General features: G+C 52.3%; 1 protein-coding gene and 1 long non-coding RNA gene across 6 annotated transcripts; one reads left to right on the plus strand and one right to left on the minus strand.

Moving 5' to 3' along the window:
• Window positions 1-585: 585 nt before the first annotated feature.
• On the minus strand, window positions 586-117,481 carry LOC113912685 (myelin basic protein). 5 transcript variants are annotated; one of them, XM_027576269.2, is made up of 10 exons: window positions 117,315-117,461; window positions 93,784-93,859; window positions 68,924-69,011; window positions 34,492-34,928; window positions 27,677-27,754; window positions 12,841-12,948; window positions 11,016-11,051; window positions 10,605-10,637; window positions 7,380-7,490; window positions 586-2,147 (listed from the first exon to the last, which is right to left on the minus strand). In XM_027576269.2, exons 2-10 carry the CDS (start codon window positions 93,832-93,834, stop codon window positions 2,103-2,105), a joined length of 987 nt encoding a protein of 328 aa, XP_027432070.1. In that variant the 5' UTR covers window positions 93,835-93,859; window positions 117,315-117,461; the 3' UTR covers window positions 586-2,102. The 5 variants fall into 5 exon arrangements, with proteins under 5 accessions (XP_027432070.1, XP_027432071.1, XP_027432073.1 ...); XM_027576270.2 differs by lacking the exon at window positions 10,605-10,637 and having other exon boundaries at window positions 117,315-117,462; XM_027576272.2 differs by lacking the exon at window positions 27,677-27,754 and having other exon boundaries at window positions 117,315-117,453.
• Window positions 117,482-123,468: 5,987 nt separating this feature from the next.
• LOC113913277 lies at window positions 123,469-128,164 on the plus strand. The gene is made up of 4 exons (XR_003517139.2): window positions 123,469-123,711; window positions 124,292-124,432; window positions 125,473-125,586; window positions 128,034-128,164. It is a non-coding gene; the product is annotated as an uncharacterized LOC113913277 (long non-coding RNA).
• Window positions 128,165-142,902: the final 14,738 nt, after the last annotated feature.

The raw sequence follows: 142,902 nt of genomic DNA on the forward strand, positions 1-142,902 counted from the left end.
ACACACAGAATTTCCCAAATCCCCCATTGTTGTCGATGTCTTTGCATGGCAAAAGGTAGTTTCCCAGAGTTTCTTCACCTCACGTCAACAGGTGTTTGGTTAAGATAATAAAGATTGTTGAAAGATAAGTTGAAAAGTCTTCTCCCTGTGAGTTAGCAAATCAGTGCCCTAACCATGACCTGTATTCCATTCTCTCTTATCAATGCGAAGGCCCCCCGGGGGTAATGCACCTGCTCATTTAGCACGGGCCGGCGGCCCAGGCTGCGATGGCACAGCCCACACCCACGTCACCCCCAAGACACGACCTTGGGCGCCTGGGTGGCTCAGTCGTTAAGCGTCTGCCTTCGGCTCAGGTCATGATCCCAGGGTCCTGGGATCGAGTCCCACATCGGGCTCCCTGCTCGGGGGGGAGCCTGCTTCTCCCTCTCCCACTCCCCCTGCTTGTGTTCCTGCTCTCGCTGTCTCTGTCAAATAAATAAATAAATAAAATCTTTAAAAAAAAAAAAAAAGACACGACCTTTCGCCTTTGCTCTGCTGGGGCTCACATTCTACAGACCAGAGCACAGATAAAAGAAGACACCCATGCAAGTATCATTAAAAGTTTATTATTTTATTTCAATATTCAAGAACAGTGTGTACTTCCCACGAGCGCCCATCTCAGCGCACGCTGTCTGGGCGTAGCCCCGCGTGGAGATCACTTGGCCAACAGTCGGCTCAGAGATGTAGAGTGTGTGTGTGTGTGTGTGTGTGTCACGCAGTTTGGAGGTTTTGTTTCTGAAATTTTGTTCCTTGTTCCCCTGTAACCCTCTCATCATTGAGGCTATAGATTAATAGACATTATATTAAACCCCCACCGGACATCGGAATTAGGACGGGATTATGTTGACACGTTGACTATTCCTCGTGTTCCTTCTAAGGGAGGACAATGCCAGTTGGGGGCTCCTTGGAAGGCCTCTAAGACATACGCTAAAACCAAAAGGCGGGATCAGTATGTTACGAGGGGGGCACAGGAAAGGTCAGCTCGTTAGAAAAGACACGATTCGGAGGAGCCCGTCTCTGCTCACAGGGCCGGCCAGGCCCGGCCCCCACAACGTCCAGCTCAGCGATTCGGGAAGCGGGCCCTCCGAAGCCTATTCGCTACGCACGTCCGCGTCTAGGATGCAAGCGGACGGAAGGTTATCTGTCCACCGAGGGTTAGTATCTGCAGTGTGCACTGCCGTGGGAAGCGCACCGCTGGTCACCTCCCGCAGTGACCAGGGTGACGCCGTGAGGCCACCCAGAACACTCCTCCAGTCCCGCTCTGAGACGAGCATCTCCCCGGACCTCTGCTGGGCTCTGGGGGAACAGGCTGTTGGCAGAAGCCGCTCTGGCTCCCACTGTACCTCACCTCATTTCCAAGAAGATCCTGTTTCCTGTTGGGGCCGTGGCCCAGCCCAGCCTTGCCTCCCGGTCCCCTCTCTGCTGCGCCCGAATTCCGCTAACCGCGTGGGGTGGGCCGCCGCCTGCAGGCGCCCCCTCCGCGCCCACCCCACGGGACTCTTCACCGCTGCCCGCCCGCACTTCACGTACCGAAAGCCCCCGTGCCGCTCCCGACTGCCTCATCCTGGAGGGAGAGTAAGTGTGTGTTAGGAGGTGAGCAAGGGGCGGGGAAAGCAACCAAAGGAAGCTCGGATCAACAGTCCTCACCGCCCTGCACATGTCCCTGTGTCCACGACAGCGTCCCCACGGCAGTGCCTGTGAAGCCGAGGGATGCCGGGTCAGCAAAGCAAGTCCAGGGAGGGAGGAGGGTGAACTCAGAGGTGCGTCCGCGCACCAGCGCCCCGTGCCTCGGAACGCGCCGCGGTGGAGGGAGCTCCGAGGACGCGCTCTCTTCAGACACAAAGTAACCGCTTAATATTCTGTCTGCATTCCCTCCATTTAGCTGATGGCCAGAAGCTGCCAGCAGGGTGCGGCGTGCCTGACCCCAGCGTGTGCACAACTCAACGGGCATTAGGCAGGAGGGTGTTTGCTACAAGTAGGGAGTAGATGTGGACGGTATTAAAATCTTAAGGCAGTTATATTAAGAAGCTGAGGACAGGTTTCTGGGACCACAAGGTAGGGCTTCAGCGTCTCGCCATGGGTGATCCAGAACGACTATCTCTTCCTCCCTGAGGAAAGGAAACACAGAGTTAGGCGATGTGCAGGGGCAGCCTTGGCATCCGCGGCATCTGCACCTCGCACCAGGATCCCACCTGTGGGGCGACCTGGTGCAAACCACCTCATCTGGGTTTGTTAGAAATGGCGGCACACAGAGCTGAGGCTCTGATTCCATTTCTCCACACCCTTGAGCAAGTGCTGATCCAGTTTTCGGGGAGCCTCATTCCCAGGACCCATGTCGCGCTGCCCTTCTGGGGGAGAACACTCAGCTGCCGCGCGAGCATGCGTTGAACGGGTACTTTGTTTCTAGAGATTCCGGGGTCAGGGAGGGAAACCGTCTACACACGACTTTGGGGAGAGGGTGGTGCTGGGGAGCACGGCCGCCGCCATGTCCCCCGGGCAAGAGCTGAGCTGCACAACGCTGTCCCCGGGGACAGTCCTCTCCGGTTGTGTGCCCTCCACCGCTCCTCACCAACACCAGCCAACGGCCCAGAGCGGTTCTCCGCAAACCTTGACCTCATGGGGTCTTAAAACCCTGAACGGACGTGTTTTCTGGACAAATACAATTTGAGATTAAAACCAGAATTGTCAAACACTGGAGAGGGGGCTCGGGCATGGCATCGGCTCAGAGGAGATGATGAGTTTGTGAGTCCCGATATCCTTTAGGAGGACCAGGGAAATGTGCCTTTCCTGTGGCATTCATATTTTTCTTCAAGTTGTGGCTCTTTCTTCCTAGGTTACAGGTGTAAAGTTCATCTCTCAAAGATTTTCCCTGAGACTGTGGGCCCCCCGAAAGCAAGATACATGTAAACTATGCTATTTACCAGACGCCGCGCGTGCACGGAACGGTCACCGACCCACTCTAATTTGGCACGTTTGGCACGTTACCCGGTGATCTCGGTAATCGAAGCCCTAACGCCAAAGAAGGCTCATCCACGGCACAGTCAGCAGATGGAGACCATAGTTCGGATTTGTCGGGGGGCTTGTACTTTTTCCAAAAGAATCTCTCTGTTGTTAAACAACTCCTTTGTGGGATTTTAGTTCCCTGCGTGAGAACATTTATGGGATCCCAGCCTCTGGAGTATCTGACGAGCCTTGTCCGCCCGGCTGGCCTTCGACAAGCTGGCCCTGGGCACTGCCCTCGGGAGGAGCCCAGCGCGAGTCTGCACTCACCTCCCCCGCTTGCTGAATCCCCGGGAACTTAACCTTTCAAGGGAGATCTAGTCCTGAAAAGGGGCGGAACCCCTGCTCCCTGGAACAGAGCTCCTCTGTGCTGAAATGGGCTGCAACCCGCCACCTTCTGCGGGACAAGTCCCCTGAGACAGCATTGTCGCTTCCCAAGGGCTCCTTCTGAGAGAAGAACAATGGTGGACATTTGGTGTTATTGTCTAGGACCGTGCCTCCACTTACCAAGTCTCTGCCGGGGTGGAAAGAGAAAGCCAGTCCGGGAGGTGGGGATTCTCAGCGTCCCCATTTTCCAGTCAGGGGAGTCAAAGCACAGACCCCCTGAGTAAGGTCCCCAAGGCCCCTCAGCCAAAGGCGGAGTCAGGGTTCGAACCAGCACCTCTGCCGTGCGGGTCTCACGCTTTCCTCCCTGCCACGTTCTCAGCACGTTCGAATGGGTCCACGTCAGCACTTGGTCGGCCCCGGGCCCCCGCTCCGGCCCCAGGCTCAGCCGAGCGGACGAGCTGGCCCCACGAGGAGAAGGTGGGCGTGAAGCCGTGTCTGGGGGCGGGAAGGCGTGGGACCCGCGGGGAAGTCCTGCATGCCCTCCCCACTTCCGCACCCAGCTGGGAAACCGTCTCAGCTGTGCATCTGGAAATGAGAAGCTCTGATAACAGCTCGATGCGGTTCCCGAATGACTGGGAGAAATGCAGGGCTCGTCACCCAGTTTCCAACCCACAGGGACAGACAGTCCGGGGTAATGGTGCCCCCTTAAATGCCGGGACACCCACCGTCCCCACCCACATCCTTGGAACCCTTCTCGCCTCTGCGGGGATTGTTCTCCAATGATGGTAACCACACCCGCGGACTCATTCAGCCCTATGCCCGTGGTCGGCCAGTTCGTGAACATTTCGTGTAGTAAAATCTAATGAAAGCCATATTAATTGAAATTTGATAAATCAGAGCTTCCCTTGAACTCTATAGAACTTTAAAGTTTCTAAACCACTTTGTACAAACAGAAATGCAGGAAAACATTGAACCCATTACAAACAGATGGGGCTCACACGCTTGTGTTTGTCCCACACGATGAACGTGCTAGACAGGGACAGGGCTGGCCAGCCCGACCTGCAAGCATCTCACCCTGGCTGGGGGCCAGGCTTGCATGTATGACCCAGGCACAGAGACAGTCCCCAGAGTCGCCCGGTCAGCAGGGAAGTTCTTAACCACTGCACACCTCTGGGTTCCCACCTGGGACGCTCGGGGGCAGGAAGACTCGGGGGGAGCCCAAAAACAGTCTGGGACATCGCAGTTGGGTCAGATGTGGGCGCCTGCCTGGCCAGGTGCTGGGCCACTCGTGGAAACATCACTATTCTGAATGCACTGCTGGGTTTGGACCCAGAGCTCCTACAGGTTCGTCATCCTCACCGTCTCGTTGCCACAGTGCAGAATTGGGCAGACACATCATGATGACCTCGGTCACTTGAATGTGCGGGTAGAATTTGATTCCCCCTTTCTCAGAGTTGCTTTAGAATTTCCACTGAGGAGAGGGTCATGCCTGCCTTTGACTGGACATGAAACGAGTCAGCACGCCTATTGATAACCATTCACTTCACAGATTTAAGCCCTTTCCTGGATAGGACTGACCTTCCTCAGAAGCACAGTCCTGCCTCCCCTCACCTCTATGTGGGCCCAGCAACCACTGAATCTGGGCTCGTGGCAGGGGCCTCCACACACATGTGCTCACTGAGCCGACCCTGCCAGTAACCCGACCACGGGGCATACCACACACATGACCCCATGATGACTGTTTGGGTTATAGACCAAATTATTCCACCATAAATTGTGAAACCTTGATGTGTTAGTAAGCCAGTTAGAAAGCACACTCACCCAGGTTAAAGACCTCCTATCAAGGTGATTGGGGTGGAGCCTTGTGCACGGCTGGCCGAGGCTGAGCCCGAACCAGGGATGACCTGGAGCCTGCAGGAGGCCTGGGTCCTGCCTTTCAGCTGCCCGATCTCTGGGGCGATACCACCAAGCCACGCACAGCAGAGCCTTTTAGTGTTAAATCAAGTTGCCTACTGTGACCCCAACCGGTGGTCTGAGGGCAGGTGGAGCGAAGGGGACGCTCCTTTTCTCATCCATGACCCGAAACCCCTAGAACATTCAGTTTCCAAGGAAATGCATGCCTCCCCCAAATGTGCCTGCCGGACTGAAGACACAAGATTGACGAAGCTTTAGCGTGGAGTAAGAATCCACGATGTGTTTGCCTGTGGCGCCCGGACACCTGCCGATGGACACGGCAGGGCAGGGCACACGGCGGTGCCGTCTGGGAACTAAGCCCAGACTAACGTCCCCTCTCACTTGGGCGTCTCGTCTTCCTTTGTCTACGGTGATGCCAGTCCCTCACCCAAGAAGGATAAACGTGAAATCCTTCAGGAGTTATTTGTCTCTCGACAAGGTGCTGCGAGCATCCTGGGGCTTTTTGCTTTTTCTGATGCCTTTCCTGCCGTAACCCACAAACCCTGCCTTTCATGTGCTGGCATCCGGCTTCCTGATTACGGTTCATTAGGTTGGAAAGGGAGCTGACTGGCTCACCTTGCAAATCATCGTGGCTCTGGTTTAGAATCGGCTCTCACGCCATGAAATCAAGAAGCGGATGGCCTCGTGTGGATTCAGAGTCACGAGAACAGCTGCTCGCTCGGTTGTTAACGAGAAAGTACATGGGAACGTGGACCCAGACAATGGTGCTCCCTGGCCGTTGTGCCTGTGCCAGCAAGCTGTCCCACTGTGAACCCTCGAGCCTCAAGCCAGCCTGGGGACTGTCCTGGGCTGTGCAGAAGGTGCCACGTGTCCCCGCTGGGGTGGGCGCATCTCTATCCCTGCTCCCCTTCCAGCCATGAGCCCTGAAGTGCGGGCTGTTGCTGGGATCTCGGCTCCGTTGCCAAGCCCTGGATGGGGGGCTGAAAAACCCCAGCCCCATTTTGACTGGTCTTTGCCAGAGACGCACAGCTGGCCTTTCAGCGTGAACACCTAAGTTGTTGGGTGTCATGGGACCTGGGTGACAAAGCCCTCAGGAGGGTCACAGGGGCCCTCTGTGTGGGGAGACCCTCTTGCCGGTGGCACTCATTTCAACCATGTCTGTCCCCCACCGTGAGAACATGCTCTTGACACACGCCCCTCCCCCAAAGAGCACGCAGTGATGCTCAGCAAGCACCTGCCAGTGTAACGAGTATGATGGCAGATGGACAGGGCTCCTGGGCAGCCTCGGGCCCCCGACTGTGGGCACGGCCAGCCTGGGCTCTCAGCCGCGGGCGAGCAGACCTGTCACTGTGTTCTTCGGAGGCCTCTGCCCACGGGGGCAGCGGCTGCTTGTGGGTCGGCCCCATGCCTGGGGCTCTCGGGCGTCCTGCGTCCAGGCAGTTACAGTTTGCGGACGGCACCTACCCCGGCGCTGTGGGTGAGCCCCGGAATTACTGTGAGCTCTGGGGCCCACAAGAGGGTCCGGGAATGAACGGAAGCCAAACGGGCCCCTCCCCGCGCCGGGAAGTCGATCTCGGGATTGATCAGAGCCAAGAATGGGCCGCGGTGGGGTTCTCTGAGACTTGGCGGCATTGCAGGCCCCTCGGCGTCCAGGCCCGGCCCTGCTGTCCTTACTCTGTCTTCTCATGCCCCTTCCAGGTGCCCTAACAGAGGCCCCAGGACCAGTGACTCCAGTGTGTGTACCAGGCAACCCTTGTGTGTTCCCTGGGATCTCTGCCTGCCTAACCAGTGATCTCCCCCTTTTGTCACTCAGCTCCTGTTCGTTTTCTCAGGGGTCTGCGGCCTCGGCACTGGGAGCCTCCAGAGGAGGTCAGCGCCCACAGCCACCCCCGCCTCCCCAGGGCACGGGGAGCTTCGCGTGGGACCCCTCACGTGTCCTTGAGGTCCCTGAGGGAGCCTGGACCGGCCCCTGCAGATACGTCCTGGTCCCTGAGCCAGCCAGCCTGGCAGGTGAACCCCAGAGGGACAGTTTGGAAAGCCTGGAACCCCCCGCCCCCCCTCCCCCAGCACATCCCTGGCGTTGAGAAGGGTCACCTTACCAGTTTGAAGATTTTGGAAAGCGTGCCCTGGGCGTCATGGGCCCCCTTGAGTCCCTTGTGAGCTGGAGCTCTGCCTCCGTAGCCAAGTCCCGGCTTCTGCCCCTCGGCTCCCTGCAAGAGACCAGACAGCTCTCAGGGGGCCAGTGGGGCAGGGAGGGGCCCTCAGGGAGGGGCCACCAGTGGAGCCAGGGCCATGCTCCACGCCGCAGTGGGGGCCCAGCCCAGGCTGCCGTGCGTGGGCAGATGTGCGCCCAAATGCTCTCACTGAAAGATCAGACTCCTGACCCACTCCACTGTGTGGCTTTCAAGACAAGAGTGGCAAGGTTGAGCAAAACCAGGTGACCCGCCTTTGCCCACCTGTGTGCAGGAAGGGAGCGCAGGGGCCGCTCTGGGCCCCAGGAGGCACTCCCCTCCTGGGCTGGGGGCGGGGGGTCCCTGTCTGCTTCTCTGTGCAGACTCCTCACATCTGCCCCCTTCTGCTGGATGTCTGGAGGATATGGAGCTTGGCACTTAGCAAAATTTTGAGGCCCATACTTTTCAGCAGAAAGACAAGCTTCAAATTCTCTGGCCTGGGTGAGGCTCTCCCCAGGATGACCAGAAACCAGTTCCCCAGGCTTGGGTGCCCTGACAGCGGGTGTGTGGCCCCTGCTGGGGGTCCCGGGGTCTGGGCTGGTCATGACGGAGGGAGGGGGCAGGTCCGGCCAGCAAGCCGTGTCCCTGCCGCCGTGCACCAGGGCACAGCCCCGGGCACCCAGCAGCCTGAACGGAGCCCCAGCTCTCCGCTCCCTAGCTGTGTGACCTCGGGCAAGCATCAGAGCCACTCGGACCCTCAGTTTCCTCTTCTATAAAATGCGGATAAAGCGGCCCCACCTTCTGGGGTGGCTGGGAGGCTACCGCAAGTTCACAGATGCGCTGCTCTGTGAACAGAACTTGTGGGCTCCTGGTATGTGCTCGCTGTCGTTCCGGGAGAGGCCAAGCCCGGCTCCCAGCGCCAGGCCCCACCTCGTGCTGGAGGGAGGAAGACCTTTCTGTGCGCGGCACAGAGCAATGGCAGCTGATTGCTGACCGGTCAGGACATCCCTGTCCTAGGACTAGTCTGTTTTCGAAGATGCTTTACTTTCAAACGGCAACTCCCCCGCGGACACGGGGAAGGAGGTGGGGGGCTCGGGCAGACACAGGGAGGTTAGCGTTTGCGGTACGGGGCTCTCCAGCCTCGGGCACCATGTCACGCAGGCGCCAAGCAGGCCGGGGGTCTCAGGTAAGGTCGCTGTCTGCCCCGCGCGTCTGTCTTCAGCGGACAGGGTCTGAGATTTCAGGTTCTGCCAGCAGGACAGGGGAGACTCTCCGTGGTCTGCTCCTAACAGTCGAGTCAAGGAAATGACCCGCCCCCTGGTGGAGCCCCAGGTGCCTCTGCCCCCGCCCACAGGCCTTGCCGCGTGCATACGCATGGGCTGGAGGGCCCGGAGTCCATGCAGTGCCTCCCTCTATCCTAGAGGCGTCAGGCTGGGATGGGGGCGGGGTGCGCTGGAGCGCGGGCAGCCCTGGGGTCCAGAGGTTTCCATGGATGCGCTCGCTCCGGGACATCCCGCGGAGCGACGGGTCTCGGCTAAGCGTGCAGGGAACGCACACGGCCTCGCACACCAGTGCTGAATCCTCCTGTGTGTCCCTTGCTTTTCTCTAAAATTAGGAGCTTCTGAGAACAAAACTCAAGGGTAAGTTTTCAGATTAAATAACCTGCTTGACTTTTCCTCCTTTCAAATTCTTGGTCACTACTATCTTTGGACAACCTGGAATTTACCAAGAAGTGTTCAACAGAGTTTAGAAGAAGGATGGGTGACTTTCACAAACTCCAAGCAGGAAGGCAGTCCTGTAGCTTGAGGAAATGGACACACAAGCAAATGAAATACGGAGGCGGATTTTGCTTTGGAAAAGAAAGAGAAACTGAGTAAAGATTAGTAGCCCCCAAACAGAGGCGCAGGGGGAAGCCAAGGTCTTTCTGGTTAGCTGCTGGGTGAAGCAGGCTCTAAATGCCTGGAGGGAGGAAGGGCCTCCTCCCCCGCCCTGCACGTCCCCCGGTGACTCCGCATCACGCCGGAGAGTCCACGCCTAGAAAGTCAGGAGGCAGACCAAGGGGTTACCAAAACAAGAGTTCCTTCTGCAGTGTCATCTGGGTCTCCTGCTGGCACAGAAAATCAGAAATTAACTGGCTGCGAGGCCCAGCCCACGTGTTTCCTACCCTCTTGGCCCCTTTATGCAAAGTCATCAGCTTCGGAAAAGGCTTAGATATATTTGTATAAAGTGTTCCAGCAAATTCCATGTAAGAACTGGCTGGGGCAATCCAGGAACCTTATGGAACCCCCTACCTTCTCCATGGGCCGCCCCCCCTCGCGCCCCTCCCCCCCACTGTTCTCTCTTCGTCCTCCGTTCTCTTTTTTGTAAACTCTAGTCATCCATGTGTGTGGTGCTTATTAACTGAGCACCAAGTGCATGCACGCTCTGCACTAGGGACTCGGGCTGTGTTTCCAGGCCAGAAGGGATCTCTGGCCTACAGGTGAGTGGTTACTCTTCCATTTATTCTGCAGATGGCAGCTTTGGTAAAGTAAGAACTCTGGCCTTTACTACTAACCGAAGTCTAGAGGTTTGGTTAGAATACACCGACAGGCATTTTAGGCTGGCTCAGACACCACATTTCACCGGTGTCTAGAAAGTGAGCAAGTTGGCCATTTACAATCGGGATGGGCACCTTGTTCTTGGCATTCCTCAGAGGATGTTCCTGGATGGCTGACAGCTAAGCTACGCCGCGATCAAACCCCAGGTCTGGTGGCTTCACTGGACCGCGTGACCAGAGGCGGCATCGCGTTTCCTCAGCCTCGGGTCGGGCTGGTTATTTGGATGGCCCGCTGACCCCGGCCTCCCTGGGACTGCCCTGCGGGGACGGGTGTCCCACCCCTCGGGCTGGAAGGAAGTCAGGAACTTTCTCAGGCGCGGAGCTGCTCCTTCCCGGGAGGCGCCCGGTCAAGCGAGGAAGCAGGGCCCTGCGGGGTCGGCGGCGGGGGCCCTGGGTTCCCGCCAGGAGGAGAAGGCAGCCCCCCGACAGCATGGGCAACGGGCCTGCCGGGGAAGAAGGGGGCCTGTGAGGCAGCTTCGCGGAGCAGAGCACAGGTGCTGGCAGCTGTGAGGAGCAGAAGGGAGAGGGAGGTGCGGGGACACGCAAGTGTCACCTACCCAGCTAAATCTGCTGAGGGACAGTCCTCGCCCCTGTGTGAGAGAGAGAGAAACAATGACATTGTGATCCAGGCAGGAAAAAAAAAAAAAAAGTCTTTTAATAAACAAGAAACACAAATCGGGGCCGTGCTGAGCTGGCGAGTGGTGGTGACCCCCGCGGGACCCCAGGGGCAGCTCGGGGTGGATTTGGGCTGGATTTGGGACAGGGTGTGGGGGGAGCGAGCTGGGAGCCGGCAGCAGTCTCTGCTGGGGCGCGTTCCTTCCTCAGCCTGTGCTGCTTGGGCTCCACGGGGCACACATTTGGGGTGAAGTCAGGTAGCCGTGAGGCCCGCCCTCTTTTTGGTCCATTTGGGGATTTCGGGGAAGGTCTACAGACGGCGTGACAATTAAGGACAAGTTCAGAGGTCTTACCTTTCCTTGCGACGGAGGAGGTGTGCGTGGTGTCACCTACAAAGACACACAGAGGCCTGTGAGCGGGGGCGGGCGCCTCTCTCCCCGGGGAGCCTCCTGCCCTCACCTTCCTGCTCCTGACCAGCCCCCGTTTGGCTGGGAGCCCGGCGCCTCAGAAGTCACCCCTCTCTGCCTCCCGGTTCCTGTCCCCTCGTTCTCGGAGACTACGGGGCCTGAGACGCCAACGCCAGGCAGAAGCTTCCAGAACACTCAGAGAACCCTCAGAGGAGGGGGGCACCCGCAGGCTTCGCAAGCTGGAACGATTCGTCCTGCTGTGGTTCCTGGGTGCGCTCGCTGTGACAGCGAAGCTCACTTTGCTAAGGGTCTTGCTTCTCAGGGTGGAGGTAAAGTGTCCCCTGGTACTCAGAGCTTCGAGGGGAGTGTTCTTGGGCCTGGGGCTCCCAACACTCACTTGTCAACATAAAAAAGACCCTCTTAAAATGCCCGCTACACAAAAAGTTTAGGATTAGAAGCTTGTGGTTTTGCTTTTGTTTCTCAATCTTTATTTTTCAGAGTGGTCTTAAGTTTCTGGAAGGAATGCACAGAAATTAGAGAGTTGCCACGTCTGCCACGTCTGCCCTCTCGTCCTGCACACTGTTCCCCATTTATCATGGCCTCGCTTGCGCGTGGCTCCTGTGTTACAAGCTGGGAAGCCGACGTACTTCTCTTCAGGGAATCGTAGCACATGGTAAGGTCACGCTCATGGTGCACGTTCTGTGGGTTTGCACAAACGTGCGACGTCAGGTGTCCACCACCTTCGTATCACACAGTAGGCCCACGGCCCCCAAACCCTCCGTGCTGCCCCGTTCACCTCCCTGCCCACAAACTCTGATAACCACTCCTCTTGGCATCTCTTTAATCTTTTTGTCTCCATAGTTTTGCAAAGCCTGTGTTTTTAAACTAAGAGTCCTTTAGTCTCAAAAGGAGTGAGTTCTTTGCTAGAACACAAGATTCAATAAGTGGCAGATGCAGTTGGGACCTTGTGACCAGGTTCTAGATCTGAACTCCCATGGCCAACCTCACCCTGAGGAGGAGGGAGGCATCATCGGGGATAGACTCATGTCCCTTGTGGATGAGAGCTCAGGGTCACCTGGGGATAGACTCAGACCCCCCATGGATTAGAGCTCAGGGTCACCTGGGGATAGACTCAGACCCCCCATGGATTAGAGCTCAGGGTCACCTGGGGATAGACTCAGACCCCCCATGGATTAGAGCTCAGGGTCACCTGGGGATAGACTCAGACCCCCCCATGGATTGGAGTTCAGGGTCACCTGGGGATAGACTCAGACCCCCCCGTGGATTAGAATTCAGGGTCACCTGGGGATAGACTCAGAACCCCCCGTGGATTAGAATTCAGGGTCACCTGGGGATAGACTCAGACCCCCCATGGATTAGAGCTCAGGGTCATCTGGGGATAGACTCAGACCCCCCATGGATTAGAATTCAGGGTCATCTGGGGATAGACTCAGACCCCCCATGGATTAGAATTCAGGGTCACCTGGGGATAGACTCAGACCCCCCATGGATCAGAGCTCAGGGTCACCTGGGGATAGACTCAGACCCCCCATGGATTAGAGTTCAGAGTCACCTGGGGATAGAGTCAGGTCCCCTCATGATTAGAATCAGTCATCTGGGGATATACTCAAACCCCTCATGATTAGAGCTCCGGGTCCTCTGGGGTAGACTCAGGTCCCCTGTGGATGAGGCTGTGGCCGGGCACCTGCTGCCCCCTGCAATCTCGATTCTCCCGGCAGCCTGCCGCTCACAGTGGGATGGGAGCACTTACGATGTTCTTGAAGAAGTGCACTACAGGGTTTTCATCTTGGGGCCGGCCGTGCTGCGACTTCTGGGGCAGGGAGCCGTAGTGGGCAGTTCTCGCCGCATGATGTCCATCCTGAAAGAGAGGGCGTGCTGAGCTCAGGTCAGGTCCCACCCTCTGCTCTGGCCCCCCTGGCAGAGCTGCCTCTCTCCTCTCCGGGGGATGCATCTGGATTCTCTGGGATCAGGACCTTATGCTGCAGCATGGCTGCATGACCCAGGACACTCCTAGGGTGGCAGGGGACCTCAGGCAGGAAGTCTGGATGTGCCCGAAGCATCTCCACCATGGAGCCAGCGTCGGGGCCCCCAAAGTCACAGCACAGGGCAAGGGAAGGGAATGTAAGGGGGAGTCCGCCGAAGACGGGCTCAGGGTAAGTAAGCCGTACAAGAAAGCTACCACTTCCCTGAGCTTCTGCTGTGGATAAAGGAGAATACTTGGGAATTAATGGCAAAAAACCCCACCATGAGCTTTGAAGGGGTTGCATCACGTGAACGAGCCTCCGTTTCTCAAAATCAGCGTCCCAGGTCACAGCACTGGCACCGGCCCAGTTTGGGACGACCTCTTCCAAATCTTGAGCAGCGGGAAGGCTGTGGGGAGCAGTGCCCAGCTCTTCCCAGCTCAGGAAGTGCTGCAGAGAGGACAGGGAATGTGGGGGGGGAGGGGCGAGGTCCACAGTTCAGCAGCCTCCACGCACCCCTGCACCATGGGCTGAGCGCCGCCTGCACACAGCGCTCGGGGAGGCGAGCTTGCAAAGCCGACCCTGGGGCTCTCCTCCTGCTCACCCAGTGACATGCACAGGGAAGAACGTGAGGGAGAAGTTCCCAGGGGCATTTCCGTTACACGTGCTGAGGTCCCCGGAGGCGCTCCCTTCCCTCATGAGCTTTGTGTTTGCTGTGTGAGATGAAGCCCTTCTTCGGGAGACACTTTGCCTCCACGGAGTCCAAAGCGTGCGTCTCCAGAATTTAAGGCCTTTGGTGGGCCTCATCTAACAGGTGGCCGCAGTACCCCGACGGGGCCTGGTTGCAGTGAAAGGTACACTGCATCCAGCACCCACTGGCTGGGGACATGTTGGGATGTCCCCAGATGCCCGTTTTCCTGCCTCAGACCCCCGGGTCTGAAGCCCGGCGGCTACCCTTGCCTCCAGGAGTGCATCTTGTCTTTCTCGAACGCAACCTTGCATCCGTTCCGGCCCAGACACGTCGGCAAACCCGGCGGTCCTCTCCCCCTTCCCTCCTGACCACCCCCTGCTTCGGCTTCACCAAACAGCACTTTTTCTCTGGCTGGAGGGCCGCTGCGAACCCACTCCACTGGGCGTGCAGGTGTGCACCACCCCGAGTGCTGGTCTTTGCTCTGATGGCCCGCCGCCTCACTGGGCTGTGGACAAGGTCACCCGGGCCCCGCCCGTTCCCTGGGACGCTCCGTGCCCGGCTCACCCTTCAAGCGCCACGACCTGCCCACTCCCGGTGCTAAGCTAAGCAGGCCCCCCGATGGACTTCTCTGCCCCCCCGGGCAACCCCAGCCCCGGCAGGCCCCGGTCCTTTAGACTCCCAGCACCCCGCTGGCCTGTGGGCCGGGCCTCTGCCCTCCCTCACCTGGGTCCGGCAGGCACCCTCCCCGCGCCCAGACCCTGCCTCCGGGAGAGGCTCCTTGCTGCCCGCAACGCCCTTCCTCTGCCCCCGCCCTGCTCACTCTGCAGGGGTCACCCGCTGGAAGCCGGCTCCAGCTCACCCTGCAGACCCGGTGGGTCGTCGGCCTCCTGCGCCGCTCATCCATGAGCACCCTGAGTGTCCAGCCCCAGCGGCCGGCTGGGAGCCCCACCGCTCAGGACTCCCCGCACACGCCTGCAGGAGGGCACAGGGAGCCGGGTGGCTGTGGGCACTGAGCCTGGAGATGTGGACACAGCAGGGACAGAGCCAGAGGGGTTCTGTTCCTGCCGAAACCCCTGAGCCTGCTTATTCTAACTCATGCTCTCTGCTGATGCTGCAGGGACCCGAATAACCTGCTTCCCCTCCCCGCATCCTTGTCTTTTACCTGATTTCCAACTGCCTGACTTCGCTGGCTGATCACACTCAATCAGCACGCCGACGCTGCATATTCTCCAATGAAAGAGTGAGCGCAAAATTAAGAATTAAAAAGCAAAAATGGATGAGCCAGGAAATGATTTAAATTACTTACATTAAGACAAATATCTTTTAAGTGTCTGATATGTTCTGCAGGTGGTTATTCATGAGACACCATCCAAATGGTCTGAAATAAGGAAATCGGCTCGAAATCCAGTACACCTTGCTCTCCTCTTGGTGTTTTATACACCGTTTTTCTGCATGCTCTGTATTGGATATTGAGTCATAGAGGAATCAGGCACCTGTAACTCATATAGCCTGTGATTAAACTAGAAAAATATCTTAAACTATACATAGAGGTTTTTACAGAAGTGAATGTTAGGTCATATTATGCAGATCTCATATTATTAAAACTTATGTTGTGAGATAGATAATGAGGTTTACATAGGTAATAATGTTTCTCATGTGAATTATGCATACCTGCGTTGAATGCTATAAGACAAATTATGTATTTTGTGATTTTTATGATAAATATATCAGTCACCAAGCTTTTGAGGGAAAAATAATTTAAAGCAGTGCATGAAATTGGTAAAGTGCATTTTGGCTCTGGGAGCTACAACATCAGGGGTCAGAGCCATTCCTGGAAGAGGTGGTTGGTATATTTATAGCTCTCACCACAGAACTTAGGATACAATATGCATTCACTGTGTGTTGGATTAACAATGTAGACCGTGCAGATCATTTTGAATACAGAGCCTCACACACAGCGTTGATCTTAAGTAGACAGAAGGCCCTTGGTGAAGCCACACACTTCTTCTGTTACGTGTGCAGCGAAGCCCGCTGAGTACGGACTTGACCTGGACTCTCGGTTGTAAATTGTCCAATGCACAGGTGATCTGAGGTAGTCACCTGCTTACAACTGCAGTTATATTTGGAATGGCCTGGTAGTAAAAGGACATGTAGCCAATCACATTTCTACACATTAAGCAATGAACACTTAGAAAAAGCAAAATTTGAAAACACTAACATGTATAATAGCACCAGACATAAATCTAGGAAAACATGCATAGGATTTCTATGCTAAACCCCAGGAAATGCTGAGGGAAGAAAGCAAAGAGTGAGCGGAGAGACATTCCATGTTTGTGGATGGGATGGCTCAGCATGGTAAAGGTGTCGGCCCTCCCCAAGTAGCTCTACAGATTTAATGCACATCCTATCAAAGTCCCAACAGGGTTTTGTTCAGATGCAGGCAAGCTGTTTCTAAGACTATCCAGAAATGCAAAGGGATCAAAATAGCCCAGCAACTGTGGAAAAGAAGAATAAAGCTCGAGGAAGCACATGCTTTGAATTTCAGATTTCGGTAGAGTGAAAGTGACCAAGGGAGTGTGGTGCTGGAGGGGAGACAGACACATAGATGGACGGACACCATCACGTCCAGAAACAGGGCCACCCAAATGTGACCTGCTGATTCTTGAGAAAGGTGCGAAGACCATTCAATAGTATTTTCAACAAATGGTATTGGAACAACTGCATCTGAATCTCCAAAAAAGTGAACCTCAACCCAGTGTCGCACCTTATCCAGAAATGAACTCAAAATGGACTATAGATCTTTATCTACAATGTAAAACTATATGATTTTAGAAGAAAACATAGTTCTGAGACATGACACCCAAGGAACGGCCCATAAAATTTAAAACTTTGGTTTTGCAAAAGACACTGTTAAAAGAATGAAAAGTCAAACTACAGACTAGAGAAAATATGTGCAAAACACACAACTGACAAAACCCTTGAAACCAGAATATGTAAAGAGCTCTCAAAACTCAATGGTGAAAAAAACAACCCGGTTTAAAATGATGGACCAAACACGGAATCGATGCTGCATGAGGCAGGATGGGCACGTGAAAAGCTGCTCGACTTTGTCAGCCACTAGGAAAATGCAACTCAAAGCCACGAGGAGACACCACTGCACATGTATCACGATGGACAAAATAAAAAGTACTGACAATACTAAGTGTTGACGAGGATGTGGGGCACTGGGAGCTCTCTTGCATTGTTGGTAAGAATGCAAAATGGTACAGTCCCTCTGTCAGACAATTTGGCAGCTTCTCATAAAGTTATCCATCTACTTCCCGTAGGACCCAGCAATCCTGCTTCCTGCTTTGAATGGTAAAAGGAAAAAAAAGTATTTCTGGAAGTGATTTTTTTTTTTTTGTAATGAATATATTGGTCACCAATTTTTTGAGGGAAAAAGTAATTTCAATCTTAAATGAAAACTTATGTTCATTAAAAAAAACCTGTCCACAAATGTTTATTAGCAGCTCAATTCCTGATCACTAAATCGGCAAACAACCCAAATGCTCATCAGTGAGAGGAAAGGTAGACGAAGTGGCACATCCGCGCAGCGGAGTACCACGGAGCAGCAAGACGGGACGAGCGTTTGATACACCCGGGAACTCAAGGCCTCTCCAAGGTGTCAGGCTGAGCAGAAGCAACCACTCCCAGAAGAGCTCCTGCCGTGTGGACTCATTTATGTGACGTTCTTCTAACAACTAAATCGCAGTGAGGGCGAGCAGGGCATCGGTCGCCAGGGCGCAGGGATGGGCGAGGGGAGGCTGTGCTGTGGGTACAATGGGAAAGCAGGGGGACGGCTCTGGGGTGAAGGGTCCTCACTGTGGTGGCGGCTACACAGAAGGCCACATGCCTTAGACTTCACAGAACCACGCACGGAAACCGAGTCTGTGTCTCTGTAGGTTAGTATCTAAACTGGAGCAGGGTCTGTCTTTACGGAGCCGAGTGCTGATGAGGACACTGTGTCATCACCGGGACTGTCTAGCAGGAGCCCTGTGTCCGTGAGTCCGGCCGTCCCTCCAGATGCAGCATCTCATCTCCGTCTGAGCTCTTGCTCGCGTGGGTACCCTTGCTTGGAACATCTTCACCTTCCTAATGTGTCTGCTATCTGAACAATATGGCCCCTCTAGACTGTAACACCTCATGTGGCATTGGACTGCCCAAACTGAGATCTGCACTCGCTAAACCCCAAGCCCTCGTGCCCTCTCCCCAGCCCCTCGGCGCCCACCAGCGACTTCCTGTCTCCACGGATGTGATTGCTCTAGGCACCTGGCAGGAGCGGAATGATACAGGATTGCTCCTGCTATGTCTGGCTCCTTGAAACCAGCATCAGGCCCTCGAGGTTCATCCATGTGGTAGCAGATGCCAGAATTTCCTTCCAAAATTTTTCAGGCTGGAAACTTCTGTTGCATGGACACACCCCTTCTGTTTATCCATTCACTGTCGAGGGACACCTGGGTGCTCCCACCTTTTGGCTTCTGTGCTGAGCCCCTGGTCTGCCCTGATCTGTTAAACTGGCGGAAGGGATGCCCGGACCCCCACTCGCCCTCCCTCAGCAGCTCGAAGGGAAGCCGTCGGGCAGGGGGAATGAGTACGGTGCACAACACGACGCTGGCGCCCCGTGAAGGCCAGTCCGCTCTGCTGGAAGGCGGGCACCGGGAGGGGGGCTGGAGGGGCAGCCGGGCCCTCCTCTAGGCAAGTCTCGGGGGCTGACGGCCGGGTCAGGTCAGAGCAGAGCTGGGGAACCCCTGGCAGGCCTGGGGAGGCACTTTAAAAATACTCGGGTTTTGGTTATTGTATTTTACAGTTTATGGGATGTGGGCAGTTAGCATGGGAGAGACGGGCAGGACACTGTGTTTGGAGGAAGCACGGGCAGGAAGAACGAGGGGCAGATCGGGGGGCACGAGGGGGACCTGTCCGCCCCGCAGACCAGCTGGGGCCAGGCCAGGTGCAGGGGCACGAGGGGCGCGGGCCAGTCACTTGGGGGGCTTCCTCTGTCAGTCCCTCCTTGGTCCTCAGCGTCTGCCCCGCGAGTACTTGTGATGGATGGAGTCCCTTGCCATGGAGCCCACTGAGCTGGGGCTCCCCAAAAGAGGAAGGATTTTTCTCACTTCGTTGGTTTTTTGTTTTTGTTTTTTTAGGCTCCACACTCCGGGTGGAGCCCAACACGGGGCTCGATCCCACGACCCTGAGATCAAGACCTGAGCCGAGATCAGGAGTCAGACGCCTACCTGCCTGAGCCACGCAGGCGCCCCGATGCTTAGTTAGTTTTTGAGACACACAGTTAGTAATTCTCTGATGAAGCACTTTTGTGTTCACTAAGGTTGAAAAAAGAGGCAAAATGGTTAACATTTTACCGTTATTTGTCAAACTGGTGAGTCCTGCCCCATTCCTGGCAGCTCATTTCTTCCGCAGGAGGTTAAGAGGTAAGGGGGAGTTCTCAGGTGATCTGGGATGAACTGGGACAAGGGGGCACTCAGAGCTGGGAGGCAGGGACGCCGGACCCCCACCCCCGCCCATGACCCTCGGTCTACACCCGAGGCTGGGCCTTCTCAACACAGCGCCTCCAAAATACGTGCAGGTGATCATCTTGCACAAGTGAGATTTGAAAAAAATACTTATTTCTTAATGAAAGCTTTGGCCTAATGAGAAAAATAACACAAACTCATTATATAAAGAACTCAAAATTTGAAAGGTTGCCGAAGAAACTATACCACTTAGGGATGGCTCTTGTTTCTCAGTTTGGTGAGACAATGTTCAGACCTGGCTCTATGCCTGCGTAAACGGAGAAAGGGGCAGGTGCCTTGAAATGTGGCCTCAGTTTGCACAACATTGTGTGGCACCACCTGTTACTCTTTCTTTCGGCATCACGATGAATCAAACAACAACTCCTTGATGGCAGATAACATTATGCTGAGAAGTCCTAAACGCCATGGGAGAGAAACCATAGCACAAAGGGCAACCTTTCTATTAGTTTTTAGGGGAAATCACTTTTTCCATTAACCTGTGTCATTGTATTGCTTTTGAAAAATACTGGTTCTTTTCCCTCCTCTTGCGATAATGTCCGCCACCAGCAGGGGGCGCCCGTGCACCGGCTTCCAGGCCAGGGCCGCGCTCCCCATCCAGACCTCAGGAACGGGTTTTAAGTTTTCCAATTTGCCAGAGAGCTGGGAGTTCTTAAACTTGCAAGCAATACCAGGAGATTAGTTTTCACCTGACACATCTGAAGATCAATGGTCATCAGACTGGGTAAAGATTCGTTCCCTTGAATACAGTGGCTGTTTTATGAAAATAGGGAGAACTCTGCAACACATTTGCATCTGGATTTGATTAGAGACAAATTGATGGACTCATTCCCTCTCAGAAGAAAATGCTGTATCTTGAAAAAATTAATATTCACTGTGCCTGGGGTTTTGTGGTTAGGGGAAAAACAAGTTCTAGCTCCTACTTTATTTCTTATCTTTCCAGAAACAACCATCACAATGTCAGTGGATGAAATCCTAGCGAATCCCTGGCTCTTGGATGTGTCCCCCCACCGCCCCGTGTGCTCACCACTCCAGGGGCTGAGCCCCGAGATGCACCTGTGTGCTCCCTGTTGCATGAGGCACAGCCCAGCAAGACTCGGGGCCCCTCCCCCCCCCGGCCCAGGCCTCAGTTTGCTTGCTTTTCTCTTCTAGATGGACGGTGTTGCATGAGTGCAGAGTAGTGGAGAGAGCAGTAAGAGATCACTACACACCCAGCTCAAAAGAAGGCAGCTAGAAGACTGGCCACGCGCACACCAAGAGCTGAGAGAAGTTACATAATAGACTAGAGGCTGTGTTAGGACCAACCCAAACTTCAAAATCGTGTGCATCCAGACCCCTGCCCCTAATGGCTAAGAGTCCTCATAACGGTGTGATGACTTGGGGTATGTTACGATATTAGAACGTCCTTTAAATATCATGAAGTATGCCCCGGCTTCCTTCAGATCACACGTAGTAACCAAAAGTAGGTTCTGCTCCTCCCCCTTTCCTGTACAGGGTGCTAGTTCGGGGGACATTGGTCCTTCCAATCCAATGTGTGTGTTGATACCTGCTCCATCTTTTGTACGTGATGGAGAGAGAAAGGAGCTCGGGGTGCAGCTGCTGTGTGAGAAGCCCCACCCTTTCTTAAGCTCGAAATCGAGGCTCACCAAGGCAGGTGCTCCTCACACCAGGCTGTGCGCCCGCTGACCCTCAGCCCGGGCACTGGTCCTCAGCAAGCATCCGATCCCGTGGAGAGAACTCTGAGCCCGCTGGAGGCCACGTGCAGCCGCCTCAGTCTGTGCCGCGGCCCCCGACACGCCCAGGGCTCGCCTGTCGCCCTGTTGTCAGGTGGGTCCGCACACGCGCGTCTCGTGCTGGGCACACTGATGGTTTTCCTACTGACCCTGTCCTCCATGGCTAAGCCACCCAAGTTCTAGGAATTCCTCCCTGTGTCCCCAAAGGATTCCATCTAAAAAGGGAATAAAGAAAGTGATCCTACTCGCTTTTAAAATACGGGGTGTATGATTCTCATGCTCGCCCCTCACCATTGGTAGAGCAAGAAGTGTTGCTCAGCACGCTCAGAAGCAACCGCTTCATTTAATGGGTGCAACAACTGGTACTCGAGGGGGATGGGGATGTGCTTGCCGGGTCTCCTGACTTTCCTGTCCAGGACCTGGTGCTGCGGGCCACACCACTCCAAGCCAGGTTCTTGTGGGTTCCATGTGGGACAGAGGCCGATGTTCCAAACCTAACACTTGGCAGCACATGGAGAAATCACGGGCTAGCCATACAACAGAAGAAAAAGGTAGAAGGAAGAATGGATTTTTAAAAAAAAGTGTAGGCTTATTTTATTTTTAAAAAAATTGTCGACTTACCTTACGTTACCTTGGGAAGGCATGATCAGCTAGAAATAAAAATGTTCCTGTATATAAGGAAAAATTAGCGTTTGTTGATGGAGTCAGTTAGAGGTGTCTGTTAATGTCTGGAGGGCTGGGGACTTGTGCGTGCTGCTCTTCCCTAGAAAATTAGTTCCTACTCATGTTGGTAAACACTAATAATTAGGTGCAGTGAATGCAATAGCAGTTAATGAGGTGAGATTTTCCGGTTTGGTTATCATTTTGAAGGATGCAGTTCTCTGTAACTGAAGCTAGGGGCCAGTCAGCCCCCACTGTGCACAGAGAAGCTCCAGCTCCACACAAGTAGACCGTAAGGGCTGCATCATCCTGTTCCGTTCAGGGGACTGAAACCAGCCGACCCCCCAGCCACGCACCACACAGACATATGCTGGGTGCTCACTCCTGTAAGTGACGGGCTGAACGCCCCAGAAGACTGCACATCACAATCAGGACCCTCGCCGTTCACGCAGAGGGTTTCACCAGGGGTCTTGAGAGCGACTGAGGAAAGGAATTTGCATTTTGCTTTTTTCTCCCAGAGAAATCTTTGATTCGGGGGCATTCTCGAGACACTCCGATCCAGGGAGCCACGCAGTTAATCTACGTAACCTGTTTGGAGCCACGGACCATAAGGCAGAGTGCCTGAGCAAGACTGGGGATCCCTAAAATGTTTTTCTCCTGAAAGTGGTAACAAGCCCAAATATGCTCATGTGTGTGATGTTCTCTCTGTTTACGAACCACGAACACAGTTCACTATGAAACCCAGGTACCTTTCCTGCCCCCTCTCTCCGGCTTCACACTCTTTCCACGGCTGCTAAGGACCCTTCACGGCTGAGAGCAATCTTGTTTCAGTGGCTTATGCTCCTTGAGGACTTCCTGAAGAGTCCGTGGCAGGACAGCTTCCTTCTCTCCATCCAAGACTCCTCCTCACCCCTTGCCGGCCGTACCTAGTTTCCACCATAGAATCGCCCCGTCTGCTCCAGGTGCCGAACGAGGGGCCCCCTGAGTAAGTATTACCGAATCCAGCAAGTGCATCCAGGGTCCCGAGTTTGGGGATGAAAGTACGGGTCTGACTGTGAGGTGTTTGACCTGTGACATTAGTCCCTTTCGGAGTAGGTCCAGGCGTGTCGGGGAGAGAGCCCGGGGGCGGTGGCCGCAGCCCAGACCCTGACTCCCTCGTCCCCAGAAGCCACAGGCGGGCCAGACGAGGCTCTCCCGTGGCCTTGGGCCACGCTCCCACTTTCATTCAGGTCCGTTCCTCAGGGGAAGCTGTGACGCCGGGTTTGTTCAGACTTCTAATATGCCTCAGCGGACAGCGTTAGTGTTGCTTTGGGGCAAAGTCAAGACATCCCAGATTTCGTAAACGGGGGAGAATTCTTCTCAGTCTGAATGATACGTGCAGTGTGCCCTGTGCCTTTGTCCTTTGCAAGTTTAAGAATATGTTTGTTCCTGAATTGCTGACTCGAGTGAGTTTAATTAAAGCTGAGCTTCTTTCTTTAGGGAAAGCCGTGCGGGGTCAACAGCGGTCTTTTCTCTATTTCTGGCAGAGTTTTCAGGCAGACCTTTGATTTAGAGGGAGATTTTAGGTTGCGTGGCGCCCGTCCTGATGTAGATCGCTTCTCAGATCCCGGGAAGGGAGCCCGTGGGTGGGCTGTGTGGTCTGCGGGCTCGGCCTTGTGGGCCTGCTGTGTTCCCGGCGGTCGGCTTGGGAGGGACCGGCGCTTTGTCCCGTGACCAAGGTGCAGGGCTTTGTGGTTAGCGGACAGTGAAGCTGAGGGCGGGGATGCAGGCTGCTGCGGGGGGCGGGGTGCGCAGTGCGGCTCTGACTTCCTCTGGGAAATCGGGAGAAGAACCACCCCCTCCCCCGCAGCGACGGCTCGGCCCCCCTCGGTGGCCGTGCAGGGGTCAGAATGACAAGAGGCTGTGCCCCTGGGCACAGAAAGTCACAGCAAGCCCCGTGTCCCCGCCTGATGCCTGTGGTCCGGCTCTGTCATCCGGGGAGGTGGGCGCGGTGCAGAGGAGGGCCACGGAGGGGGCCGGAGGGGGTTGGGGGCACCTGTCGGGCTGGAAGCAGCTCTCAGATGCTGCGAAAGCCGTAAGATGGTGGTGGGTTTCTGGCCGCCAGGCCTCCCCTCTCTCAGTCTTGCACCGGCCACCTGGCACGCACCAGCTCTAAGGGGCCCTTCTGCTGAGGCGTCCCCGCGGTGACGGGAGGGCCACCAGCGCGCCCGGTGAGCCTGCACCACTCTGGTCTGTCTCCGCTGCTTCCAGGCACCCAGTGTACAAAGACCTCGATGGGTCTGACATGCACAGAAGCCTCTTTTGCATAAACGTCAAGCGAACGTCACAACCGAGCTATAAACCCAAACGATTAGCCCCGATGTCTCTTCTTGGGATCCAATGGTCTCTGCGCAGAATGTGGGCAAGCAGGTTCAAGGGCGTGGGGTCTGGAACATTCTCTTTGGAAGGAAAAGACAAGTTGCAGCAGGTTTTCCAGCAAGTGAGGGTCATGGGCCCCCAGTTCAGCTGTGGTGGGAAGCAGATCCCCGTCCCCCCGGGGAAAGGCTGGGCCCCGGGAGCGTGCAGGGAGTGTCTGGAGGCTGGGAGACGGGGAATCCTGTCTGTCCCGCGCAGACCGAGCCCTCAAAGGCCGAGTGCACAGGAAGGCATCCCGATTGATGCAGGGCTGGCGAGACCTGCGTCACCGCGAGCGCTTGCGGGGATGTCCTGGGGACACGCTGTACCCCAGTCTTCAGAGAAACACTCCCAGTCCTTCATCTGACACTTATTTTATGGTCGAGAAGCTGAGGTCTGAGCAGAAACGCAGGGACCCCAAGGCCAGAGCTGGCGAGAGGCGGAGGGGAGCCCGCAGCTCCCAGGGCCCCTGGGTGTCCTTCCAGCGTGGCTCAGGCGTCACGTGGCCGAGAGGCAGGTGTGACAGACCTAGGGGTGCCCGGGGCTGGGGCAGCACGTGTGCCTCTTGTATTCCTCTCCAATGGCATGGGACCCCCACGGAGTGGGAAGATGGCTACTTCCGCTGCTGTGGGTGCTTTGCAGGCGGGAGAGGGCCACAGCCCGCGTTTCTGAGTCTTACTGGGCACTTGTCCACAGCACCAGGTGTCACTGGCTCCTTGAACTCTGGTGTGCGTGGTAGCTGCCTGGGCCTTCTCCAGCCAGGGAGGCCTGTGTAAAGTGGCCTGCGGCCTCCAAGGGACTAGGAGCTGGGGGGCGAGCAAGGGTGGACGCTGTCCCGTTGCTGATCCTCGCTCGCCCCCAGGGCTCAGGTGGAGGCCACACGCGGAGGGGTGGCTGTGACACCAGGCGTCCTGCGTGAGGCTTGGCACACCCATAGCGCCCGTGCTTCATGCATCCCCCCAAGATGGGGACCCCGTGCAGGGAGAGGTGGCCAGCTGGGCAGAGCAGGACACGCCAGGAAAAAGGGTTTGCTATTTCCCTAGGGGACTGCCCCCCACCACTTTGCTCCCTGTCTCTCCCTTGCAAGTCCCGCCTCTCCAACTTGCGTTTGGGTTCCCGAATAGGATGCCACCCATCTGCATGGGCTCCTCTCTCCCCACGTGTGGTGGTCACATTCCGTCCCTGCAGGTTGAGCTCCGGTAGTTCTAGGACATGTGTTGGATCCCCTGGAATCAAAGAATTCCTGGTGGGGGTTGGCTCATGAAAGCCACTGACAACAGTGGAACCCGGGTGTCCTTTGCTGGTTACCCTGATGTCATGGTGGCTGGCTCTTTCTTAGCCTTCCTGGTAGATTTGCAGAGAGACTCGCGAGGACACAGCTGGAGGAGTGTTCTGGAAGGTCAGGGTACAGGACGTCTGCTCGGCATTGCTCATCGGTAGCTTTGGAGTTTCCGAGCCACGGGGGAGGGAAGACGGTTTCGGCTGAGCGCCGAGAGTCCGAGCTTCAGCTCCAGCTCTACCCAGCGGCCTTTATTCCCTCCGCAAGCCCGTGTCTAGTGCCCTCTGCCACAGAATCTCAGACAGGTGCATTCTGAAGCCATTTACCGCAGCCGGCCTGTGTCAGGTGCCATTAGATCTACTCTCTGGTACACACGACCATCTTCTTGAAACAACAGCAGATCCCAAATTGCTGCAGGAAGACATTTCAAATCATCAGAAGTTCTTGCTCAGAGAGGAGAGAAGACCGTGGGTGTACTGTTTTCCTCAGTGCGAGAACAGCGTAGCAGTGTATCCCTGCGGGAGGGAGGTTCCGGGACTCCCAGACCCAGCCCGCCTGTCCCCTGTGCACCCGACACAGACGTGCCTCTTGAAAAGCATTTCGCAAGGTGGGGACCCACCACGTGGATCACTGAGGCCTCGGTGGGCGGAACTAGGCCCTCGGAGGGTCTGCACTAATGACTTTGGGGAGCCCACTGGCTTGGTCCGTGTGGCAACTTTGCCCTTGGTTTCCGCTCGGGGTCCGTCTTCGACTTCCGGTCACTTAGCAGCCAGGTGAGTACCATACACACAAACACACTGCTATCCGGTACTGTGCATGTTTCAGTATCCTCGTGTATGTTCTTGCAAGCCAATCCAAATCCCATTTGGGGTGCCCAGTATTTAGGGGGAGTCCATAAATGAACAAATAATAAATACAAAGAACCCAGGACCAGAACCCCGCGGTGTGTGTCCTCCGAACCTTAGTGTGCCCACTGGTGGCCAGAGATGGTGTCGTGCAGACTCTTTCTTTCAGGCCTGGTTATTTTAATGCGCGCACAGAAGTTGGTCTGGGGTGAAGAGGCGGAGGAGAGGGCTGTTGCTTTTTCTCCACCAAGTAGTTTTTTAAAAGAGAACAATCAACATTCTTGGCGTGGCCCGAAGAGCACAGCCCGTCTCCCTCTGTGGAGAGCTGGGCTTCTGACAGAAGCGGTCTCGGTCGGTGGAGGAGAGCCTGGGGCAGGGAGGCGTGGGGTGGTTTTGGGGGAAGGGGGCAAGCTGGCCCCAGGTGGGGGCTTCACACCCAGGTGTGGGGCCCCCGGTTACCCGGTCACACACACCAGGGGCCGCTGTGGCAGAGGCTTTGGCATTCCGGTGTCTTCACGGAGCATCCGGGGGCACTGGCCTCCCAGGGAGGGCGTTCGCTTTGACCGACGAGCCGCGGAGAGAGGCGTTTACAGAGCGAGTGGCCACAGGGGCTGGACAACAGCCTGTCCTGCTGATGCTCTTGGGAGGGGACGGTCCACAAGTGTGTCGGGAGAGTACGCTCACCCTGCTGTCCATCCTCTTCAGGCACGGGTTCTCAACTTCTGCATGTCCCCAGGTGACACACTCAGGTGTCTGGCTCGGGCACCCACCGTCACCTGAAAGCACAGGCCCGCGGCCGCGAACCCGTGTGGTGGCCGCCACCGTGCGTAAGTAGGAGTGTGACTCCTGGTGGACTCAGGACCTCCTCTGGGGTGATGCTGCCTTTCCTGATTCCCCCTGCCGTCCGGACTCACCTGTGGGCCCTCCGTGCTCCGAGCAGCAGATCAGGACAGGTGACGGCTCGTGCTCCATCCCAGCGCAGGCCCCGCCGAGCCCAGGTGGGGACCGCACCCGCCATCGACCTTCCCAAGGACACACATCATGTGACAATTCAACTAGCAATCGTTCAGTGTACATCAGGCACTGGTTTTCAAGGGCAGGTCAATGTCACGGTGGCAGCCGACTCTCCGTGCCCTGGTGCCTGTGGAAGCGCTGAGGCCCCGCTGGTCCTGGGGGCCCGTCCACTGCCCTGACCCCACAGCTGGCCCTTTGCAGGTCATCTGTGCAGGATCCCGCCTGGGAATTCAAAGGCCTCTTGAACAAGAGTTTTCGGTCTTCTCACCTTGACCCTTACTTGCTTCCCCTGAGGAGCTGGCCCCCTCGCTTTGCAAACGTGACTCCCCCAGGCACTTCAGACCCGCTGCACCTGCTGCAGCCCTTGGGCAGGAGCGTGCCCGGATGCGGCCCCCGCTGACCGAGGAGGACAGGAGGGGCCTGGCGGGGTCGGCGCACGTCTTACCTGGTACATGGTGCACAGCCCGGGCTGGCTGTGGGCATGAGAGGGCACAGGGCTCCGTCTCTGCTTGAGCCAGGGCACCTGCCAGGGGACACAGAGTGGCGGTTGAGTCCATAGGGTACCACTGGCAGCGCCCCCAAGTCCTCCAGCAAGCGTCCCCTCCTGACCGGACTTGGAGGAGGGTGAGTGGGGGACGGAGGTCCGAGGGTGAGGGCGTGCGGAGGAGGGATGGTGACCACCACGGGGGCAGAGGGAGGAGGAGACGGCAGCGGGGGCCCCCCGCACTCCGGGGCAAGGACATCAGAAAAAGGAACGAGAAGAAAGATTTAGGGGAAAGCTCTGGAGCCCTGCGCCCAATTATGTGACCACATTTTCTTAACATTGTAGCAGGCACCAGACCCTAAGATTCTGGACCGAGGAAGGGGAGGACACGCCTTCCAGCCCGATGCGACATGCTAGGGGGCTTTTCAAGTCTACAGTGGGATGGGGAAGGTTCGCAGCTTTACTGCACAGGTTTCTCTCTTTTGCAGCAGGTGTGATAGCTTCGGTATGGGACTTACAGGAGAAACCACATCCGTTCTGCGGGGGTCACTGTGCTCTCTCTGCCGGCCCTCCCAGCTTCCTACAGAGCTCCAGGAATTAGTTTTATGAGCGACAGGGTGGCCAAAGTCAGGCCAGGCGGCCACTCGGGGTTACACGGTCTCACACTCTTCCTGCTGTTGGTGAGATTTAGAAGCCTTAGTATTAACTTAGCATATGCCTGGACGTGAGCTGTGCATTAACCTTAACTCTCGGCTGTGTTGCTATAAATCTTCCTAAGTAGTGTCTGTTCCTAATGTGTGTCTTCCCGATTCCATTCGCTGTAAGATAGTACCTGCCTATCACCCAGTTTTGAGTGGTGTGGCTGAGAGAGCATGACTGGGGACCAAGGTAAACGGTCTGCAGAGAGTTCCCCTTGTTTGATTGCACGTGGCAGAATGGTGGGCTCATGGCGGGGGGAGAGAAGGTGCCTTACATTGCTCAAAAGATAAAATCGATGTAAAGGATTTCAAGAGATGTCTCAAATTGGCTGTAGATTACATGGATTTTTAAAATAACAGGTCACTGGTGGGTTATGTGAGGAATGAGCTGCGGTTATGACGCAGGAGAATGTTAGTGTGTTCTAGAAATATTATTGCAAAGTGAACACACAGGGTTTCCCGAGGCAGATCTAGGTGAGTCTGCTTAGCTGTACCCCCCACCCTTGATTCTCCCCACGCGAGAGCGGTGACTTCTACTCTAGCGAGAAGCACTGTGCCCTTAAGCCAGGCACGGAGTCCTACCAGAGTAAGGCAATTGTGTTAATGCCTCAGTGGATGAGCCTGCGGTGGCTTCTGCCTCGATCGGGCCTGGTCGTCCCCACAGGGTGTGAGGCGCCCCCCAAGGGTGGCAGACAGGTTGCAGACGGGCACGGACACCCTTGGCCAAAAGGCAACGAAGAATTTTCTAGTCTGATTCCCCGTTGAGAGCAATGCCCCTTCTTAACGAGGGGGACCAGCTCCTTGAGCTGTTTCCAGGTCGCACCAGGGACCCGTGTCAAGCTACCCGCCGCCCCCCTCCCGCCCCCCGGGGCATGGGCAGGAGGGGGAAGACAGGCATCCTCTTCGTGGGCGATGGCGGGGGGAGTGGCCCTGCTCACCTGACCTCCCACACAGGTGCGGGAGGGGCTGGTGCTGTCACTGGGTGCGCCCCATGGGGCTGGCGGGAAGTGCCCCTCAGAGGAGCCCTCGTTCGAGGGGCTTTCTCGGAACAATTCCTGTTTCCGGAGCTCTCCCCACTTTATACTCTTTCCTCTGAAGCAGGACAGCTTCGGGGCAGTTAAGAGTGGGGTGGGGGAGAGAGAGACCTGTGGAGAGACTCTCACCATTTCTACGGGTTCTATGGTTCCTAAAGCTAACAGGAGCTCTGGGGAGGGGGCTCTTCCCTCTTGGGATACGTTCCCTCCGACGTGAGGCCCAGCTCTCCACCAACCAGTCAGCCAAGCCTGTCACCAAACATCTAATCCTTCCACCAAAAGGAAAACCAGTGACATTTGTCCCTGTACATGCTGTGAATGGACGCAGCGGGATGGGAGTGAGGACAAGCTGGGCAAGTGAATGCATCCAAATTAATCGTGTGTTGCTTTTATTTCTAGTTCACCTGAGACCCAACCTTACCCATGACCTCCAGGCTCACTGGCGTCCTTGGGAAGAGCCGGCACACTGCCATGTCCAGATTCCCCGGGCTTTCTGGGACATCTTGGACCCACAGGCGGGATGGGTCTCCCATGTGCCCAGTCGCTCGGGAAACGCCGCCGAGGGGGCTGTGTCCGCCCCCCAACACACACAGAGGGAGGGCAGAGTCTACTCCGTGCCCACACTTTCCCCTCAGCAGGGACGGCGCTCTCACACAGACACTGACACATCCAGGGGAGCGAGAACAGCCATGACAGACCAGGACGCTGAGCTGTCCGCAGACAGAAAAGAATACAAAGTCTTTGTGCAAAAGCACAGAGTGAGAAACCGACCTCCGTGTGCCGAGGGGACGGGCGCTCGGCCCTCACCCTCACCACCCTCACCTGCTGGCTGTCCTGTCAGGAGCCCACGAGAATACCGGTGGTAAATGCACTTCGTAGGGGAGGGAGGGGAGACCCCAAAGAAGACAACGTGAAAAATTCACGTGCAGTTGGTATAACACCCTTGGTCGGTTACAAAGTTTAATGAGTGCATAAAAAGGAAGAAATATATATGAAGCAAAAGTTCATCACAAAATCAAACAGGCATACGTAACACTCACCAGAAGGCGATCACCATTAGACACATCAACATAATGCGCAGACACGTGGCTCACACAGAAGACGTGGCAGGACCGCCCCAGAGCACGGCCACCTGCCCTAATGCAGATCTCGCCCACTGAAGCCACGGGACACTGGACACTGAGGGTCCGTGGACAACGGGGTCCACAGTAAACTGCCCGCAGCCGAGCTGGGGAAGCCGCTGATCCAGAATTGATCAGAGTAGTTAACACTTCATAAAGATACTCCTGGGGGAAACCTCAAAAAGTATTTGTTTGAAATACACCTGCCACATTGTCTGTTCTCTAGAAAGAGCTGTGGCCAAATATCCGGGCAAACTGAAGCACCGGACGGACGGCCAGATCACGGCCACACGGCCTCGCACGGATATTCAACTTGGTTTCATGTGCGGGGCTTCACTCCTGGGAGCAGAACTTTCTGCTGAGAGGGAGCATGCAGGTCCCCAGGTCCCGGACTCGGGGGTCAGGTGCCGCACGGCGGGGGGGCCTCCACAGCCTTCCTACCATGTCCCTCCTCGGCCTCTGAACGCTACACTCCCCGCAGGATTACAGAACATAGCTACAGAATTGGGATATTATGTTAACGAAGAAGCATTAAGTGATGGTAGAACTAAATGTTAAATGAAGTTAAAGTGGGGAAAAAAACCGGGAAACAGAACGTGGTGATTAATTTACAAGACTGATCATACCCCATAGCGGTAAACGAGAAATGATTTTCATCCCGTACAATCAAAATTAGAGGCACAGAAATAACAAGAGTGCTGAAGGACGGGATGCTGAGCAGAGCAGGTTACTACTCATGGAGCTCGGCCGTGAAGTCAGGACAGAATGGTACAATCATCAGTGTGGGACTAACTTAAAAAACTTTTAAAATACCCTGGTCTGGAGAAATCTGAGAGGGGCATGTTCTTACTTGGGGAAGGCCCTGGGGGCACATCACTGTGTCCAGCTTAGTTACTTCCTAAAACCTCTCCCCTTGCAGATGAAAACGAACAAGGGCAGTTTCCAAAGTGATCACTTGGCTCAAGGCTTTGGCTGCCGCTGCGGAGGGGGTGAGGTCCGAAAAGGGGAGCAGCAGGTCGGGGGTGGCCGCTCTGGAGAGCGCCTTCCACAAAGACCACATGCATTTTCTCCTTTGTTTTCCTAAAGGCCTGCCCATTGCCCGAGGCCCCACCCTCCAGGGAGCTGGGAAAGCTGTTCTTTGGGAGGCCACAACACAACCCTTCTTTCCTCCTGCAACAAAAGAGCATGTTCTCAGTGCATATGCTCTTCCTTTAGGGCTCAGCAAAAGAACATGCCTCCTCCAGGAATTTATAATGCACTTTCCTTGAATGTCAACAGCCGGCCACACAAGGGAGGGTGGTGTCAATGCATTCTGAGGATGGGGGGGCAGTGCCAACCCAGGGCCTGGAGCGCCACAGGGCCTCGGCGGGAGTGGGGGGCTGTGGAAGGGTCCCCGGACCAACACCCCCCTTCTCAGGGGCCATGCCTTCAGCCTTGCAAGATTCCACCAGGAAAAACCACTGCAGACAGACAAGCAGAATAACTGCTTCCCCCCAGCTTTACACCCCAGGTGGGGCAGCCGACCCTCAGGCCTGCGGGTGCTCTTTGGGATCCCGTGTACCTGAGACAACTGTCTCGGGAATGACAAATGGTGGAAACGCGAAATGGGCTTTCGGGGACTGTAATCAGGCCTTTTGCTTCTCTTCTCTCAAACCTCAATGCAAAGACCTTTCTATAAGATGAGGGCTCTGCTGATTTACGACACACGGAGGAAAAGCAAGGACAGAAACAAAGCCACAGAATCACCCGTCGTGTCCGCCACGGTAAATACCCCAGAATCCTGAGGCCCTCGTGGGCGTGCGCCTGGGCGGAGAGGTTTTAAGCTCACATCTCCAGTGTTTAAGAGCAAACAAAGAGTCCACAGTAAAACAGGGGTGCCGAACAGACACTGTTTCAGCAGACGCTGCACAGGAACGCGTCCCAGGCCTGCGTTTGTGGGAAGCCGCTACGTGCCGACGAGTGCAAACTCTTAACGGATTTCTCTGGCATCAAAAGGCAAGGCTGTTCATTTTTAAACCTTCTTTATTCAACATTCAGTAGTGAACAGAACTGATACTTCAAAAATTCTAAAGCAATTGTTTAAACATGGTTTTCATTTTTAAAAATCCTGTGAAAGTACTCTGATTTCTCTGGATCCTTGATAATCGGGCAACACTATTTTGCAAAGTTAATGCCTACTTCTGAGATGAATCTTTTCTTTGAAAGGATTAAAGAGTCTAAGAGCCTTAAAGCAACAATGGTTGTAATTCTACACAGAGGAGAACAAACGCGATGCACGTACGCACACACGTGTATATCCATTCTGAAATAAAGTCACAATGATTGATATCAATGCATTCACAATTTTAATTTAGACCACTACCACCGAAATGGAGCTTGTTTTATAATATATGCTATACAGCGATTTAATCTTTTCTGCACAGTGTAAATATATTTTTTCCTGTACCTTGAGTGAAGCAGAATAGCTTAAGCTTTCAAACTGGCGATGCTGCCTGCCTACTGGGGGCTTAGAATAACGGCAAGACCCAACTTGGCAGCCAGAGTCTGGTGTGGTTTCATAGCAGGGCCCAAAAAACACCTCGGACTGGAATCAGCACTGGAAATAGTTCAGACGACCGCCATTTTGGGGTGACGCAAGACTGCCCCACAGTTAAAGCAACGGTCTGCAAAGACGGACACTGAAAGGAGCAAGCAGAAGGTGGACCCTGTTAGCACTTAAGTCACGGCAAGTGTTAGTCACCAGAAGTCACGGCAAGTGTCATGTGAGAGATGTTGGCCCCTGGGGGCAGATGCGAGAGACATATTAGCAGCACCTGAGCCTCCAGCGCCCAAACTGCCTTCCCGTTTACTGTTCAACGATTTCACAATCCTCAGTAATTTAAAAAATTGTAGGCAGAGACTAAAGCAAATTTTAGAAACTCCTTTAAAATTGCAAGTCAGGGCCCCTGCTCCACACTTCACTCAAAAGAATCTTTACATTCCCAAGACTTTCAGGATCAGCAGGATGCACAGCCAGAGGAAAAGCTACATCATGTGTGTTTTGTGAGCGCAGCCAATAAACCCGGGTTTTCTTGAAAAGACCCTCTCCTTCCCAAAGGACCCAGCTAAGAGGCATAGGACATGCTATGTGTTTGCTACGGCAAAGCCACTTGGGACTCAGCTCTCTGATGGACCGTCACCATGGATGACCCAGTCACCACCCACTCCAGGAGCCGAGGCTGGGCACTGACACGATGGGAGCTTTTTCCCCTCCTGATACAATTTGTATCTACAGAACATTTACATAGTGAAACTTCACAGATTCTCTATTCGAATTAATGGAATAACAAAATAACACAGTTCTGATTCATAAGCACACGCAAGGATCCCTCCACCCCTTTCCCCTAAATAACTCAGATAAAAGACACAATTTGCTCGAGGCGAATTTAAATTTCGAGTTTGTTCAAAAGTCCTCAATCGCACGATTGTTGCAAGACCACGTGAAGCTAGCAGCACAGACTCCAAGGAAAATGAGCACAACCCAATGTCGACCCCGAAAGCGTGGACACAGAAGCAGAATCAGCCACAAAACCCCGAGCACGAGACCCCGGACAATGCCCACGATGCCCACGCCATGCGCCCCAGGGATGCAGAGTTCAGAATGTTCTTGCATTCCTGAGCCACATCCTGATCGCATCCCCTGAGAGGAGGGGAAGGAAGGAGGCTGAGCTGTGTGGAAATGCAGCAAAAGCAGCAACCCAGCCCCCCTGCCACCCCCCCGCCCGCGGCCACGGCATGGCCAACAAGGACAGCAGCAGGACGGCAGAGGGGCTGCTCCAGGATCTCTGCTAGGGCTTAGCTCACCTGCTGACTTTCCTTCCTTTTCCTTGTCAACTACAGTGGACACACGTTCTGCGTGCCCCTAGTTACTCCTCAGAGCTCACCTTGCCTGAGCCCCGCTTGGGCACACCCCTGTCACCGCCAAAGAAGCGCCCGAGGGAGTCAAGGATGCCCGTGTCTCTGTGCCTCGGGAGGAAGCCATGCCTGGCATGATCCATGGCGCTTGCTGAGGCCAGGTACTTGGATCCGTGCCTCTGGGAGGGTCTTTTCTGTGACGCCATCACATCCAGGCCCTCAGGACTGACTGCACTGTCCTCTTGGATGGTCTGGAGCTCGTCTGACTCCGAGGGCCTGTCTTTGAAGGTGTTGTCCTCTCTCCCCGGGGCATCTCGGGAAAAGAGGCGGATCAGGTGGGGGCGGCCCCCGGGGTCAGCTGGGTTGGCGTCCTGCCAGGCATTCTTTGGGTCCGCTGTGCGCTTGGAGTCTGTCACCGCTGTGTCCTGAGAGGCGGCCCCATTGTTCTCCTCCACATCTGCCTCCCCTGCAAACAACAGTGAGACATGAACACGGGCCGTGCAAAGCAGAGCGAGGGACAATGCCGCTTTCTTCCAGGGCGAGGGACCTGCTTGTCTCCTACCAAAGCCACAGAATGTGCGCGGGGCCGGCAAGCTACGTGGCAGCCCCAGACGGCTTCTGGCAGGACCCAATCTGCCCTGGATGTCCTACTGGCAGGTCTTGTCTCAGGGGCCCCTACTCGAGGTCTGGCCCCCTAGGCCAAGCGCACCCCGGCTTCCCGCTGAAGCGGCCGGCGCGGCCGCGGCAGTCACCCCTGGGTGCTGCCATGGTTGTGCGTGGACAGGCCGGGACTGTGGGACATTCAATCCTTAAAACTTCACTGGTGCATAAGTTAAACATGCTGGGAGCAATGATGTGACCAAAGGTATTTTTAGTGTTCTTGATGAAAGTGGAACTTCCCACGTCTTTTTGTAATGCATGCCCTAAAGAAACGGGGCATTTAGAATTCTTTAGTTTCCAGATTCCACAAGAGGCTTCTTGCACTAGAGAACTGCTTATTCAGGACATTTTCATGTGGCTCCTCTTCTATAAGCAGCCACAGTGATAAAGTTTGACGTGGGAATGTTCTATGTGCTCTACCACCATCCCATAGCTCTTACATACATACAGAAAATACAGCATTCCCTTCCAGAGTGGCAATACACCAATTTGGCTCTCAAGTTGCAAGTTAGGTTTAAGTGCATGTCCACTCCACTTCACCCTTAGTTACTTATTTAGAGAAAATGTGGATTTACTCACACTTACCTGTAATACCATCCACCCATCCACCCACCCACCCACCCACCCAACCATCCATCCACCCAACCATCCATCCACCCAACCATCCACCCACCCAACCATCCACCCACCCAACCATCCACCCACCCAACCATCCATCCACCCACCCAGCCAGCCACCCAACCACCCAGCCACCATCCCAAAATTCCATCCACCCACCCAGCCAGCTACCTACCCAACGAGCCACCCAAACACCCAGCCACTCAGCTACCCAGCGACCCAGCCATCCATCCTACTTACCCACGCACGCAGCCAGCCTCCCAACCACCCAGCCACTCAGCCACTCAGCCACCCAGCCACCCAACCACCCAGCCACCCACCCAAACATCCATCCGCCCAACCATCCATCCACCCACCCACCTGGCCACTCATCCATTATTGACTGAGCACCTAATAAGTGTAATGTACTGAGCTAGATGTTTGTGCTGCAGTAATGAACAAGATGTGGTCCTTGTCTCATGAACACTGATGGAAATGAATGTTATGAAATGAAGTGTCCCCCAAAGTGGCAGGGTCCCCATCCTAAACCCCAGTCCCTGTGAATGTAAACTTATTTGGAAATAGGGTGTTGTGTAGATACTCTGAGAAATGAACTGAGAGTTCTAGAGGGGAGGGGGGTGGGGGGATGGGTTAGCCTGGTGATGGGTATTAAGGAGGGCACGTTCTGCGTGGAGCACTGGGTGTTATACGCAAACAGTGAATCATGGAACACTACATCGAAAACTAATGATGTAATGTATGGTGACTAACATAAGATAATAATAAAAAAAATAACAAAGTAAGATGAGATTGTGCTGTAAGAGGGTGGGCCTAACCAAGTGACTGGTGTCCTTATAAAAAGAGGGGGCTTTGGACAGAGACAGAAACACACAGGGCAGAGGCCGCGTGATGGTGGCAGGGACTGGAGAGACCCGGGGACACCAGAAGGTAAGAGACATGGATCGTCCCTGAGAGCCGGCTGACACCCCGGTTCCAGATTCCCAGCCTCCAGAATGTGAGAGAGGAACTTCCTGTTGTTGTAAATCACGCGGTTGGTGGTTATTTGTTGCTGCAGCCACAGGACAAAAACACGATGTGTAATTTTCTCTCAGCCTGTGCTAGTTACGACAGCAGAGCAGGGTAGGGTGAGGGGCTTCAGGGAGGCCCCTTGAGGGACGGAGTGAGGGGTCCAGGGGCACACTGGGGCGGGGTGGGGGTGCCTCTGCAGAGGGGCGGGCGCCCAGCAGAAAGGCCTGGAGCCGGAGGGACTGGGGAGAGGAGCAGCTGAGCGGGAGGCCCAGGCGCCTGGTCAAGATGGCACAGGCCTCAGGGGCCAGGAGAGGCTCCCGAGGGACCAGAGACCGCTGTGGGACGTGGACAGGACCAGACTTCCAGGCAGAAGGTGGCAGGGCCTGCAGGGGGGTACAGGTGGGCGGGACTGCTGGCCACGGGAGAGATGAAGGGGAGGCCACGGAGGGCCCCTGCGGGGCCGGGAGGGGCACAGCGGAGCAGCGGCCCCCTCCTTCCATTACACGTATTCTCGGAAGTGTGTGCAACTACAACACACACTCACTAACACATCAGTCAGAAAAGGCAGATGATTCCACGCTCTTTCAACAAAATCACATGGGTCAGGAGATGGTCCCATGAATGACACGCTCTGACAGGCAGACACTATCTTCACCTGTATCTCCAAAGAAGGGCACGCCACCCCAACATATGTCCTCAGTGTTTGCCAGGGACAAAGTTCAAGGCGGACACCTGGTACCCGGGATCACCGTGACCTCACTGCAGCCCCTACGAGACAGCACGCAGGTGTGAGGTGCCTCAGAAATACGTCACTTAGAGCACGGCCCATCTTCCCCAACCACTGATGAAATTCAAACCCATAAGAACACAGTTATTTATGCTGCATCTTCCTAAGGCCTCACTGCCTTGTAGTGACAGGAAAATACCACGGCCGGCATCAAGCTGTAGATTTTTGCAGGGACGCACTGATAATTTATAGGTTGCCACAGAAATGGCGTCTGAATTTCTAGCCGTGCTTTATAATCTGTGGCTGATATAAATTAATGCAAATGTGGAAGAGAAACAAAAACTATATTGTACATGATTAAACGCATTAACAAAACACAAGCGCATCTGAATACTAATATTTGTACAACAGTTGGGCTTTGTGTCCCTGAATAGGGCTGTTTGTGAGGCACAGAGAAGGGCATTCGTGTCCCGAACGTAGCTTCTCTGAGCACAAGGGCAAGGGCAGCGGTCGAAATCTGCGGATGTGCAGCATTTTTGGTCGGGACGAATGCAGTTTTAATTTGTCAAATAATATCAGCTTTCATCAAATTAAAGCCCGATGCAGAGTTTTTATTGAGACTATAACTATGGAGCATAGCATTTAGTGCACAATTTGTGAGGCTTGGGTCGGATTCTGCCAGAACACACACTTATAATGCTCTAGTGTTGTTCAAATTCTACAGGAGTTTGCAATAAAACTTAAAAAAAAAAAAAAAGCCCACCTCAATCCGACCTCCAGAAAACTGGTGGGAAATGTCCTGGACTTCTGCAAGTACTGCTGTTAAAATCCCAGGAGGGCTTTCCGGAACATCCCTGAGGACCAGAGCCGTCACTCACTCGAGAGGGGCTTCTACAGCAGGAACGCCCACCCTGCGGGCGGCTGACGCTGGGGCAGCGTGCGCACCGCTAAAGCAGCTCGCAGAGGCCGGGCCCTGAGCGAGGCTCCCGCCGAAGGTCACCGTGGTCCTACCGCAGCCTGTGAGTCTGGCTCCTTCCGTCCACGCCGCCCCCGGCAGGCAGCTGTCCCAAATCCTGCGGCTTCCCCCCAGATTATTTCTCACTTGACTGACTACAACCACCTGCTTTCTTGTTCTTTTCTTTTCTTTCTTTTTTGGCCACGTTATGCAGGGGTTTCGCCACGTGGTTGTCGCTGGTCCACAGGCTTCAGCCTCTCGTGGGATTCCATTCACCCACAGTGGCTGGAAGCACCTGCACAAGGCCTCACAGGCCATGGCCCTCGTGCAGGCCCCCAGGGGCTCCCCAGCGCCATGGGCACCAAGGAGAGGCTCGCCCGCCCGTTCTTCCGCTCACACTTCAACATGTCCCCGCACGGGTGCCTGACTCATGTCCTCAGGCCTCTGCTGTCCTGCCTCCCTGTGCCACGTCCTGACCGCCCGGAGGCCTGCGCTGGGCGCCTGGCCGGGAAAGCAGCTCCACTGGTCAGGGCCGCTCAGCAGCTGAGGGTGGCTGCCCCCCGATCCTGAGAAGTGTGTCGGGTTTGCCAGCTCCTCTCCAGCCCGGCGGTGTGTCCCAGGGGCCCTGCCGAGGTCGGCCTCCATCTCATCCGGCGGGGAGCTACGTACGCACTAGGTGCCCAGCAAGACCGTCTGATCAGACACACTGATGTGTGCAGGGCCATTCCTCCAAAAGGACAGAACAGAAGCCGAATACCACCCCCTTCTTTGCTAGAAGACTTAGCTGTTGCCATTGCAGCTGTTAAATTGCTTTCTGTATTCTTATTTTTAAGTGAAGCTTTCCCTTCGGTCCTGAAAGGGTTCTACACTAGAGTCTAAGGAGCTCTGGCTTAGAAATGAATTTTACTTGTATAATCTAATTCTTTCTGGCCATGCAGAGGTTTTGTAATATTCTAAATTTAATCAGTCGGCTTGGCTCTGAGGTAGCAGAATAAAGAATTTAGTCTCCCTGCTCTAGTCTCTCATAAACTCCAAATCCGAGTTCCTGTAGTTAAGCCTGGGTGCCCGTAATGACCATGACTCGTTGAGGGGGACTGACCTGACAAGCCATTTCGTCCACTTTGCTCTGTGGTCCGCTGGAGAGCACCTGACCACGTGGGGGGTGCCTGGCCGCACGGGGGGGGGCACCTGACCGCGTGGAGGGCACCTTACCGTGTGGGGGGCACCTGACCGCGTCGGGGGCAGAGAGACTCCCAATGCTGCAAAGCCACGGACAGCAATGCCCAGAGTCAGGGCCAACGAGGGCAGAGGTCTGCAGGGCAGCAGAGAAGGGCCCAGGAGACTAGCTTCAACCCCTCTAACTAGCTGACGGCCTCGGGGAGGTCACTGAACAGAGTGTCTGCTTACGGATGGGGAGACCCAGCGCCGTTCTTGCCTAAATATCTGAAGGTCCGTTTCAGCAGCACGTGCCCAGCTTCCACCCAGTGCCCCCAGCGCCCACACACGCAGCTGGCCACCGAGAGCCCTGGAGAAAGGGAGGCCTTTGCCGCCTGTGCACACTGTTCCAGATGCGTTACCGACAGCCCTATAAGCAGGTAGTTTCCTCTCTTCATATGAGGAAACTGAGAACATAGGAAAGTTAAAATAGGAACCGATGGGGGAGGTGATGTTAATCCAGGTCTGCGATCGGTTCGCTGCAGGTCTGGGGGCCTCGCACCCGCACTTCTTCTACCCCGACTGGCTTTACCTGCAATGAGGCGTTTGCCTCAAATGGGAAAATTTCACTGCAGATAATTGGAGGCTACGCCATGTGTGGGTCACAGCTGCTTAACAGAGAGGGACTGACGAGGAGAGGCAGGGGGCCTTTGCAGAAAGCCACCAGCCCCGAGCGAAGAGCTCAGCCAGGGCCCCCACCTGCAAACAGGAGGCCCAGATGCTCCCAGCGGGCTCTGCAGGCACGGGAGGGGGCTCTCTCCCTGCACATGCCCCTGCTCACCCGTACCAGCCGTGGGCTCTCCTTGTCAGAATATGTCCATGAGTGTTAAACGCCAGAACAAGCTGAGTTCAGGAATCCGGTATCACCAGTCTGCAGATTTTTCACCCAGGGAGCTAGGATTCTTCCTGGTTCAAAAACACGGGTCCCCAGCTTATTACTGTCCAAGCTACCTCCCTGTGGCAGGCCCCATACATGGTGGATCACGGCCTCTGAGGCCCCAGAGGAGCCTGCCCAGAATCACTGCTTCCAGATCTTGTCTAGGGCTCACAGGATAGACGACTGCCTGAGGAAACGGTAGGACCCCTCAAGCTAAAACACGAGCAGCTAGGAACAAGTGTCCCAGATGCCCAGGCACCACCAGAAGGCTCATGACCGGCTCCCGGCACCTTCCTGCCTCCCCCCTTGGAACATGCACCTTGTGGCCCTGCTCACGGTGTCCTGTGGTACCCCTGGAGCAGGGACCCCGAGGTCGCGGGGAGCCTGCAAGGAGAAAGTTCTAAATGGGGCTGCCAGGCCCCCTCCTGGGCTGGAGAGGGCATTCACTCGAGTGACGAGGACGCCGGTGCTGGGACACCCGGGGACTTTCACCTAAATACACAATATGGCAGAACTCAGAGGGACTGCACGCGCTGTTGCCCTGACACACTCAACGGCCTTCTCCTGAGTGATCTGCAGCCTGCATCCCTAGCTGCCAGTCCTTTTAGGAAGCATTATCCAAAAATAAGTCCATAGATCCAAATGCACCAGCGTGCCCTATTTTTCATAACTACTCAGATTAATCCTGAGTTTCTAACTCAAAGCAGCACCGTGACAGAGATTAAAGGGACTATCATTATGGAATGAATCCACAAAATAGTGGAAATCTTCAATTATCTGGTCTTTGATTTGTTGTTTGTAAACTCACGCTTTAACTTTTACTTTTTTTCCCCATATTTTTTCATCTCGTGGTATCTTAAAGATCACTGAGACGACTGAAGCCATCGTATAATCCGAATACCACAAGTGACCTTAACTCAGGCCGTCTGTTACAGGGCCGAGTTGACAGGGCCAAGCAAGGGCGTGCACACCCAAGTTCACGTCCTTCAGAGCGGGCGAGCTGCAGTCACATGCCGTTCTTCAGAGTCAAGAAGACCTTGAGATACAGAGATGGCTGCAAAGAGCTAAAGAAAAGTTACCTAATACCTCAGACCTTTGCAGAAGAGCTCCCACTTCCAAATAACCGGCAGAAGGGGTGCTGCCTCTTGCAGCCCAGGGAGAACCATCGAGAAGCCCAGGATTCTGCACTGAAATAAGACAACATTAACTCTCCTCCAGAGGTCTTTCTAAATTCCGTTTGCCTCTGTCGGCGGGCAGATGGTGTGGATCCACTGTTTCAGGATTTTTATGGAAGGCAGCTTTGCAGATGAGCACATAACCCCCCCAGAGCACGCCTGCCCGCCTTCCAGCACCTCAAGTCTGGGGAGCCGGTCCTCCCTGAGCCTGCCCATCAATCGCCGCTCAGAACACCAGCTCCTTCGGCAAGAACATGCTCCAATCCCCCCACGCAGAGATTCCGGGAGAGCTGAAGAAACGGGAAGCAGAGATTGTTACCTTTGTCTAGACCCGAGGCTGGGCCAGATTCTCATTTTCACTGAAGGTATGAAATTAGTCATCTACTATTGGAACAAAATTTCCAGCTTGCTTTTCCGTAAAGGAGGTGTTTTTTGTTGTTGCCTGTTTTTAACTTTTTTGCCTTGTCACTCTGGGCCTGAAGGTGCAGGACCTCCGCAGTGGGGGCCGGGGCCCCAGAGGGTCCCACCACCAGAGTCTAGATTACAGACTCTCCTGGGAGTCTTCAGGAGGATTGATTAAGATAAAAGCATCCTGACAGAAAAGAAGCATAATTAAAGTTCCTCGAACCTGCTATAACCAAGTGCAGAAATAAAAACCAGCCAGTGTGCAAAGGGAGTGCGATTCTGAATGGTGGGGTGCGCTTCACAGACGACACCGGGAATAACAGCTGTGGGCCTGGCCCGCCCCGCCTCGCCCCTGACCGCCTCCAAGCAGGACCAGCTGCCTTCCTGGGAGCATTGCCACTGGGGAGCCCCTGCTTCCTCACCGAAGGCCTGAAACCATGAGATGTGGGTGTTGGGGGGGCACTGTGGAGGTGGAGGCAAAGACCCGACCTCCATCTCTGGCCAGAAGGACCCCTCTTTCTAAGTGAGGTTTTTAACACTGGGCATGCAGATGGGTTATCTGACATAACCCACTGATATGATAAAGCCCCAGAAGAAGCATCTCGCCAGGTCTGTGTGTGGTACCATCAGCCACCGCCTACCATGGAGGGGGCCAGAGGCACTGTGCTGGACACCCAACGCGTGGCTCTGCCGGGCTCCGATTCAACTCGAGTCGAGCGCCCCCATGGAAAAGCCAGGGGCCGGCAGCAGGAAGCGGCCTGTGGGCTCTGTAGTAGGGAAAGCCACCTGGGAACCAGTGTCTCTGCCCAAGGCCCAGCTCCTGTCCAGGAGATGGGAGACGCGGGGGGCCCCTTTCCTGTGAGGGGCTGCCTTCTATCGAACTGCCCCACGCCAGGCTTGGACTGAACCTCACTCTAAAAAGACAGTGACATGGGCACCTGTGTGGCTCAGTCGCTGAAGCGTCTGCCTTTGGCTCAGATCATGATCCCGGGGTCCTGGGATCGAGTCCTGCGTCGGGCTCCCGGCTCAGTGGGGAGCCTGCTTCTTCCTCTGCCCCTCCCCCCTGCTCATGCTCTCTCTCTCTCTCTCGAATAAATACAAAAAATCTTAAAAAAAAAATAAATAAAGAGACAGTGACAAGCATGCTGTCCAGTGGAGTAAAGGGCGAGGCTGGAGCCCATGCTAAGTGCGCATGACCATGCTTTGGTGGACCGTCGGTTTAAGGAGAAGGGGCACCGGGAGAACCTGTGCGCCTCTGACCTGGCCGGCCGGGCCCCTCTCTGCGGAGGAGCCAGGGAGAGGCGGGGCTTGGGCGGGCGGAGCCGTGGTGTTTGTGAGTGTAGGCCAGAGCTGAAGAGGACCCTCCTTGTTTGTGGAATACTTCTGTCCCTGGCTCGCTGGGCTCGGGGTCACCAGGGAGGGAGAAGGAACAAAAAGGCCCATGGTTGTGGCCCGTGGACTTGCTATGGCAGAAATTCTGCATCTATGAGAGGCATGCAGCCGCCCTCCAGGCTACCCGCAGAGATTTCTTTAAAACTTTTCCACAAACGAATCTTATCAACCCACCCATCTCAACACGAATGCCTCCTTTGTGTACCCAGAACATATAGTTTTTATTTGCTCTAAATAGCTCAGCCCTCGAGCCCGCCCACAGCAGGAATGGGGTCACAGGGGAGGCAGCCCGTGAGGGTCGGGCCGGGCTCCACTCCGAGTCCGTGCCTTGTAGGGCCCGAGTTTCTTCATCTGACGATGTGGGTGCTAGCTTCCCAAACACAGCTGGTGTCAAGATGTGAGATTAAGAAAAAAAGCCCAATATACACATAGGTTCTGTGCCATGAGCAGCCTCTGTTGGTTCTCACCATAACTCTGCACCTGCCATGAACAGGCTCAGAGGGGCTACGAGACTTCCCCCAAGGAAGTGGCATCACAGGGACACTGAGTTGCTTTTCAGTGAGGAGTAAATAACCTAAAACAAAAGTATACCTGCCTCTACATCCATTTTATCCAGTGGGGTCCAGTAAATGCTGGTAGAATTAAACTGAATTTGGACTGTGAGACCAAAGGTCGGCTGAAGTCAAATCCAGCTGACTTTGGTCCTTGGTCTTACCACCTACTCTGTGACCTTGAGCATGTGAGTTCATCTCTTCAAGTCCTGAGTGCCTCAGCTGCAGAATGGGGTGAACTATTGGAGCTCACTCACAGTATTGCTCTGACAAGTCCTTGAGGTGCACGTAATAAAGTGTCTTAGCACTGGTGCATGGTGACCAGCCATCAGTTAGGGCCTTTGTTACTCTAGCTGTTACAGTATTTTAAAAAACGACTCTGGGAATACCTTGTGCACAGTGTTAAGATTCTATACAGTTTCCACCCACCCACCCATCCATCTACCCGTCCACCTACCCATCCACTCACCCATCCATGCATCCAACCACCTACCCAATCACCCATCTACCCATCCATTCATCCATCTATCCATCCATCCATCTACCTACCCATCCACTCACCCACCCACCCATCCATCCATCCATCCAACCACCCACCCACCCACCCATCCATCCATGCATCCACCTACCCACCCATCCATCTACCTACCCATCCACTCACCCATCCATGCATCCAACCACCTACCCAATCACCCATCTACCCATCCATTCATCCATCTATCCATCCATCCATCTACCTACCCATCCACTCACCCACCCACCCATCCATCCATCCATCCAACCACCCACCCACCCACCCATCCATCCATGCATCCACCTACCCACCCATCCATCTACCTACCCATCCACTCACCCATCCATGCATCCAACCACCTACCCAATCACCCATCTACCCATCCATGCATCCAACCATTCACCTACCCATCCATTCATCCATCTACCCACCCACCCATCCATCCATGCATCCACCTACCCACCCAATACTCACTTTATTCTTATGTTAGGCAGAATTCTAAGAATGGCCCCCAATAATTCTCACCCTTGTATAATCCTAAAAAAACTGTAAAAATGGTACGGTATCCCTTGTGATTATGTTATATACATAGAAACAGATTATCTGGGACTGTTTAGTCCAACCACAGTAGCCTTTTGAAGGCAGAGAGTTTCTCTAGCGGGTACCAGAAGCGGAGGTCAGAGAGACTCTCATGCAAGCATTAAAAGAGGGGGAGCAGCGCTGCAGGCTTCAGAGATGGAGGGTCTATGTGCAGAGTCCAGAGATGAGGCTCTAGTTGCTGAGGGTGACCCTGGATGACAGCCAGCAAAGAAATGGGGACCTGATCCCAACAACTACACAGAACTGAACTCCCCCAACAACCTGCATGAGCCAGGAAGTAGATGTCCCCCTGAGCCTCCAGAGAAGTGCCCGACCTGGCAGCTACCTTGACGTCAGCCTTGTGTGACGCTGAGCAGAGGACGTGCTCCAGCCAGCCCGGACTTCTCGCCACAGAGCCAGGAGCACCCAGGGGTGGTTTTCAGCTGCTAAGTGTGTGGTAACTGGGGACGCAGCAACAGAAAACGGAGACATGGCTGCTGTGGGTCCAGGGAATCAGTGGAGGTGAACAAAACAGAGTTCCTGCCCTCTTGGGCTTTCAGGTTAGGAGACAGGAATTAATCAATCTCACAGAGAACTCCACACTTTACAGGAAGGAAAGAATCTTGTCAGTGGGAGAGGGCGTCAGGGGCAGAGAAGCTTCCCTGCGGCTGTGGGTGAGCAAGGGTCTGCCAGACGCCGGGGGGCTGGGGGCCCCGGACACAGAAGACAGGAGCCGCCAAAGCTGGAGGTGGGAGGGGGTCTGGACACAGAGGGGAACGTGGTCCCAGCAGGCCGAGCGTGAGCGTGCTGGGTTTTGAAGGTCGTGCAAATGTGTGCTTTGTTCTTTATTCTAAATGCATGAGAAGCCCCAGGAGAGCTTTTTAAACCAGGAAGCAACATAATCAAATGTATGTTCTCAGAAAGTCTCCCTGGTTCCACTGAGGAAAGAAACCAGTGCCAGGGACCAACGGAGAGGTTGGGGGGTCCACCGGCCAAGGGACGATGGTGGCCCGGGCTGGGGTCAGGGTTTCGGAGCTGGAGCAAAGTGCAGATCCGGAGGTTTAGGGGATACAAATCCGGAATGGTTTTGGCAAAGCTCTGGGGATGGAAGAGGAGAGAGGGGTCATGACCAGCTTCCACAGCATCAGCATTACCTGGGAACTTGCCAGAAGTGCAAATTCCGGCCCTGTGATGTACCCGCTGACTAGAAACTGGGGTGGGCCCAGCAGTCTGTGTGTTAAGCCCAGGGAAGCACCGTTCTAGCATGCGGACAAATGTCTGCCAAATAAAAAAAGCCCCTCCGAGGCTGGAACAGGGGCTCTCGATCCAGGCTGTACACCACGATAATCAGGGCACTTTCCAGCCTCTGGGCGCCCTGCCCCGCAGACCGAGTCCACACAAATCTCAGGGCAGGGTGAGGGTGCCTTGAGAGGTACTCCAGGGCCACCAAGGGGTCACATTCCCCACGGTTTTCCTGACAGGCCCAGGATCTCTGCGTCATTCCTGATCCACTGCCTTCAGGGAGGAGATGGGTCTCAATGAAGGAGCACCTGGCTGTCCTCTACCCCAGGGAACGTCAGAACCAGCCTGTGCTGAAGCCCAGACTCCAGCCGGGCTGACGCTGAAGTGGGGCCCGGGCATCACGCTCAGATTCCTGCAGTGATTTTCATGTGTCACGTCGATAATACATCAACAGCAACTGCGGGAGGAAGTGCTGGGCCAATCCCTTCAAGCTTCCTGTAGGTCCCCTTCTCCCCCAGAGTTTGACACCCAAAATAAACAAGAAGGTAAGAAGCTGCAAGGTATCGAGAGCCACAACCACTCCAGCAAAAATTAAAGAAAAGTGGAAAGAGCCTCAGAATACAAAAGCAGTGCAATGCACCCCGAGCGTCCCCTTTAAGCCTGTCTTGGTTTATCTTAACCCAAACCACAACTCGGACACCAGCTTTCCAGAGCTTCAGGCTCTGCGCGGCCCCCGTCAGAGGGATGATAACCTTTTCCCGAGAGACGCTGTCTGGCTCCGGGATCATGAGTGTCCACAGCCACAGAGAGGCAGCCCACCTCTCGAGCCCACCCACTGGCGCCGACCCTGTGTTCCAGTCACTCCCTTCGCTTTGACTCATTTCAGCTCTTTGTCCCTGCTGCGATCTGACCCGGTCTGAGACCCTCCAGCCGTGAGCTGAGACCTGCAGCAGTTTTTACTGTATGAGACGAAGAAGCTGTGACCTCATTTCTGACTTGTATGAAAATCACAAGCTCATCTGATGTGTGTTTTCACACCGAGACTCTTCACAGACGGCCACACTGCAGACGGTGTGGGGAGGCGACCAGGGCCACGAGCTCAGGCTGCCACCAGGCCGCCCTGCGTGCGCTCGGAGCGGACAGCTCGGCACAGGCCTGCGTTCCAGGAGCTGCTCAGGGTCTCCTGGGGTGAGGAGCCCCCTGCCCTGGCTCCGGGCGGTCTCAGAACCACCCCCACCCTCGGCACCTTGCTCCCCGTCCTCCCTGGGGGACCCAGGAGAAACCCACAGCATCTGGCTTCCTCTGTGGGATAGAAGTGCCACGGAGGAAAGCTCAAGCACATGCCCCCAACAACCTGACCCCCCGCGGGATGCACACTTGCTCATTTGAGCAAATGTGTCCGAGGGGCACCTGCGGGGGCAGCGGTAGGGGTGAGTGGGCGCGCATCAGGCCAGAGCCGCAAAGCCCCGCACACAGCCTTTGCCGAGACCGCCGCAAACGAGCACCGGGAGCGGGGCCGAGCCTGCGCAGAGCCCCAGCCACAGTGACTGTTAAGAAGGGACGAATATAGTGCGGAAGCAGAGGACACGTCTTTCCTCAGAGGCGAGGACGCAGGACGGCTGTGGATGGGCAGCGGGGGCCTGCAGCTGAGGTGGCCGTCTGCCGGCGGAGGTCCCCAGGGCTGCGGGCAGCCGTCACAGGAGGTGGGCGGGAAGCTGGCGTCCCACCGTGGGGCGGCTTTGGAGCACGGTACCATCGGGCGCCGCCTCGACTGCCTTGCTGTGAGACTGTGGGAAAGACAGTCACCGGCCGGGAGACGTGGGTGCGGAGGGACAAGGGACTCCTGGAGCAAGGTGGGCATTGGGTGCAGTTTGGTGATGGCGCCTTTCTGCTGCTCCTGACTCCTGGACTCTCTCTGGTCCTCCTGTGTGTGTGTGCATGCACACGTGTGTACGTGTTTGTGCGTGTGCACGCGTGCATGTACATGTAAATGTGCGCACACACGCATGTGTGTATGTGTAGGTGCACATGCATGTGTTCACATGTTCTTGCATCTCTGTGCATGTGTGTACACGTGCATGTATACATGTGTGAATGTGTGGTGCACGTGTACATGTGTGTGTGCGTACGTCCGTGTGTGTACGCGTGTGCGTGAGTGTGCACGTGTGTACGCGTGTGCACGTGCGTGCATGTGTACGTGAGTGTGCACGTGTGTGCGTGCACGTGTGTGTGCATGTGTGCGTACGCAGGCACGTGGGTGCTGGGCGATAGGGCGGGAGGGGAGAGGGGGTGTGCCAGATTCTGTTTATACTTCCACGCTTGGTGCTAAAGGACTTCTGCCCAGTTGGAAAGTTAATGCCCTTACTCAAACAAAGGTTTGTTTCCTTTTATTAGTTTGGGGATGTTGGAGAATAGATTTGGGCAAACACTAGCTCTACAGAATCCCTCCTGTCTCCCATGCCCTCCAAGCCCCTGCCCCCGAGGCTCAGGCCCCTGCGAGTGTGCGTTCTCGTGCCCCCTCAGGAGCCCCTGGGGGCCCATCTCCCCTCGAAGGCGCCACCTTCTCGGGGGAAGCGGTCTGTCCTCCAGGCCTCACTGCCTCTGGGGCTTGCGCGACCACCTTCCTCCCACAGCTTTCTTTCCCTACTTCCAGACTCTTTCCCCTGGATCCTCAGGAGGAGGCTCATGCCCTCCGGTTATGGCCAGCACCCAGGCCGGCTGCTGGCAGCTGACCCCTGCCGTCCACATGGCACCCTCGGGCTTCGAGCACCCCACACCCTTGCTCATTTATCTGGTGGAGTAAACAGGAATATCATCTCTTGGGACAGACCGAAGGATGAGGGAAAGGCAGAAGGGGGCTCGCTTCATAGCAGGCGTTGTTTCCGACGACTGGCTCATCAAGAACCCAGACATCCTTCCCCGACGGTGCCCCGGTTTTCAGGAGTGTTCCAGGTGTTGGAGAGACTGGCGAGTGGCACAGAGAGACTGCTGGAGGGGCTGTTTTTATAAAATTCTCCAGCCTGCTCCCAACGGCCCTGGCTGAGGGTCAGTGAGCAGGATGGGGGAGTGCATTCTGGTGGGCTCTGCAGGAGGGATGCAGAAGAGTTAAGAACAGACCCTCCGGCGGGAGGTGACCGGTTTTGTGACTGCCGCAAGGGATGACACCTCACCTTTCCTGGAGGAGCGCCTGTACTCTCTGAGGGGGCTGCTCCGTGCACCTGAGGTACCTGGGGGCCACACTGATGCTCAACAAGAGAAGGCACATGCCAGGCACTGGTGAAAGACGGGATGTGGCCCCATGGGAGGGGCGGGGAGAGGGGGCCACCAAACTGGCCTCCCGAGTCAGGGCATGTTAACCAGTTACACAGAGAGACACGACTTTGAAATAAAACACTGTTGCATTTGCGGGTTATTTCCAGACAAAGTCAAAGTCACAGCAGGGAGTCATAAAGTAATCAATGCAAATTAAATGTTCAAAACCCTCCCGTAAATGATAGCCTCGGTAGGCAACCAGGGTCCGTAATCGAAGTTACCACTGTTAGAAGACCATCCGGCGAATCACCCAACAGACCAATACATGGAAGGATTCTGCATATTATCTGCACAGAAATTAAGAGTTTGTGTCAGAAATCTTAGATTAAAGGAAATAGGAACATCAGCTCAGTTTAAAGGAAAGGAGCAGTTTAAAGGAAAGAGGGCAAATAACAGAGCAGGAGGGCAAATTCCAAAACACCAGCTCAGAAGCACGAGAGAGGCGGCCTGTCCCAAGAACTGACGCGGTGAGATGTGAAGCGTATGGCCATTCGGCGAGTCACCTCATAACTAGTCCTGGGAATCAGGCAAACGTAAGGTCCGAGATCTGTGACTGTGCTGGTTCCACTCTGCCGTAACGTCTCACCTCCCCAGGGCGTGGAAGGGGGCAGCTGCTATGTAAGGACGCACGCGTGCAAGCGCGCACCCGTGCTAACGAGCGCACGGACACACGGGCACACGAGCACACGTATGTACGCTACTTGCTTCATGAAGGAATTATTCACCAGTTAATTCATGGGATGGGTGCTACTGCTAGCTTTTCATGTAATATTTTTAAGGTACAAGAATCTTATGACTGGCTCATAAGCAGACTTTTTCGCTTCTATTCTGTACCGAGCAAAAATCCACATGGTTTCACTGAGTTAGCAAAGCATTCACATCATCAATGATGCAAAAGGTGTTGGCAAACTTTGCCCACGACCCAATCTGGCCCATCTCCTGTTTTTGTACAGCCTGCAAGCTAAGAATGTTTTTTACCTTCTTAAATAGTTTGAAAAGAAAAAAAATAGTATTTCATGACACATGGAAAGGATACAAAATTCAAATTTCAGTGTCCATAAATAAAGCTTTAAACGGAACACAGCCATGCTCATTTACTGGCAAAATCATCTGTGGCTGCTTCTAGGCTCCAAAGATAGAGTTGAGTAAGCACCAAAGAGACCATATGGCCCTCAGAGCCTGAAATATTTACTATCAGCCCCCTTACAGAGGGTTTGTTGACCTCTGTGAGCTATCATCTCATTTTCAGCTCTAAGAACAGGCACTATGAGTTGTGCGGCCTTCAGAGGATACAACACTGATAGCTGAACACCACATAACTTAGGAGAGGTCAGTGTGCTGTGAGCCCAGAGCATAAGAGTTTGCTTAACTCCTTTTGTGCTCCCAGAGGTAAGGAGGTACGGCAAGGTATCCTTTGCTTTGGGCTTTGAAGCTTTTGTGGCTTGACACATAAGGCAGTTTTAAAAATGTAGTTGGTTTTAATGAATGAAATTAATGACAATTATTTTCAAACAAGAAGATGAATGGGTATGCTTGCCAAAAGGAAGTCCGCTCTCTGGAATCATCTATTTTTAATTCGTACCCCAGGGCCACTTGGGAATGTCCGCAAGGACCCCAGGGACAGAGAACAGCAACCCGAACTCAGAAGCGGAAGGTAAGGAAAGCAAGACCCGACCTGACTGGCCTGGGTGTCGGACAAAAGCTGATTCTTAGACCAAGAAAGGGCCCATCAGGTAAGAGCTGTGGGGCCAAGGGTGGGCGGGAGGAAAAGGGTGGTGATCGCGTATCACCTGAGGGCAAAGGAGCAGAGGAGGGGAAGGGGGCACATGGCTGAGTCCGAGCACTTCTGCTGAGGAATCAACGTCTCGCGTGTGACACGTTCCCAAGCAGAACTTCGGAGTCAGGAGGATGCTCGTGGCATCTGCGCCTCACATGTCTGCCCCTGTACCTCCCTGCCCCTGTTCTCAGCACGGCGAATCCTCTCTGGTCACTGAGGAGCTTTCTGTACAAAAATCACATGCAAATGATAAAATTCTAGCGACGTGTGAGTCTGGCATCTAGCACGCCGTTCACGTGCGTGCTGTTCATCCTAAAGAACCAAATGTCAGGGGCGCCTGGATGGTGCAGTGGTGGAGCGTCCGACTCGTGCTTTCGGCTCAGGTCTTGATCTCAGGGTCATTAGATCGCGCCCCACACCGCGCTCTGCGCTCAGTGCGGAGTCTGCTTGAGGTTCTCTCTCCCTTTGACCCTCCTTGGGCTCGTGCAATCTCTAAATAAATAAATAAAATCTTTTTTTTTTAAGGAACTTAATGTTATAATTTTCTTATCCTCCGTTTCTTCTTCCCTTTCAATTCTGAAAGTTGTTTGTTAACTATCAGCAGATACAAGATTGCTTGTTTTAGAAGCATTACCGACAAAAGGCTGCAGAAAGCCAGAGAGTAAGTAGCAGAACTTCCATTCTCTAATTGAAACCAGTAAAAAGATGTGAAGTTTCTACTAATCACAGCACTATTTAAAAAACGGTCAAAACTGGAGCCATCTGATATGTAGATGAAGAAACACCCATTCGCAATAAAATGGAAATAACTATCAATTTCCATGATCTTTTTGGAAACTTTGCTCGTTGAATGCGTAAGTATCCAACCTTTTACCCCCGCGGCTATTCCCAATTAAAGGAAGGAGGGAGTAGATGTACGGAACGTGGCCTGCTTACTCCTCCTTTCAGCCAAAGACATGTTCCAGAACCCATGTCCTTTGTCTTCCAAAAAGATCGGACACTTGGCATCTGAACCGCCTTGCCGTGGGGTTTGCTGCGATGAGATGAAGAGGAAGCAAGAGTCCAGGATTTAACTGCTTTGATCGGCACCCCCTTCTCTTAGCTGAAACAGTTCCAGTTTAACTCTCCCCCCCAGAAACAATAATGTTATTTTGTAAGTATTCAGGGAATACTTGCATCACTCCTTACACCTTTTAATATTTACTCTGTTTTGCAGGACAGGCATAATCCCTGCTTTAACGGTGTAACGAATAATTGATACATTTATAGTTTGGTGAATGAGAGAGTTATTTTTAGGTCCTTTTTCTTGGGACAGTTGCAGATCTGTTCTGCAGCACTTTCTGTCCCTGAAGCCAAGGAACAATGGTGTCAAAATGTCTGGCGCAGCAGAGATGGGGCTCTTCGCACAATGTGTGCTTTTCACCACCGGCCACCCGGCAGCCACAGAGTGCCTACACCGTGCCAACCTCGCTCGTACCAGCTCGTGCTACCTGCTGCTCGGGTTTCGGGATAAAAATAACTTGAAAACTCTCCAGGTTAAGAAATATGCAGTGAAATGCTCTAAAAAACTCAGGCAATAAAACATGATTATTCAGAGCAAGAAAAGGTGATGTGACACTAGATAAATGGCGAGGAAAAAAGACATTCTAGGAGATTTATAAAAACGGCTCAGGTGAACTCTCGTCAACTCACCTGCTGCTTTAACTATTCTTAGATATGTGCTGTTTGAGTAAAGTGCATACTAATATAGTTTTGGGGGGGTTTATTTTCTTTTTTGAAAATCATTTCAAGACCATTTATCACGATCCTATAGTCAGATAACCATTTTAATTTCATAGGAAGGCAGCTATGCTCACCACTATACCACCAACGCACCATTTAATTTCATAGGGTATCCAGCCGAAGAAACCGAAAATATCCCGTCTACACATCCAGTAGAAGTAGATACTTTTAAAGATTTATTTATGAAAATTCTATATCAACCATAATGGGTACTTGTGATAGTCTATTTTTATGTTTTGTTACATGGACCTTGAACAAATTTCATAAGGAAATTATCATAAGTAGGAAGTCAGCATTTCCACATCAAGAAAATAAGCTCACATCTATATTCATACGTGGGTGTGTGTTACAAAGTTCTCCAAGGGAAATCAGTCCCCTTGAAGCTAACATAACGTTTTAAATCTTCATCACAGAGCCAATGTGGTGACATTTCCCACCAGTCTTGGGTAATCTCAGGGGTCCCGGTTACTGGTCCCTGAGCATCTAAGAGCATCTAACGGGTCCCCGGTTGTGAGATGCCATCTGCCAGGCGCTGTCACTGCCAGGTGTTGACCACCCAAGGCTGGCGTCACTCACAGCAGGACGGAGGTGGGCTGTACGTCCACGCAAGCCCAAACGTGGCGCATGCAGCGTCATCCTTAGAATTTATCGGAGACAAAGCTTTTAATCTCCCCAAATACTCTGTGGCTTGTAATGGACCGACACTTTCACGGTGTCGTGATGGGAGCGTGTTACTTTCCCCTCTGCGTGCCACGTGGGCCCGGCGCCGAGGGAGGGGGGATATGAAGCACATCGAAGCTGACCTGTTCACACCTGCCTCAAACACTGTCTTAACGGATGCCAGTCATACCCCCAGGAGTTCACACCACAGCGACCTGCTCAGCTTTCAAGGCCTCCCTGCCTCGCCTCAGCCACTCCGCTTGACCTTCGCTGACCCGGACTCCCGCTACAGGCTCTGGCCCACCTGCGTCACGTGCAGCCCTGGCCTCGGTCTCTGTCTCTGGTCACCTGCGCTCTCTCCCTCTTGGCCGTGCAAACCACCCTCACCAGGATGTGAATCCCCGCTCTGGATGCTGGTGGCCTGGGCTGATCTGCCCGCGGCAGCTGGGCTTGGTACGCCACCGGGTTCGCGTCCAAGCGACAGAGCGTTCAGGGCACTAACTCGATGACTCGGGGCAGGAAGCCTGTTCTGCTGCAGGACCCGGGGCCACGCAGACTGACCGGGGTGGCTGGTGAATGCAGCACAGAGGATAGGGAAGGACCCCAGGGTGGCACTGTGTGGCCCGAGGACAACGTGGGGAAATGTTTGGAAAGGTGAATTTGCAGAGCTGAGAACCGATCCTGCCGTCACAGCCCTCCTGCCTCCCCTCTGCAGGCCTGCGGCCCCCACTTCGGCAGCACCCCAGCAGCCTCGGCCTGGATGTGCCACCACCATACCCATTTCCCCCACGGCATGATCGCTCAGTCCCCACCGTGCTCGGGGCCCTTGGCGCTCGCCCACCAACACACCAGGACTGCACTCCCAGCTCGGCCTGCAAAATTCTCGGGCGGTGGTTCTGCAAGGGGCAGAGAGACCCTGTCCTGCCCAACTCTGCCCTCGTCTCCCCGCTCCCTGCTGAGGCCCGCAAGCTCAGTTCAGAAGCCACCCCTGCCCCCGGCCTTACGGATCCTTCTCTCGGAGGCTAGCCCTGGGGTTCGAACAGTCCCAGAGAGCGTCTGGCCGCACTGGTGTCCCCCTGCACTGGCCTCTCCCGGTGGAGGCGCTCCACACTGACCTCTAAGGCACCTAGAAATTATCTGCTCTGGGAACAGACAAAATCACATCTGACAGGTTGGAGATCAAATTAAATTCAACTCGTAGCGGGAAAAAAGCATTTGTTAAACAACAGCTATATGTTTTTTCTGTTCAAATAAATTTACTTCTAGGAAATGGACATGTCTGTCTCCCTAAAGACAATTCTTAGGATGGTGGTAGATTTCTGTGTTGTTGTATTGTGTGCACATGCGTGTGTACGGCGTGTGTGTGATGGAAGACTGCCCGTTATACGAGATACATCCAGATACACTGATAAATGGGTGTCTCTGATCTTCACGTATCACGATCGAGGCTTTCTCTTCTAAGTAATCAACTCACATGCCTGGAGTCAGTCCACTTCTTCCTTCCCACTGGAAAAGGAACATTACATCCTGGAGAACACTGATGACAAGGGGACCCAAAGCAGCCTGAGCACAGCGAATGGACAGGCCATGGCCCAGCCTCCATGGAAACGTGACAGCCCACCGAAGAGACAACCGATTGCTGACCTGGTCAGTGCCGGACTAAGCGGGTCATCGATGCGGGAGGCAGCCCCCAGCAGAGACATGTGCGTGACCGATGACCTCACAGAAACACCTGTGGCTCCACCGGCCTGGGATGTATGTTCTGAAAAGCACCTGGGTTCTTGTGGGATCACTAATGTACGTGGACAATGACAGAGTCCTGCAGTGCTCAGTATTTCCACCTTCTGTAGCCAAGGTATTTTCAGAGTTGAAATCACTATCATGAATTCATTTCGTTTCTTTTTTTTTCTATTAGAAAAAGCGCCAATTGATAGTGAAATTGCTTAACTGGTCAGCGAGTCGGCCACGCACAGGACGAAGGAGAAGGAAGCCGTCGCCGGGCTCTCACAGGCCATTAGCAGGCCCGCCGCCTGTCAGGACTGGGTTTAAGTGCTGCTTGAAAATTCAGCCGACAGTGGAAGCACAGCTCGGGGGCAAGCCTGTGAGCGGACTGGACGCGTGTGTTGTGAAAACACCCGGAGGGGAGCATTTCATTAATGCAAACTATTAGCTACAGGTACAAGATACGCAATAATCCACACATTCAAATGGCTGGGCCAAACTGCAAGTTAGCTACAGATACTCATTTCTGTCCGTGTTGATCTGTTAAATATTTCACCACGTTCCTAGTGGCAACGTGAAGGCCTGCAGCTACTTCCCGTCCCAGGAGCGTCCGAGATGTTTCCTGCCGAGGCTGTCATCCTATTTTGGGACATTCACAGACATGGAAACTTACTGCTGTAGGAGCAAAATACCCAATTTCACTGGAGTGCCTCAGACCCCTGGCCCACTCTCCCCCACAAAACAGAGCAGGACAGTTTACTGGAGGTGAGGGCAAGACTCAGGACGGGCCCAGAGGCGCAGAGTTCAGAGCCTGTGAGGATCCCGTGGCAAACCGCTGCCTCTGAGCTCTCCCAACAGCAGCCCTCCCCGCTGAACTGAGAGTCTGGGGTGGGCAGCCCCTCTCAACGTGCTGGGGGCATGCGGCAGATCACGGTCCCCAGAGATTTTGAATGACGGTCTTGTTCCTTGGGTGCAGGGAGGGGCAGCTCTGGAGGATGTGGGGGGACGTTTTCAGTGTCGGTAAGCATCGGCTTAGAGGAGCTGAACTTGAAGGTAATCATCCAACGATGACCACAATTCCTGGAGGTGGGAGAAGAAATCTCTGATGCCACAAAATATTCCTCAGCTGCCTGCGAGCCTGACATCTCCAGCGATGAAGGGAATCAGACACTAAATGCACTTTTCCCCTGGGTAGTGGAACGGGGTTTGATAAACACCCACACGCAAATGGTAGAATAAAAATGACTGTGTGCACAGACAGCGCTGCCCTCTGGAGCTCAACATACGAACAAAATAAAGCCACGGACGGTGGGCGTACGGCCGGAGAGCGGAGCACCTGCACCCACGGAGACCGTGAAGAGAAGAGCCGCCACGGCAGAGTTCACGACAGCGGGGCGAGCGAGCATCCCACACCTCCACCAGCCCGGGAGCGGACCGACAAATCAGGGGCTGACCAAAAGAAGGAGCGGAGCGCTGACCGTCGCCCCCACTTGGACAGACCTTAAAGGCACTGTGCTAAGTGAGAGAAGCCGGTGACAAAGGCCACAAGTGTCAAGTCAGCAAAGCCACAGACAGAGAGGATTCGTGGTTTCAGGGGCTGGACACGGCGGGCAGGATGGGGAGCTGCCCGTGGCAGTAGTTTTCCCTGGGGTGACAACAAGGTTCGAAATTAGATTACAGTGGACCCGGCACAACTCCGTGAATATACCAAAAGCATTAATTTGCCCAATTAAAACTGGTGAACTTTAGGGTATGTAAATTATATCTTCATAAATCCGTTGAAAGTGAAAGCAATTAAGGAGGTCTCCATTTTACTGTGGTATCGCTTCAATATAACTTCTCAACAAAACAGAAAAGAAATCAGAAGACAAAAGGGCATATGCTCAGATTTTCAAGGCAACTGAAAGAAGTTAAAACATGTTGAGTATTTAATTCTGAATGCCAGCAAATTAGCTGGTGATTACGTATCTACCAGAACATCTCTGGGTGTCATGCAATGAAATAATCAGATCTATTACTGGTCAGAAGATTCTGAGCAAAAATTATAATCACAGGACTACTGAAAACAACTAAAAAGCTAGAACTCTAATAATTAATTTTCTAAAATGCGACCACCAAACAGTGCCAGCAAGAAGGATGCTGTCGGTTTGAGAATTAAAGATCTAAGTGTAGCAGGTGTCTCTTCTGGCTTCTCTGCTTTGAACTCCTCTGTCTCCACTTGGAAACACGCTCCTTCCACTGAAAATCCCCTTGCAGGGACTGGTGCACTCGACAAGCAGCAGGTGAGAAGTGGCCCTCTAGGCTCCCCCATTAGGTGGGGTCGGTCCTCCAGCTGTTAAGAGTGCTGTGTGCTCCTGCCTCCGGAGCATCCCGGGGATGACCTGCTGGTGGGGGAAAGGCAGGAGCATGCTGCAGCGAATGTGTTTATGACCTCCGGCTGAGGGGGCTGCAGTGGAACAAAAAGGGGCCCAATGACCGGAGGAAGCGGGGAGGCAGGACAAGCCAGTGTCCTCATGCCGAGACCACTGTGTTACTGACTTCCTTCCCCCCAGATCGCTGCCCTGCAGGTATGACAGTCTGCATCTTACAGGTGCCAGTAGTGAGGCCCAAGGAGGTCAAGGCAGAAAACACCCACTTATTAAGCAAGAGTCACGATTGGAAGCTGGTTGAAAAGCAATGTCCAGGAGTGTCCACTGTTTGGTCCACTACTGTCCCCCTGCACTCACATGAGATGCAGAATGGAGAGCGTCCTAGTCTGGTCCCCATTCAAACCCGAAGGAAGAAAACACTGGTCTATTTTCTGTCTTTGAAGTTCCTGCAAGTGTAGGCTCTGAGTACGGGAGGCAGCTCCAGTGGGGCCTGGAAATTATGCCAGATGGTTTGAAAGGAGTATTTTGCCCATTTGAGGATGTCGGAGCTCAGATGTGTTCGCCTTCAGGAAAGGGTCACTGCTGTTGTCCAGTCCCGCCTCTGCACCCCGTCACTTCTGGTCCCATGCAGATGTCACTGCGGAACCCCCGACCACCTTCGCCTGCCCGGGGGACGCCCGCTCCTGTAGCCACAGAAACAAGTACTCTTTTGGGTTTTGCTGAGTGTGGACGCTGTCACTGCTGATGTCCTAAACAGGGTAACTGCAGCAACGACAAAACCCACGTGTTCTCATTGAGCAATTCTACCCGCATTCTTGTCCTCTCTTGCCTTGGAGAAGCTACATCTCCCCGAGCCCTACTGCCCCACGGAAGCAGCGTTTCCAGGCTTGCAAACAGCTGCTTCATCGGGGCATAGCTGGCAAAGAACATCTCTCTCCCGGCTCGAGAATCTTGCTGAAGAGAGAAGCAGTGGCAAAAATAAAGACTCGAAAACTCACATTTTTGAAAATAAACTAGGGTTCTGAAGCACAAAAATAGCATTCTACTTATATTTTGAATGTCAAAGTACGTACTTTCCCCCTTTATAAGCTTTGCCGGAGCCGAGAGCGAGCTACCGGGCCCTTCCCCGCACACTCCATGACTGGACCCCAGCTGAACCCATTGCTCAGTGAAGTGTCTGTGTCGGTGGCTTAGAAATTCCCACCTTTGAAGAATTTATGCCGCGTTTGTGCAGTATTTCAGAGAGACAGTTCCTTGAGTGAGTCGAAGTGCTGCTGATCGTCCCAGGCGTCTCAACTTTAAGGACCATTTACTGGAAGCCAAGGAGTGTGTGCCTAAGACATGACTGTGTTCCTAACGTCTGAGCCCTTGGCCTCCGCCCCCCGACCTACAGGGCAGTCTCCGGTTCCCCGATTTTCTTTGTTCTCATGCTTCCCCCCACTCCCCCGGCCAACTCCTCACCCCCACACGATCGCAGATATTCATTTCTCTCGTTCAGTCTTGATGAAAATGAGGAAGAATGACTTGGGGGACTGAGCAGCATCCCTGCATAATGAGGTGGAGTCCTACGTAGGGGAGAAGCCAAGACCAGAACCTGCTGGGCAGGAGGGAAACGCGGGGCCGGGGGGGCACCCATGTCCCGCAGGGTAAACCTCCTGCTCTCCTTTCCCAGCCCACGGTGCCGGGACAATAATACCGCGCTCCGCTCTGCAGGCCCTCAGGGCACTGGCATCCGGACCGCACTGAAATATGGAAGCACTGCAGTCTTCCGTCCAGGCCAACGGGGGCCTGCAGCGAAGCTGCCAGAAGACCTCCACCCACACGCTCCAGCGCACGGCCAGGCGGGGCTCACTCTTCGCGTCCGGAGCCGCGAGGTGCCCCCGGCCCGCCCGCCGTGCCTGCGCACAGACAGACCGACCTCCGCCCACGGCCTCCGAACCAGCTGGGGTGGCTCGGGGGAGCCCTGCCCTCCCTCCCTCCGTGCGTGAGTGTGAGCACGTGTGCATGTGTCCGTGCACGTGGGAAGGAGTGTGTGCATCAAATTCCACGCCGCTGTGGTTGGGGCTGCATCCGCTTCCAGAAAGGACAAATCTTCTCCTAAGATCCCCCCGAGATCACACAGCATTCAGGGAGTCCCTGCTGTGTTCAGCTCACAGAGGTGTCCCGGAGCCCTGTCTCTCCACCTGTGGCGGGCCGCGCTCTGATACAGCGTCACGTTCCAGATATGGGACCGCCGGCTGTAACACCTGCTCATGTCTTCGGCTCTTAAAGATCCCGGGAAAAAGAAATTGAACATTAAGACGTGATTCTTTGAAGTAATTGAAATTAAAAAAAGTTTCGGCTAGAGGCATGGGTAAGCCCCCCTTGGTGTTAGAGAGACAGGGAGAAAGGCAGCAGTGCCTTCCTAGGTACACTTTATGTAATTTGGAAAGTCCTGAAATAAAAATGGTCTGAATGCACCAAGTCCATCTAACAATACATTCCAGTTAGGATGTGCCTAAACTACCTGGACTTCACTTGCTGGCGAAGAACACGCCAACTCTAACAGCCTCCGACCTCCCGGGCCACAAGCTCAAACTTCCCGGCACCCCGCCGCGTTCATCACCTTGATGAGCAGCCGCCTGCCCCCAGCATCACTGGTACAGGCGATCACCTGCCAGACAGATGTAGGACGGCTTCTCTGGATCTGGGTGTGTACGGGGAGGCTTGGGGGGCCCAGCAGCGACACTCCACTCAGAGCAGAAAGCCTGGGCTGAACAAGGACCTCCTTTCACGTGACCCTTTAGTGGCTGCGAGCCAGGGAGCTGCGGGATGAACAGCAAGGACTGAGGACCACTAACAGCCTTCCTGGCACAACACACACCGCAGCTCCAAGGAGAAAACCGGGCAGAATGCAACTGCAAAGCGGGACTCAGTCACGGCCATGGTACGGACAGGAGCGGGGTCAGTCGGCGTGACGGGTAGGGACAGCTGTGAGTCTGGCCACATTTGGCCAGCAGCGCTGCTAAACCCAGAGCCTAGTGTGCTCTTTTATTTTCCTTTCTAAACACGTCATTTCTTCAGTTTAAAAAGCATCGACAGTAACGCCCTTGGTAGAGGTGAGGAAGCGGGGAGGCTCACCCCGTACGGACTCATGGCAGAGACACACAGCCCCGCCCTCAGTGGGAGAGGCGTACGGGAGGGTGACGGAGAGGGGCGCGTGAGCGCCGCTCTGCCCACCAGCGGGGCCCGTCCTCGGGCCCCAGGCCCCTGGACGCATTCGCAGGGGCGGAGGCTTCCGGAGGGGACGGTCCACCGCTGTCCTGCAGCTCCGGGGTTCAGCCTGCAAGTTCAGGCTGGGGGTGAGGCCGAGTGGGAAACGGTAACTTTTACTGATGGAGCCAAACATGCTCGTTCGTCAGGCACACAGCCGCCAGTCAGATGAAGGGGTCCACGGAGAGGGGCCAGGAGGGTCATGCGTCCCCGGGCCTCAAGCTGGGACCCACCACGGGCCACTGGCTGAAACCCATCACAGCTGCTATTTGTAAGGTCTGTGTTCCCCTTTTGTTCTGGAAGTCTGTCAGTCGTCCTATTGTGGCCTGGATGGCCTCAAGTGACTCCTAGCCGCCCATTTTATGGTGAAGGCCAGGCCCAGTGGGCTAAGAGCATGGGGGGGGGCCACCGTCAGGCCCCTGTGCCTCCGGATGCCCAGCAAGTTCCCTCCTGGAGCGAGCCTCTGCCAGACCCAGAGCCGCCTTCCGGCACACACTCAGCCACCGCAGGTGCCTGCACCCCCGCCCCCCGGCCTCCCTCCCGGCGCAGCACGTCCCCTGCCCCCTCACCTGACCTCACCTGCAGACCGTGCAGGGAGGTGCTGGGAACGGTGTGAGCCCATGCCCACCGTGCAGAAACCTCCCTCGGCTCTAGAATGTGAAAGACGGCACACTCCACTTCCTGAAGTCAGAAGGCTGTTAAGAAGCCGCCAACGCTAGCCCTGCTGTGATGGGCCGGCGAGGCCTCGGGGAGCGGAGAGGCCAGCAGGGCCTGCCATGAGGGCAAGGACATGCCCAGCACGGCACCCCGCACCCGTGTCGCTGGGGCCCCGCCCCTCCTCGCAGTCAGTGGGGGCGCCCGTCTCCGCACGACGCACCAGAAGGTGGGACCGAGCTCCTTCACCCGGAGCCGCCACTCCCCACCAGAGCTGCGTGGCCCAGGGTTTCACCGTTATGGGGAATTTATATGGAAAAACTACAAACCATATCTACGGACAGACCATTTTTATGAAAACGCTGGAATGAAAGTAGTCTTAGCAATTCCTAATTTCAAAGAACAAAAACAACTTGCAGAGTTTCAGAGATATTTTGCCGGTGGGAAGAACACTTACCCACACAGGCCTGTGTACAGGCACCATGCCCATGCACACGCACCCATGGGCACGCATGAGCACATGCACACACATGTTCTGATGCACGATGCTCATGCACATCACTCACTCAGCAGCGGCCCCGAAGCTGAGCTTCTCAGCAGCAAACAGCTCAGGTTTAGGATGAGTTGTCTGGGTGCCACTGTTCTCAGAATACAGCGGTTTGCAAGTCTGCCTTAGAGAGAGGAGCGGGCAGGGCAGCAGGGTGACTGGGTCCCTCGGTTCACTGCATTGTCACCAAATGCTCCACAAGGAGACAGTTGGCCACGGGGAGCTCCCCTTCCATGGGCACCAGGGAGACAGACAACGCAGTGCGCGGTGAGCCAAACCCCGGCCGCAGGCAGCGTCTCCCTATCCTGGTTCCCTCCTTGGCCGGACAGGGCCGTGAGATAGGCCTGTATGCTGGGGTCGCAGGACCACTTCTGGCCCAGGCAGCCTAAGTGGAAGTGATGGATGCTGTCTCCCTGCAAGATATGTCACCCTCTGGCTGCCCCCTGCCCCCCAGCGGCAGCGGCCTGGCTCTCTGGGTCACTGCTGGGGCACAGCTGCCTGACCTTGCTGGGCTCTGACACGGGTAGAGGCAGGACATGGAGCTCTGAGATTCTGGTGTTTGTTTGGTAGGGGGGCAAGCCCACCCGTCCTAATGCAGCTCTTTGCTAAGTAGCTGGTCAGAGGAGACATCCCTGAGAAGGAGACACTTGGGCCCAGACGGGAAGGGGTGGGGGCTTGCTGCCCAGATGTCTGGGGAAGAGTGTTCCAGAGGGAGGACACAGCCCGTGCAAAGGCCCTGTGCTCCAGGAACAGAGAGCAGGTGGGTGAGGGAGGAAGGGGAGTGTAGGAGGTGCAGTCGGAGGCCCCCAGGGCCCACAGGGGCCCACCGACTGTGGCAAGGGTGGTGGGGCTCTGGGCAGGGAGGGGTGCGTGCTCTTCGAGGAGGCGGGCGTGAGGGCGGGGGTCCGGACGGAAGCAGGGGCCAGGTGGGGCTCCTGGAATCATGCAGGTGAGTGCCGATGGTGGACCACGGTGGCCTGTAGGTCAGTGGGTAAGTGCCTATTCCAGGAGCTAGACAAGCTTGCTAGGGTCCCAGGGACATTAGAGACCAGCGCTGCCCGCAGAGGAGCACCAACACCCCTCCCAGCTGCCCACGTGGCCGAGGACAGGGGTTCCGGGTCCTGCCGAACGCATCAGTTGTCGCCGGGCACCGGCCGTTATCATCTCTCCCATTACCCTCCTCAGACGATGGGTCTGGAAAACGAGCCTCAGAGCCGAAGATTCAGGGAAAACAGCACACGATCCGCACATCTAACATTCAAATACTACACATACAATTAAATATTATGTACGTGTGCAGACTATTTGAGGTGGGATGGGTGTCGCTGGGGAGGCCAGACATTCGGGGACAGGCGCGCCCCGGAGGCAGACCGTGGGTGGCCGTGCACACGGCCACTGCCTCCTCCCTGAGAAGCTCCGCCCGGGACAACTTTTCTTGATGCTGTGCATTCCTCACAACAACTGAGAGGTCAGCTGTTAGGACCCCCACTTGCACGGGACACTGGAGGCTGCATGTCTTGCCAGAGGCCTGGAGTCCATACGCTGGGTTACTCGGTGTAAACTAGAGGCCAGGACGTTCGTCCAGCAGCTTGTAGGGGGGGCTGCCACACAGTCACATACAACCAGACGTCCCATGGCTCGGGGCAGCCACCCTCACCACAGGGGCCCTCAGTCACTGGCCCCCCCCACCTGCCGGGAGCAGCTGTTGGCTAGACATAGGAAAGCTCCCAGAATGCAAAGAGGGGCGCCCCCCAGGGGCTGACTGGGAACTACAACGAGGCCACGCAAACCCTCGCAGGTGTGGGTTTGAAAGATACAAAGTACCATAGTCAGGCAAACGCACAGAGTAATGTTTCCTGTTGTGTAGCTGTTTTAACATCTGTCAACCACAGAAATGAAAGCTGCTTCTGTTCTCCAAGGGCCGCTGAGGATAAGCCGATGTGTCCTGGGGTGCTCAGGGCAGGGCCAAGAGCAGGAGCTACGGTCTTGTCCCCGTGGCCTGTGGGCCTCGCTCCTGGCTGGCAGATGCTCATCTCTATGATGGGGGTCAGACCGGATGACGTCGAACGTTCCTTCAAGTTCTCAGCCTGTGGCTTGTGACTGTATGATTTATATCTGCCCAAAGACATGCTCAATATTGATTCTGTTGCTGGCCTAGATATAGATAACAGGCTCAGGCAGCAATCAAACCATCATTAGCAATAAATTAAAGCCAGCACCCACGATTCTCAAGAGCAGGCTGCCGATAACCATTCTTGGAGGGCACCTGGAGGGACAGTTAACGAGGGTCCACAGGAAAAGCGAGGGTGGATTCCTGGCCTTCAGTTATTACTGAGTTGAGATAGAATTTTGTATCATCATGACCGTTTCTTACTAGTTTTGTAGCTTAGTCCAATAATCAGGGTTGATCAAATACAAATATTACTTGAAATAGCATCTCAAAAAGATCTTCTCATGGAAGGGTCTTGGAAACAAAAAAAGGAATGATTTTTTTTTCAGTGCTGTGTGAAACTTCTCAGGGGATACATCTGTCTGTGGGAGAGAGTGTTTTCCAGATGTGGTAGAGCATTACCCCCAGCTGCACACGTTCTGGCAGGTCCTCCCCATCCACAGGGGCGTCCCTTACAGTCCCTGGAGGAAGGGAGTGCACGAGCCACGCAGGACACCGCCAAGGCGAGGCCAAAAGCGGGACACGTGCCTCAAACAGAGCGCCGAGGTGTGAGGAAGCTCATTGTCCAGTTATTACACTGTGCCTATGAAACTCATCAGCGCAGCTACCACGGAAGTTCCCTGGAGTTGTTGACTACCACGCGATCATCTGTGATACAAACTGAAACCGGAGAAAAGTTCTCACAACTGGCTAAACACAGCTGGGCTTCCTTTGAAGAATGCACACAGACCCCCTTCTGTCGGTCCCCGTAGGGGACAGGGGCACCCTACAGGTGCACGTTTGTGAGCTTGCTCGTTCGCTCTGGGGGGTTCTCTTCTCTCCCCTGCTTACCTGGGAGGGAACCAAGACACAAGAAGATGCGTGCACGGGCGGAAATGACAGCTAACGTGGTGCAGCTGCATTACCTCCTACGTAGAATGAGAAATAAATGGACTGGGTCTCGTCTTCCTGGGGCAGGTTCAATGCTGTGTTCAACTACTGGCAGGTGCCATATGGTTCACATGCGTGGTCTTACTTGACTCGACCTCGACTTTAGAGTTTTCTGTATTTTATTGTTTCTGTGTTTTCTTACTGTGAGCTAACTCAAGCTTTGTGAAATAAAGACACACACCTACTCATGTATTTATCCTTAATAGATTATCCTTGTATAAACTTCAGTGTTTCCAATATGAGTACTTTCTTGCTGAACATTAAACATAGATAATTCTATCTCCATTATTTGAGCACTGAGCTGGTGAAGGTTTTTCCCGTGATGCTCCATAGGAGTCTGTCCCTACGTGCAGTGCGTCCCTCACTTAGCCATGGGCGCCATTATGCACCGAGGCAGGGAGGCGATGTTCTCACGACCCTGGGATCCGGCAAAGCTGTGCTCGAGCTCACCTGATGTGCTGGGTACTCATTCCTTTTGCTCTGACTCTGGAGATGTGGGTCCGGTCTGGAAGGAGCCACACTTGTCTGGAAAGAGCAGGGGTGCCCTCTTTTGGGGGATGTTGCTCCTTTGTCACTATAATTTAGGGAGACCCCAGGCTTCTGCTCACCTCGGCTGCCTCACCTGCCCTGGTTTTATGGCCAGTGGACTCTGGAGGGAGGTGTGGGGATGACCATTCTGCCTTCCTTGCTGACTGCTTTTCAAATGACGAAGATCGTGTACAACACATGTGTGGGTGCACGGTGCAAAAAAAAAAAAAAAAAAGCTCAATAACTGGCCGACCACAAAATGACCTGGTTCCGCAAAGCTCAGACAACACGTGGTTCTCTAGGCTACCATGTTTTCTTCCTCTTTGGGTAACCAGGCAAACAGCCCTAAGTACCACACACTGTCAGAAAAAACATTATAGGAAGAGATTTAGAACTGTGCTCTAATGAGTGATTCGCTTAGATCAAGAACAATCCTTCACTGGGATTTTCCCATGAAATGAAAAAGTAAATACAAGTCTCCAGTGCATTGCTAAGTACACGATCAGCTCCGGCCTTCACGGAGGTATGGGGGAAGCCTGGTTGGTTGTAGCTGTGTACTCTGTGATTCTGAGCCTGAAGCGTGTGAGCCAGCAGCTCAGGGCACCTACCATAGTCTGCCCCTGGCTGTGACCTCCCTGAGCCCCTCTAATTCTGTCCAACCAGCCCCTAAGCCAGGACTCCAACCAGCTGAAGGACAACGGTCTTTCCTGACATTCACAGAGACCTTGAGGACTAGATCCTGCAGAAATGTCTCAGGTAGAGGACAAGGGCCAATCGTCTGACACGCAGACAACATGATTACCAGGAGCTTGAAGATTATCGCTACACGGGTGCCGATGACTCAGGGTTCATAGAACATCAAGAAAGCATGGGTTTTTTTTTTGTGGTACTCAGGGAACTTCTGTCTCGTCAGGAAAAGGGGGAGGCAGCTGCTGATTTCATTTGGAGTGACATTTGTACAACATTTCATAATTTAAAAAGAATGCTCAGATATATTTTCTGAGATTATGCAGTCAAGATTGACAGCCGAGATCTGTTTAGCTTCTTTTTCCCTCGTCACTTTGCCCCTTTAGGCCGGGGTTTCTCTGGATTCCAGGAAAGCATCAGGAGTGGGAGATTATCGTAAGTTCACAAGCAAATGCCCGGCAGCTCTGCAGGAATCCCGGTCTGTACTAGTCAGGCTTGCTGAGCCCAGAACCACGTAAGCTTAGCCAAAATCCTTCTAAAAGGTTCTCTTGTCATATAGGAAACCTAAAATTGGACATTTTTATTCTGTCGTTTTATGTGTTTAATATACATATGGAGTTGGAATACGGGACCTGAGAGGAGTCCAGAGAAACCTTTATTTTAGAGGTTCGCAGACGGATTTACTCTCGAAATCATCGACACTCAGATGCCCAATTCAAATCTGCAGACTGCCTTCCCTCTGCATTCAGAACGCCTGCAGCAGCGCCCACCCTCGCGTGCTGGTCTCTTCTCCCCTCTGGTACCTCTGCCCCTGAGGAATGGAGGCCCTGCTATGGGGAGGCAGCGGACAACGCTCTGGCAAACCCCTCCCCACCCAGTTCCCAGGAACATCAGCGTGCAGCAGGTGTAACCGGGCAAGTGCCGATTCCTACTCGCACTGACCCCACTGCTTTCCGTTAAACTGATCTGCATTGTGTTCAGTCTCTGCACCTCTGGGTTATGCTGATTTTCATGACAGTTTAAGATACTGAGAGAGCGGGCAGTGGTACTTCTGTCATTACAGGTGTTTACTCAGGACGGAATCACAGAAACAGAAGGGAGTTTTGAAAAAGAGCAAGCAAATCAGGAACAAGACATCGGGGTGGCTTCTCCTGCTGGAGAAGCGAAAGCACTAAGAAACCCGTTCTGTGTAAGTAAGCCGCGGCTGGGCCAGGGAGCGTGGTGAGGAGGCCTGTCTGCCGTGAGCATCATAACCTGCAGGCACACGACACCATCCAAGGGACACTCACTTCAGTAGCCAGAAAACCGCTCCCTTTCCCTCCGACATGCCAGTGAACCCTCAGGGTCTGGGCACACTTCATGCTGCCCCATCATTCCCGCGGCTCCGGGAATTCTTGGAGGAGAGAACAGAGCCGGGCACTCAGACAGATCTTCACCGTGTCTCGCTCAGCCGCGTGATCGTGAGCAAGTCACGGAGCATCGTGGTCACATGGGAAAGGTGATCTTTTTTAATGTTAAAATCAAATGAGAACTCGTTCATTCATTCTCTTGGGGGAGCACAGAAATGCAGGGAAGTCGTGTATGTCAGCGGGCTCCACAAAAAAGTAAACTTTTATAGAAAACGGTTATTCTTCTCTGTGATGGAGCCCTACCAGCAGCACCAGGGTGCACATTCCTTTTAAGTTTAAATTTTAAGGGCATAGAGTAGATACGGTTTAGTTTCTTCCTGATCGTTTAATCAATTGTACCTCCTGAGTCATTCTTTGTGGCTGAAATACCTGGGCTTTGGGACAGTCCCACTTCCCTGTTAGTTCTGTTTTATAGGCGTCATTAGGTTTTCCACCCACAATGGTCAAATAGATAAGGAGAGACTACGGCACGGCAGGGCCGCACCCGGGAAGTCTCTGGAGCCTGCAAGCAAGACGGCACAGAGCACGAGAGCCAGAGCGAGACAGGGCAGCTGCCGCCGGCCACCTGTGCGGTCACGTCGGGGAGGCTGACCAAGGGGGCTCACCCCACATTCCTACGGACTCTGCATTTTCAATACTGAGAACAGATTCGTAGATTACTCATGTGATTAAAAACTTAAAACCTTCCCCAAATGCGTGTATCTGCACACGTGGAGCCCCGCCCTCTGGTTTCCTGTCACATACCGAACACCTCGCTGTCCTCCGAGGTCTCCCGGGAGAGCCGGCGGACGTCCCTCCTCCTGTCAGACTCTCCTGCGCCGGTTTCTCCGTCCTGGAAACAAAACAGAACAAGACCCTCTCTTAAGATGCTTGCTTTATCAACGAGATAGTTGTAATACATTTTTCTTCTTATAAATTTTGCGGCAGATAATCCCATTCCCCTGCTCATCGTCCAGCTGTGAGAGTCTCTGAGTTCAGGGTGGGTTTTCTGCAGAGGATTCTGAATTCCCGCCTCTTTTTTCTGCTTGGGCTCTAAGCATTCTCTTGCGCCAGGGTATGTATTTTCATTCAAAAGAACTGAGTACACCTGGGATAAAACATGTCAGCTAATCATCATGCATGTGTTCCGGGAGCACGCCCGCCCGCCCTGTCCCTCTTTGGGTTGCAGGTGGATGGATGCACGGGAAGGAGCTGACACCGAACCTGCCTTCCTTGAATTCCAACCTTGGCCGCCTGGAAGCCAGGCAGGGCAGCCCTGGTGCGAAAACGGGCCCTTTTGGGGGCAGAGATCGATGCCGATGCCCACGCGGTGCCCCAAGTCCACAGAGGAGGGGTTGGGTGCCACGTGCTGGGCTGGGCTGACCCCCCGGCCTCCCCCCTGCTCGGTGATGGAGCCCTACCAGCAGCACCAGGGTGCACATTCCTTTTAAGTTTAAATTTTAAGGGCACAGAGTAGATACGGTTTAGTTTCTTCCTATTTGTTTAATCAATTGTACCTCATCAGTGTGACGGGGAATGCAACCGCAAAAGGCCCACCCGAAAGCGTAAAGGCCTGCCTGCAGCCCTCCCTCGGCATCCCCACGCCCCTCGGCATGTCCACACCACCCCAGCAGCCCCGTGAGGCCTTGCTCCGCACGCTGCTCTGCGTCTTGCTCTGGTCTGGTAACCAGGAACCCTGGCGGGGGCTTCACGCGGCCCACATAGCGCCGTCTGACGTGCCGTCATGGCCAGAGCGCGCGCCCTGCACCTCAGTTACTCCCACGAGTGCCACCAGGCTCCTGGCCCTGACCATCGACCTGGTCTGTGTTTTCCTCCGTTAGGACCAGCACCGCGAGAGCTCCCGGGCCACACGCACAAGGGGACGTGCCCAGACGCGGCTCTGGGCGGCCCGGCGCTCCCCGCGGCCCCTCTCTGGCCCGCATCCTTCTCTGCAGCACTTCTGCCCAGGCCTCCCTCGTTCCCTGAGTCTCCAGCCAGGACCAAGCAGTAGGTCTTCTTCCCATTGTGCACTCTTCTCCTGAAGAGCAGAGCAGGCAGTGGCTAAAGCTGTGCGTTCTGGGGCAGACTGGTTGGGAGTATGCTCTGGCTTGGCTCTTATTTATTGGCTGTGTGACCTTGGACAAGTCACTTAACCTCGCTGTGCTTCAGTTTCTTTTTCTATAAAAGAGAGGAAATACTGATACCGCACGGTTGCATGTTGTGGTTGTAACGAGGATTAAGAAAGTTAGTGTAAGTGCTCTGAACACACTTGGCACATAGGAACTGTTCTAGGAGTGTCTGTTAAATAAAAATGGAAACTCTGGGAACAAAGGCGACCATCCTCCCTTCTCTTGGCGTTGGCACCCAGCTGCCGAGAATCTCCCCCAGCTTTGTCCCCGAGCCTTGTCTTACAGCAGGTGTGTTGGACCTGCCCCGCTTCCCTGCTCCCCTCCTCCAGGGACTCCCCTCCCTTGCTCTGGCAGGTCTCTGGGAGGCTCGAGGGTGGGCACGTGGCCCCAAGGTCTGGTTCCAGCTGTGTAGAAGCTCCTGGGGACCAGCACTGTGCTCCCCCTGGGCCAGGTGGGCCAGCACGTCTGCAGGGCGGCGGTGCAGGGCGAGAGAGGCCCTTTGCGAAACCAGCGGGCGTCCCCGTGAGCCAGGACATCCGGTCTCTGTACTTGCCCCCTCCCTGCCAGGTCTCGGGGCTTTGGGTGGGGTTTGCCACTTGCAACAAAAACTGTCTTGACTAATAGGGTCTTCTTGTGAGGAAGCCATAAAGTATTATCCCATCAAGGGAAGGTCTGACTCAGACCGAGACGGGTTCCCAGGTAGGGACGAGCACGTGCGGGCAGCCCACAGGTGGGAGGGAAGGCGAGGCCCAGGCGGCGGGGGCCTCGGTGGCCTTGGGGAGGCAGAGGCCAGCCCTCCGGACCCACAGCAGCAGGCGCTCTGCTCCCCATCTCTGTCCCCCAGGCCCCCCTGGAAGCCTCCACCCCAAACAAGTGTGGGGTCTCCATTCCACCACTGGGCAGGCAGGAGCGGGGGAGCGGGTGAGACCCCACCAAGCAACATTTGTGGTCTTGTTCCCACAAGTACCTGAGAGCCAGTGTTACACATGTAATAGGCGATGATCATTAACGCCCAAAACATGGAGGAGGCGAGAGGTTCGCCGCCACCTTCACCAGTGAAGCTACTGTCAATAAACTGACTTGGTGTTTCCCGGACGGAGATCCGACAGGCTCATCAAGTACCTGTCAACAGTGACGAGTGTGTTCGGTCCGGTCACTAGCGATCGAAGAGCTACGCAGCAAAACAGGGCAAAGATGGTGTTTTCTAGCATGTTGACAGCAATGAGAATAAAACAATCTCCAGGGTTGTTGGGGATTCAGGAAAACAGGAGGTCTCCAGGAACTGGAGTAAACATTCACAGCTTCCTCTGTGGGACAGAGGACAACAGAAACCAAGCTGCCCCTGTGCCTGGAACACCCCTTCCAGCCTCCTGCCCTCGGGGTCCAGGAGGGTCTGAGCTCCTCCCCACTGCAGACTCCCCACGGACTCACTCGTCTCTCCCCACCACACTGCAAAGTGCCTGAGAACAGGGACCTTACCTTATAACCCTTTCTGTCCCCAGACCTCCCCAGGGCCTGGCGCCCAGCAGGTGCTGGAGAGAAAACCATCCCACTGTTATGTTTAAAATGGGTAACTTCTGTTTCAACAGAGGAAGCCAAAGGTGGCTTACAATGCGTTTTTCTGTATCTCCCTATTTAATTCTGGAGGGGAGTACAACCTGGGCCAGAGAACACTTCTGGATAGATTGTTCCATCAGCTGGAGATTCTGGTCACGTGTCCTGGTTCCACACCTTGCTTTGAGGCTGACCTCAATGTCGTATCCTTCACTTAGTACAAAATAAGGATTACTGGAGAAGGAATTAATTCAATACAATTTAGCTGACATTTTTATTCATCGTGGGTGCACATTTTCACGCGTCAACATTTAAAATCAGGATGCCCCATACGGTTCCCAGTGTCTTCCAGGAAGAACTGGTGACATCTTCCCGCCAGCGTAAAATCCTTCCTGGTGTAAACTCCTGCTGAGGCTCAGAGATGAGAGCGAAAGCTTGACATTTAAAGTGAATCACTCTGTTGTCAGTGACTGGAGGTCAACGACACGGTCACACAACCTCGCCATCCCCGCTGGGGTTGGTGGGGCATCATGGCGAAGCGATGGTCAGCACCCTCAGCCCGCGCCCGGTGCAGTCTGCTCTACTGTAGCAACACAGCGTCCGCTGTCTACTCCTTGAAGGGGCCCCGGGGGCCAGGGGGAGGCGTGAAGACAGACAGGACCTCCAGCCTCCTCACCCCCCTGCTCCCATCTCCTGAGTAATGAGCCCACGGAGCGTGCAGAAAGTACACGTCGCCCTGGGAAATCCACTGACTAATTTCTGTCCAAATAAAAAGATTTTTCTAAGACCTGATGCAGTTGCTCTTCCACGAATATAAAATATATCCTTATGAATAACACATTTTCAATAAGCAAAATGTCCACAAGCAAAACAAACACAATCAAGATGATGTGTGTCAAACGTAATGGAATTTTCATGGTAGAGAAATAGGAGCTTCCTGTAAATGACAAAACATAAAACACTCAAGATATGTAAAGAGGGTCAGTCCCCGTGACCCAGGACCCAGAGTGTCATTGCCCCAATGTGTCCCGATTCTAAAATCATGTCTGTGACTCCCGGTGTCTAAACGTGTTTCAAGCAATTATGGTTTCTTCATAATATTTGTGCCAATGTTCATTTCCATCAGCCTAAATATGCAAGAGCCGGCCTATATAAGAATCCACTTACTTTTCCATATTAATTTCAGGGAAAACACAAGAAAACTCTTATAAATGTTGATTTAAAAATACTTCTAAATACAGATGAGATTTATTATTCAACAACATCGATACAACACTCATTATAAATAAAGCAATTTGCTGCATCCTTAGATTAAGTGCCTAATCTTGTCACTCAACAGGCTGCATTCCTGTGTGACTAAAACCTTCCTCTTAGCCAACAGGTCCTCTGCTCCCTGGGGGATGCCCCCAAGTGCTGGTCCCTCCTGTCCTCCTGCAGAAAGAAAGGGCCCTGTCCGCCGCTCCACCCTCTCCTCAGGGCCTTGGTCCTCGTCTGTACTGCTCTCAGGGCAGCTGAGCAGACAGCATGCTTGGCAGGGCATGGCACCATCCTGAACAGGAAACCTGCGATGGAACGACTTCAGTGTTGGAAGTGGTTTAATTTCTCTTTTGTAAATGTGGGGGCACCTGGGTGGCTCATGGTTAGCTGTCCAACTCTTAATTTTGGCTCAGGTCATGATCTCAGGTCATAAGATCGAGCCCCACATCGTTCTCCATGCTCAGCGGGAGTCTGCTTGGGACCTTCTCTCCTTCTCCCTCTGCCTTCACCCCCTGGCTTGTGCGTGTTCCCCTCTCTCTCCCAAAATCAATCTTCAAAAACAAATAACTATAAGTATGGAACTGCATTTCCTAAAGAAACACTGACTTTCAATGAGGGAGATCAGGTATCACATATGTTACCTGCAGCAAAGAGGTTCCCAGAGACCCTCGAAGGCGCAGGGTGTCCATCACTAATGACGTGGATGCCCCATCAAAGTCAGGTGAAGCGTCTGCTCTCCATGAGGAGCTGGCTTCACAAGACTCAAGAGAAATCTAATTAGGTCAAACCAAAGACTCCCAAACTGGAACCTGAAACAGCCTCAGAGAGTGGATGGTTCAACTGTTTCCCACTGTCCGGGCCATGAGTGTCACTAAGAAGTCCGGGGAGTCAGGGCCCCCCCCTGGGAGACAGAAGGTCAAGTCACCTCCTTTGGCGTGGCCTGTGGTAGGGTCCGCATGCCTGTGTCTGCTCTGAGCCCTTCCCTGCAACCACTGGTCTTTAATCATCAAGGCTGAGCAATCACGCCTGGTCCACGCCATGCCCTTGGCACATTTGTTCACTCCCTTTTCCCTTAGCATTCCAGAAGCATCTGGCCAAAAGGCAGCAAGGCCAGAGAGAGGTCAAAGGCACAGCAGGTGGCTGAGAGGCCGGCCCTCTGGTTGGTTCTCCCACTGCTGATGCACAAGGTAGTTCATGACCAAAAGACATGGAAAAGTCTGCCCCAAACAAGTGGTGGGGTGGGGTTGAGGATCTTGGTCATCTTCTCGTCACAGTGGGGAGAGTCTGGCTTTTTATAAATACTCCGAAAACTGCAGTAGTTGGAAAGCATCAATAAAAAAAGCAAAATTGCTGTAAATTCCTGTGTATCACTTGAAACTCGCTGTTGTAGATTTGAGGTTCCCTGACTATCTCACACTGACAAGCTGAGGAAAAGCAATGCTGACCTTCAAACTGACACATGAGAGTGTTGGGGGTGGTTTTTGACTGTCATTGGGCACCATCCATTCTTAAAATACATGACAAATACTTTGCTCTGCAATGTTCTTTTAACTGAGCAAAATGAAACCTCGTAGGTTTCATGGCAGGAGGAGAGAGAACAAATTCTTGATGTTTTTAGCACCAGTTTGTGGAACTTTGCTGCTGAAGCCACAGGAAATGAACACATGTCGACACGCATCGACACACGTCAACATCCCCTGAGGTCTGTCACTGGCTCATTCACTGATCCTGACCTATGGCCTCTGCCCTGCGCGGCTGAGATGGAAAGAGTCACCGCCCAGTGTGGAGTTTCAGTTCTGGGAGGTTCCCTGGCACTCCATTACCTCGGGGCTGGGGTGGGGAAGCCCAATAAATCCTCCATGTAGACCAATTTACAGAACACATGTCCCCCTAGATGTAGCACAAATAGCTTTGGATGTTAATCAATTTATATGCGTGATTGACAGGTGTTTTTCTTATGCACCCAGTGTGACATCATACAATCACCCATCTGTGTACTTAACATATTACCCGAGCCACAGAATCGCCTTTTCGTTTTAAACAAAATGCATTTATTTCAGAGGCCTCTGACCCTTGGTCGTGACTTTTCCGGTGTCCCACCTTGGCTGTGTGAGAGTGCAAGAAGCTCCATCCCCACAACCCCTCAAATTCCACAGTTAGCCACCAACTCCATTCCCTGTTCTGGGTTACACTGGGCCCCTTAAAAAGATCTGTTCACACCCTAGCCCTTGGTATTGGGATGTTGACTCGTTTAGAATGAGGTCACTACAGTTGTGATTGGTTATGATGAGGTCATCCTGCAGTGGTGTGTCCCCTAACCCAATGATGAGTGCTTTATAAGAGGAAATTTAGACACAGAGACACAGGGAGAAGGCCATGTACCAGCAGAACAGAGGGATGTGTCCCCAACCAAGGAAAGCTGAGGGCTAGATGCCACCAGATTCTAGGACAGAGGCCTGGAACACAGTCTCCCTCAGACGACCCAACCCTGATGACTCCTGGTGTCAGGAGTGAGAGAGAACAAATTCTTGATGTTTTTAGCACCACTTTGTGGAACTTTGCTGCAGAAGCCACAGGAAAGGAACACATGTCCCCCTAGATGTAGCAAAAATAGCTCTGGATGTTACGAACTTGAACAGTGAAAGAGAGAAGAGGGAAAAAAATGCATCTTTTTGGTGTTAAGGAATTTCTAGTCCCCTAATCTACAACAAACGAGTGAACACTCTCATTTATTCTGTGGATAAAACATGAACAACAACAACAAAGCAAATGACTTCACCTGGCCTTGACTTCTAAACTTTAAGCAGCAAAGTGTTCTTTGGCGGCCAGTGTGGGTCCTGTGCTAGGCTCCGTGTGAGGAGAGACAGACCCAGGAATTCACAAGGTTCACCTTCTCCAATCACCCAGAAAGTACCATTCAGTGTTGCCTCCACCAGAACCAAGTGGTGCAGCAAAGGATGAAATTGAGAGAAACCTACCAAAGCCATTTACAAACTGAAATGCGGGCATTTGGGTTTAATGTTTTAGGCACTGCTCTGCTCAGTTAATTGTAACTTTGTATCCATCTTGTCCAGTCATCTCCTGGAGACAAAGCCCATGATTCAGGTGCATCGCAGCCATTGTAAAAGATTTTTCTTAAGGTGTAGCTGTTGACACATGCAAAATTGTAAGTACAAATATGCTTTTAGTCAGCCTTGGAATTTTGAAAGACTGATGGTCTGGAGGTGACAGTTTTAGGAGAAATGGCCCAGAGGATAAGTTTCTACAATCATTGTAACAATTTCTGAAAAAGATAATTAAAAAGTCTATGGGAGAGGAAAACCCTCTAGTCACATTTTTTAAAAAGTCATAAAATTTACGAAGGTCCAATTCAAACTAAAAACTACATACCAGGAGAGGAAAGATGTTGAAGTATGTTTAAAGTGACATTTTAAACTCAAGACCATTTTAAAATGTGAGACTTCGAGGCATAGCCCAACACAGGCTGTTTAAAAAAGGAAAAAAGAAGAACTGATTTTGAGAAGTCCGCAGTACCTTAAAAAAAAAAAAAAAGACTACATTTCCTGTGACGTCATACAACCTGAGTTAGGAATCACCCGCTTAGACTCAGGGAGTATTATCTGGTTTGAGTTCCCTGATGACGTTCCTATTCACTCACTGGTTCCCACTCAAACACTATGCTGGAACTCAGGCTGGGGACAAGACAGAGGGCTGCCTGGAGGAGTTTACAGTGCAGCAAACAAAGTGGACACTTTGGAAATGAAATCAGAAAACCATCAAGCCAACCAAGATCAGACCCGTGTTTAGTAAAATAAAGTGTGCGGTATGTAACCCCAGTCCCATCGCTGTGTGTACTCAGTGGAGGAAACACATCACACCTACTTTTTCTGAGATCCCTAGGAAAAAAAAAAAATCACACAGTGATTCACCATAAAATTTTTATAATGCTCATGATGTTTTGCAAGATTAGAGTATAAGACCGGTTCATAAAATAGAAATTTTGGCATTATCTACTTTTCTGAAGAGGACTGACACCAGGCCGGTGTTGACAGTGGTGAAGAATCTGAGATCTGAGCTCCGTGCAAGCTAACAAGCTGACCTGCCAGTGTCATGGATGCTGTCTGAACACCGGAGACAGGAGACTCCTGGGTCTGAGACGACTGATGGCTTACAACTCACAGCAGTCCCGGCATCTCATCACCTGGGTATGCAGTTCCCACAGGTTCCTACAGGCCATGGAAGCCAAGTCCCAGCTCTGACAGGTCAGTGGGAACGGGCCTAGATGGCCGTCTGCACGTGTGCAGGGTTGTGCTGTAGGAGAGGGACCTCGGCTTAGGGAACCTGAAGGCTTTATAAGAGACAGTACACTTGCCATCCATCTGCTCCGGAGGGAGACACCATCTCTGTCTTCCTACACTGCCCATTATGCAAACAGCCTGAAAAGGATCGTCCTGAGGCTTTGCTTGCCCGACATGCAGAGATACAAGGGAGCCCTGAGGCCTCCTCTGGAATGCTGTTGTGCACTGGGGGGGGGTGCTGAAAACTAACCTGAAGAACATCTCCAGCCCCATGGCGGGGCACCCCTGGCATCGGCCATTCACAGTCACACCCAAGTCGACATGTTTTGTTCTCAAGTTAAAGGTTCACCAGGGCAGCTGTTCTCAGATGTATTTAAGGGACAAGGCAAGGAAGACTTCAGAGACAACTCAACCAGCCCATTTTACTGCTAAAGTTCCTGAAGCCAAGAGAAGTTCCGACGCCATGTGCCCACTAACCACGCTCCTCAAAGCCCAGACGGAAACCTCGAGGCGGATGTGCAGAATAGGGGTTCTGGTCTGGACGGGGCGCAGGGAACGCATCAGGGGGCTGCAGAGCATTCCCGATGGGTGGGTTACAGCTCGAGTTCACGGAGCTGGAACGCAGCCCCTTCAGCCGATGCGGTTCACCTCCATCGGCCCAGAGAGCCTCCCAGCGCCAGGGATCACACCTGGGGTGGGGATGGCTCTGCCACCCAGAATGCCCAGACCCTGTGCACCCCGATGTGGGGAAGGCCCTCTGCTCCCGGCCCCCTGGGGCTTCCTGGGACCTGCCCAGGACCCCCTGGCTCAGCACCTTCCCAGGAAGGTGGCTCTGTGAGCTGGGAGAGGAGTCGGCCCCGTGGACCGAGCCTGCCGGAGCTCGAGATGCGAGGAGCGTAGTGTCGCAGAGCGGTGGCCGGCATCTCTGCCTAGGACCCCTGTGCTTCCCCACTCCGGGCTTCCGAGTCCACAGAAAGACGTCACGCAGTTCCCACGCGCTCAGAGTCGGTGAGAAGGATCCATGGACGAAGGTCCCAGGGTGTAGGACAAGCAGGTGAGAGGTAGTGACCAGGGACAGTAAGCCACCCTTGCCCCTGCCCCACAGGACTCGTGCTGCTGCTGGGAGGTGACCAAGCCTCCAGGAAGGGAGGGCCGCCATGCACAGGGCCTGGGAGGGCGCGGGGAGTGTGATGATTCCTGGTCCGTGGCTTAGCGCGCGAGCCCTGGATGCGGAGACCCGGCGGCGAGCAGGCCAGCTCCAGGCTGCGGGCGACACAGCATGTCTGCAGGGGAGAAGGGTGGGCTCCCTCTCAGGGGAACTTGCTCCCTTGCTCTCTTTCATTTTCTTTCAGAGGCAAAACATTGTTTTGGTGCTCAGAATCAACCCAAGCCCTATGTGGCTGGCTGCGTACACGTGTGGTTCCAGTCCTTCAGGTACATCTCAAAGATGCAACTGCCACAACATAGGGGATGAGAAGCAACTGAGGAGGTCCTGCCTGGCTGCGCAGTCCAGGGGTGAGCAGCTAGTCAGGACAGGTGCGCACGGCGTGAGGACCAGATCACTGCTGTCTGATGTGGGTGCCAGAAATCCCCCCTGCTTCTTGTTATTCAGAGGTGGTCATAAACTGTTTGAAAGCACCAAAGTACTAAAGTATCAGCACAGGAAAAATTCCTGAGTGTGAGTGTGTGTGTATGTATGCCTGTGTGTGTGTGTGGGGGGGGAATATAAATAGTTCTTATAAACCTTGCAGTAATTACTCAGCATTTTTGGGTTGTTTCTTAAAAATAAAAGGATCATCCTTACTCTTGTTCTAGGCTGGGTTTGGATAAGTAACAAAAGATACAAGCAAAACATCGCAAGCTTTTAGGATCAAAGTAAAGAACATGAAGAAAAACGAAAACCAGAATCACGGTTCATCTCAAAGGCATGTCCCTTCTCATTCAGAAACAGAAGAGAATGGGGATATTAATGCAAAGGGGCAGGCCTGTGACAGTCTAACAAGGGTTCCTCAATGGGGCATTCCTGATGCTATGGGCTGGGTAAGTGCTGTGGGGCATAGGCTTTCCTGTGCACCGTGGGACGTTTCGCAGCATCTCTGGTCTCTACCCACAAGATGCTCGTGGTACCATGCTGCTGTGGCAACAAGGAATGTCCCAGACACTGACAAATGCCCCTGAGGGTGGGAGAGGGAAGTCACTGCCAGCTGAGAGACACTGTTCTAAACAAAGAGAAGTATTTGAGAGGAAGAAATAACTATAAATCCATTCACTAGTGTGTTTGCTGGCAGTCAGTTCTTCAGAAAAATACATTTTAAGTCATGAAAACTCTATTTTGTGACAACATGACCAGATTAGAGACTGAAGGTGAGAATCAGATTTGATTTAGAACAAGTGCCCCAGTGTCAACGGCTCTTAGGAGACCAGAGCACATCAGCCACAAAAAAGACATAACAAACCAGCGTTCATCAAAACTGCGCCACAAAGGATGCCATCAGGAAAGTAACACAACAACCCAGAGGAGACAGAATACTTTCAAATCATCTATCTGATAAGGAACTAGTGTCCAGAATATGTAAAGAGCTCCTACAATTCAACAACGAAATGACAAAACACCCAATTAAAAAAAAATGGGCAAAGAATTTGAGTAATTCCTCCAAAGACAACAAATGGCCAAAAGCAAATAAAAAGATGCTCCACATTATCCACTAGGATGGATACAACCAAAACGACGGACAACAGTCATGGCTGATCAGGGTATGCAGAAGTTGAAACCCCCAGACATGGCTCGTAAAACGGTGCAGCCCCTGTGCAAGACAGTTTGATGGGTCCCCCAAACAGTTAATCGTAGAGTTACCATATGATTTTTGTCAAATCCACTCCTGGGTATATGCCCACGAGAAATGAAAACGTATGTCCACACAAAACTTGCCTAAGAGTGTTCACAGCAGCAGGTTTGTTAACACCACATAGTGGAAGCAACCCAAATGTCCCCCAGCAAATGAACGGGCGAAGAGAACGCACCATCTTCCTGCCGTGGAATAGTACTTGTTAATAACGGACACCTGCCACATGGATGAACCTTGGGAACACTGTCCTATGAAAGAAGCTGGTGGCCAAACACCACACTGCATGATGACACACACACATACATGAAATGTTCAGAGCAGCCAACTCTGGAGGGACAGGAAGGACGCCAGCAGGAGCCTGGGGCTGGTGGGGGGGGGCGGGCAGGACTGCTAGTGGGGGCCAGGTCCCTTTCAGAGGTGACAAATAGGTTATAAAATCAGACTGTGGTACAGGCTGCACAGTCCTGTGAATAAACTAAAAAGTACCGAATTGTGCATTTTGGATGACTGAACTTTATGGTAGGTGAATTTACCTCAATAAAGCTATTTATTAAAAGAAGGAGAACAACACACCCCTAACAGCCAGGACCCTGTGAAGCCCAGGCTGTGACATTAAGGGCGAGGAACGCTTCCTCACAGGAGCTGGCTCATCCTCTGTGGGGACCGCATGGGATTCAGCGCCAAGATCCCAGCCTGGTTTTGAAATGCAGGGAATTAAAATTTTGGAAGACTTTTTTCTCTCTAATTCCTAGACTTGTTAATTCTCCATCTGGTGACGGTGACTAACTTGGATGAATTTATGAATAAAGAAACAGAAAAGGCTTCCGGCTCAATCCTGCGGACCCCGGAAGAACAGAACAATGATGTCACAAATCTCCACGAGGTGAGATGGCAAAGCCAAGGTTCCTCTCCCAGACCTGTCTGTTGGAATGGCATCCAAGAAAACACAGCAAGCCTTTCTGATGACAAGAGTAAATGAAAATCCAGGTTTTGTTTTTAAATCGAGAATCTATGTAAAGAGACATGAAAACCTATGTCCACACAAAAACTTGTTCACAGCAGGGGTATTTCTAAGCCCCAAAGTGTGGCAGCAGCCCTGCCCCCTCCGTGGAAGAATGCAGTCCATGCACACGGAGAGACGATCATTCGGTCGTAAGACGGAAGGACACAGATGGACACGGGACTCCGTCAGCTCCACGAAGGCAGCCAGACAGAAAGACCACACATCACATGACTCCATTCCCGTGAAACGTCCAAAACGGGGAAACCGAGGGACAGAAAGAGATTCGTGGTGGCCGAGGGCCAGGGCACGGAGGCCGAGGCGTGGAAACGCACGTGCTCTTTCCGGGGTGAGGTCAGTATTCTAAAATTGATCTGACTGTCCTGCGGGTCTGCGAATCTACTAAAAACCACTGACCCGAACCTTCAAATGGGTGAATTGTATGGCATGTGAGTTACATCTCCAGAAAGGTGTGTTTGACAAGTACCCAGAGCTCAGCGTGCAGGTGGTTCCCAGTGAAAGGTCCAGCGTCACGGCAACGGAGTCTGGACTGCGAACTCGAGGTAGTTTATGGAGCTGTTAGCTTCGGAAGTGGCTCTTTTAACGACTCCGTGTTAACGCCACCGTCTCTGCCAAGACCATTTTGTAGTGTAATTAGGATTGCAGTGTTCTTCAAATAATGAAGGCAAAGAAATGAGCTCAGAGTTTTATTTAAGCGTTGACTTTTAGAAGTCACAGCAAAACAAGTATTATCTCGCGTCACGGTAAAAGTGTTTATCGAGGCCCGTTGCGTAACCGGACACACTAACTTCTATTTTAGGAACACAAATATCTTGCCATTTATTTCTGGAAGCTACTGCTCTATCAGCTGGTCCAGTCTTAAATAGGAAGGATGGTCACAGAGGAAGTGTGTGGGGGGAGGGACAGACAGGGTCAGGGAGAGAGACTGGATGTTCAGTGTAGCTCTTAAGAGTTCGACAGTGAATTGCAAGTTCAATTAAAAGGCACGTAGAGGTCAGGTAAGGACATTCATTCAGTTCAAAAGGACAATCTACATTCCTGAAAACAGAATAAGGTGATGGAGAACTCAGATCTTCTCAATTTGAAGCCGAATACATTTCCTTTGGTGTTATGTCATAAAAACCTAAGGGTCCCCTATAATTCCCCTAAACGGAGGACCCTATATAGCCTGCACGTGTTTCTGTAATTGCTTGCTACAATGCAGATAGGGCAGAAGGGCAGTGAGGTACTGTCTACCTCACAGGGCTGCCGTGGGCATCCACAGCCCCGCCTGCGAAGCCTGCCCCTGGGTCTGGCCCTCGGCTGGCAGAGTCCATGCCACCTGCCATCATTATTTATTTTACAAATCTTTATTTTCTGTTTTCCATACTTTAGAAAAGGTGGAATAAAATCATTCTAAGTAAAAAGCAGGTTTGAATGAGCATGTTAATGCAGGGAAAAAGAAAAAGAGAGGCATTTTCCCCAGAACTGGATCTGTACCCTGCATTTTGGCGCCCCTGCTCTAAGGGAACCAACTGGTACTGCAAATGGAATTATCATTTGCCTCTGCAGACGCTCTTCGTCAAAGCCAGATTCTGCTGCCCCTGGGATCAGGGCCGCAAACCTGCCCCAACGTGCTCTCAGAGCTGGAGAAACAAAGAAGGCTACTTCCTGTTTCTCCCCATCCGGCACCAAAATGAGTCACCTGGACTCCATCATGAGATTAAACACATTTCGAAAATTTCATACATACAACTGGAGGCGGCTTCAGTCACCAGGAGCAAAAAGACTGCTTTCTCATTCCATCAAGAGTCTGAACATGACGTCCTCGGCAAAGGCACATTCAGGAGGAGTTTTGTTTTTCAGGCCACAGACCTTCTCTTGTTTCATAATTGAAGATAAAATTAAGTCAGAGTGTAGTAGATGAAGATATGAGTTACAAAAATATTCTGAAAAGCCTCTTTATGGAGCCTGTAACTCATCCTAACAGGTCACGTGGCGGCCGAGTTACCCAGGACAGACGCAGATCAGATGGGTTTCTCCATGTTGTGCCTGAAGTAACACTTTTGTTCTGAGCACTGCAGGAATTGTGCCATAAAAAATCATACTCTGTCTCCCTGTGTTTAGAGTACGCTGATATGCTCAGGAACAAAAACATAAAATCAAAGATCGGTTTTCTTTTAAACACTGGAGAGTTGACAAGAAAGGCATGAAATATAATGTTCCTAAACAGAGTAACTAAATATTCTGTATTCCAACAATGAAATGAGAAGAGTCTGTGCATTAAAAACGGCTCCTCGGAAGGAAGTATTACATGCTTTTGGAATATTGTACAAATCTCTTGCCACATTCCACTTTGAAATGCGTTGCAATAAACCACTTTTTACAAAAAAACTAAAATGGTCACAAAGTAGAACAGAAGGGTGGAAAAAGATTTTCCACTCAATTTATTTTATTTGGTGGGTGAGTGGCTGTCACTGCAGCCCTTCTATTAATTCAATACAAAAACAACCCCTTAACACCCATGATTCTGGAGGCAAAGCACACCCAGAATCACAGCCGTTGCCCGTGGAAACCAGGCGTGTCTCACAGGTGATCTGGAGACTGAAACAGCAACACAAACCACAGCACTGTCGGAGTCCTGGGAACGGTGAGCCAGGACAACAAACTCGGGGGCCCCAGCATTCACGGGGCACGCCTTAGATGCACGTTCATGGCGGCCTTGCTTTGCAAAGACAGGGACGTGTGTATTTGCTCCTGCCATTTCCTTCCATTTCTTCTTCGCTGAGATGAGCCCGGCCTGGGACACTGCACCCCCTCAGGCCAAGGGCTCCGAAGAGCCGGCGGCGTCCGAGCGCGCCCCTGGCTGGGGGTTCCACCGCTCTCTTTGGGAAGGCCCCGAGCAGGGTGGCCCGCTGCACCCCTCCCTCACCGTGTCCTCCTCAAGTCTGGCCTCCTTCCATGCTCCTCAAGCACCTGGAGGGGGAGGCCTGGGTGAGGCTGCAGAACCAGCTGGGGCCCCCGCATGAGAAAGGGGCAGCGGTGCGGGGGCAGAGGAGGGGACCCGACAACCTCTGCCTGCGGTCCCTCCGGCCGGCGGCGCTGGGCTCCCCAGAGGGGCTGCTGTGGGATAAGGCCCAGCCGAGCCACCCACACGCCAGCAGGGGCTCTGAACCCTCCCCTGGGGCCACGCGCATGCAGGGTCCCGGATTCAGACTGTCCTCTTTAAATTGCACGTTCTGAATACAAAATGGCATCCCTAAATCCTAGCACAGAGCCTGGGGAACAGCAGGGCCTGACAAGCGTGTAGAGAGCAGACAAAGAAGCCCAAATTCGCACGGTCGCTCAGGACTCAGGGCCAACTGTTGGCCCACAGCACCCCTCATGGGCGAGGAAACCGTCTCACAGCAGACGCTGGGGGCTCAGGCAAAACCCCAGAGAGAAACAAAAGGAACCTAGCCTTGGGGGTGGGGAGCTGCACAAGGGCAGTGAGACACAGTACCTGCAAGAGGGGGTCTGGGGGAAGGCCGGGGCCAGCGAGGGCAGAGGGGAGGGGGGAGCTGCCTGCCCGGCAAGGGCAGCAGGTGCAAGGTGGCCCCGCCAGGCCAGGGGGCAGGAGAGGACAGCCTGGCTGCAAGGAGAGAGCGTTCGCACCGTGCTAGCAGGGCCTTCGCTCGAACACACCCAAAAACAAGGCTGGAGGTAGCTTTGCTTCTAAACTTGTAGACAGTGGTACTTTCTTAAGTGTCTTAATACAATTATGAGAGAGCACACACCTCTATGAATAGTCTGTGTTGCCGTAATTACAGTGCCACGTGTAATTAATGTCATTACCAACTCGACTTACTGATTTACTTACAACTTGAGTTTGGTTACATACACCTTGTGCTAAAGTGTAATTAAGGACGCATTAACTAAGAGTCTGTTTTGCAAGCACCAAAAGCCACAGAAACATAAAAATGAATTTTATCTAGGCTTTTGTTTAACGATATGATAATTAAATTAATGCAGGCACCAAGTTGCCAGTTAGGAGAATGACACGTTACAGTCACCCAAGTGCAGAGCAGGAGAAGGTGTGCATGCAGCTGCCAATCCGCATCCTACGGTGTTTGGGGCTGGCAGGCTCGAAAGAGCACACACGTGCACTCAGAAAGATAATTTTACACAAATATATTCCAGCATATAAAAACTCTTGCTTGCAAATTTAAACTTTGAAAACCACACTGCCCAAGTAACACGTGACAAAAGACAGGAAATAACATTTTGAAAACCGGAGTTTTAGGTCTCATGTCATTAAAAATACTGAAAGAGGATTGTATTAAATATCAAGAAGTTCTTTTTTTATTAAGATTTTTTATTTATTTATTTGAGAGAGAGAGAATGAGAGATAGAAAGCACGAGAGGGAAGAGGGTCAGAGGGAGAAGCAGACTCCCCGCCGAGCAGGGAGCCCGATGCGGGACTCGATCCCGGGACTCCAGGATCATGACCTGAGCTGAAGGCAGTCGCTTAACCGACTGAGCCACCCAGGCGCCCAAATACCAAGAAGTTCTACCTTATTAATAAGCAGGCGCAGAGTTTTCCTATGGAAGGACATGCTCTTGGCTGACAGCGTCTGAAATGAACCTGCCTCCGAAGGATGACGTGGCGCAGTGGTGTTTTGGAGCCCTGGCGTGGGCTGACAAACGGAGCTCAACCAGCCTGGCACAAGCTACCAGATCAGCAAGCAGCTGGGTCAGTGCCGGCGATGGGCTGGCTACAGGAGGGCCCCTCACGCCTCCATTCCCGCAAACTGGGCCCAGCGCCCGTCTCAGAGGGGCCGCCCCATCTAACACCCACCGACGTTGCTGACGGTGCGTGAATGACCCTCTGCTTGGCCATACCCGAGATCACGTTTTTAGCCAGACAAAAATCCAAAATTGAACTTGAAAACCATTTCACATAAAGCACACCCGTCACAAGCTCAGATGCTTTCTCCACTTAAAAACCCACTGAATGAAACAATCCCTCTCTTCTGTGCCCTCGGTGCTGCATTTGGATACAAAGGCAAGATCTCGGACTCCCCTGCCGGCCCCTCGGCTCTCTCACAAGAACTGAGCATCACACACACAGGGACGGAGTAATTAGGGAACATCACGCACTGAAGTAAGAAACAGGGAGAGAAAGCTCTGTGCGTCCAGCTAACAACAAGCTGATCCACAGGCCTGTCTCACGGGAGCACCGGGCTCCTGCCATCAGCGGCCTCGCGGCCTAAGAACGTGCCCCGTGACAACAGAGAGAAGGCAGGTGGGTGGGCTGGGTGGCATCCGGTGCATGTTCTGCTCTTCCCATAGTTTTACACAAAGAATCACTTTATTGTCACATCGTTTCTGTTTGATAACCAGTGTTAGTATATCACATATCTAACAACTGCTGTGGTCCAAAGTTAGTGGCTTGCAAACTGGGTCACACTTTCTGATAAAAACTAACTTTGCAAGCAAGCCTATGGTAAACTGAAAGAACACAGAACATGAGCATCTCGTGGGAGTCAGAGCTGCTGGGTGTTCAAGCCCAGAACCAGAAGTTGGAGCCCTCGGGGTCCTGAGCCCGATCCCGACCGAGGCCCTGGCTTGGCCAAGGGAAGGGGTCCCGCACAGCGCGGTGCGTGGCCATGTCCGAGCTAAGGGGGAGCCGCGCAGGGGGCAGGGTGGGGGCTGAGGGGGAGCCGGGTGGGGGGGCAGGGTGGGGGCCGAGGGGGGAGCCGGGTGGGGGGGCAGGGTAGGGGCTGAGGGGGGAGCCGGGTGGGGGGCAGGGTGGGGGCCGAGGGGGGAGCCGGGTGGGGGGGCAGGGTAGGGGCTGAGGGGGGAGCCGGGTGGGGGGCAGGGTGGGGGCTTAAGGGGGAGCCCCGCAGGGGGCAGGGTGGGGGCTGAGGGGGAGCCGGGTGGGGGGGCAGGGAGGGGGCCGAGGGGGGAGCCGGGTGGGGGGACAGGGTAGGGGCTGAGGGGGGAGCCGGGTGGGGGGCAGGGTGGGGGCTTAGGGGGGAGCCGGGTGGGGGGGCAGGGTGGGGGCCGAGGGGGGAGCCGGGCGCAGGGGCAGGGTAGGGGCTGAGGGGGGAGCCGGGTGGGGGGCAGGGTGGGGGTGAAGGGGGAGCCCCGGCAGGGGGCAGGGTGGGGGCCGCTGGCTGAGGGCGCAAGCCCCAGCCAGGCCAGCTGACTGAATGCAGGTTTATGTGGCCTGGGGCACGGCTTCATAATCAGCTTGACGTTATTTTTATTAAGGGTTGTTGAGGGGTGGCTTTGTTACTAATTATACTTACGTGTTTAATAATTACCTGTGTGTTTGTGGACTTGCTGCCGCCCGGACTGACAAAGGTGTGAGCGTTCTCTGTGTATCAGATAAAACAAAATACCCACTTCTATTCCTTAAGCATCAGAACCCACCTTAGGGTCCTGTCTCTACACAGAACTGCGATGAGGGACTTTCTTTGGGTCTGTCCAAAGGACAGCAGTGCCGCTGACTCAGCACGTTCTAGAATCTGCTATAAACGTCAGTAAAACGTCACTGCCCAAGTAACAAGTGACAAAACTCTCTAACGTCTAAAGTTTAGTTTTACTAAAAAACTCTGCATCTCGGGGCACCTGGGGGGCTCGGTTGGTTAAGTGTCTGCCTTCGGCTCAGGTCATGATCCCGGGGTCCTGGGATCAAGTCCCGCATCAGGCTCCCTGCTCTGCAGGGAGTCTGCTTCTCCCTCTCCCTCTGCCTCTCCCCTGCTTAAGCTCTCTCTCTCTGACAAATAAATAAATAAAATCTTCAAAAAAAAATTCTGCATCTCGAACACAATGTTCACCAGCACCCCCACCGGCAGGTGCTGCGGCCTTTCCACGCGGGGCAGAAACCCCCGCCCGGTGGGTTGGAAGCATGCTCCCCCTTCAGAGGCGGCTCTGGGTTCTCAATGCAAACACGACTCGACAAAACCCAACGGCCAAGAAGATACTTCAATTACATTCTGTGGCTCGTTCTCAAGTCAGATACAGATCCACTCAGAGTTTTCCAGAAGTGTAATAAGAAGTTTACTGACTATTCACAGATTTTGGAAGGCGTGACTTCCACATTATTTTATTTATCTTATTTAGGAGCTTGCTGAAGTTCTTTTGGAAGCAAGTCAGGACAGTAGACTCCAGTGTGTATCAAACCCTGAAGCAGTCCATCTAAACGTACGCTGGTGTAAGTGCAGGTGTCTGATTTCGGTCCCGGGTGGGGCGTGGTGGATACAGAGCCATGTGCTGAGCGTAGGGGAGCCTGCGCTCCACCTTTGCAACCCCCTTTGCAATTTCTGGTATTTGTACACGTGTTTGTGCTTCTCAGAGGATTTTACCTTCTGCATCCAGTATTAGCTTTTGCACGAAACTCCATGACTCTGAGAGAGACCAGAATTCTTTTCACTGACAAAACTGTGCTGACACTTGATCGGTAGGGTTTTAGGTGCTCTGAGAACCAAGCTGACACGGACGGAGGACCCAGTAGGCCACAGTGCCCCTCCACACACGTGGCTGTTGACGTCTAAAGTATTTAAAATTAAATAACATTTAAAATTTGGTTCTGCAGTGGCACTAGCCACATATCACGTGCTTCCCAGCTGCGTGTGTCTGGAAGATAGTTCTGTGCTCCCCAGTTGAGGCTGATAGGACCTCCACACCAGGGGGTGTGTGTGAGCTAGAGACAGAGAGAGAGAACGAGCTCTGCAACACGGCAGAAGACAAGCTACAACGGGCGTCGGCCTGCTTCTCGCCGTCTAAGGATTTACTACACATTGTCGAGGTTTCTCCAGCTACCAGGTGGCTTGGTGTGCACCTGCGAGGAAGTACCTTCCTCTCTTCAGATCCCTACACTTTTAAACATGTATGATTCACTTAAGAATGACTGGAGTTCTCAATGACGTTTCTTATGCTACTCGCCCAAGAAAACACCTGTTGGGTCTGACAACTGCCGAGGCGCCGCCAGCCCATCAGGAAGGTGACTACTTCTGGGTGACTCTTCAGCGCCCATCGACCCCACAGCCCTGTTGCTGTCGCAGGCAGGCTGGGGTTGGGGTGACTGCAGGAAGTGGCTTTCTTAGTAAGTGCACTTCCCGTTCCGTGAAACAGCCACGGTGACAGCGTCACTTTGCACAAGGAAGTGTGGGAGGACGTGTGGCTTCGGTAGGAAACTGCGCCTCTGCGTTTGGAGATCTGAAGGGTCCAGTCTCAGTCCTCTGTGCCCTTCTCCCTGAGGCACGGACAGCCCCCCGCCCCGGGCTCGACGCACGGACAGCCCCCCGCCCCGGGCTCGACGCACGGACAGCCCCCCGCCCCGGGCGCGCCGCACGGACAGCCCCCCGCCCCGGGCTCGACGCACGGACAGCCCCCCGCCCCGGGCTCGACGCACGGACAGCCCCCCGCCCCGGGCTCGACGCACGGACAGCCCCCCGCCCCGGGCTCGACACACGGACAGCCCCCCGCCCCGGGCTCGACGCACGGACAGCCCCCCGCCCCGGGCTCACAGCACAGACAGCCCCCCGCCCCGGGCCCGCAGCACAGACAGCCCCCTGCCCCGGGCTCGCGGGCTGGAGTTCCCTGGAGAGCTCAGCAGCCGTCCCCCGGCCTGCGGCTGGTGGGAGGCCTGCCCTTGGCACACTCGCCCACAGATGCGCGGGGAAGGGACAATGAAGACACGTCCCCCAGGAGAGCTCGCACAGGTCGGGCCCTCAGTGAACCTAATTTCCATGTAGGGAGGAGAGATGATTGTATGGAGCCATGTCAGCTGATGATGGTTTCAAATAGGATTACTTCCCATTCTTGAGGCTGGTATGGCCAGAACAGAGCTTTCTAAACGGGCGAGAAGACCTGGCAGCATCGCACAGCTGGGATGAGAAGTTGTAGGACGAAGGACTCCGTAGAGGACTGGCCTTGAGGAATTACCCCGTGGGGGACAAGGGCAGCCCCCGTCACAGCGGGGGTGTCAGGACTTCCAAAGGAAATGGATGCTCCCATCAAAGTGAAAGACGGTCTACATGGTGCCGCGAAGAGTCGCGTCAGGGCCTCTGTGTCTATTCGTCTCGTTTCTCAGAGTGTCATTCGAATATTGTCTGGAAGGTCTCATCAAGCAAGTGGGTTTTAAGGATGACTAAAGACGTGGATGACTTCTTCGGGGATGTGGTTACCCCTGGAGAGGCAACGTGCTGGTGCGTATTGTTCACGTCTCGCTCCGAGAAACAGCCTAAATAACTTACAGTGTAATCTGAAATACCAGACTAGTAAGTTACTCCCCACTGTAAAATTTAGATGTGCACCTACATTTTGCAAGCCCTCAGATTTTGTTTTTCACTGTGGTATATTTTTCCTTAAGCTGATTAAATAGAAACATCCAGAAACATGGCTGGCACCTGTGGGGAACTTTATGAGCCAGATACGAGTACCAGGAGAAGTCGAGAGAGGAGCTTTTCCCAGGCCACCTACAGATGAAAAGCAGGTTTTCAAGATTATTGTAGTTTGCTAGGTTTTAAACATTTTAAGGACATCATCACTTGACATCACTCATTTTGGAAAATGTGGAAGTATGTCAAGACAAACCACTGGTGGTCTTTATTTTCCCCTTTCTGGCAGGAATGATTCTAACCAGAGACACCCTCTACTTTCAGAGGAGAAAAAAAAAATCATGAGATTTTAAGTTCATCCAAAATGAACTGATGTCAGTGTTTAAACAAAAAAACAAACAAAGCTGAGGAATTCTGATGTTAAGAGATAGTTCAAGGGCACTGGAAATCCTACTTTCTTCAGTGAGGTAGGAAATTGGGGGGCAGGGAAATGCAGAATCCCACGCTGAATGAAATCAAAACCCAGGGCAGCCTAAGTAACACATACAGTCTCTATCCTGAGTACCTGTTGCATATGGACCCTATGCTGAGGGCCCGTCACGTGTGGACCATACATTGAGGGCCTGTTGCAAATGGACAGTTTCTCCAAAGGGACAGTTGGTCGAACTCCTTTTATTCAAGCTGACAAAAGGTAATGAGTCTCCGTAGTAGCCAGGTGAGCCAAATGTCTTCTCTCCCTTTGCCGGTTTCCTTACCTGGCTCCCAAGGGCCATCCACCAGACACAGCCTCCCCAAAGGCAGGGAGTCTATTTTTAGCCTGTGGAACCAGTTTTCTTCCTGGAGCCTCCGTGGGTGGAGTCTGCTGAGAAGGCTGTGAGTCTCGGCCCAGACCCAGGGGCTGGGGCGGCAAGCGTGGGTGTCCTCTGGAGCCTCCAGGGCAGCTGGGCGTGTCCTTCCCGGTTCTGCCAAGTCACCATCGTAAACATGGACCGAGTGATAATGAGCTGATAAAATTAGTGAGCCAGCACTATCTGGACTCTTAAAAACACAGGGAACCAAAGGCAACATAGGGCTTTCTTCATTTCTGAAGACTGGGAATGATCCACAGAAACGTTCCTGTGGCTCCTCCCGTGGCTGGGGTCTTTCTCCCTTATGCTCACCACCGGATATTCTGCTCTGTGCTGGGGCCACAGGAACAGGGCTCTCGGCCGCCTTGCCACCTGGCCCCGCGTGCTGCTCCACCTGTTACTAGCATGCAAGGTTGGCACAGGGGCCTTCCCTCTACCCCTTCTGGAATGCCACTTCCTCCTGCATCCTGACATGTCTTCTTCAGGGGGAGGGAGAAACAGTGAGGAGACTGTGAGGTGCTGAGTCACGGGGAGACACCTAACGCCATAAGGTCCTACTGGGAAGTGTCTCCTTCCCTGGCGCTGGACCGAGGGCCCGGCCAGAGCAGGAAGTCACGCTAACCCCATCGCGCGGCAGGTCCTCGGCAGGATGCGAGAGTGAGGGTGGGCAGGGAGAGCAGCTCCCGCAAGAGGCCGGGGTGGCGAGGGATGGAGGTGACGCTGCCCTGCACAGACCCTCCGATTAACAGGTCAACCGGCACCCTGACACAGACACAGCTCCGACTCTCCCTCAGGTCAAACAGGCTTCACAGAATCACCTGCAGAAGCATACAGAATGGTCCACGGTAGGGCGGGGGCTCTCGTCATCTTATTCTATTCTGGTGCAAGTCTAAACACCGTGTAGCATCTGACGCTCTCTCTGAAAGCTGTCAAAGGCTTGCTCTCCAGTTACAAAACAAAAATTTTTTTTTAAAGAGCTTTAACATGTAACAATCACCCGCAGGAACCAGTGTTCTTAAATTCCCAATTTTTTAAATCATCCAAATGTTAAACATTAGCTTTCAGAAAACAAGAGTGCAAGTACAGGCCTTCCTTCTGCTGAACAGTCTTATTTTGGTAGAATTAAACAAATTAAGAGGATGTTTCAGTGACTCACAACGTCAAACGACAAAGAACCTCGAGCCACAAAGCGGATTTTAGAACCGGGGCCGCAAATCCGTCATCATGAGACTGTGCTCCCTCGGGGCTAAGAGGCGGCCGGTCCCGCAGCAGCCGCTCTCCACTCTCACCTCCACTGGACGGAGACTCCGCTCCGGGTGCAGACCCCGCCCGACTGACACACAGCTCAACACAGCTGCCCATTAGGATGGTGAGGGGATCGGTCGCATGATTTGGGGTTTAAAAATGAACAATTCACCACCCATTCAAAATTGACTAGAATCACGTATGTATTTATAAAATCAGTCCCCCTTTCAGTAGGAAAAGGAGAATTCCAAACCAATAATGACATTATACACAGGTAAGTCCCTTCTGGTTCATCCTGGGCCTGAAATGATTAGTCAAGACGCTAGATGACACTGTTCGTAACTAATGAAGGTAACACAGGAGCGAGAACAGAGTGTACTCACGCCTTTACAGGGACGGGACTTACAGCAAATTATGGACAATGACCCGCCCCCCCCCGTGGCTGATACAGGAAAGGAGTCCAGGCGAGAGCAGAGAAGGACCCCCTGCTGCTCAGGTCACTGTTATTCATCACAAACCCTACTACAGAACTATAGCGAGGGTGTTGGGGCTGCCGCCCAATCCCGTCCCTCAGCAAGTGGCACCAGGATGGTCCGTGAGCCGCCATGTGTCTTGACTGAAATATGCATAAGGTTACATCGACGTGAAGTACCAAAGACAGGGAGCAATTTCCCTTCCCTGTCCTCACAATCAGGGTGGATTCAATGTCCCGAACACAAGGCCAGCCATGTTTTCTCATCCTCTGAAATGACCCCCGATACCTGTAAAATGAGGCGGACGCCGTGCGGGAAACACAAAGAAGATTACTTCTGACGACCTGGAAGGATTCGGACCGTTTTTACGTGCATTTTCCCCTTTTGCTTATGTGTACCTTCCAAGCGCGGTACGGCGAGGGAGTGGACAGGGATCCGGGGGCAGGTGCCACCCGAACGGCCAGCCCAGTACGACTGTCGTGGGTTGGGGTCTGGGCTGAGGCGTGCGGGTCCTGGTCTGTGTGCTGAGCACCACACAGACGTTTCTAAGGCAGGGGTATAACACCCCAACAGTTTCGGTGGGAAGCCCTGCAGCCACAGTCCATCTCGGGAGGACTGTGTTCAATGACAGAACCTGCTCACTTACCTTGCTGCCCTTCTCCACGCTTGACTCCCGCTTTCCCGCGTGGTTTCCCATCCTGAACCGAGGAGCTCGTCAGAAGCTACAAGAAAAACAGAAGGCATTGGCCTTAAAGCTAATACTCTCAGAGTGTTCTACCTTGTTTTCAGTCAGAGCAACAGTCCCGAGGTACCCCTTGCCCGTTTCTGAGACGAGAAAACTAAAACCCCCAGACGTGAGACACACCAGAAGCCTTATTAGTGCGTGCCTTTGTTGGCTTCTGATTAGAATCGGAACGCTTGGACGAGGGACCCCTGCTGATCCCCACGCTCTGTTCAGTAACAAAGACCCTTCAGCGTGCTTCCTCAGCCTAGACAAGGAACCCCAGTCCAGACCTCTCGTGGACGGCGTCCACTCCACGGCATACACACAGGGGGGTCCCACCTCCTCTCCAGGGGTGGTGAGCTGCGCTGAGAGGCAGACAGGGCGACACTCCTGAAAACGAACCACCGTTCGGGCTCCCTGTTTAGGGAATCACGGGGCAACAGAAACTGCAAGGTCAGACTGAGGTCTGCTTATCAGACAGTAAGTATCCCAAGAATCTGCAGAATTTGCAAGGAAGATAAAGTTGGATTAAAAAAGCATCTGTTCCTCATCTGGTTTTTCTAACATAAACTTTAGCAGTTTTGTGTCCCCCCAAAAGGCACAAAACTGGAGAATTTAGCCAAACTCATTCTATACCATTCGCTTATCCACCCTCATCCTTGGACCTGTGCTGAGCACCGGGACCATTCGCTCCGTCACCTGCGCCTGGCACAGGTGCTGGGCTTTAGGGACAATTGTAAAGTGTCATTGTCCACGAGGAACTCTTTCTAAAGAACATGTGAAAACCAACTCCCTGTTGAACATGAAACAGTTTTCCTTGAAGGGTAAAAATGGGAAGGATTTCTAAAACATTACATATGCCTGCATAAAAGGCAAATCTGGCTCCCCGAGAGAAGAAAGGGAAACTGCTTAAGATCTGAATTCTTCCACAGTCTCTCCTAGTCCTGGGTGCCTCTGAGGGACCGTGAAGGGTGCCTTTGCCTCTCTCCACGAGGACCCCGGCCGTCGGCGGGATGAATGAGAAAGGGAGCAATGACATTTTCAAGTGTCGCTCCCAGGCTGTGTGTGAGCACGCGAGCAGTTACTGGGTGGACAGCACCAACAGCCAACCAATTGTGGAGAGAACACCCTTCCCACCTCGTACGTTGTAAGTGGAAATTGGGTCGGGCAATTGCATGTCCAGTGAGAGCCCAGGAAGAGAAAGATTAGGTGAAGTGGCAATAATGAGTTCCAGGAAATCAAAGACATAGCTCTAGCAGCGATAAAACATCACTAACTTTCTAGAAGAATCAGGTGAATTCCGCATGTTTCATGCATGAGAGTGAAAAAAAACCAGTGTTTAAAAATATATGCTTTTAAAGATGCAAGTCTACCTTTGCAGATAATTTCAGCCTCCAATGTGATTCTATCATCTATCTACGAAATTATTTAAATTGGACCATCACAAAAACCCTAAAAGGAAAAATGGAGGTTTGGACACACATGGTACTTTACTTGATAGGCACAAAAAGGGAAAGAGAGAACTTGTTTTTGTCCTCTTGGGGGTCTACACAGTAGTCACAGGATGTGAGTGGGTGTCCTCCCCAGGAGACATGGGTCTGAATGCAGGTAGCAGCTGTTCTGCTGAAGTCTGGCCTCTCTTTGATTCCTTGTAGGGTTTTAACTGAATACTGGGAACTTGCAAGATGTACAGAATACACAGAATAACAATGCACTAAACATCTGTGGATCTCCCCCATCTTAGAAATAAGCACTGGTTATACAAAACTAAATGCATGCAATAACAAGTATTGTTAAAGGTCTATACTATCCAGAGCAATCTACAGATTTAACGCAATCCCTATCAAAATATCAACAGCTTTTTTCACAGAACTACAACAAACGATCCAAAAATTTGTGTGGAACCACAAAAGACTCCGAATAGCCAAAGCTGTCCTAGAAAAACAAAACTGGAGGCATCATAATCCCAGATTTTGAGACATACCACGGTACAGTATAGTAGCATCTGTCATCATCAAAACAGTATGTTACTGGCACAAAAACAGACACATAGATCAATGGAACGGAATAGAAAACCCAGAAATAAAACCATGCTTATATGATCAATTAATTTTGACAACGGAAGCAAGAATATGTAATGGGAAAAAGACAGCCTCTTCAATAAATGGCTTTGGGAACATTGGACAGTTCCAGGCAAAAGAATGGACTTCCTTACACCATACACAAAAATAAAATGCATTAAAGACCTAAATCTGAGACCTGAACCATAAAAATCCTAGAAGAGAGCACAGGCAGAATGTCTCTGACATCAGGTGCAGGAACATTTTTCTAGATATGTCTCCTGAGGCAAGGGAAATAAAAGCAAAAATAAACGATTAGAACTACATCAAAATAAAAAGCTTCTGCACAGCAAAGGAAACAATCAAAAAAACTAAAAAGCAATCTATGGAATGGGTGAAGATATTTGCAAATGACATACCCAATAAAGGGTTAGTATCCAAAATATATAAAGAGCTAATACAACTTAACATAAAAATAAAACAAAACAAAAAATCTAATTAGAAAATGGGCAGAAGATATGAATAGACATTTTTCCAAGGAAGACATACAAATACACAGCCAACAGACACATGAAAAGATGCTCAACATCACTCATCATCAGGGAAATACAAATCAAAACCACAATGAGAGATCACCTCAACCTGTCAGAATGGCTAAACTTAACAACTCAGGAAAGGACAGGTGTTGGCAAGGATGCAGAGAAAGGGGAACCGTTGTGCCCTGTTGGTGGGAATGCAAGCTGGTGCAACCGCTCTGGAAACAGTATGGATGTTCCTCAAAAAATTAAAAATAGAACTACCCTATGACCCATTTGTATTACTAGGTATTAACCCCAAAAATGCAAAACACTAATTGAAAGGGGCACATGCACCCTGATGTTTATAGTAGCATTACCTACAATAACCAAATTATGGAACCTGCCCAGGTGTCCATCCACACATGAATGGATAAAGATGTGGTATATGTGCACAACGGAATATTACTCAGCCATCACAAAGAATGAAATCTTGCCATTTGCAAAGACATGGATGGAACTAGAGGGTGTTATGCTGAGTGAAACAGTCAGAGAAAGACAATTATATGATCTCACTGGTCTGTGGAATCGTAGAAACAAAACAGGTGGACAAAGGAAAAAAGAGAGAAAGACAAACCAAGAAACACTTAACTCCAGAGAACATGCTGATGGCCGCCAGAGAGGAGGGGGCTGGGGGAGGGGTTAAACAAGGGAAAGGAGAAAAATGAAACACAGGCAAAAAGAGTTAACTTCTTTTAAAGCCGACAACTTGGACTTTCGGGGTTTCCTTCCGTCTGAGCGTAAAGAACCTCACATTGCCGACCCTGTACTACCCTGGGCAGCAGTCCAGCCCAGCGTTCCCTGCTCCCCACCCCCACTTCCTCCAACCGGCGTCCCCTCCCCGTCTCCCCAGAGTGATGTTCCCTCCTTCCAGAAAACAAATCTCTAAACCTAAATCAGAATCGTGTGGGGTGTGTAAATATTTAGGGGCTTGTGGACAAAAGCGGAGCTATTTTTGGACAAAGGACGTTTGATCCAATGACAGGCACCCCCCGGCCCCCCTCCCCCCGCTTGCAGAAAGGTAATGTTCCTTCCAAGCTGGTCTGTCCTCCCAAACTTCCTCACACTTCAAAGCAAAACATGAGGCTGCACTTGGGAGGGTTGTTCCTGAAATATTTAATCAATATTTAGAAAACTCAAGACTACCAGACCCAGGATAGATGGAAGTAACAAAAAAGTCCAGGTCAGACTTCTGAATGCATACAGAAGCAGTTAGAGCTGACTGCCTCTGGGACGAATAGCAAGAGAATTTATTTTATACGTATAATTTTGCGTAGGCAGATTCTTGCCTTAAATGCACATCATGCATCCTGGCCCCCAAAGAGAAAGACAAGAAATACAAGGTGAAGAGTGACGTTCGATCGTTGATTAGACCTTCGTCCTGGACGAGGCCTGCCAAGGCACCCGAGGATGAGGGGTATCTGGTAGGACTGCAGGCAAAGCCATGGCATGCACAGGAGTATGGGCACTGGCTTCTCTGAGAGCCAGCAGGGTGGGGCCGCAGAAGGACAAGGCGCTGTGACGGAGAGCTCACGGCCGCCCACAGGCCTCCCAAACATGCTGACAAGAACCAGCTGCAGACCAACCAGTGGGACACTGGCGGGCCGTCTTTATTCCACTGCATTTTTTTTTTTTTAAGTTTAATTCTTTATTTTTTAAGTCGTCTCCACACCCGACGTGGGGCTGGAACTCAATGACCCTGACATCAAGAGCCCCATGCTCTCCTGACCAGGCCAGCCAGGCGCCCCTGTTCCATTTCCATTTCTGAAATTAATTGAATTGAGAGAGCAGAATTTTGAACATGTGGAATGCTGCCTGGAAGCCAGCTGACTCTAAAGCGTCTTGAGTAATTGGAGAAGCTTCTTGTGAAATAATAAAAAAGGGAAGTAGGGGAGGGCGGGGGGGGGGGGTGGGGAGGGTTGGAGCTGGAAGCAGAATGACCTCTGGATGCAGAGGACACACTGCTTAGGGTGAAGTCCAGTTCCAGGGGGGATGCCTAAACAGCCCCCAGGGGTTACTGGAAATTTCCATAACAGTACATGAACTTCCATACTATTGCAAGCTAGGAGGCTAAAATTCAGCATAAGCTGTTCAAGGTCACAATCCATTGTTGACCATGCAGCCTTCATGGTTCAGAATTCACCCCTTCTGCAGCCAACACTACTACCTGGCCCCTTGGTGGAGATCCTGAGCGACCCCACAGACAACACCCACCGCGGGCGGCTGGGAGTGCACATGCGCAGCAGGGCTGACATGCGTGGGGGCGCAGAGGTGAAAACAGGGCACTTCCAAGTATTTTAACCAACTGCATCCTGCTGGGATTCTAACATTTCCAAGTGCAAACATGGCAAGTCAGAGCGAGGTGCCAATCCAGGCTAGTGCTTTGTGAAGCAGGGCAACTGGCTCCACCTCTCTGAGCCTCAGATTCCTTTAAAGTGGAAGGAAGGTAAGCTCTTTGGCTGCCCTGTGGCGAGAATGAAGCAGCCATAGGGCTGGTTAGAGCAAGGGTGAGCTCTAGGCGCCGCTGGTTTCTGCTCTCCTGTCCCTCCCAGCAGGTGCACGTGACAGGGTGGGGGGTAAGCCGCTGCAGGAATGCAGAGACCTTGCCGTGGGCGTCCACTCAAACTGACAAGGTCGAGGGAAGAGACGGGGGTAAGAACAACAGTGGCCCTGGAGAAGCCCAGGGGTGAGCCACACCAGGAGCCCGAGGCGAGAGCTCAGGCCCCCCAGGCACCAGCCCGACACAGGAAGTTAGGCAACTGGGGCTGGCTCAAGACTGTGCTGAATGGGGCAGCGAGAAAGGAGAAGTCCGCCAACAGGGGCTGCAAGAGACAGCTGTTACCGGCTTCAGAAGAGCCTTCAGATACTCGCCCAGTGCATTTTTACAGGCAGGAGGGTAAATTTATTGTGAGACAGAGAAGGTCCTAGACATCGCCCAGACCCAAGCCTCCCAGAACGTGGGGATCCTGGGAGCGCCTCGTGGACAGGGAGGTTGGGTGCCGTGGTGCAGGGTCAGAGGTGATGTGGGGAACTGGTCATCCACTTCCGCTCTTCACTTTGCCTTGGGGCTTATAGCAGCCCACCTTCTAGGTTATGTAATTACAGGAATAGCCCCGGAAGCTTTGTTCCCATTTCACAGCTGAGAAAGTAACATTTAGAAGACTGAATCTAGCTTTGAGAGTATCGTGCCTTTAGGAAAATATTTTAGTTAGAAATAGGGATTTTTAACATATTATAAATATATCTTATGTGAATAAAACCATTAGAGTAGGTCTAAGATAGCATACATTTCTGTATTACTAATTAGCACAATCAAAAGAAGTAAGATCTTACACTAAGAGGTAGCCTTGAAAAAAACACGGATGACAAGAACCTGTTCCTTATAAACACCTGCACGGGGATACACAAGTTTACTAATGAGAACAGAGGGACATTCTTAAACGGAGGTCAGAACAGCTGCAGGATTCAGTAAGGTGCTGGACCCAAAAGCCGCAGACCCGACCACACTTCACTACCACATCCACCCCCCTTTCCGTCCCTAGAGAATGGCTTGTATGTTACATAATGCGCTGGACGCAGAACGAGACAAACAGGTTATGACCTCAAAGAGCTTATCTTCCACATGTCTTAACTGGAAACGTTCAACTTTCTTCTAATAACGTTTTTAAAAAATAAATAGTTGCTTCATGCTCAGTAGGGAGCCAGAGGGCTGACTTCGTCATTGGTCTCTGGTGCATTATCCACATATGCTGTTTCAGAGCAATGTTTTCCCTGTTCTCTGTGCACCTGCCAAAGTGTGGGCCTGGCCAGTAAGAATCCCCGTGGGGGGCCACTGGTGGGGGGAGCTGAGAAGGATGGGCTGGGGTCTATGCTGGCCAGAGGTGGGTGGAGCACTGAGCACAGCCCCCCCCCCCCGGTGAATTTGCTAAAATCTACCTGCCAGAATCTGTGGGTCATTCCCAGCAGAGAAGACTATTAACATGTACTTATGGCAGCAGGATTTAAAAATCCCACCAGGGTGGTAACTTTTGCTTTCTTGATCTTTAAAATCAATTAAGTGTACTTTGCCATTAACCATTCATGTAATTTTTGTTTTTCACTAGACTCTAAAGGTCAACAGACTTGGTTGTTATCACCACTACCGCTCCTACTTCCTTGCGTCCTGGGTCTGAAGGGCCCCAGCACCTGGCCACTGGGGTCCAGCAGGGGCACCCAGGAGACGCTCATTGGACACATGCTGCAGGACCGGACACATCCAGATCTGTGGGGCCCCAGGGATGGAGTGGGTCCGTCGCTCCTGCTGACCGAGGAAGCACCAGGCACGCATGAGTGTGTCGTGTTTCGGAGGTGGTCCAACTATAGATTCTAGAGGAATGGAAGGCAAGGGAAGGATTGTGGATTTGTGCATCTGCACAGAAGAGGCTTACCTGGCCTCTGAATTGTGGGTTGGATACTGAGGGGAAAACCGCAGATAGAGTGTAGTCAGGGTACACCTCAGGAACGGGGTAACCCGAATAAAGGTAATAAAACAGGAGGCAGTGACATTTCCAAAGGGGCGGCCTCATTTGCTTTTTGGGACTGCTAACCACAGACAGAAGGTACTCCCCCCACGGGGAGCAACCCCCCTTCCCTCTCCCCTGCACAGGAAGGCCGCTAACCTCGGAGCCCCCAGCTTCCTGAACTCTGTGCTCCCCGACGACTGTGTGGTGCTCCCGACGCTTGCCAGGCACACACCACACACGTGTCCAACAACAGGGCACAGGGAACATGACGAGAACGCCTCTGGCCGCCCCGTCCAACCCGGTGAAGCCGCACAGCCTTCCCGAAGTCCACCCAGGGCAAACAGGGTCGGCGTTGATGTTTCCAAATGGAGACCTAAAAGGCTTCGCAGTCTGGAGAGTGAGTGTTTTAAGGATTTCGAGCCATCTCACAGAAGAAGGGGTGGGAGGAAGGGAGAGCTTTCTTAAGTTGGAAGCTTGTCGTTTAGGACAATAGCATTGAGGGGGGACAGACACCTGTCCCTCTGACCTTGAGCAAGTCAGCTGAACTCAGCCTCGGCTCCCACCTGCCTGACCTACTTGACGAGGACGAGGTGGTTGGGAGAGTCAGGTGACTTGACAGCCACACCGTGAGATGTGTAAGACATGGGAGAGCGTGGGCTGTCTCCACAGCGCCCGGCCGCGCCCACACAGCACTGGGAAGGGTCCATGAGTCCTGCCCCTGGAAACAGTGCCACCGACAAACCCTCAGATTCGCTCCACCAACTCTGGTGAGAAGCCTCAGTGCAGGCAGGGCACCGGCCCTGCAGCCGCTCCTCCGCGGGACAACTGCGATCCCGAAGACCAAGGTGTTCTGGACTGTGCTGTACATGGTCAGGCTTTGTCACAGCCAAGGGGAGCTTCTGCTCCCCACAGACTACCAACAAATCCAGTTATACCTTGAATGCAGATGAACGGACTGCTTGGAAGCTGTCCTAACTGCCTGAGACTGGTGCTACTGGGGTGTGGACGTCAGCCCCTCGGCTGGCTCATGCAGCCCCGCGCTCGGCGGCACGCCGGCGGGAACCGGACTTTGCTTCCTTTTCCTCGACTCCCTACATCGAGACTCCACAGCCCCCAGGGGTCCTGGCAGGGGTTGGGGAGGGAAGTGGGCACGTAATGGACTCCCCTGGTGATTAATACCAGGAACAGCACAAGAGGGGGCCCTGACCAGGGAGGCCATTTGGAATTCAGTGGTTTCTTTTCAGAAAGAGTGGAAAACTAAGTACAGAGGGAAATCAAGAGCATTCAAATGGCCATTCGCGGGCCAGACCTCACGGCAGGCGCTGGGGATCCAGCGGCGAGCAACAGATAACACGTTCATTAGCCAGGGGAGAGCTTACAGGAACCTTAGGTGGGAATGGGGAGGTTCAAGCGATTCAGTTTTAAGTACTTCAAGAAGTAGCATGACGGGGACAGGAACTAGGTGCACGGACACTGGTGTGCGCGTGGACAGACGGAACGGAAGAGGAACGGTGGACGCTGGTGTGCGCGTGGACAGACGGAACGGTGGACGCTGGTGTGCGCGCGGACAGACTGTCCCAAGGAGGAAGGAGGCGGGAGGGAGGGAGGCTCACTGGGCTGAGTGACACCCCCCACCCTCCTGCCATGTTCTCCCATTTGATGTCCTTTGAGGGAAGCTCCTCAGTTCTCCAGACCTCCTTCCACTTCCTCTCCCGGCTGATGACTCACTCTTGCTCCAGGAGAAGCACTCAGACAGGCAGCCCCTCCCGGGCCCGCGGGGTCCGCAGACCACCGCACACACACCTACCCGCTGCCTCCCCCTGCGCGGGGGGTGCTCACATGTGGTCTCCCATGGAAGTTCAGATCTGGGGGCAGTGACAGCCAAATACCACCATGCCGTTTTGCTGCTTAGAAGACCGTTTTCAAAATTCTTTCACTACCTCAGAAGCAGCTAGAAAACACAGTAATGGTAACAATTTAAAAGCTTCTCCACCTGACTTCCCCCCACAGAGACTGCATAACATCTCTCCGGACTGCTTACTCTTCGTCCGTGTAAATACGCTCTCCGTTTTCATGCACTTAGAAGCAGGTATGGGAGCTCAACCAGAACACACGTGTAAGATGCGGTATAATAACTGTGCTGGGAGGGGTGCATGACCCTGACCCTGGAGGTCAAAGGGCCCTTCCCAGGGTTAGGGGTTGTGTTTTGTCCCCCCAAACATCTGTGCACAGCCTAACCCCCAGTGCCTGTGACCTGACTAGGAATAAGGTCTTTGCAGGTGCACTGAAGTTAACAGGAGGACATAGGGGGTTAGGGTGGGCCCTACTCCAATGACTGGTGTGGACAGAGACACAGCGGGTCTACAAGCAAGGGGACCCCGAGGGACAGTGGCGGCCACCTGAAGCTGCAAGGCAAAGAAGGATCCTCCCCTGGAAACTTCAGAGGGTGCATAGCCCTGCCCACACCTTGATTTTGGACTTGGGGCCCAGAACTGGGGTGAATGTGTTTCTGTGGGCACTCATCCAGTCTGGGGCCCTCTGCTATGGCAGGGAACTAACACACAGGGAAAAGGGCAGAGCTGCCGCAGACTCCAAAGCAGGAGCTCTTAGAAGGCAGGAGGCGGAGGGTGGCGGGCACAGCGTGTGCAAAGGCCCTGAGGTAAGGAAGGCTGTGAGTGGAGTCCGAGTGTGACAGGAAGGTGACGGAACACCACGAATCAGCTGATGTCCAGGACCATCCTGCGGCAGATGAGTCATCTCAGCTGAGACGACTGACGCTCCCACGCGGGTGAGCCTTCATCCATTTCTAGACCGAAACCCGGGTCGGGGACGAGCAGGCTCCATAGAGGGCTGAGTTCCCAGAAAGCCTGGGCTACAGACGAGTGTCTGTGCCCCCCCCCATTCCTACGTCGAAGCACTGACCCCGCGTGATGGCAGCAGGACGGGGGCCTGTGGGAGGTCCACGAGGGGAGGACTCGCGCCCTCAGGAGAGACCCAGACGACTCCCAGCCCCTTCTCCAGGGGATGTCACAGCAAAAAGACACCGTCCATGAACCCCCACGAGGGTCCGCCCCAGACGCCGAATCTGCCGGCACCTTGACCTTGGGCCTGGGGCATCTAGACCTTCGAGAATGAACATCTGCTGTTTCTCAGCCCCCGGTCTGTGGGCCTAAGAGGCAGCCTGGCGGAGGCCAGCAAGGTCGTCCAGAGCGGGAGCTGCGGGCTGGCCTCCCTGGTCTCCAGAACTCGGCATCAGCTGCGGCTCTGATGGCATCGGCGGAAAACCCAGCTCCATCCAGACCCCCACAGGAGCGCCTGAGAAGAGCTGGCTGCTGGATCTGGGGGTACGGACAATCCCGCCTTAAGGTGTCAGTAACACCCACGCGCTCATTGTCACCACGCCTGTTCCCTCCAGGCTTATCAGGCGGAAGGCAGTTTCCAGCTCGCAAGAGCCCTGCCTCAACGTCATCGGAAACCACCTGAAAGGGAAGTTATGGAATTGCAGAAAAACGAGCTTGCAGTCCCTGGAGGTTGCTGCTCCAGGGTCGGCTGACAGTAGATAAAGCACCACCAGAGCAGGGCCGCAGTGAGTGTGAGGACCCAGCCTGGGGCGCCGACCTCCCTGCCACAGAGCACTTTGCTGGAGGGAGGAAGAGGCAGATCACCCGGCAGCTCGTTCACCTTCCAAACTGTCTGCTCACACACTCACGATCCTATGACCGGGTAAGATTCTGTAGCTCTTACAGGGGCAGAAAAACCTCTCCGTGTATAAACAAGTCATAGGACGCTGGCTTCGCTCCTAGCACCTGGCCCGCCAGGCCCGAAGTCACGTCAAGACCGGCCTTTCTGATATGTGGGGAGAGACTCTGCTCAGGCACACTGTGCACACCCTTCCCTCGGCGGGCGGGGGATCTGGAGACCTGGCAGTCCTGGTGGCCGACTCGATCACCTCGAGGGAATGCTGCGTCCCACCGGCTCCTGGGAGGCTCCAACGGGCAGGCCGGGCACAAGCTGCCCAATCCAGGGGCCCGGCAGCTGGAACGAGGCAGGCCGGCGGCTTCAGAGCAGAAGTACCTGCAGCGTAACAGGGGGTGGCCAGGGCATGCCCTTTCTTGTAGACGCTCTCCTGCCTTGCTCGGAGGGTTTGGGCCCACATTCCTCCATAGCCGTGAACATGGGATGGGAAAGTGACTTCCTGCAGGTGTTGTGGAAACAGCTGGTTAATATTTGACAAGCACCTGAAGACAGGAACCGTCAGGGATAACAAACCCCAGCAGGGGCCTTCTGTGACCAGCCCACGGGCTGTCTTCCACGGCATCTCCCCCGTGAACCGTGGCAGGGACTCATGCAGATGGCATCTCCTCAGTAGGTACGTGCATGCCACTCGGCTCCCAACACCAGCTCTGGTGATTAGCCACACCTACGCCATGACCACAGGTCCACGAGTGCCACATGACTCAGCGCACGGTCCGTGGCAGTAAGAAGAAACACACACACTCTGCGCACGGCTCGGGGCCAGAGCTAGTGATCAAAGGACAGAACAATGTGCCTTCGACTCAGAGCATATTTCCACCCACCTCCAGAACAACTCATAAATTCCCTGACACCGGGCGTGACGGCTCCTGATGGTTATGCACAAGGAGGAAATGCGTTGGCTCCGGCCACAGGTTTCTAAGTGGCCTGGGGCCCAAAGAGTATCATTTGAGTCTTAACTAAACCAAACCTGTGTTTCTTTCTGAAAACACAGAAAACATCTGAATCCCAGAACTGCTGATCTAAAATGTCCAGATTCAAATCCCCAACCCCTATCCATGTGGCCTCACAGGAGACAGCCGGTCTCATCAGGCACGCAGCATGGTACTGGGTGACTTCTTTCCAGAACCTTCCAGATTCCAATCAGGGAAAACAGTGCTCCGCATGGTCATCAGCCCATCACGGTCCCGCCGGAGACACGGTCGGGGGCTTCCTGTGGGCCCTGCCGCTCCCCCGGGGTGAGTCTGCACTTCTTGAGACACAGTGGAAAGAGAAAGAACGCGGGAGGGTGACAATTGTATTTACAGATGATGCAGCTCGGAGGCCGGGACAGGGCGCGTGACCCCAGGTGGCTCTCGGCAACCTCACGGAAGGCCAACTCCAGCGTTCCAGCTCCGCTCGGCCGTGAACCGACCGGGGCACCCGGACAAGGCACTTCATTTCTTCTAAGAAAGGATTTCTCGATGTGTTGAGTCTTGGGTTTATTAAGGAAAAGAGCTCCGTCCAAAGGCCAGAGAGGGCACTTCGTCCCCCACTCCAGATGCTGTAAGGAGCATCTACTTACAGCATCTACTCTCCTGGTGCAAAAGACGTCAGCGGCAGCTCCTCACATCCTTCCGCGTGAAAACCACCTCGGAGCAACAGTAAAGAACAAAGCCTTACAGGAATACATCATGCAATGAAGTCCCTTTTAAATCTGTTACTGAGAATGGCATTTAAATGAGTAATTATATAACAAACGCTGAAGGTACAACAAGCACATTATGAACACGAGACTGCTGAAAGCTTACATCCTGAACTTGAGCTTTCCATGCAGGCTCTGCACGGCATTTGGTTTCTAAATGGTATATTTCGGGCTTAAAAAGATCAATATCCTTTCAGGAGGCCCTGATTTAGTACTACTAGGCTGAGGCCTTACGATTTTCTTGCTCCATCAAAATCAAGATTGTCCAGGATGGCCCTGTTATAGGATACCCAGCGCTTACCCAACGCACTGCTATAATACTGTAATAATGTGTCTCAACCTTTCCTACTCCTTACAAATTACAGCATTTCTTATTTGACCCCCTTCGCAGAATTTAAACAAGGCGTGGTAACATCTAAAGACAGAGTAGAACCGACCTAAAAGAGCAAAAGGGCATGACGGAGTGGCAGAAAATGGGCACGGGGTAGCAAACCTGGATTCCCGTCCCATCGGCCTCCAGCTGCGAAGCAGCCTTGCACAGGTCAGCTGGCCTCTCGGAGCCCCACCTGCCGTCCTTCTGGGGAAGCGAGGGGCTGGAGGAGGCTGGCTCGGGGCCCAGCAGCCAGTGAGAGCACTCTGCTTCGGAGAGCGCCGGCTCTGCACACGACGTAAGCATTCCCCGACAAAAATTAAGCAAAGCCGCCCACGTCCTGTCAGACTGTGACAGCTGGTTTCCTGAAGCCAGAGGCCAAGTCCAGGACGAGATGCTATGAAAACTCATTCCTGGAGTGTCTGCTCGGCACCAGAAGGAGCAGCGAGGGAGCAGGGCAAAAGGAGCCGGGCTCTATCACACCCACACAAGTGTGCACACGCCCATGCACACCCCTGCACACGTGCATGCTGTCTCTCTCCCTCTTCTGAGTTCTAGGACGCTAGGACGACATCCTCACGTGTTCTCCAGCCTGTCGCTTTGAGGGGGGTTGTCCTCAGACCTAACCTGACCTGCGTCTGCCTCAAACCCCTTACAGAGTGAGACAGGGTACACACAGGAAAGAGAAGCCCGTGCCAAACCTCTGTCTTCAGGTGGAGCAGGTGTAACGGCCCTACAACAAAGGTGGGGCCCTTAGTTTGTGTGCTGCTCTGTCGCCAGCACCACGGCAGTGACCGGTACATAGTAGGTGCTCAGTAAATACCTGTTAAGTGACTGGGAGCAAACGGAAGTAACCATGAAGCTAGCCCCTCTACCCCAACCAACCACATGTGCTCACCTGCCACACACACACACACTCATGAGCAGCACGTCCGTGCTTGGAGACCCGTTCTTGGTTTGTGGCGTCACACCCAACCAGAGCCACACGTGAACCACGGGGAAGCCCAAGGGGTGGGAGTGGCCAGGAGGACCGGCAGAGTTGGATGGAGCTGCCGAGGTCCGTCCAGCCTGGGGTACCGAGAGGAGAGCTGAAGATCCGGGACCCTGAAGGCCCCTCTAGGGGCAGAGTCCCACCTGAACACAGAAGCCCTTGCTCAGAAGGAACCGAGGACCCCGCAGATAGGAAGTGTGGGTAGATGGCTGGGCTGTCCTAGGTCCCTGCCCTCAGCTCCAGGCCGAAACCTGTGATGCTTGGTTGCACAGGGACCAGCTGTGGTTGCCCTGGTACTGGACGCACAGCCCGCGGCTGGGGGCCCAGGGGCAGCTGCCTGCCCCACATGCGCTGTGTGAAGCCGTGGTCAAGGGCAAACGCAGACTCCTATGAGGCCGATAAGGGGATCCAGCATGGAGTCCGGCACTCTGCCCTTCAGAAGGCGGGGAGAACCCGGGGTCAAGGAAGGATGCACCTGTGCTCAGCTCACCCATCACCGGCTACAACAGATCTGGGTCACAACATGTAGAAACAATTCACTAGTAGATTTGGGTGTGTGGGGGGGTGTTGTACTTGAATTAATTACCTGTTCAAGGTGCTAATTTAGAGATTATACTTTAATAAACGTTTGTCCAAATGTTGTTAAATAGAAACACTTGAGACCAGGTCAGTCCAAGCAGAGTCCCTGGCACAGCTGACTGGCCTTCAGGTGGAGGGCAGCCTGCCTCCCTGGGCAGGGAACTCAGGAGGGACCATCTATGCACGAGTCAGGCCCATGGCTGAAGCTGCACTAAGACCTCGGCTTGGTGTTTTTTTCCTTCTTTCCTGAAGCCCACGGGCACCATGTGGGGCCTGGGCTTCACCTGCTTTTCCCTCTGCACATTGTCACATCTGCCTTCCCTAGGCCTCCATCAGACACTACCAAATGCCCGTGATTCGTCATGAAAGCCATGCTTGGTCTGTGCAGAGTACTCCAGAGCAAGTGACCAGGAAGATGACGCTAAGAAGAGGAAGGGGAGATACTGGGATGTGGAGCCCAGAGCAGCCACCCTCCGGGCTCCCACCTGATGACAGGTGTCATGGTCATGAAGTGTCACTCACTGAAGGAGGTCAGGGGCGAGCCCTGTGGGTTGAGTCCAGGGTACATTCTTCAAATTCCTGTCTGAGCCCATGTCATGAAAGCAAGTGAAGTTCAGTCTCAGAGATTCAGGCTCTGAGATGACTGCGTCATAGCAACCCTCATGAAACCACCACCTGGGACCTTCTCTACCTGCATGAGCGAATTTAGTTGGGGTTTTTTTTTTGGATTGGTTTGAAATTCTGTCCAAGTTTTAATCTACCTTCACATTAAAATGTACTTTTCCTATAGCACACTTTATTTAGGTGTTGCTAATCCTCTGTAAATGTATATTTGTATATATATATATATTTCCATTTAGTGTTAGGACTCTTAGCTAATGTGGCTTTAACTGTAACATTTCCCTGCATTTCCAGGAAGTTTTCCACCAGGTCTGAGCACTTCCGTCTCCCTTCACAGGACAATTCCCCACAACTAGTCAGTAATGAATAAGGTCAGCTTTCAATATCTGGTTTAAATCCCTCTCTCTTCCAAAGTAAGTCCTGACATACGGAAATAATGACAGAATAAAAGAATCATCATCTCCCTTTTGGGACGATACCACCTTTCAGAGAGCAATATAACATGATGTATGGAAGCTGCAGATGCATTCTGCCTGCCTCTGACATTTGATTTATCCTCTTTATATTTCTGGGAAGACAAGTGCAGCTGGTGTTCACACTTCATAAATCCTTGGTCTCCTCTATTCCAAGGTTATTACATTTTCAGACACTTAAAGAACCAGAATAAAAACAACCAGAGCACCCCCACTGCACCCACACACACACACACGCACACACACACACAAACAGAAACCTAGTTCCTAAAATATAAGCATCATATTTATTTTATTAAATTCCTGCTTTAATTTATCTGGTCTTCTACAGCAGCACAGTAAGCCAAATAAGTCATGTCCCACATTCTTCTGACTGATGAAGAACAGACTCGGGCGTACCCCTTCTGTAAAGTCCAGACCCTGCTATGCATCAGCTGTATGAGGATGATTAGGCACAGCAGAACTCATCCATCTGTGGATGCAACAAATATGAGCCCCACACGCTACGCCAAGGCACATAAATGACACCAATGACACCAAGGCACATAAACCATATTTTAAGTTTCCCAGAACGCACATGCATGATGGAACATTTAAGCACCTTGTAAGCAAAATGCTCCCAAAACAGAGATCAGAGCCGCTACTGCTAAAAGCTGAGCAGGGAAGTTGGGCATCTTGGAGACAGACAACCTGGGAATGAGCAGGCTTGTAAGGAAGCAGGACACAGGGCCACAGGGAGCAGGGCGGGGCTGCTGGGGGAGGTGGGAGGCCTGGGGAGTGCACCGGGTCCAGGGAAGAGGCCACCTCCCTGCACAGCACTACCTCATCTCCTTCCCCCCGCGGGGTGGTCCCCCCACTGCATAGTTGTCTGCATGCAGCTCGGGGCCTTGAGCAGACATTTTGCCGAGGGAAACCTGTCTGTGTGCTTCTAAGGCCCCGAATAATACAGAGGGGCCCTTCAGGCAAGAGCTACACCCATTTTATCTTGGTGTACCTAGAAACCCAGAGCGGAGCATTCTGCACATCACAGTCAATGGATTTTAAAAAACTAATCATGCATTTGCCGTATTTGGGAAGCCTGCAACCTAGCTCTGTACTGTTTGCTTTCGTAGCAAGTTTAGCAAAAATGTGAGGTTTCAACGATACGGGAGAATATGGATGAAGAATACGAGCATCGTTGTTAAAGATGCTCACACTTACCAGGCAGGACAACGATGCTATTCTCTGAATGTGGACAGAGCAACAAACATAATGAGACAAATGAAAGTATCAAAGTATAGAATTTTATCTTCCATGAGTCACTCCTTCTAACACAAAGTCATTTTATCAGTGAAACGCACAGATTTTGTTGATGTTATTCAAATGCATGTTTGTGAGCATGTGCGTGTGCACTGGGATAGCCCCATGTAGGCATGACACACACTCTGGCACGCGTCACCCTTCCCCTCTTCCACTTAGAGCAGGGGTCCTCGGAGTTTCCTTGGGAGCTCATTAAAATACATATTCCTGTGCCCGATCCCCGAGACTGTGGTTGGTGTGCCAGAAATGGGGGCCTAGGACTCTGCATTTAATAAAAATTCCAGATGAAATGATGCGGGTGGTTGGCAGACCACCCAAGGGCAAACAGGCACCAGTCCTGGCCCTCAGCCTCGTGAGAAGACACGGAGTCGGGCTGGCTGGCTGTGGCAGGGAGCTGGCTGGCCCACCACCAAGCCGCTTGTGCCCCCCCACTAGCCACCTAAACAGATGCAGGCAGGTTTTTTCTGTGTGCGTTCTGCCTCTAGGTTTCCAGGTCAGACTCCGGAAGGAAGCGTTACATCCGAGTGAGTCTTTCTTCCTGTCTCTTTAGGCTGGTGGTTGGTGGGGAGGTGGCCTCCTGCGTCTACATGGTCTTTGCGGACGGAGCTGTGCTGTATTTGGCTGCTGTTTACTCCCAGTGGCCAGGCGGCGTTGACAGACACTCCTAACTGGACGGGAGGGTAGGATGTGGACAGGCTGGTGCCTTGGGGCAGGGGGGGTCCCACGACGCCCAACCCCACGAGGCAGGGCTGCCACCTGTGCAAGGCGGCTATCCAGCGGTGGGCAAGGCCATCAGGGGCCCTCTCCTTACTTACAACACTGGGGCCACCATGCTCACCACCGCTTCTGACAAAAATCAAACCCTTGCCCGATTTAACTGCAATACAGAGGAGTCATTCTCTGAATTTCAGAAATCATCACTGCGGGAAGGCACATCACACCGGCAGGGCCATGTCTCAGTGAGCCCCACTCTCAGAAGTCACTGCACTGCTGCTTCCAGCTAGGAGCTGTGGGGTGGTGGAGACATGGGGTAGTGGAGATGGGGAGCCGTGGGGTGCTGGAGACATGGGGTACTGGAGACATGGGGAGCTGTGGGGTGGTGGAGACATGGGGTAGTGGAGACGGGGAGCCGTGGGGTGCTGGAGACATGGGGTAGTGGAGACGGGGAGCCATGGGGTGGTGGAGACATGGGGAGCCGCGGGGTGCTGGAGACACAGGGAGCCGCGGGGTGGTGGAAATGGGGAGCCGCGGGGTGGTGGAGCCGCGGGGTGGTGGAGCCGCGGGGTGGTGGAGCCACGGGGTGGTGGAGACATGGGGAGCCGCGGGGTGCTGGAGACACAGGGAGCCGCGGGGTGGTGTAAATGGGGAGCCGCGGGGCGGTGGAGACATGGGGAGCCGCGGGGTGCTGGAGATGGGGAGCCAGGTGCCCGAGTGGGCAGCACGGCTGTGGGCCACAGCTCTGTCCCTGGCAGGCCCCAGGCTGCAGGATGGGATGTGGCTCCATGAGCAAGCGTGGGCCCCAGCAGCGGAGCGCTCAGAGTGCACAAAACGTCAAGATGGTTGGCACTGAATGTTGACCACTGACCAGAACAAAACCCAGCGTGCAAGTACAACCAAGTCACGTCTGCTTGCAAACGAAGCATCATCACTACTCACTGTTCGCTAGATGGTTTTAAAACTGGGGAGATATAAACCAAATCCAAGCCTTCATTACCGCATAGTCAAAATCCACGTGCTGTTAAAAACCACTGTATTTAATACAACGTACTAAACAGCTCTTGCAAGTATTTTTGTTTTCGACTTTGCAATACATACCAAGGAAAAGCATCTCACCCTCAAGAAAAACAGCCAAGGGGTTCTGAGCAGAAACTCATTTCCTCTAAGCAGGCTGTGGCTTCAGGCCGCAGAGAAACCCCCCTCACGCTCTGGAAGGCGCCACTGTCCTTGTAACCATCTCTAGCCACTGACTCCTTTTCAACGCCAGTGTCCGTTCTGATGTGGTGTATCACATCACCATCAAGAGAGATGTTCTCAAGTTTCTGCAGGTGAAAAATTTGACTGTTTTCCTATGTAATTCTTTCCTTCCAAGGGCAGCTGCTTGGCAAAGGCCCCTGGTTTCTGCGCACTCCCCAGGTGCTCATGCGGCCTTCAAGGGACAGGGGGGATCAAGCTCCTGGGCCTGGGGGCACCACTCAGGGGTGGCTGGGAAGCGTGAGGGCAGCTCCATCCCCTGATCCGGGGGCCTCTGACGTGTGAGGATGAGTTCTGGGGGGCCTGAAAGGAGGAGAGATTCAGGACATGTGTTCTCAGACCTCACACATGTCACTCGACAGGCCTGCTCCCCCCGAGAACTCGGGTTTCTTGCGTGTAAACCGCGGACAGGATGCTGCTGGACTCGGGGCGTAGCCCAGGGACTGCGGAGAGGGCATATGGCCAGGCCTCCCCATCGGGAAGTGCAGCCTCCCTCCAGAGCCCTAAGGGCACCAGTAGTCTGTCTGTGTCCTTTCAGAAAACAAATCTGTCTCAGGGCAGGGGGAGAGTAACTAGGGCTTTTAATGGATTTTATATATGTCCTGAAAATACACGTATTATGAAAGAACAATGTCCTATAAAAATAAACTCTTGATTTGAGAGATTCAGAGGACTAAACCTTATTTAAAATAATATTTGGGGTGCGCCTAGATGGCTCAGATGGTTAAGGGTCTGACTCTTGATCTCGGCTCAGGTATTGATCTCAGTGGTCGTGAGTTCAAGCCCCATGTTGCATGGAGCCTGCTTAATAAAGCAATAAAAAATAAAATAACACTTGGGGAACAGAGTGGTTGCTCTTATCGTGCAGAATGCTGCTTTAACCTCCCGAGGACAAAGGTGTCAAGGAGCAGTGCCCCCAACATCACCCACCTGGACTCCAGGTGTGAACAGGTGGGCTGTGTGCGCAGAAGTGTGGGGCGTAGTATGAACTAGGCCGTCAGACGCTGAGAAACCCTATTCCCCACCTCTGCCCTCTGTCCTCGTAGCCCGTCTTCCCGTGTTCTTTCCCCTTTATTACTTGCCTTTTGGTATATTTTTTATATTTGTCTCTACTATAAAACTAAGCATGCAATTTGGTTAATATCACTTGCGAATAAAATCTTATTTTCCTTCTTTTATTTTGGAAAATGTTAACCCCTTCACTCTTAAGGAATGTGAATTAATTTAAAAGGAAATCAAAATCCCATTGAGAGTTTTATAGACATAAACAAGGCCATTCTAACCCTTGCGCGGAAAGGCACAGGACTTGGAGGGGTCACCACGATTTTAATAAGAAAAACAAAGTAAGAGGACCCACTCTTCCCAACGTTAAGGTTTACTGTACCGCTAAGGTAATCAAGCCAGTGTGGTACTGGTGGAGGGACAGATCCCTGGATGGGTGGAACAGAACCCAGAACAGAGAACCAGACCCACGCAAATATGTGGAAACGATTTCTGACAAAGGAACAAAGCAACTCAAGTGAGAAGCGATCTTTTGTTCCACAACAGCCCAGGAGCAACAGGATACTCCTAGGCAATAATAAACCAAAGCAAAATGAAAAGCCCTCAACGTACACCTCACACTTTATACAAGTGTTAACTCCAAATGGACCACAGATTTAGGTGTAAGATGCAAAACTATAATACATAGAAAAAAAAAACGGAGAAAAATCTCCAGGACCTCAGGCTAGGCAGACAGTTCTCACCATCCCCCCCATCACAATCCATGAAAGGGAAAATTAGTAAACTGATCCCGTCAAAAGGAAAAACTTTCTATCAAAAACCCTGTGCAGAAGATGGAAGACATATAAATGAAGGAAAATAAAAGAAGGAAAATAAGGTTTTATTCATAAGATGAGTGCCAACCATTGGGACCAATGTCTAGAACATAGAAAGAATTACCGAGACCAAACGCCCAATTACAACATGGGCAAAGACACGAACCGGCTGTTCACTGTAAGGGTGTGCAGATGGCATACACATGCATGAAAATCCTCAACGTCATTTTCCATGAGGGAAATGCAGATTAAAATCACAATGTCACCACACATCTCATGATAGAACAGCTAAAATAAAAAGTAGCAATGGTGCCAAATGCTGTCGAGGTTGTGTGCACATCCTGGTCACTCCCACCTTGTTGGTGGGATGCAATAGTGCAGCCCTTCTAGAAAAGAGGAAGGCAGTTTTTTATAAAATTGAACGTGTGCTTACCTTACTGTACTCTTGGGCATTCCTTCCCAAAGAAATGAAAGCTATGCTCACACAAAAACCTGTACGTGGATGTTCAACACAATTTTATTCACAATAACCAAAAAGTGGCAACGATCCACGTGCCCTTCAAAGAGTGAATGGTTAAAACAAAACAGAACAAAAACCCAGAATGGTGGGGCATCCACAGCCGCTCAGGAATAAAAAAAGAACATACACTCAACTGAACAGATCTCAAGAGAATTGTACTTAGTGAAAAAGCCGATCAAAAAAGGTTGCATATTGTATGACTCTGTTTATACAGCATTCTCGAAATGATGAAATTATAGAAATTGGGGAACAAGACGAGTGGCGCCAAGGGCTTGGGGAAGGAGAAGGGAGGGCGTGGGCTGCAGCTGGAGGGGACAGCGTGCACAACCCAGAGGTGGAACTGTCTGCCCCGACTCTTGGTGACCACACGATCCGACAAACACTTAAAAAGTTCAGGTGGCAAGAAAATCACAGAGCAGGCTGCCGCCGGTTCCACCTCCCACGACATCCTCCACCCCCGTGCGGTCACTGTCCCCGCGGACCTGGCAGCAAGATCCGACCTTCACAAGCCACCAAGCAGCGATTCAATGTCAAATCACAGAGCAAGCACCTTGTCTTACACTTTCTCATCTTTGGGCAGAAGTGTGATACGTTAGAAAGATTTTCAAAGTGGATCTGAACCAAATAGATTTTGTTCGACCCTGATTAATAAAAGTAGTCATTTCAGAACAGCTAAATTCTTGAGAGTTCTTGCTAATCAACATTGTATGATAATTTTTAACTAGATTCCTTCCCTTCAGGTTTTTGTTTATTCCACTTAAAACTACTGATGGGCCCTTTTCCTTGTCTGGTAGAAACATATTATCAGGCCGACGGCCCTCAGCAGGTCACTTGGGCCACCCTTCAAAGAAGGGCTGCTCTGTTCAACTTCCCCAGCTCCCGGCACCAGGCAGTAATGTCCGACGGGGCCCCGCCACCACCCACAAGTGACCCGCCAGTGAGCCTGTGGTCCCAAGCCACCCCCTGAATTGTGGGCCATGGTCTGTAAAATGTCCCTCTGACCCTGGTGAGTTAAAATCTCAAATAACCACAGGTGTTAGATAGGGTGCTCGCTACAGTTCCCTTCCTCTGAAAAACTCTTTCTAGCCCAGTGTGGGTGTCCCTTGCTGGGTCAGCCAGAGGCCCCCCTGAACCATGTTTACACCCCTCAGCATACATCCTAGCCACCTCATGCGCCTGCCACGGATGCAGAGTTGAACTGCACACATGTTGTTGATTCTCACGTTGTCGCAATTGGAAAACAGAGAACAGGAACCAGAACGCGCCTACTTCCTGCCAGAGTCTTACTGAGATCCCCAAAGAAACTTAAATGTTTTGCAAACCCCAATCTATCTTCCGAAACAGAAGGCAAAAGTGGATCCTAAAAGAAACCTGGAGCTGCCACACCAGCATCCCACAAGACCCAGGGCCACCGCGGGGGGGTGGGGTGGGGTGGGGTGGGTGGTTAGCGCAGTGACGGCAGAACACACACACCCTGGGGGCCTCCACCCCCGGCGTCGGGCACAGGAGGGGCGCGCGCCGCCAGGTCACAGGCGCCAGGCGCGCAGGTGGCTGCAGGTGGACCCAGGCGGCTGTAGGTGGGCGCAGGCGGCTGCAAGGGGCTGCAGGCAGCACGCGCTGGCGCTGGGACAGGCCCCGCGAAGGCGGAAGCCAGGCAAGTCTCCAGTCGCCGCCCCCCAGTGATCAAAGGGAACCTTGCTTCGTTCCGGGGTGGGGGGCGGGGGGGCCGTCCGCGGGGCTCAGCGCGTGGAATTAGTAAACACTTCGAACTGGCAGGGACCCCCAGCCTGCCCTTCGGTTCGCCCCCAGCACCCATCTCCATGTCGCCCGGAGCCGCCTCTTTCGACCCTTGTCACCTCCCACCCCTAAACCCCACCCCCACCCCCACCCCCACCCCTAGGCCGCGCGCTCTTCCCGAGACCTTGCCTCGGGGCCTGGCCGGAGGCCACACCTGGAAACCCGTGGAGTTCCAGCGCCCGCCGCCGCAGACCGGCGTCTACACCCGCGCCCACCCACTCGCAGGGAGGCCTCGGGCTGCCACCTGCCCGCCACCTGCGCCGCTGCCCACGACAGCCCCGCGCCCCGAGTCCCGCCTAGGTGCCCGCGGTGCCCGCTCGGGGGCGCGGAAACAAAGCCCCGGGCCACCTCGCCCGCCCGCCCCCCGCAGCCCACCCCCCCCCACCCCCACCCCCACCCCCACCCCCACCCCCACCCCCACCCCCAGCCACGATCACCCACCGCGCTCTCGCCTCTCCGCAGCCCGGGCCCCACTCGTGAGCAGCCGGGGCCCGGAGCTAGCTGCCAGCGCCGCCTTCCGTAGAGGGAGACGCGGGCCGCCAGGGCCGGAGGCTCGTCCTCGCTGGTTCGCGGCGGTGACTGACGGCGGCAGCTCCAGGGCCGGGCGCGCACCCCGCCTCCCCCCCCCGCCGCCCGGGCTTCCTGCGAGCCAGGTAAACACGCCCGCCGAGCGGAGCCCGCCCACCTGCCGCCCCGCCCCGCGCCGCCCGCCGCCCGGACCTCCTCGGGGACCGCCTGGCCACGCGGAGCACCGCGGACGCGCGGGGACCCGGGCGCAGAGTTGGCGCCGGCGTGGCGGGGCCGGACTTGGCCGCCGCAGAACCCCTGCTCTCTGACCCTTTCCCGGGGCTTAGCCTCTGAAACTACCCTCACCGGCCATGGCCACGAGGGACCTGAGATAACATCGCCTCATTTCACAGCATGGGGACCCAGTCCAAAGCGGCTGCTGGCCCGAATCCACCCCGACCCCGGTTCAGTGCCGGGGCTGATGCTCCCCTGTCTCCCAAGCCTCACCTTTGCGAGCCCCAGGTGATGAGCTTTGCATGGGTCCTAGCACCATGAACGGGCGCTCCGCTGGAGAACGCGCGTTTCCCCCGAGGAGGCAGGCAAAGGGCACACATAAAACAGACCAGAAAATGCCCAAGGGGGAGGGGGCGGGCCCTGGGTTCTGCCGCGCCCAAGCCTCTGTTGACCTGCTGGCAGTGTCACGCTCTTGATCCGAAGGAAGCTGCTGTCGGGACGTTAGTCACCCGGGCGCACAGGTTTGGTGGTCCCATGGACTCTTCCCTGTGTTCTTGGCCTCCTCCCGGCAGCGGGAAAGCAGGAGGGAGGGGGGAGAGCCGAGATGCTGGCGTCCTTCCTGACTCAGGTTCCCGGTCAGCGGAGCTGAATCCGACACTCTCTGGAGCCCTCCTGGACCCACTGGTGTATGTTAGGAGTTAGGGGGAAGTCTGGTTTGGCAAGAGGCGGAGAGCCCTTGTCCCCTGGGCCGCCTGTGTGCAGTGCCAGCGTTCCCTGCCCAAACCAGCTGCCCTCATATTCCCAAGGGACCTAGCAACCACGCTCAAACGCAGATGATTGTAAGAGAAGTATGTCCAAGGTAATAGAAGTGTTGAACCTGATCCTGTCCTCAGAAGAGACCGGTGAGAGGAGAGAACACGATATTCCCAACTTTGAATGGGGGTCAGCAGGGAAAGGGGATGCTGGTTGTGCCAAACCTCCTAATTTTTCTGCTTCGTGCCTTCAGAGATGGATAAACAGGGTGGGAGTAAGGGAGTCAGACACACGCTGTGGGCGCACAGGGCAGTGAATCAAAGCCGGGAAGCTCCCAGGTCCCTGACTCAAACCACTCATCACAGCCCACCCCCCACCCCCCACGCCAAACTTCTTAAAGGTCAGGCCAGGGCAACCCAGAAACCGGGCTCCATTTGGATGCCTGTTTTGGCATCACAAACAGCTTCTCCTCCCCACAGATGTCTCTTTGCTTCTTCCTGGGGTGAGTGGGCCGCAGAGGGCCTGGGTCCTGCCCTGCAGACTTGAGTGAAGGCTGGGCTGTGGGGAGTCCCACGGTGAGTAGGTCGTCTCTGCAAATGTCAGGCTTGCCAGTTACAACTCTTTTTAAAGTATTTATAAAATTCCACTATGTTGTTGTGTGGGAATCGAGTGCCCCCAAATTCACATTCAGGGGTTCGTCAAGGAAAGTGTATGTGAGGAAGACTGTGCAGTAGAGCAATGGATCGGCATTCAGAAGGTCCAGTCCCAGGGACGTCCCCTCCCTCTGGAGGCAGAGGTGGGGGGTCGGCACCTCATGCGTTACTTAGAGACAGCCACACACCTTTAACAAAATACAGAGGTTCATTTTGCTGAATAAAATTGAAAGGGGTCTTTTGACAAGTAAGGGAGAAATGAGCCAAGCCTCATTGTCTCTTTGACATTTCTGAGAAAATCGTAATTCCAATTCCCTCCGACCCTCGTACACTTCAGATAACTTCGTGTGGCAGCAAATTGCACAATATGTTGTGCGTGATACACACTCAGTAATTTTTGTTCAGTGGAGCTAAACTTCAGCTTACCACGAAGGAAGTAAACTTCAGCTTACCGCTGAAGCTAAAGGAAGTAAACAAATCAATCTAAATAATTTCCAGTAGATCAGACTGCATGCATTTTGAGTTTACTTTAGTTTCCTCGTCAACAGACTTACCTTTGTAATTATATTTTTGTGTAGACAAGGACTGAACCTCATTTTCATCCTGATTTGTAATTAACAATTTGCTGGGGATATTCGTAAAGCAGATAATTTACCTGCATAGGGTTGAATGTTGACTGTTTCACCATAAATTCCAGTTAGTATGTGGATAGACTCTGCTCAGGTCACAAATACCAGCAGATGAGGTGCATGAACACGGAACTCAACAGCTCACCCAACAGAAAGATCACGGGTAGACAGAGGGCCATGTAAGCAGGCTGCCTGAGGAAGATAAGGACCTGACCCTTATAAAGAAGAATCAAGGAGAAAAATAAGACAGGGAAGGGGGAGAGCAAGTGCTGATGGAAGCAAGCCATGTAGATATCTCGGGGGTGGGGGTGCAGGAGCACATTCTAGGAAATGGGGACAGCAAGTGCAAAGGTCCTGGGGTGGGCAGAACTAATTGGTCAAAAAATCCTAGGAGCCCACTGTGGCTGGAGGAGAGAGCAGTGGAGGGAGCATGTTAGGAAAAGAGATGAGAGATCGAGCCTGCGGACATACCACAGAGGGTGTGAGCAGCTGGAGGAATGACTTTGCCACTGACAAGGGAGCGGTCAGGAGCCCTCTTTTGGACACAGCTCTTTGGTGTCTGAGTGGAGATTGAGTCGGTGTGTTTAATAGAGAGGGGGGATCTGGGTGGGAGCTTGGGGGAGGCATTTGCTGAAGCTCCACCTGACATTACAGATGGGGCAGGTGAGAGGCGGAGCCACCCGAGGACTCTCGGGAGGGGGCCACATTCTGTGGGGGCTCCTGGGCTTAGGGGCATGGAGGTCTTGGGTCACCTTTGCCAGGACTGGGGTGACAGCCTGACTGGAGTGGGGGGCAATAGTGTTGGGGGCAATCGGAGACAGCACCTGCACACCCTCCTTTCCGGGAGTTCGCTAAAGGGGTGAAGCAATTGGGGGCGGGGTGGGGGCAGCCAGAGGAGCCAAGAGACGGTTATTCCTCAGGATGTGAGAAAGGACAGCCTGTTGGAACACAGACAGAACCTTCTGGAGAGAAGGGCGCCTAGCTGCCCACATTCCTGTTTGGAAGTGCTCCTCAAGGACTGTAAATGTCCCTCTTTTAACATTTTCTTACACTCATGGGCACACGTTTTGTGGGGCCCAATGCTCATAAAATTTGGGAACCCTTTTTAAGAAACAGAAGAATAGGAATGCAGCGAGGTAGGGGGCTGGGGAGGGGCCGTGCCGTTTCAGCTGCATGAGCGCCCAGCAGCCCCTCTGTGGTCTGTGGTCCTGGCAGGTGAACGCCCTCATTAAACAGGAGGGCCCCAGCCCCCGGTGCATCTCTCCCGGGCCCTTGGACCCCCTGTTCCTGTGACTGTGACTTCATTTCTTCACAATCCTAGTGAGGTGGGACTAGGGTTGTTTCACACTTCATAAATCCATTAGCCTTCAAGACACATTGCCACTTGCAAGTCTGTTTTATAACATGCTCACCACCACCCGTTATGGGGATACGATCTTGTATTTGAAGCTTTTGGCTAAATTGTGCAAGGGAAATGACACCCAGGAGTTTTTACTGGAATGAGTGAGTATTCTTCGTGACTTTTAATTATGTTACATCTTAAAATATTCGATACTAACTGGTGATTTGAAAGAAACCAAACCATTGTTCAATCAATCTGCATATCTACATTTCTGCCTCTGGGATCAAACATTTATATATAACTGTTCTTATGGCAACCAAAATCAACAATTTCAGAGGTCGGTTTTGGTGAGGAAAATAGAATTTGCTTCTGTTTGGCAGGAGGATATGTACCACAGGCTATTAAAATAAATGCAAACGAGCATGGATTATATGGGATCATCGGTGATTTTATCTCTATGGTAGCCTAAGATACGATCCAGTTTACACAAAGAAAAGCAGTCTATTCTATCCCAGACTTGAAGAAATGTCACATTTCCCTAAGATCCTGGGTCCTCAGATCTGACCTTACTAATCACAGAAATGCACGCATCCTGCTGCTGCGGCCCTCCGCCCCTCGCCCGCCCCTGCCGGCGTCCTGTCCACCTGGGCAGGGTCTCACAGAGCGCCCAGGGCCCACACGGGCCTAGGAAGCATCTGACCCTTCAGGTTCCCCACCATCTCACTCTCCCCTGCACCTCCAAGTGCAGCAACCTTCCCAGGTCACTTGGCTAGCCAGCGCCCAGCCGGGATCCAAGGGCATGTCTAAAGGAGAAGGAAAACGTATCCTCCCATGTGGGTGAAAGTGTGGGTGTCCCGGCAGATCCAATGCCCGGACCAGGACACTGGTCTCTGAATTCCTCACAGTCAGCTCCATCCCTGGTGAGCTTCTCCCCTCACTGCCCCACAGAGCAGCTCCTCGCAGCTCCAGGGCTCCCAGCTGCGCCCTGCAAGTCCAGGGCAGCTGTGGGCTGGGACCACTTTAACTCTTGGGACCACCCTTGGCCTGAACCAGGGGAGTGGGATTCCTTGAGCCAAGGCATGGGGGGCAGCTTCTGGGAGTGCACGTGCCTCTGGAGCTGGTATCCGGGTGCCTTCACTGAAGGAGGGGACGTGGCTTCTGGACAGTGAGGTCCGCAGCGAAGAGAGGGCAGGGCTCACTTAGGGCTTCTGCACATGCACTCACCTTCGCCTTCCCATGCAGTGAAGCCAGATCTCACCCAGACGCACACCAGCTCTTAGCTCAGGACTCCAGGTGATGCCAAGCCCTCTCACCCCATCTGGGGGTAGCTCCTGGGGATCTGTGGTTGTCCCCATGACCACAGGAGAGGTAAACAAGGACGAATTGTAATGAAAGTTCGGGTGGAAAGGAGGAGAGCAGAAAACCCGCTGCACTGGCCGTTTGGGGGTGGACAGAACAGCCCGGGGCCCCCAGTGGCTGTGTGTCCAGCAGAGCATCCCGCAGGCCTGGGCCCATGGGTCCCTCGGGGATGGCGCCGGGGATGCCTTCCCGTCACCACCCTGTGAAGCCACTTTCTGGCTGGAGAGATCTGAGGGCCCGGGGGTTTGCCTGGGGGGGAGGAGACCCGCTGTAGGTTTCCAGTCTCTTGGCAGTACAACCTTTTTAACAAGTTGGGTTCTGCCCTATTTGTTTCCTGTTGGTTGCTTAGTAACAAGCAGCCCTGCTTCTCAGTCACTGCCTCTGAGCTGGAGTTCACTGGGGCGGGAACTCTGCTCCTAGAACAGGCCCTCCCTTGGCTCCACTTGGCATTTAAGTGCTTTGCCTCAGGGCTGCTCAGGTAGAAGGTGGAGGGCGCTTCCTCCCTGCCCAGTGGGGTGGCCCTGCAGGCCACGGAGACTCCACCTTCAGGACCAGAAATGAAGGCGAGCCAGTGGCCTGGGAAAGGCTTGAAGATCATTGTTCCCCTCCGCCTCCATCTTCCCTTCTCTTAAGTTCCTGCTTCCCTGCGGACACTGGCTCAGCCCCAGGGGGCGGGGGGTGGGGTGGGGAGAGATCCCTGCAAGGCTCTGGGTCCCCAGAGGGCCCCTGCTTTGGATTGCATGCCACAGGGAGACAGGTTTTCTGTGCGCCAAGCCATCGTCTGCTTGTCTCTGTCCGCAGCAGCTGTCCATCTCCAGAGGATCTATTCCCTGAGGGGCTTACGCTCTCTCTCATTTGGAATTGTCCTGCCATTCCCGAGTCCTGTGGCTGGCGGTCACCCAGTGCCAATGGCCAACCGAGGTCGTTTAGACACATGCTCGCTTTAAAAGGTCAAGGATGGCCAATCACTGCCCACCTCCAATGTGGCCAGTTCCATATTCATTCTGTATCAAGCTGCTCGTAACAACATCGCACTCCTGGACCAAATTATTTATTGGGTGCAAGTAGAAGAAAACCAACATGAATGACTTGAGCAATTAAAGGACTCCGTTGCGTGTTGTCACAGAAAGTTCAGATGGAAGCTACCTTCGAGTACAGCTGGATGTGGCAGCTCAGGTGCCGTGACGAGGGCCCCTTTGCTGCCTGGGCTTCGAAGCAGGGTGTCGTTTTTCCTCAGGGCTTCCAGCAGCTCATGTTCCTCGTTTGGATTCAATCTTCAGATGAGAGCCCGGGGCTTCCATCCAGTGGGGCCAGCTGAGCTTGCATGATCCCTGATGACCGGAAGGGATGGCGTCACTCGGGTGAGTTTAGGAAGAAGCTGTCAGCCCCACCAGGAGCAGCGGCAGCTCACGTTTGCATGGGACATGCCCTTAAGGAAGATTTTTGTCACAGTGACATGCTGAGTTTTAGCACAGGAAGAGCATGGACACAGGAGGCAGGCCATCTGCTCCACAACAAAACTAGCTGTGGGACCTGGGGTGAGCTCGTTAGCCTGTACGGGACTCAGTCTCTGCACTTGTGAAGGGCGGCCATAGTTCTGCGCTTATCCCTCCCATGGTCCCAAGGGTCACGTGAGATGGTGGGTGTGGGGTGCCCAAGCAGGGCCTGGCACCCTGTAAAGACTGAGTGTCTGCCGTGCATTTTTGATACATGCCAGAAATAAAAACTGTTAGTGGAATAATCGCAGGGAGTGTTCACAACCAGGCCAACAGATTAGACTTGGATCGAGGCCGTGAGGCTAGAGCTTGATAAGGTTGGACAGGGGTAATGACAACGACCTCCTGTTTCCGGGGAGCACTGAGCGCTGGAGGGTGTTCGAGATGCTTACTCTCTTAAGTGGGGTGAACATGCTCTTTGAAATGTCGCCTACCGCCCGCACAGGAACTCGGGGCTGATGACTTGAAATCATGGGGTGAAGTGAGAGACGCCTCGCCGTCTTGACAGTGTGAGAGCCTGTTGCGGGGCACGAACTCCTCCCTGAGTGAACCTGTGTCCCCGCGCACCCGAGCCGCGTCAGGACAGGTGGGTCCCTCCTAACCGCCCATGGAACAGGGTGGAGCGTTCGCGCCCCTTGTCCCTGTCGCCTGCACACACCTGCTCCAAGGCTGTACGGCGTCCAACTCCATGGGACGAGGCCACACACAGGTTAAAAAGAAGTTACATTTTTAACATTTAGTGGGGGCTCTTAAAGGCTCAGCCTGCCTTTCCAAGTATTTTCTGGTCCCCTTCTCTCTCTCTCTCTCCTCCCTGCCTCTCTTCTCTCCATATATATCTGTACATACGTACATGTCTGCAAATAATACCTCACCAGAGGGTCTGAGTGTTTGTGCCACGGGAAGGGGGTCGGTGGCGGGAACTTGGGCGGTGGCCGCACCACTGTGGGCCGCTGAGCGCCAGTGGCGTGTCGTCTCTCGGCTAAGTGGACAGTGCCCTCCAGGTGCTGGGGTGTTCCAAGATGCTTCTCTTGCAAACTAGGAGCAGCTTTCTAAGTGCTTAGGTGGGGGTCCAGTGCCGTCCCTGCCCATCCCTGCTGGTCCCTGCGCTGACGCCCCGGACTTGGAGGGACGGTGGGACACTGCTTGCACAAGTGACCACTGGGCAGGGAGTGACTGGAATTGACTTCGGAATGCCTGTTACACACGGTGTTACTCAAGCACTACCTGCCTGTGGTTGAAAGTTAGAAAATGCATAGACATGGGGCACCTGGGTGGTTCAGTCGGTGAAGCATCTGCCTTCGTCTTGGTCCTGAGATCAAGCCCCACATCAGGCTCCCTGCTCCATGGGGAGTCCGCTTCCCCCTCTCCCTCTGCCGCTCCCCCTGCTTGTGTTCTCAATCTCTCTCTCTCTCTGTCAAATAAATAAATAAAATCTTAAAAAAAAAAAAAGAAAATGCAGAGACACATTTTTAAAAATAAACAGCTCCAGATTATTATTCTCCTGGGATATAATTACTCGGGCATAGGATGCATTTTCACTTTCAAATGTTGTCATTCGTGCGGTATGAATAAAATTGTAATCGTGCTGTAATTATTATTTTGTAATCTGCTTTTCCTACTTGGCAGGATATCATCAGCTGGTTTTTCCCTATTTTCCACCCATAAAGAGATGCCTGGCTCTTCCCTACTCAGTGTGGTGCTTGGGGACCGGCTGATGGCCTTGCTGGGAGCCTGCTTCGGGTGTGTGAGTCTGATGCAAAGGTGCCCTCGTGTCTCGCATCCATCCTTTCCCTCCCTGTTACCCGAGTATACGGGAGTAGAGTGGGTTGCTAGAGTAACACCTCGATACCAAACAGAATGAGGACATATGTGTGCAGACCTGTTTTCTGCCGTCCAAGGGGAAAGAAGAGCTCCTGGGGCGGGGTGGGGGGAGGCGTCCTGAAGCGGAAGTCCAAAGGTGGGATGTAAACCACTCGCTGTCTGGGGCCGAGCTCGGAAAGACGCCAGGGCAGAAGAATACAGAGTATGACACGCACTGACAGCGAAGGACCCCGGCCTGGGGGTGAGGTCCTAGTTTCGACTCCTCTGATCTATCATATCCCGTCCGGTGAGTCACAGATTCTCCTCAAGCAAGGCACAACTTCCTCATCTGCAGAGTAAAATTAGAGGAGGTCGTGAATGGCAAGAGAACGTGTATGAAACACGAGGGAAAATTTGAAGGACCAGTAGAACTACAGTGTTCTTGTTGTTACACAAGAATAAAAAGTCTTTACTTTGTGTTACTTAATCTACTCAAGAGTCCCAGGTGAAACACTCTAAAATAGGTAAATGCACCCACGAGAATCTTGGCAATAATTATGGGATGGATATTGCTGGAATGATCAGTTAACCTGAATCAGATACCAGCGGCCTCACCGAGCAGGCTTATGTCCTCACTCTATCAGTACGGACCTGACCTGGCCCCTGCTTGGAGAAAAGCCAACGACAGTCCAGATTTACAGAGAAAAATTTAAAACCCAAAAGATTCTTTTAGAGGTTCCTGAGTGGCTCAGTCAGTGAAGCATCTGCCTTCGGCTCCGGTCATGATCCCAGGATCGAGTCCCACGTCGGGCTCCCTCCTCAGCGGGGAGTCTGCTTCTCCCTCTGCCCCTCCTCCAGCTCATGCTTGCACTCACACACTCTTTCTCTCCCTCTCTCTGAAATAAATAAATAAAATCTTTAAAAAAAAGTAAAATAAAAACCATAAGATTCTTTTGAAAGTTCCCTTCATTCATTTTAGGTGAATTATTTGTAATTCCACTTATAATTCGAACACACCTTTATGAAGTAATGGATACCATGGGTTTAGACCCAGAACTCACAGCATCTTGTTCTAACAACGCCACGCTGTATGACGTAACGAAGGTGGGGCCATGAGGAGTGAGGGCTGGTGGAGAAGCCACTTGTCACCTGTGTCAGTTTCTCTTCCTATGATAATATTTTCTAGGAAATGGCAGGTTGATCCCCTTGGAGATGACTCTCAACTTCCACTTTTCATCTAGAGGGTTCATAGGCGTTAGCTAGAGACAGTCAGGCGGAGCTCTTCCGAAGAGTTAATGACGCTCTTTCATGGGTGCGTTTAACTTTAACTACATGATCTAAGTTGGGAAATGAGACAAATATATAATAATCAAGCTGGCAGAAAAGTGCACTTAAAGCTGATTAAGTATTTAGGAGCAGACTGTCATTATACCTCAGGAGCATCCGGGGAAGCATCTACAGATCAACCTGGCGCCTTTGGGCCGTGTGTGCATTGGAAAGTTCTGACTGTGCCAGGTAGAGCACACAGCCCCCGTCACAAGGAATCGCATCTTTCAGGTTATCCTGGAAATAATAAAAGCCCTTTGCCAGCTGTCCTGCTGCCTCTTGCCACTTTAGTCACTCAGGCAATTTGTTTAGGATTATGGCTTGGAAAAAACTGATCTAATGCCACAAAGAATTTGTTCATTAAGACAATGTATCTAAATACATACACGGGGCTTTTGTCCTTGCAAAAACTGTCAGATGTGGGTTATACATTAATTACTATTCCAGTACGGGAAGGTGGTTAGTCAGGGTTCTCCAGAGAAACAACCAATATGAAGGGGAGATGTCTATGCATGGGTCGGTCCATCTGCCATCTGCAGCAAAGTTCATTTCAGGGAGTGGATCACAAACCGTGGAGACCCGTTCAGTCTAGAGTTTGCAGGGCAGGCCGGCAGGCTGGGGACTCGGGCAGAGGCCGATGCTGCAGGCTGGGCTGGAATTCCTTCTCCAGGAAACCTCCGTGTTTGTTCCGAAGGCTTCCAGCTTATATACGATGAGCTCCACCCACATTCTCAAGGGTAGTCTTTTTACTGGTGACTGATAGAAGACATTAAGCATGTCTATAAAATACCCGTGTGGACACAGCTAGATTAGTATTTGTCTGAACAGCTAGATGATGTAGACTAGCCAAGCAGACGTAGAAACTCATGGAGGCACTGACCTGCTTCCCGAGAGAATGCGGGAGTCTCGGCAGACTTCCTACTGTCAGTGACTGAATTTATACATAGGCCTTTTCCCCTACAACTTTCAGAGTCCTGGTGAATTTAATGTTTAACTCCTATGGCTGGGGGATAAACATACAAATGTTAAAATGTATTTTTTGTTTGTCTCCAACTCTTTAGGAGCTTTAAGGAAATAATTGCCTTTAGGATAGACATCTGGATGCTTTTAAAAAATAGCAGCATTTGGAAGAGCTGAGAGACAAAGTGCCGGGAAGCGGCCTTGAAGATGTGTGTGCCCGACATGCTGAAGCGTGATGTGTTTTTTGTGCTAATGTGTGCCTCTGAACTTCTTTAAAATGCCAAATTATTCTCTTCTGGGAGGGATGCAATCAGTTCTCTGCTGACTATTATAAAAAATGTAGATAAAAGCAAAATTTCAAATGCTGTTCTACAAAAATTATTGCATCATCTCTGGCTCATTGTGGAACTTTGTACGAGATGTGTGTTGATGTGTGGCTGTGCAGTCCTGCCTTGGCAGATGCAATCATCACCGGTTTTATGAAAAACGCAGTTTATTCATCTGTGCAATATAACCTCTCATGGCAACACGGGTGCAGCCAAGCGCAGCCTTACACAAATGCAGAATACATTTGGAACCCGGAGCATCTGAAAGGTCGTCTCCTGCCTTCCCCCAAAACACAATTTTCTGCTGGCGGATGATGGAAAGTCTGACATTATAACATTGTAACTTGATTATAAAGCTTTGATTCATGATATCATGCCAATGCCACAGGAGGGGCCAATGACACGGAAGCTCTTAACTACTTTCATTTTGCAGGAACCAGTTTCGAATCTTTCCTGATCTGATTCCTCCAGCAGGGAGGAAGGGGCACCCGCGGGCCACACGCCTGTCGGAACCGGGCTCGCTGTGAGCGCCGCGGTGCTGCATGCCCTCTTGCATTCCCACCTCCCTGTTTCATCCAGAATAAACCTGACCGCAAGTGCTTTTGAAAACCTAGAAACAAAAGTGTTTCGGCATAACTAGGTGACAGTAAGTGCTAATGATGCAAAGAACAACTACAGGAGGTAGAAAGTTCTGGAAGGGAGGGAGAGTGCGGCGGGGAGCAAGACGTCTCGTGACCCGAGCCTGGACAGGTAAGAACAGGAAGATCAGGAAGATCACTGCCGTCGAGGGCTCTGAGACTTGCTCTGAAGATAACCGCTAATCATTAAAAATTCGTAAGCGGGGCAATCTAAGATCATATGTGCTCGGAAATATGTCACACCTTTTAACATGTCCACATGCTCTTGAAGCAAACACCGATTTCTGGAATCACCCTTCTGGGTACCTTGGGTTTTGCAGAGGATATATTGACTGATTTGCATGCTGTCTTCCGTTTCCTTCCCACCGGCTTCACCTTGTACCTGCAACACTCCAGGCACCCGAGCTTCCCGACCCTGCGGAGAGCCCGGGCTGAGGGGCCTTCTGCGTCCTGGTCTAGGCGGAGCCCGGCGCCCTCTGGGTCTCTCTCAGGGGACTGTGGTCACAGAGGAAGGGCTCTGGCTGGTAGGGACAGCACCTCAGTGGGGCACTGGTCTCGAAGACAGAGATTGGGAACGGGCAGGGAAAGCTAGTGTGCAGAGTAGGGAGGAGAGGAGCCGGCAGGCCCAGAGGTCTTGAGCAGGCGGGCCTGGCTGCGTCCAGCTGAGGGCAAGGAGAGACCTTTCAGCAGGAAATGTCCGCTTGTCAAGGGCTCCAGCTTCATCACAGATTTGGTTGCTAGGTACTCTGCATCTGTTCAGAAAACCCAGTTTTACTTGAGCTACTTTGAGGAATAGCTGTCTGGTTCTTACCTCCTGGCCATCGTAAATTAGCTGGAAAATGCCTGGAGACCCATGAAATGGGGCAATTAAAAAAAGTGGAAGAGTGGGAAAGTGTTTTCCATAACTAGACCACTATAAGGCTGAATGATTATTGAGATTTTGTTTTTGGTTACTCTTATTTACTTCTATTTCTCTCTCTTCATTTTCATTTTAAGAATAGGTCTAAGAGGGTCTTTTTTTGTAGCATGTTGTAAACCCTTTGTAAATATTTGTAAATGAAACAATAGAATATATTTGAGTTAAACTTTTGTAATTTTATATTTGGAAAATGATTTATAAGAATGTGTTGCCTGACACTACTGGATTTGGAATATACACCCAAAATCATCAGAAGTTGGAATCACACACACACACACACACACACACAGAAGTAGCATATCATAAAATATTTCTGAATCCTTGGGTATAGTTCAAAAAGCATAAGGTCCTGTTTAGGGGATATATTTTTCAATCTTGTTGAGTTTAATTACATCATTATGAGAAATAGTTGAAAAGGTATTTCCATGGTCGTTTATTTTATTGCTGCTTGGAAGCCAAATAAGCAATGGAAGACGTAAGACTTTCTCCTCGCGATGATTTCTACATCTAGACAGGGGAACATTAGAGGAACACGTGTAATTAGAAAAAGTAATGTAAAAATTATAAATGTCACCTTTATGGTGACCAAGGGAGATTGTTTAAATAATCAGAAACCTGTGAAGTTGTTTAGAGCATTTTTGGAAGCCATCCTGTGGAAAGCCTGCCTGGGAATGGTCTGTGTCATGAAGTCCAAGGCCCCAGAAGACAGCAGGGGTGGTGAGTGCCCGCAGCAGGGGCTGGATCTGTGCTCATGAGCTCCAGCGCCTGAGGCACAAGCTCTCCCTGGGCATCGCCCTGCAGCAGCTACATCATCAGTTTCTGGAAGGTTTTCCTGAAGCCCAGGCTATGGGGTTGCTTCTGTATGTGTTATATGTCTATACACTCTCTGCCCCTTTACACCACATACAGTTTATATACATAATACAGAATTTATAAGCTGCTCTACACACTGCCTTTTTACACTTAGTGATATATTAGTGCTCGAGTTGTATACTAATTTCTCAACTTCTGAATAGAACTTGGTTTTATGAATGAAGCATCATTTAATCGGCCAGTCCCACAGGGAGCCAATTAGGTTACTTCCAATCTTCTGTAACAAGTAAGCTGCAAAGAAGTACCTTGCACCTAAGTCATTTTATGCCCACGTAAATGTATCTGTGGTCCCATTCCTGGGTCACAGGGATGTGTTGGGGAGTCGTTGGGAGGGTGACCGCCTGCTGACCTTGGCTGATGTGTTGGGGGGTCATTGGGAGGGTGACCACCTGCTGACCTTGGCCGGCCAGCCCTGCACTGCCTTTGGACTCTCTGCTCTGCTTACCGCTAGGAGCTGTTTCGGGGGGCGGCCTTGAGAGAGCAACGCGGTATGGAGGACATCTGGATGTGGCTGAGCCCTCTTAAGGTTTCTCTGCAAACTTGAAGACGTGGCAATTGGAGACCTCCTTGCCTTGGGGCCCAGGACAGGCCCTGTAGGTAGGTTCCCTGGCCCTTACACCTGTTACCTGTTCATCTGGGGTGCCTTGCCCCATCCTTTGGTCTCTCCCGCCCTCTGAGTCTTGGGCCAGTTTGCAAACCAACAGTGTGTACGCTATGTGGATAATGTTGCCAAATTGCCTTACTCGTGCCTCAGAGTAGAGCTTTCTCCGGTGTGGATCTGGGAGGAGAGAGCCAGCCCCCCAGGGGAGGTGCTACTGTGCGTGTGTGAATTCAGTTTCCTTCCACGTGATTAGTTCATTTTATATGAATTATCTGCTCAGGGCCTTTAGCCATTTTTTTTCTATGAGTTTATTGGCCTTTTTCTTAGTGTTTTGTAAAAATTCTGGAAAATAAGCTACATGTGATATGAGTTGATAAAAAATGTTTTTGTTTTTGCCTTTTTATTTTGTGGGAGTTTTTACTTTTTGAAAATATTCATTAGTTCTGAGATCTAATCTTGTGACAATCCTTGGCAGTGACAAACCTTTGTCTCTTGAAGGACAGGTAAGAGAGATGACGTGTTGATACTATTTTGAGTTAAAAATGATACGACTTTGTCTTTAGACGTCTTTGAAGGCAATTCGAAAAGAGGGGCTTCAAAATATTTTGAGCAGCATCCTGAGCATATGGCTTCCCAAGGGCACAGTTGTGAAGATGACACACTTCCATAAGGGTGCAAACTCCATCATATCTGTTAAAAACAATTCTCGTGATATTAGAGCCACCCAGCAGATGAGCAGGAGTGTCCAGGTTAGAGGCCGTCCAGTGGGCAGGAGGACGAGCTTCTCAGGGGGAGGGAGTGAGCGCTGGGGCAGCCAGGGGACCTCGGGAAGAACGAGGGTCTGTCGTTCAGGGCCCCACGTGCCATCCTGAGAGGGTTGGTGCCGTCCCAGGGCAGCAAAGCCTCTGGACACTTCAACTCGGGAGCTACAGGATCTGTTTTTAATTTTATTTATTGATTAAATGAACGACATTTTATTTTTTATTAGTTGAGGTCATTTTGGCAATATCGTGGGGTTGATAAAAGGGATGTTTAAGTCCTATCTTCCGACATCTGTGAACGGGAACACATTTGGAAATAGGGTCTTTGCAGATGTCACTTAAGATGAAGTCATGCTGGCTTGTGGTGAGCACAAGCCAATGACTTGTGTTCTTGTCAGAGGGAACTCTAGACCCAGGGTACGGAGAGAGGAGTCTTGTGGAGGGGGGACGAGGTCACAGTATCGCAGCCACAAGCCATGGAGGCCACCGACAGCTGGGGGAGGGGGCGGTAAAGCATCCTCCCTCAGCACCCTCTAGAAGGAAACTGCCCTGCTCACACCTTGATTTTGGACTTCTGGCCTCCAGGACTGTGAGGTTGTGGAACTTTGTTAGGACATCCCGGGAAGCTCGCATCGGCATGAAGCATCAAACACGGAGTCTGGCTAGCTCCAGCAAACACAACACAGTACAAAGCAAAAACAGGAGAGAGGGAATGTCTTGCCACTAGTAGGACCTTAGAAGGGAAGGAAGTTTCCGCGTCCACCGCAAGAGGGATCCGGACTTGTGTTTGGTAAAGCTTCTCTGGTTGCGGGCTGGAGGCGAGCTAGGAGTGGAGTCCACGGGGGCCTTCTTCAAGGAGCCTTGGCTGGCGTGGGGAGGGTGTACCTGGGGACAACAGCAGTGGCCACACTTCACGTTTATTTTGAGGAGATGCATTCAACGGGAGGTGATGTTGGATTGGATGCCAACCCACGGCCTAAGGATGTCACACCATGTGAAAGAGCTTTGGAAAGCCTCACTGTGGCTCCTATAAGTCAACCCGAAGTTCTGTTTGATTCTGGGAACTTGACTCCAGGCCAACATATAAAGACATATGCTCCATTTTCAGAACTGTAAAATAATGCTTGGATAGTTGAAAGACATTTAAAATGATAACCACAAATACGGACCCAGTAGTTGACTGTGTTTTAATTATGAAGGATTTTGAACATACAGAAGAGGAAGCAGAGTAACAGAGACCCACAGGTGCCCCACTAAGAGGACACAGATGTGAGCAGTGTGGGGTATCTGCTTCAGGTCTGTCCATTCTTTCCGTGAAATATAACCACACAGATAAAGCTAAACCCTTCATTTTGTTCCCACTTGTTCCTCCCTGAAGTTCATGGGTATCACTCCCAGGCCAGCTTCCGCACTTTTCTGACACAGGTAGGTAAATACCACGTATTTTTTCATTTTTCAGGTATTTTGTGTGTTTAAAACACATCATTAGTATTAGACTGCAGGCATCTTTATGAGCCTTGCTTTTTCACTTCACATTTTGTATCTGAGATTTATCTGCACGTACATGTTGCTGTAGTTCACTCATTTTAACGCTGCTGTCAATGCTCTTGCATGAACCAATCCCAGGCTTTCTTTTCCTTCTGAGGGCTGTTAGGTTGTGTCTACTTTTTAATACTGAAGAGTTTGCTGCAGCAAAACATTCTCATATACGTCTGTGCTCACTGGGTTTCCTTTGCTCTTTATCAGCCTTGTGACTGGACACTTAGCGTCCACCTTCTTGGTCTTTTTTGGGTATTTTATGCAATGAAGATGATAGGTGTCTGCCCATCCCAGCCTTATCTCTAAAGACTTTCAATTCTGCTCATTTGAAGTATTTAAAAACATTCTCTTCATGATTTGTTCTCTGGCCCTTGTGCGTGTGTGTGTGTAAACGTGTGTTTACCTGTGATTCATTTCCAGATGTGTGTGGGGTGGGCTGTGGCTACCTTTTTGTTACTGATTTCTGATGCAATAGCCTTGTGGTGGATGTGGTTGGTTTGATACCAATTCTTGCATATTTGTTGGGAATTGCTTTGTGATCTGGTATGTGGACAAATTTTTTTTAAAGATTTTATTTATTTATTAGAGAGCACATGTGTGCCAGCATGAGTGGGCTGGGGGGCGGGGCAGAGGGAGAGAGAGAGGCTGACTCTCTGCTGAACACGAGCTCAACTCAGAGCTCAGTCACAACCCTGAGATCAGGGCCTGAGCTGAAAGCAAGAATCAGGCACTTAGTGGACTGAGCCACACAGACGCCCCCCACCCCCAGCCATACTAATTTTTAAAACTTTTCACTTCAAATACGTTTGAGGCCTACGGAATGTCTAAAACTCTCTGTGGAGGGTTCTTGTGTACCTGTCATCCAGCTCCTGCTAACGGCGACTTACACAACCAAACTACAGTGACGGAAGCCAAGAAACTAAGGCTCCTCCATGCTCTACAGACCTTGTTTGTAGTCCCCACTGGTCCCTCTGATGTCCCTTTTGGGGGCCAAAATCCGGCCCAGGAGTCACATAGAGTTAGCTGCCCCGTCTCCTTTCTGTTTCTCTAGCCTGAGAGAAGGCCCGAGTCCATCTTTTCCTTCATGACCGTGAGGTTCTGAAAGAGCGCTGTGGTTATTTCGTAGGATGTCCCTGGACTGGGTCCAACAGTGTGCTCCAAAGATTCAGGTCTCTGTGGGTCACCTTCTCGGGAAGGAAGGTTTTGCAGACATCATTAGGTCCGTTAAGATGAGGTCATGTGGATTAAGGGCCTTCCCCCAGTGCCTGGTGTCTTTATGAGGAGGGGACTTAGGACACAGACACACAGAGAGGGCAGAAGCCACTTACTGGTCAGAAAACTAAGGCACACAGAGTGAACCTGTACACCCCAGGTCACTCGGTGGGCTCTCGGCCCAAGAGCCTCTACCTGTGCACACTATGATAGGCATTTAGAATACACTTTATTTCAGGGGCACCTGGGATTGAGCCCGCACAGGGCTCCGCGCTCAAGGAGGAGTCTGCTTGAGGATTCTCTCTCTCTCTCCCTCTGCCCCTCCCCCCTTGAGTGTTTTCTCTCCCTCAAATAAACAAATAAATCTTTAAAAATAAATAAATAGAATAAAATACACTTTATTTCAGATGAATATTTGAGCAGCTTTCTTCTGTTCAGCTTTTTCTTGGCGTATCTTTTTTGTTGACTGGCTGTCACTTTTCTGCCGAAAAGCTTTAGTATGTTTCTTCTAAACACTTACAACCAGATTTCTTGGCTGTGGCATCTTCTGCTCCAAGTCTGGAATCCATGGAGTAACAAGAAAACCCAGGGGCCACACTGCGGTGTTGTTCCTCGGTCCCCAAATCCCCAGTTAGCATGCCTACAGGCTTTCTGTTTTTATTGTATATGAATTCCGTCTGGGATTCTTAGTTGTACTTATCTGGGGGGAGAAGGAGAACTTCTACTCTATTATCTTGGGAGAGGAGGTAGACAGAATTTTTTTTTAATTAAAATACTCTTCAATCAAGACCTATTTTAGGACTTTTATCTGTTTTTCCAGTTGTCCTATTTTTCCCCATTTCCTTCCTAAATTTAGTAACATTTGAGGCTCACCGAGGCTCCTTACGAGGCCTGTACCAGGAGAACCAAGGCCTCTGGAGTTCTTTCTGTAAGTTTCCCTCCTGGGTGCTCAGTGTGTCCGCCACTTCGTGTCTGCAGGATGAGCTCCGGCCGGCCCTCTTTCCGATTTCTGAGAATATTGAAGCTGTGGTCCCCTAAGAAACATGCCCCGCATGGCTATTATCTGTTCCTTGGGGGCTCTCAAAATGAAATAAGGGAACACAAGGAGTTTGAAAATGAAGACTGACGGACGATGCTTCTGTGTATCTGCCCCCTATTTAAGCATTTGTTGGTGGCTGGGCTTCCTAAGGTCCTCCACGAGGATTTCTGAATTTTTTGAGGATGCATTACTCCAACATGGAGATATCCGTCAGTACTTTTTATTCTGTATTCTTTGCCTGCTCCCCAAAGACATACAAACTATCTGTTCTCAGATTTCCACGTCCTAAGGTGACTGTAAGAATGGCTTTGGGAGTAAAGTGAAATTTGCACAATGTTGATTGAAGCCACTGGGTAGGGCAGTCGGGGTCAGCCACGCGGGAGAAGGGAGGCCAGGACTCTGAGCTCTGCCTAACCTGGGTCTGTAATCGCCACCTGCTCCCGACTCACTTCCCCATCACCCAGCATTCAGCAGATAACACTCACAACATTATATGAATGCTCGTGAGAAGACTTTCAGAAGCTCATTTATGTTGGACGCTCCCAAGATTAGCCCATGAAGCTCCCCTTTAAAAGTCACTTCCTGTTTTTCTGGGCCTCAATTCCCTACCATTTAAATGATAGGTTTTTCAGCTCGAATTCCCATGACTCTTCGATTCTGAGGAAGGCGGTGTCTCAGTGCGAGGCGTTGTGATCACCACTTTCTTTTTTGGTTGTGTAATGATGGTTATGTGAGAAAAATGCTTCTTCTTTTCAGGCAGGGCTTTTAAAAATGCTAATTTAAATGTTCCAAGTTATTTCTCTTTAATCCTAGGACTCTTTGTAAAGTAAGAAACCAGCAGGATTATGAATCATATTATGGATTTTTAGGTGCCTTTTCAACATGTTCTTCACCAAGAAACAATAGACTAATAATAGAATGCGAATCCCATCCAAACATGACAGAAAATAACGTGTTGGAATAATGTGTTGTGTGAATTGTTGGTTGTTCCTCAGCATTCTGGCCAGAATCAGTGATTAAAAATTGAGGAATATAAATAGGACGAACTTGAAAAATTGTGAAACTTATGTTTCACATAACTGTGAAACAGGTCCAAGTCTTATTTACAGGAGATGAGGCAAAAACTTGAAATTTATTTATAAAGATTGGTTATTGGTTAAACACTTGTTAAATTCCTTAGCGTCATAAGGATTGGAAATACATGAGGAGGGTATAGGGTCCCCATGTCCAGACTTTGAAAGGCTAAGGGGAAAGCTGAGTTACCAGGCGTTATGTGTGGTTCCTGATTTGGGGGCTCTCCTTCCCAGCTCCGCATGAAGCAGGTCTTGCAGCGGGGGCCGGCACAACGCTGCCCAGCCCGCCACAGGCAGGGGCCACACCGAAGTGCTGTGCCCCGGCTGCACTGTTCTCTTCCCCTGGACAGGGTTGGACTGTACCAGCGCCCTCTTGTCCCAGATCCAGTGATGGTGAGGGAGCCCCTCGGCTTCGGCCTTCTGGGGAATGGCTGACGTTGTGTTCTCGTAAGACCTGCCTTCACCTTCCTCCATGATTCCTCCTTTCCCCAAACTCCAGGTTTTCTCCCCCTGGCTTTGAGTAAAGAAAGGGTTAAAGTTTAGGCAGGGAGAGGTAGGGGGGCCCCTGACGAGGTCTGAAAGAGTGAAGAAGAGACAAAGAAATAGACCAGACCACCTGGCCTGGATGTTAGGGAGTATTTTTCTTTGGCGGCTACAGTGAAATCACAGAACATGGCCAAACCTCAAAGAAATAAGTCATGAAGGGTGCTATCAATTGTCCCTGCTCAGACCAAGACGGCACAGGAATCTCAAGGCCACCAACTCCCTGGTCAAGTTTTCAATAAAAGACCAGCCCTAAAAACCCTCCGTGGCAATCCTGTCAGGACCCCTCTCACTCCTGAGAGTTTTTTCTGTATCCTTTTGCTTAATAAACTTCTATGGCTTTACCCACTCTCCTTTGTCCTCGAGATTCATTCTTCAGCCCCATGAGGTAAGAACCTAGCTCTCCCGCCTCAGAGGGAATCGTCCCTCATTCATGCTCTATTTCTATCAGAATTGCCGGAAGAAAATCACCTCCTTCTCTGTGTGGGGCACTTTATCTTTCACAGTTGGTGCCTTGACTTGGGTGGATTGGACCTTGTCTTGGGATTTCAGGTTTCTCCACGTAGGGAGGGAGGCCCTCTGGCCCCCTGGGCTCTGCTCTTGGCTGCTAGTGAGTTTTACTTCTGGTCTCCTTTCCAAACCCTTGTCCATCAGTAGCCTGGTGTAGATTGGAGTGTGCTTCTCTGGAGTATTCGCCTGATTAGGGGTGCTGAAGTCTTCTGGTTTCATGATCTGACCCCTTGGCCATCTCTGTGAATGGATTCATGGTTTATGGAGAGCTTGTCTCTGTTACACGAAACCAGAGAATCCGGTCTGTTGCTCTTTTCTCTTTGTCTTTTTTTCGGCTCAAATCAGTGAAGTGTTTAATGCCCATTGGGAAGTGGTAAGTTGTTTTGTGTGTCTGTGTTTATGCTTGATCCACTGTTGACACTTAAGAATGAAAGCTATCAGCTTTCTCTCTGTGTCTGTTCACTTACATTCAGAAAGGCCTTTAGTTCTCATTGCATAAAGTGTTGGTATTTTCCTGTCTTCAGATGGTATTACCAAATTAGATTATAGAGTCTCTGAATGGAGCTCTATTCTGATTGGTTCATAGTTAAATAAGTGATTCTATAAATTCAATTCAATTCCTCAAATTCCTAGAAATTCAAGAAATTTAACCTGTAATACTTTTAATGGGAAAAAAGTTATTCTTACAGAAATCAATTTGGAAATGCTTTAAGAATTCAGGTTCACGAAATTTAGACAACTCTTTGGCAAACAAGACTAGTTTACTATGGTTTTAATAAAAACAAACTATGTGTTCTCTGAGTCTCCAGTGTTAAGTATAATACAAGTATACATTTTGTGTTTTCTTGAGCATTTGCTTCCTAAACCTAAGCAGGCTTACTTATCGAGCAAGCTAGCTTTACTTTTACTAAATGTTTAAGATTACCCAAAATGCTAAATTGAAGTTAACTAAAATTTAATCATTATTCGGACACACTCAATTTCAACAGTAATTATTCCAACTTGAAGATAGTTTTCTAGATGTTTAGGTATCTTAAAAATCTTGGGTTGATACTAAATTCAGTTGGTTAACATCTTCTTTAGATACATAGGTTGTTTATAAGTAAAATTGAATACTGCAATGTTATTAGTCATGATTGAAGTTTATATACTTTTACTTCTTGTTTAAATTCACTGCAGGGAGATGCCAGCCTTCCTTAGGTTAAATTTGTGTGGGTAAATGTCACCGACGCAGGGATCTCAGGAACCTCTGCTGCACGGGGCAGCATCTAGAGATGGGTGAGTGCCCTCACCGGCGGGATGTTTCTGTATGCATCCCCACCTACTTCCCTGTTAGGGCACCAGTACAGCGCTAGCAGTCAGAGTTTCAATTATTATTTAAAAGGTTAGATATGTCACAACTTTAACTTGAATTTAATGTTTTCTCAGCCAGTGGTTTTCAACTAGAGATTTCTTTCTTTTTTTAAAATTTTTTTTATTTTATTATGTTATGTTAGTCACCATACAGCACATCATTAGTTTCTGATGTGGTGATCCGCGATCCATTGTTTTCGTATAACGCCCAGTGCTCCACGCAGAATGTGCCCTCCTTACTACCCATCACCGGGCTCACCCACCCCCCTCCCCCCTCCGCTCTAGAACCCTGTTTGTTTCTCAGAGTCCGTCGTCTCTCATGGTTCGTCTCCCCCTCTGATTCCCCCCCTTCATTCTTCCCTTCCTTCCCCTAATGTCCTCCCTGCTATTCCTGATGTTCCACAGATAAGTGAGACCATATGATAATTGACTTTCTCTGCTTGACTTATTTCACTGAGCATCATCTCCTCCAGTCCCATCCATGTGGATGTAAAAGTTGGGTATTCGTCCTTTCTGATGGCTGAGTAATATTCCATTGTATCTATGGACCCCATCTTTATCCATTCATCTGGTGAAGGGCATCTCGGCTCTTTCCACAGAGATTTCTGTCAGGAGCCTGTATAGTCTTTTCAATATTTGGGTGTTTAGGACCTCCTCTAGGATGGGAGAGTCTCTTTACTTGATATTCTCAATAAAGCTTTAACATATTTATGGTGTGCTATGTCGATATTAGTATATGTTCTATCTGAAGATATCTTTCCCTGTAAAGATTATGTTCACCTATTTTTATAGATTAGATGTAATTATTTCTTCTTCTTTGAAAATAGTGTTCATTATTATGCTTATGGCTATTTTGTGTAAAACCCACTTGGAATTTTTTTATCTTGTGTTGAAAGCGGCAATAATAACTAAAACCCTTGTCAGTTGTATTAATCTTATAGTGAACTCATCAAATCATTCACTTTTGAAAATTACTGGGTGGCTTAGTCGGTTGAATGTCTGACTCTTGATTTTGGCTCAGGTCATGATCTCAGGGTCATGAGATGGAGCCCCACGTTAGGCTCCATGCTCAGCACAGAGTCTGCTTGAGCTTCTTTCTCCCGTCTGCCCCTTACCCCAATGTACTCTTTCTCTCTAAAAAATAAATCTTAAAAAAAAAGAAAATTACTGGTAGTAAATGAGCTATAATCATTTAAGTCTTGGAGGCCCCATCAGTAGCTGAGTCAAGACTTCTAGATTCCAACTGAGGAACAGATGGGCTTCTGAGACTGTCAATTTAAGATCAAGTAGAATAAGAATTAATTAATTACACAGGACTGGCAGAACTGGTAAGGGATGACTGTGGGTTTTGTTTGGAATATGGTTGATGCTTTTGTGTTTTCTGAATGGGTAAGGAAGTTCCTCCTCTTTCCCCTAAGATTTGTATAAATTATAACAACATGGTGGACTCTGATTTGTAATCTGGAAAGATCATTTAAGTGACATCCTGTTCTCCCTGCCTGATGCCTCTAGAATTCTGAAACTTTATTGAGTCTTCTTATTTTCATGGCAATATAGTTATCTTCACAGGTTCAATAAGACTGTGTCCTTGTTAAGAGGGCGTGATTGGACTCACCGAGACTTTGACGGGAATGTCATATTTGGGAAGGATGCTCACTGAATCACAAAGGACCAGACACTTCTGAGGAGCTAAGGTTGACTTTATGGAGCTGATGCTTGAGAGTCCTCTTGGCAAAACTGGTCTGGTACTTTGCTTACAGGTTCCAAGCCTTACAAGTGAGTAAGGATGGTCACTTGCTGGCAGACTCGGGAATGTTAAGATATTTCGGAGACCTCAAGAAGAGAGGAATTCACACAAATCTATAGGTATTACATGTGAAATCTGATGCAAGTTCTTGGCTTAGCTTCCTACCCTCAAGAGTGTTTTGTGATCCAGTCTGAGATTCCTTATGAAAACCTCCAGCAAAGCAATCCTAAGAAGGCCTGTAAGGTAAATTACCTTTCTTATACCAACTGTGTAAAAAAAAGAAAATGAAGCTAAGGCTACTGAGATCAACCTTATTTTGTGAATAAGAACAATCTTTCTTTGAGATTCCTTTTGATCAAAAGGCTGTAGAGAGATATTTTGTGTTTCACTGGAAATTTGTGCCATCTATAGCACACCCTTGTGAATTATCAGATCCTAACCCTGTTCATTGTCTTTGAACCGTTTTATGTTGTTGTAAATTGTGGTTAACTGATGGATATGCAAACTCTTTCTTTTTTAAAATTCAATTAGCCAACATATAGTACATCATTAGTTTCAGATGTAGTGTTCAATAATTCATCAGTTGCATATAACACCAAGGGCTCATCTCATCACATAACCTCCTTAATGCCCATCACCTAATTACCCCATCCCCCTACCTCCTCCCTCCAGAAACCCTCAGTTTGTTTCCCATGATTAAGAGTCTCTTATGGTTTGTCTCCCTCTCTGATTTCTTCCCATTCAGTTTTCCCTCCCTTCCCCTATGATCCTCTGCACCATTTCTTATATTCCACATATGAATGAAACCATATGATAATTGTTTTCCTCTGATTGACTTATTTCACTCTGCATAATACCTTCCAGTTCCATCCACACTCATGTAAATGGTAAGTATTCATCCTTTCTGATGGCTGAGTAATATTCCATTGTATATATGGACCACATCTTCTTTATGCATTCATCTGTCGATGGTTATTTTAGCTCTTTCCACAGTTTAGCTATTGTGGACATTGCTGATATGAACATTGGGGTGCAGGTGCCCCTTCTGATCACTACATTTGTATCTTTGGGGTAAATACCCAGTAGTGCAGTTGCTCAGTTGTAGGGTAATTCTATTTTTAAATTCTTGAGGAACCTCCATACTGTTTTCCAGAGTGGCTGCACCAGCTTACATTCCCACCAACAATGTCAGAGGGGTTCTCCTTTTCTGCATCCTTGCCAACAGTTGTTGTTTCCTGTCTTGTTAATTTTAGACATTCTGACTGGTGTGAGGTGAAATCTTATTGTGATTTTGATTTGTATTTCCTTGATCCCAAGTGATATGGAGCATTTTTTTCATGTGTCTATTGGCCATTTGTATGTCTTCTTTGGAGAAATGCCTGTTCATGTCTTCTGCCCATTTCTTGATTGGATTACTTTTTTGGGGGGTGTTGAGTTTGATAAATTCTTTATAGATCGTGAATATTAGCCCTTTATCTGATGTTATTTGCAAATATCTTCTCCCAACCTGTCGGTTGTCTTTTGGTTTTGTTGACTGTTTCCTTTGCTGTGCTGAAGTTTTTGTATCTTAATGAAGTCCCAATAGTTAATTCTTGCTTTTGTTTCCCTTGCCTTTGGAGACATGTCTAGCAAGAAGTTGCTGCTGCCGAGGTCAAAGAGGTTGCTGCCTCTGTTCTCCTCTAAGAGTTTGATGGATTCCTGTCTCACATTTAGGTCTTTCATCCTTTTTGAGTTTATTTTTGTGCATGGTGTAAAATAATGGTCCAGTTTCATTTTTCTACATGTGGCTGTCCAGTTTTCCCAACACCATTTGTGAAGAGACTGTCCTTTTTCCAT

This window comes from Zalophus californianus, chromosome 14 (assembly GCF_009762305.2).
Source record: "Zalophus californianus isolate mZalCal1 chromosome 14, mZalCal1.pri.v2, whole genome shotgun sequence".
Lineage (NCBI taxonomy): Eukaryota > Metazoa > Chordata > Mammalia > Carnivora > Otariidae > Zalophus > Zalophus californianus.

Excerpts from the sequence above, each read along its gene's own strand:
- LOC113912685 (XM_027576269.2), bottom strand. The coding sequence starts at position 93,834 with ATGGGAAACCACGCGGGAAAGCGGGAGTCAAGCGTGGAGAAGGGCAGC. Across the intron at positions 27,755-34,491 it reads CCAAGCGGGGCTCAGGCAAG|GTGCCCTGGCTCAAGCAGAG; the intron begins GTGAGCTCTGAG and ends GTCCCCTGGCAG. Across the intron at positions 7,491-10,604 it reads CCCTCAGCAGATTTAGCTGG|GGAGCCGAGGGGCAGAAGCC; the intron begins GTAGGTGACACT and ends GGTCTCTTGCAG.